The sequence below is a fragment of the Trachypithecus francoisi genome, unplaced genomic scaffold (assembly GCF_009764315.1).
Source record: "Trachypithecus francoisi isolate TF-2019V2 unplaced genomic scaffold, Tfra_2.0 Lachesis_group14, whole genome shotgun sequence".
NCBI lineage: Eukaryota > Metazoa > Chordata > Mammalia > Primates > Cercopithecidae > Trachypithecus > Trachypithecus francoisi.
In genome coordinates this window covers 2560961-2705139 of record NW_022681459.1, presented here as the reverse complement: position 1 = coordinate 2705139, position 144179 = coordinate 2560961, and the positions used below count along the sequence as shown (strand labels likewise).

At 35.6% G+C, this 144179-nt stretch overlaps 1 non-coding gene across 1 annotated transcript; it reads left to right on the top strand.

The window, feature by feature from the left end:
* Positions 1-95417: 95417 nt before the first annotated feature.
* On the top strand, positions 95418-95489 carry LOC117096768. Its single transcript, XR_004442619.1, has one exon. It is a non-coding gene; the product is annotated as a small nucleolar RNA SNORD74 (small nucleolar RNA).
* Positions 95490-144179: the final 48690 nt, after the last annotated feature.

Genomic DNA, 144179 nt, shown 5'->3' with positions numbered 1-144179 from the left:
TCCTATGTATTACTGTCTGCACAACACTCTACATATATTAACTTATTTTTGCTCATAATGTCTCTATGAACTATACGTTGTTATTTGCCTTCATTTATTTATTTATTTATTTATTTTTGTGACCTGCTCTCGCTCTGTCACCCAGGCTGGAGTGCAGTGGCATGATCTCGGCTCACTGCAACCTCCGCCTTGTGGGTTCAAGTGATTCTCCTGCCTCAGCTTCCCGAGTAGCTGGGATTACAGGCTCCTGCCACCATGCCTGGCTAATGTTTGTGGTATTTTTAGTAGAGACGGAGTTTCACCATGTTGCCCAGGCTGGTCTCGAATTCCTGACCTCATATGATCCACCCATCTCTGCCTCCCAAAACGCTGGGATTACAGGCGTGAGCCACCACACCTGACCTGTTATTTACCATTTTACAAATGAGACAATCTACAACAGAAGGGTTAAGAAACTTCCCCAAGACCATCAGCTAGTATATGGCGATACAAGGTGTGGAACTTACAGAATCTAGCTCCAGACTCTACACTTCTGTCATCTACATCATAGGTCTTTAAAAAATAAAAATAGGCCGCGCGCGGTGGCTCAAGCCTGTAATCCCAGCACTTTGGGAGGCCGAGACGGGCAGATCACGAGGTCAGAAGATCGAGACCATCCTGGCTAACGCGGTGAAACCCTGTCTCTACTAAAAAAAAAATACAAAAAACTAGCCGGGCGAGGTGGCGGACGCCTGTAGTCCCAGCTACTCGGGAGGCTGAGGCAGGAGAATGGCGTAAGCCCAGGCGGTGGAGCTTGTAGTGAGCTGAGATCCGGCCACTGCACTCCAGCATGGGTGACAGAGCGAGACTCCGTCTCAAAAACAAATAAATAAAATAAAAAAATAAAAATAAAACAAACACTGAAAAATAAAACAAATACCATCCTTATTTTTAGAACTTATTTGATCATTATGATAAATATTAAGCAAAATTATAAGGAAATATAATAAAAGCCAATGGTCACTCAAACTTTTTATTAAAAATTTGAGTAAATTTTTAATAATCTGAAATACTGACATTCCTTTAATAACTTCAATGAGCTAAAAAGAAAAATAATATGAGGATATAGGAGTGACGAATTTGGCCATTTGTTTGAGAAATTGCTAATGAGAAGAACATCAAAAAATAAGACAAGACTTAGAAACAATATTTTTTAAGAATGGAAGGCTCTGAACAAATTTGGAAATAGAGCAAAAGTGTCAGCTGGAAAATAAGAGTAAAAGCTTAAAAATGGGAAGAAATAATGCATACACAAGTCCTTCCAGGTAGTGATGATCTAAACACAGGTAAAGGAATTATATTCACAACAGGAGAGAAAATTTTATCAACAAAGATTTGGAGCAATAAGGAAGAGAATAACCAGATAAAATTAAGACTAGAAGAACTAATTCACATTATATAGTCACATTAATAGAAACATCCTATGGGACATTGGAACCGTGTATAAAATAACAGAGAACATTAGATGACGGAGAAGCGGCAGATAGGAATATCATTTATTCCTTGTTGAAACAGGACTGAAGGATAATATCAGAACTCTCTTGTAATTTGTCACTTTATATAATATTCATACTTATGTTCACTATTTTGTGTGTTAAATATAAAACACACCATCACACAAGTTCAGGTATTTTGTTTTGAGATTATTGCCAAATTTAGAGCCAATCAAGTTAAGATGCCTGATAATCTCAATCAACATTAGAACCAAGTAGCCTAACTTAACAATGATGTTTTAGAAAGAATTATTCTGGTATGAAAACACGTTCTCCAATTGCTTAGGACTTGGGTAACCTAATACATCTCATGTGGCTAGTACATGTAACACCTCACATCTGCATTTCTATAGCTTAAAGCCAACTCTGAAGTTGTAAATGAATGAATGTAGAATAATCAGAGAAGAAATGGAGAGACAGAAAGTAAGAACGCCACCAGAACGCCTCCATAAACCACTGTAATCAGTGAGATGTGCACCGCTGTGTTTTCGCGCTCATGACTCCACTGGGGTTGGGTATCACGCATCATCATCAAGAACAGGTGTTGGCATCGCTTACAGCTCATTCATCATTAGGCTGCAGCAGTGTTAACATATGCTGCGTTAGTGCTAATCGTGTTTGTTTTTACAATCAACGTTGATCTGCCTTTCATCATGCCAAAGAGATAAATGTTAGCCGAGGAGAAACAAACCTGGAGCATCATATTATTTACTTACCCAGGTTCCTGTTATCCCTCCCCTATCCCCCAGGAAAATTCTCAAGCCTGGAACCTGTAAATGTTTAAAGATCTCAAATTCAAGATTTTGAGATGACTTAAAAGTATACAGAAAGCTTGTGTTAAGAATTATATTTGACATAAACTTATTAGAGAACTCCTAGTTAAATCCTTAAATTCTGATATTGATTTTATGTCATTGATTTAACTGTAGATCACTTAATCAATGGCATTCTATTTAACAGACTATTTAGAGATTAGGATTTAAAGACAATTAAATTAGAATTATAGACAGCCCATCTTGCTGTTCAATTGTTAAAGTATAAGGTCAGAATAAAATGTTTAGCATTTAAAAAAAACAAGGAAGCATGTAATCAGACCTATACAGCAACATTGCACATATTCATTGATTAGGCTCTGTCTGATTTAATGAAAAGACTTAAACACAGAGTTCCTCTCTTCAGTATAGCTGTGGTTTTCATTAAGCATATCACTTAACTTCAGCTTAACAAATGAGAGTTTGTTAATTAATTAGTTCATTCAGGATCTCTAAATTGCAATTTGCATATCAACTGTTAGTTCTTAAATAGATTTCTTAAAATGTTTACAGAAAGTTTCTTCTTAAATCTTGTACTCTTTACCTTGGCTTTTTTTTTTTTTTTGGCCAAGGGGTGGCAGGGACAGAATTTCACTCTTTCACCCAGGCTGGAGGCGTGACCTTGGCTCACTGCAACCTCTGCCTCCCGGGTTCAAGCAATTCTCCAGCCTCAGCCTCCAGAGTAGCTGGGATTACAGGTGCCCACCATCACGCCCAGCTAATTTTCGTATTTTCAGTAGAGAAAGGGTTTTGCCATGTTGGCCAGGCTGGTCTCGAACTCCTGACCTGAGGTGATCCACTTGCCTTGGCCTCCCAAAGTGCTGGGATTACAGGCGTGAGCCACCGCACTCGGCCAGCATTTTTTTTTTTTTAATGGAGGTTTTGCTAAGTAAAAAGTACATTTCCACTCAAACTTTTTGCAAATATGATAATTTCTAAATCAGGGAATAAACAATTGAGGCTGTACAGCCAAGTAATTTTTACAGCTATATAATTTTTTACTGTTTCTCCTACATTTTGTTTTGTTTTGGTGCGTGTGGGTGCTATGACAAGAGTTATGTCTTTTTCATTTTGCTTTTTGCTGGCTCTCTCTCATTACGCTATTTTTTCTTTAGGGCTCTGGCTTGAATTCCACTCTTTGTGACTTTGGCATTTGACTTTCAGGCCTCTGATTACAGCCAATTTAGTATCTTGTTATTCTTTCTGTCATTCCTGTGCACTGGTATTATTTGTTCTTGAGATAGAAAATTGTTTATCTAATGAGCTTTTAGTATCTTGAAATTTCCTTTCTCTGTTAAACTTTACCCAGCTGGTTCCTTCTTTTGTAGCTGAATTTATTATAATCCCCCCGCTTTTTTTTTTTTTTTTTTGAGATGGAGTCTCACTCTATTGCCCGGGTTGGAGTGCAGTGGCGCAATCTCAGCTCACCGCAACCTCTGCTCTCCGCCTGCTGGGTTCAAGTGATTCTCCTGCCTCAGCCTCCCTAGTAGCTGGGATTACAGGCACATGCCACCATGTCCAGCTAATTTTGTATTTTCAGTAGAGACAAGGTTTCACCATGTTGCCCAAGATGGTCTTAAATTCCTGACCTCAGGTGATCCACCCACCTCAGTCTCCCAAAGTGCTTGGATTACAGGCATGAGCCACCACACCCAGTATAATCCTCTTTCTTAAACATAATTATTTTTATTTTATTTTGACTTTTCTATTTTATTTACTTTACTTTTTATGACCTTTAATATTGTAATTACATTCAACAAGGCTTTATGCATTAAAATTATTTTTCATTGTCAATCAAATATTAAATAACCATGTAAACAGAGTTTTGTCTTAGGTTTTTGACCACTTATTATAGTATTGAATTTTATGAGGTTCAACTGGCTGAGAGGCAGCCTGGAGTGATGATTAAGACTTTGGAGTTAGATTATTCAGATTCAGTCTCCGGCTCTTCCATCATTACCTATTTATCCTTGTACATATAACTTAATCTTGCTGTGTCTCAGCTTCCTCATCTACAGAACGGTGATGCTATTACCTAATATAGGGTTGCTGTTGAAGATAAAGTTAATTAATAAACAGTGCTTGAAATATTAGAAGTTCATTATTGAAAGTATTTACTTAGCTTTTCGTTTTCTGGCTTATCATTATTATTATCCTAGTTTTTCTAGGATGAAATGCATTTTTGTTACCTCCGTGTTCATGTGCTTGTACAAACATACAAGCACATATGTATATGCTACTCACAGTGTCTTGAAGGTAACCATTTAAGAATACAAAATACCCTCTAAAATTATAAAGGAGTCTCTGTCCATAACCATATATTTCACCTCAGTTATGCCTGAATGTACTTTACTTGGAGTCCCAGGGATCTGCATTTTGCTGAATAGATGGTGGTGCTCTCAGGACAGATCAGTTACACTAATAGGGATGAAAAACATGGGACAGTGGGTAGTAGACCAAATACATTGTGTCTCTGGCCCCTTAATAGCTTCTCATAGGACTCAGTAAAAAAATTCCAACATCCAGAAGAAGAAATTGCCAATGACCAGCAACATGAATGGGAGGAGGTCGATGACGATGTATTGACAAGTACATGTTCATTTGCAAACTTCCCACACTTTCAGGTGCCAAAAAATTCAGGGTGAGTGAGTACATGAAACACTTATTCAACCAGTTTCTCTATGAAATTTTAAATTTTGGAATATTTTGGCACATAATTCTTTATACAAATGTCAAAATACCACTGTAATTGATAGTCACTCCCTGCAGTTCAACCATGCCCAAATTAAACCTGAATACTGCACTGTCTGTGCTTCATACTGTTCCTGGTTACCACCATAGGAAAATAAAGCTGTATTTAAATGTAATGAAAATGTAAGTCACGTCACTAAGTTGAGAGTCAGGCATTCTCTCCCACAGTTCTCTGAATTAGATCAACCCCCCTGCTTTTAGCAATCTTAATACAAATCACATTATATGATAACTTCATCCCCTTTACTTAGAATGAACTATAAAAACAAGAATTAATAGCTAAAAATAATTTTAGCCCGGAGGCGAATTTCTTCTGTTATTTCGAAAATGCGTTTACCATTACAAGACTGTAATCTCCCTGAAAGCATGAAACCATGACTAGGTGGTCAGTCGCTACAATTGAGAGAGATATCTATTCAGTAAGTATTTACTGTCCAGGCTAATGAGAAAACAAAAGCAATCAGTTTATCAGAAAGAGCTCAGTGGTCACTAACCTCTTAGTAAGGATCAGATGTTGCCACAGTCATGTCTATCTACTACTGGGCTCCACATTTTATTTTGGTATTTGCTTTTCTAGTTGGATTCAGGTTTACCTTCATAAACTCTACTTTATACTCACATCATTCTATTATTCATAAAACATGGACATATCTGTATGAGGGATGGATTTGACTTATTAAAATAAGCCTGTTATAGAAAATGTTCATTTGTGCATTTGAGATTTGTGAACACATTCGAGTTAATTGAAGTTTTTTTTTTTTTTCTTTTTTTTCTAACCCTACAAAATGTTGGGGAGCCTGATCATGGCTTTCATTTTAATGTGTTTGGCATGAAGTGATAGAATGTCCTGGTTCCTTTCTGAGAATCACCCAGTTTCATAGTAGGATAAAGGTCTGAGTAATCAGAGAGTGACATAACATCAAAGTAGGATTTGACAGAAATAGAGTCAACTGTCAGTTCAGGATTCTCCATTCAACTAAGTTGACATCACTGACGTTAGCCTTTATACATTGTATTATTGTGCAAAAAACGACCATAACTTTTCTCATTTGTATTCTATAATTTATTTTTATTGCATCTGAACATCATTTTTCCTCTTTGGGGAGTTTTATATTTAGAATTTGTATAATGCACTCTTGTGAGTTCCCTTTTGGCCTTCAGTCACTGCTTTATGAAAAGAGCCAATCATTCTGATGTAAGTAACAGGAAACAGACAAAGAAATATTGACATAGTGTAAAAATCTATGCCATCTTTGAGTTTTACTGCAAATCTCTGCAAATGAGGCAGCACAGTTTGAACAGAGATGGAGGATAGAGAGGATTTTGACTACTTTTCAAATTTATATTGTGCATTATACATGTTTATTTAAGCCATTAAAGGCTGTAATGTGTGGTGCTATTTCTCACCAAGGGAAAATTAACAAGATTAAAAAGTAGATTTAGCTTTGTTTAAAAAAGGAGGGTGATATTACTTTTTCTGAGAAATTTTCTAGTTTTTGACTATTATGAATTGTTTTTAACTATTATGAATTATACACAGCATGCATAAAGATGCTCTTAATACCAATTGACGAATGTCATAAACAATAACTTCTACCTACCATATAAACACCAATTTGTTATGGAAAGCAAAGTAATACGTATAAAAGATTTTAAATGATGGTATGTCATGTATGAAATGAAAGACAGTTTTTGGTTTGGTGACAGGTTAACAAGTATCAAAAAAAAATTGAGGAGCTATGTGAGGCCGAGGTGGGCAGATCACGAGGTCAGGACTTTGAGACCAGCCTGTCCAACATGGTGAAACCCTATCTCTGCTAAAAACAAACAAACAACAACAAAAAAAAAAGTCAAAAAAACTTAGCCGGGCATGGTGGCAACCGCCTGTAATCTCAGCTACTCGGGAGGCTGAGCCAGGAGAATCGCTTGAACCCGGGAGGTGGAGGTTGCAGTGGGCCAAGATCGTGCCACTGCACTCCAGCCTGGGCAACAGAGTGAGATTCCGTCTCAAAATAAATAAATAAATAAAATAAAAGATTGAGGAAAGGGGAAAGAAAACCAGACTGCTTTAGAAGGAAAAATATTAAGATTTTAAAGAGAGAGGGGCTAAGATATCAGGAGAACAAAAGCAAATTGGAAGTAAGGTAAAGTTAATAGGTAAATATGCATATTTATATGTTTATATATAGCAAATAAACATATAAATATGATAAGATTGCTTTGGATAGCTAAGCATCTGTGTTTTCATCCTTTTATCTGCAAAGGTAAAAAATTGTTTCTTAATATGTGATTATTTACATATTAAATAGCAGAAAAAGAAATGTTGTGCCTTAAAAAAATTTTTTTTAGGTATATAGTCTTCTTAGCAAGTTGAAAGCCTGACAAAATATCTTAGGAGAGAGAAATTCTTCCTTGTGAATACTCACATAGATTTGCATTGCTATTAAGTTGCTTGCATATGTTCTCATTTATCTTCAGCATGGGAAAATATTAACTTTATAAGTAGTTTGTGATTAATTACTTTTTTTCACTGTTTTTATCTCAATAAAAAGCAACATATTAAAGTAAATGTTAGTAACCAGTTAATCTGGGCACTCAAAGGAAGAGTGTAACAGATTGTAAAGATTAATATATATGTTGTATATTTAATATAATTTACATTTAATATATATAAATATTTATGTTAGTGTATATATGTGTGTGTATATATATATATATGCACACACACACATACACACATACACATTGTACTATGGACCTCCATTTATTTATGTTGTGTGCGTGTATATAGTGGATACCACATACTCACTCCCAGGAAGAAGGAGGAGGAGAAAGAGAAGGAAGGAAATTTTCAAATGATGGTTTCTCTCAGGACCCATTTTCCTATTACATGTTCAAAATACTTGGACGTCTTTATAAAATCAAGTTGAAATCTCTACTATTTTGATCTGCATTCTCTTAAATATTAAAGTTTACTAACTAGAGAGATTCTGTGTTGACTGGCAAACAAAGCATACCATTTTAAGAATGACTCTTGATAAAATATGTGTCTGAGAATTAAAAGTGTCTTTTGACAGATATGCAAAATAGAGAGATTTAGAATAATTAATATTAAAAGACAGATAAGTTTAATGTTTCAAACTTTTAACTACAAAATTGTTTTCCTAAATATTAGTAAAAATGTTAAATATTAAAATAAATCTTGAAAATCTCACCCTACATTTAGATAATAGTTCAAAAGTCATATTGCTAATTTACCTCTGAATTCTACTGTTCTTATAGCTTAAAATATTTTATGGCAAATCACAGATTTTACTTTGTCCTTCTGTCTTATTAGATTACAACACCTGATGTCTCTGAAACTAAATATCACAATTTATTTGATGCTGCTGTTCATCTCTGTTCTCAAAGCGTTTGTTTGAATAGGATAGAACAATCAAATTGAAATTAATCTACAGAAAAAACATTAAAAGCAAAAACTAGAGTAGAGCCAAAAATAATGTAAGCTGGTCCTCCTGCATTCAATCTTTCTTAAGTGTTCTGCCAGTGCACTCTCAATGTGTATATTCAATTACTACCAAGGGGCTGTAAATTATGTGACACATTTTGAGTGGTCTAATGTCCACTAGGGAAATGAGAGAGATGCTGCAATGATTTCCATTTGCTCACTGACTTTGAACTCAAACTACCAATGGATCTCACTTGACTGAATTTTCTGCTTGAAAGATTTGAATTTGTATGCCTTAAAAAAAAAAAAAGGCTTATTTATAAGTATATAAGATTTGTTCAAATGGCTTTTCAGTTTTGTGTTTGAGAGTTTCACTAAATTCCTAATGCTTAGAAAGGACCAGTGAATGGCATCACACCTTTTGTATTTCTCTGTATGAAGCTTGCAAAGACTTCTACAGCCTTCCCTCTGCAGAAGAGTACATTCAGGGCTTTTGGGAATTGTATCCTGGACAGGCTTGAAGTGAAGGGAGGTAAAGAAGAAGCTGCCAGTCGGGCCCAAGGGTTTTGTTCATCACAAGGATAATGTAAAAGGCAACCATCAGCCTTGCTGATGAGGCTCCTTGATTCATCTCTTAGAACGCTATTAGGACCCATCTGTTTGACTGCCCCTTCCATCCAGAGACCACAGGGAACAGTTCTGCAGTTACTAGTTGTACAAAACATTACTCTGATTCTGAATTTGACAATCCATGAGTCACAGACCCAACACATTTGGCACATAGAAGCTTTGAGTCTCAAGATTTAACACAGACTTTGAATTATATTTTATTTGCATCTTCAATATCTTCTTGGGTTAATGTGAGAGCTTTTGTGGAAGACATTATAAATTCTTTGTTATATATGCCAGTAGTGTTTTTTAACAAAATGAAAATCACTATTTCCAAAAATAATTATGAAAGAGCTAAAATGGGGCTCAGTCAGTGACTGTAAAGTGCAACACTATTATTTTACAACTGAGGGCATTCAGCAGAGTCTTGATTTGCTCAAAGTTGTACTATGTTATGTTAGGTTTCAATGTCAGATTTACTTTGATGACTTAGTAACAAGTCATTCCTACCTTCCTATCTACGAACCTTCTTATCATCAGCTCTAACAGTTGTAAAGAATACCTCAATAGTTTAACATTCCTTTTTTTGGAACACTATTAAACTATTCCTACTTGAAATCAAGGTGTAATTTGAATGAATTTGAATTTATTTTCAAATTATTTATCAAAAACAAGCAGAATGATCAGGATTAAGGGTTCAACTAAATTTAATCAATCCAGATAAGAATTGTATAATTTTTTGTCAAAGACGCAGCAAAGGCTAATTTTATTAATTAGGATAGGTTGTAATGTGTAAAGTAATGATGATTTATATTCAACACACAATATTACAATTATTGTTAATGACAAAATTCTCCTTTAATCTATACAGAACACATGAATAAAGGAGGGTCGTTCATCCGGCAATCAGTTTTCCTAGTCATTTGTAAATAGAACACAGTACCCCAATTTCCTTTGGATACTCCAATTCAGAAAGTAACAGACCCATGGTAAAATTATGCTACTATATTAATATATTTTTATATGTTAATTCACCTATGAAATAAAATAGGTCCTTTATTTTTCTGATATTATAAGACAGAACAACTCCTACATTTTAGCTCATTGTACAGATGATAATGATCCAACTCTTTTGACAGTAAGGTAAAAACAAAACTCTTATATACACAATTATTTTTTTGAAAATATGAAATTCTCACTTAAGAAAAGACAGTTTATAAATGTATGCATGTGTGTGTGTGCACACCTTTACGTATCTAAACTTTCCAATTTTCAGTTTCTATTAAAACGATAACTATATATAAAACATGGGTCAAAAATGAGATATTATAACAGCCTTCCTCTACAAAACTCACTTTAATAACAATATACCATGAATTGTTGTAATTGTTATAGAATTAAGAATATGAAAGACAAGTTATAAGCCAAACCAGTGTTCTCATGAATTATATATCAGATTTTTGTACTTATATATTAAATAGTCATTTCAAATTTTTTGAAGAAACATTTTGTTGGGTTTTCTACAAAATTAAACATTTGAAAAAGTCTTTTAAGACCTAGAAACAGTGAATAACATTTCTTATTTAAAATTTTTTATCAATACATAATAATTATATATATTTATGGGGTACATGTGATTTTTTATTATTGCATTTTATTTTTAAAAATAACATATAATTGTACACATTTATGAGGTACATAGTGTTGTGTACGTACATATAGTGTATAGTGATCAGATCAGGGTAATTAGCATATCCAACATCCCAAACATTTATCATTTTGTTGGGAATATTCCTCCTTTTTGCTATTTAAAATTACATAATATATTGTTGATAACAATAGTCATCTTATTGTGGTATAGAAACCTAGGACTTATTCCTGTTGTCTAGTTGTAATTTTATAGTTTTTAAAATTTTTCTATCATTCCCTTTCTCCTAACCTTCCCAGTCCATAATATCCTGTGTTCTACTTTTTACTTCCTTCTAACCTGGATATTTCATCATACTACCTGACTTCAAAATGCACTACAAAGTTATGGTAACCAAAACAGTATGGTACTGGCATAAAAATAGACACATACAACAATGGAACAAAACAGAAAACCCAGAAATAAATCCATACATTTACAGCCAACTGATTTTATACAATGGCACCAAAAATACACATCATGGAAAGGACAGTCTCTTCAATAAATGGCTCTGGGAAACTAAATATCCACATGCAGACAGCGGGGTGAAACTAGACCTCATCTTTCACCATTTAGAAAAATCAAATGAAAATGGATTCAAGACAACTGTCAGATCCCAACTATTAAACTACCAGTGAAAACTAAGGAAAAGCTCCATGACATTGCTCTGGACAAGAATTTTTTGAATAGACCTCAAAGGCACAGGCAATAAAAGCACAAATAGACAAATTCTATTACATCAAACTAAAACCTTCTGCACAGCTAAGGAAACAACAGAGTGAAGAAACAACTTACAGAATGGGAGAAAGTATTTGCAAACTATGTATCTGACAAGGGCTAATTTCCAAAATATGAGCAACTCAAACAACTCAACAGCAACAACAACAATAAAAAAAAAAAAAAAGAAAAGCAACAATAACAACAACAAAAAAAAACCCTATTAAAAATAGGCAAAAGACCTGACTAGACATTTCCCAAAAGAAGACATACAATCAGCATATATATATATTATTATATTTATATATTACATACATATATATTATATATATATATATATATAGCTCAACATCACTAATCATCAGGAAAATGCAAATCAAAACCACAGTAAGGTATTCACCTCAACCCACTTAGAATGGCTATAAGCAATAAGACAAAAATTAACAAATTTGGTAAGAATGTGGAGAAGGGAAAACTGTTATACACTGTTGGTAAGAATGTAACTGAGTACAGCCACTGTGGACAACAATATGGAGATTTCTCAAAAACTTAAAAAGAAAACTATCATATGATTCAGCAATCTCATAACTGGATATGTATATTCAAAGGAAAGGAAATCAATATGTCAAAGAGATTCTGCACTTCCATGTTTGTTGCAGCACTATTCACAAAAGCCAAGACGTAAAATCAACCTAAGTGACCAATTATGAATGAATGGATAAAGAAAAAAATGTAAATATACATAATGCAATACTATTCATCCATAAAGCAGAATAAAAACCTGTCATTTGTTGCAACGTGGATGAATCTGGAGGACATTATATTAAATGAAATTACACAGGTACAGAAAGACAAGCACCACAAATGAAATTACACAGGTACGGAAAGACAAGCACCACATGACCTTGCTCATATGAAGAATCTAAAATAGTCGATCTCATAAAAGCAGAAAATGGCATAATGGTTACCAGAGGCTGGGGAGAGGAAAGCATGGGAGATAGGAAGAGATTGGTCAAAGGGTACAAAGTGACAGTTAGGAACAATAATTTCTGGTGTTCTATCACACAGTTGAGTGACTATAGCTAGTAGTAATGTATATTTCAAGAAAGGATTTTAATGTTATCACTATAAAGAAACAATAAATGTTTAAAGTAATGGATATAGTAATTTCTTTGATTTGATCCTTATACAATATGTACATTCACTGAAATATCACACTGTACCCCATAAATATGTACAATTATTATTATGTGAAAATTCTAAATAAAATAAAAATGTACAAAACTGGATATTTCACATATTCACAAATGTGTTCATAAATTAATATCAAATTAATCCAATAAACATATATTTGGATTCTAAATATACTGGCTTTCTAAATATATTATTTTGGAGTTGAGTCTATTTCTTAGTTTATATGAGGTTTAGATTAGAAAGTATAATAAGCTGGGAAAAATCATTTAAAATTAGCAATCTAAATTAATGGCTTCACATTTTACAGAACCTACAAATATGTATGGTAAAATGAGTCTTCCAAACATGAACACTTTATAAAATGGTGGCAGAGATCATTTGAAATGATCAAATATATTTAGCACTTCGACATAAAATATATCACAATAACATGCTCTGCAATATTAAACACTTCATTAAATGATTGAATTCTGGGTTTCTTCCAGTGTTCTAATTGGCACTGTTCCTGTTTTCTTCATTTATTTCAGCCACTTCATGGTTCTTGCCAAAAATCTCTAAATTGAAGTGTCTGAGATTAGAATCAATCTAGATTTGAACAAATGTGTTACCACCTTTAATTTATGGTGTTAATTGGGTTATTAATTTCCTAAATCTACTTTTGCAGATAAAGATTTGCTAACATACAGCTATTTAAGAAAACCTAGAAGGGAAGGCTATGTCTGAGGCTTATTTCCAGCTTTCAAAAATAAAAAAAAAGAAGAAGAAGAAGAAGAAGGAAAATGAATAGCAATGCCATTTTCCTCAAGGTTACTCATTTATGCAAACATTATAAATCTTATTTAAAACAAATAAAGAAACATATATGTTCATCATCCTGTTGGAAGTGGAGACTCTGATTATATTACCTGATCTTACAGAAAGGCGGGGAACTACTCTTTTAACAAGCTCAATAGAGAAAGGAAGAGAATGATGAGCTCAATAGAAAAAGGAAGAAAATGATAATCTGGAACATTTCCTTTATTCAGAAAACCTCTGACATCTTAAATCATAAAGATATTCTTCCAAGACTCCCTGGGATCTATACCCTACCATTAGTGTCAGCTGCATAGAAGAATGGCACATTTTTTATTGTGATGTGGTGTGGCTTTGCAAGATTTCCCCCTTCTAATACTCATCACCTATATGTGCTTACACACACACACACAGAAACACAAACACCCACACAGAAACACACACACACAGACACAGACACACACACACACACAAACACACACACAAACACATACACACACAAACACGCACACACAAACACAAACACATACAAACACACATACACACACACACAAACACACACGAGGCTGAGGAGTCAAAGGACTATCTCCTGCTTCCTTAAAATTTGAGGTTCTACAACAGATTGTGTGCACTTTAGTGAGTTAACTACTTACATGACTCTTAGTGGGGATTACCTTTACATGACACTGTGAGAAATGAGGGAACACTGATTCCTTTTTTTTTTTTTTTTTTTTGAGATGGAGTCTGTCACCCAGGCTGGAGTGCAGTGGCACAATCTCGACTCACTGCAAGCTCCGCCTCCTGAGTTCACGCCATTCTCCTGCCTCAGCCTCCCCAGTAGCTGGGACTACAGGCGCCCGCCACCACGCCCAGCTAATTTTTTGTATTTTCAGTTGAGACGGGGGTTTCACCGTGTTAGCCAGGATGGTATCGATCTCCTGACCACGTGATCCTCCCGCCTTGGCCTCCCAAGGAATCTATCTTTTAAATAAAATATGGTAATTTTTTTATTATTATAACTCAAATCCTTCACTCAATCAACCAATGACTACCACATTCCTCCACAATCAAAAGTGTGTAATCTTCACCTCCAATTGACATCTATTAGTAAGTATATTGATCAAATGAAATCAAAATTTAATGTTTAATTCATATTTCACAAATGGATAAACACAGCACAGTAAAATATCATTGAAATAGAAAAATATTGGAATAAGAGGAATATGGTGCCCTGGGAGCTTAAAACCTAATGTCCAAAACTAACTAGATCCAGTGTCTTTTGAAATACCAGTGTTATAATAACCTACAAGATCAGGAAGTTTTTACAGAAGAATGTTCGATTTATAGAAATTCATTCTCTCCTTAGTTATGCAGACTTCTGTTGAATGCATATGGAGGGTCAGGCATGAAACTAGCATAATTTCATTTACAAATATAATAAATAAAATGGTATGAAACAGGCCGGGAGCGGTGGCTCACACCTGTAATCCTTCAGCACTTTGGGAGGTCAAAACGGGTGGACCATCTGAGGTCAGGAGTTCTGGACCAGCACGGCCAACATGGCGAAACCCTATCTCTACTAAAAATACAAAAGTTAGCCAGGTGTGACGGCATGAGTCTGTAATCCCAGCTACTCGGAAGGCTGAGACCAGAGACTCACTTGAACCCACGAGGCGGGATTTGCAATGAGCCAAGATCATATCACGGCACTCCAGCCTGGGCAACAGAGCAAGACACCATCTCAAAAAAAAAAAAAAAAAAAGGTATGAAACATTTTAATATTACTTAAGAGTAGAGTCCAACTGAAAGTTGAGTAGAATTCAAATTTAATATTTGGCGAAGAAGACTATTAAAATATATCAGGAAATAGACATGTGTGAAATATTTTAAGACACTGCCATCTGTAGTGGAAAGTTATATTACACTTTATGTACTTGTAAACAAAATGACTCTGGTGCCCTTGAAATACACATATAAATACACATTCCCAATGGGTTCCACATGTTGCTCAACACTAATTACATACATTGTTTTATTTACACAAACTAAATAAGAAGTCTCATTAGCATTAGATTAAATCTGTGAACCAGTCTTTGTCTTTATTCCTTTTCTCAACTATGTAAGACACTACTGTCCTTCAGCGACATTCAATGTACCCATTAAAAAAAAATAATAACTCTTTAAAAGAAGGTACTACTATATTACTTTCCATCTCAGAACTAAGAGTGCTCTTGAAAGTCAGTCAATTGGGGTATGATGATGATGATTAACTCTCAAGCCAAGTGGTAGTTTCCAAAAAGGAGAGAGTTATACCACAGAATTAAAAACAAAAATAAAAATTTGAGCTTTCACTTAATGTAAATGAAATTTAAATTTAGATTGAATATTACCCTAGAATTATCAAATATGACTTTCAAATGAATAGTCACATTTCTTAGGCAACTCCATAAGGACTGACTTTGCTGACAGTTATAGCTGATGCCATCTATTACTTTTTAAACACACCTTTGGAAATCTTGGTTTATAAGTATTTAAAATAACCTGTCAAACTTGGTTATTTTATTTTATTAATCATGCATCTTCTGAATAGTTATTTGAATTTAATGACTTAATAAGTATATGTATTAGATTCTCAAGTAATATAAAATAAAGTAAGCTATTAAAACTAAACACATAATGAAAATTTAAATTCTCTGAATGTTAATTAAAAACATTAACAATTTCTTTGTAGATAATTGCAAACATTTTGGGGTTCTTACATAAACAGATACAATATATTTTTTTCCTCTGGCGCATTTCACTATATATATTACCATCCGTCTTGTTAGGAGGAGACACACTCACATAGGCATATATTGAAATATATATACATTCACAAATGTGCATGTGTATATTTCCACTATACACACACCTACATATATATTTATTAGATACAGAAGACCTGGGTTCTCATTTCATCTTGGAACTCTGTACCTTCAATGGGACCAAAACACTTGGAGCCTCAGTTTTTTAAGGTATATACATGGGGTTCCCATAGCCTGCCTACTTCACATGGCTTTTATGAGCATCTAATGAAGAACTGTATTTGAAAGCACTTGATAAATAAGGTCAAAACTATGAACTAACTAAATAATATGAGGCTTATATGCTAGTCCTGATATTTTATGTTCAACATATAGCACCTAATAATAAATAGGAGAAATTCATGAAGCACTCTTAACTATATACACACAAATGTAGATTAAATTTAAGGATCAAAACACCATGAAGCTAAAGATTCTCTACAGCATACTGTGCTTTTTGTTTGAGAACTGCAATAGCAAAGTAGCTACTCACTTTATCAGTGATATTTTCAGTAGAGAAAGGGTTATTATAGAGATGAGGGTTAGGGTGGAAGTGGGGAAGGAGGTTGGGCATGTGAGTTGGGAAGGTCTTTATCCACACACTTTCACCTAGACTGACGGATATCACAAATAGGAATGTAGTGCACATTGGAAAGACAGGAAAGCAAAACTAAAATAAATAAAAGTTGAAAATTATATCATTAGATTTTATATACACCTTAAAATGAAAACAGATGGTACGGGGGACAAGGTAACCTTGAATGACCTAAATGATATCTTTCTAATAAATCATACAATTGTTTTTAATAGCTGCTTCACATTAATATTTAACTATAAATCCATGTCAGATTATGGGACTCTATAATGATGGCACAAAATCTAAACTTGTTTTCTCCAACTGTCCACTTGCTGAGACAGCATTATTATATACAAGAAATAGTTTTATGAATGCATGTATTTACTATTTCTTGAGTCTAACTATGGTAATTATTAATAGCTTCAGTTTATAGCTTTCAATGCTCTTACAAGCTGACAAAATACAAATATATCTCTAGCTGGGACTTCTCTCCTAAATTCCACACTCCAAGTAAATGCCTACTAAAAATTGCCACATACCCTAACACATCCAGATATGGCTTGTGATTCTCCACAAGCCCTTAAGCCTACATTACTGCATTCATCCTTATATTAGTCTCTTTTCATATTGCTGATAAAGACCGGAGATGGGGAAGAAAAAGAGGTTTAATTAGACTTACAGTTCCACATGGCTGGGGAGGCCTCAAAATCATGGCAGACAGCAAAGGGCACTTCTTACATGGCAGCAGCAAGAGAAAAATGAGGAAGAAGCAAAAGCAGCAACAATCTGATAAACCTATCAGATCTCGTGAGACTTACTCACTATCAGGAGAATAGCATGGGAAAGACTGGCCCCCATGATTCAATTACGTCACACTGGGTCCCTCCTACAACACATGGCAATTCTGGGAGAAAAAATGCAAGTTGAGATTTGGGTGGGGCACAGCCAAACCATGTCAATCCTCAACTTAGATAATTGCAACTCTATATTCCCAGTTACTCAGGCTAAAAAGTTTGCAGTCATACCTAACCCCACCTTACCCACTAATAAAAACTTTGGCTCTATCTCCAAAATTTATTTCTTGCTTTTCAACACCTGCTAACAACCTGGGCCAACACATTACCATCTTACTTGTTGAAAAGCAGATTTCCAACATATCTTACTAAAACTGCCCAGCTTTCTGACCTCATATTCTCAATTTAGCAGCTAAACTGATGCTGTTAAATGGAAATTACGGCTGGGCACAGCGGCTCACACCTGTAATCCCAGCACTTTGGGAGGCCGAGGCAGGCAGATCACGAGGTCAGGAGATCAAGACCATCCTGGCTAACACAGTGAAACCCCGTCTCTACTAAAAACACAAAAAAATTAGCTGGGCCTGGTGGCGGGCGCCTGTAGTCCCAGCTACTTGGGAGTCTGAGGCAGGAGAATGGCGTGAACCCGGGAGGTGGAGCTCGCAGTGAGCTGAGATCGCACCACTGCACTTCAGTCTGGGCGACAGAGCGAGACTCCGTCTCAAAAAAAAAAAAAACGAAAAAGGAAAGAAAAAAAAAGATGAAAATTATATATCACTTCTCTACTCAAAACTTGTAATGGTGTACTAACTCATTCAGAATACAAGTCATTTCCTTAAAGCCAGTAGGCTTGACAAAACTTCCTCCTGTTGCCTTTCTTATTTTCTCTTCTATTAGTATTCTTTTTGCTTCCTCTGCTCTACCCATAACCAACCCCTTGTGTCTTCACAGACATACCAGGATCACTCTTCCAATCCCAGAACCCAGGTAATTTTTTGTAATGTACATCACTGGCAAATTAATTTATTTGTTAAATAATCATGACATCCACTAGAAAAACAGATGAATTTAACCATTCTTGATGAACAATTAAAAATCCCTGATCTGTGATCAAATCAACTCGTAAATGGAAAGACGAATAGTACCAATTCAGGAAGTTGAAATTCTGGATTTTTGTCTTCTTTCCAAATACAGTTATTCAACATTATGACTTGTTATATACAAAGTTGATCAGTTCTATCCTCTTATTAAGTGACATCATCAAAACTCATTTAAACCTTAAAAACAAACGTGCTATCAGTCATGTTATTTTTATCAGGGGAAGAAATCCAAGTTACTTCAAGGTTACCATGTTGAATCCATATGCGTCTGCAGCAACTTCAATTCTTGCCTCCTCAGAAGAAAGAATCCAACTGAGGGCATAAAGCAGAAAAAGAGATGGAGACAACTTTCAGAGAAGAAATGGAAGTGTATTTAAAAGACCTTAGAACAGGAAAGAAAGGAAAGAACCCCTGGAATAGATCCAAGTGGGTGCTTGAAGGTCAGAGGGAATAAAAAAGGAGAAGCTTTAACCTTGATCCTGGGACTTTATAGGTTCACCTCTTTCCCATGATTCTTCCCTTAGGGTGGGCTTCCCGCATGCACAGTGCCCTCCTTATCCTTGGGAATTGGGCACATGCAGTGTGTTTAGGGAGTTATATGCATGCCCATGTAAGGCTTTCTTCCTTTTTCCAGTGGAGTGTACCTGGAACACCATACTTCATCAATTCTGTCTCTTAATATGCATGCCTAGAAAGTTGCTTCCCCCTGAGGCCTGACACTTCAATGTTAACAGATGTGGACCCTTAGAAAATGGCCTATCCCTGGCACTGGCTGTCAATTTACCACTTTTAGACAGGCAATGTAATAACTGCCAAACCATCACTTGACATTTCTAGTAGGTGAAGGTGAGGGGAGAACCCTCTCCTTCCCCATTTAAGCCTATCTATCTACCTATAACACTATTACTATATTTTTAATTGAACTTATTTACATAAATGTTCTATTTAGTAGATGTATTAGTCTGTTTTTGCACTGCTATAAAGAAATGCCTCAGACGTGGCAATTTATAATGAAAAGAGGTTTAACTGACTCACAGTTCTACATGGCTGGGGAAGCCTCAGGAAACTTACAATCATGGCAGAAGGCAAAGCAAGCATGTCTTACAGGGCAGCAGACAAAAGAAGTAAAGTGCAAGCATGGGAAAAACTGCCATCTTTAAAACCATCAGATCTCATGAAACTCACTATCATGAGAACAGCATGGGGGGAACAGCCTCCATAATCCAATCACTTCCCTCCCTTAACACGTGGGGATTACAGGTCCCTGCCTGGGCATATGGGGATTACAATTCAAGATGAGATTTGGTTGAGGACACAGAGCCAAACCTTATCAATAGAGATACAATAGAAACTTGTTTTTTAAAAAAAGAAAGTAGTGAAGATACGCTGAGAAACTCTAAAACAAATTAAATGAAGTTAATCTCTTATGTAAACTTTCAAAGCAGTTATAAGCACTTTAACCAGTCAGCTGAAATGAATCATACAAACTCCAATCAAGAAGACAATGCTTCTGGTCAATGACCTTAGCTCCAAGATCTCTTTGTACCAACAACACATGCATTTCACTCATTTAGTACCTACATAATAATCAATGTCTGCTTTCTGTGACATAAGAAATATAAATAAAAATGGAAACCTAAACATACCATATTACTTATACCAGGGTAGCAATTTGATCCCTCCTGACCACATACACTGGTGTTTTCCAGAAGTTAAGATATCGATAAAACTTTACCTCTGAAATAGTAATTTTCCTTCCAGATATTAATAATCCATGTTAAAGAAGTATAAATACAGACTTTACATGCATATGTGTTCATCAAAGTGTTATTTATAAGAGTAAAAACTTAATATATTCAGCAATTGGAGAATTATAAAATAAAGAATGATACAGCAATAAATATTCAATTATATAGTCATTATAATAGAATATTGGACAATGATCAATATTCATGTAATTATGTTAAAATCCAAAGGCTAATATATATCCCAATTTTTCCTTCTTGTGTCTAGATAAATAGTATCTTGAGTCTCAGCCATATCTGATTTAGATGATTTTTAAATACTCTGGACTTTATATTTTAGAGGTAATACTGGCACATCAGGGCTGTGAAGACTGAAGGAATGCCTTTGGCATGTAAGAAGAACATAAATTTGGGTGTGGGCAGTGAAAAAATGCTATGGACCGAAGGCTTGTGTCCCACCAAAATTCATATTTTGAAATGCTAATTCCCAACGTAACGTTAGGATTTGAGGCCTTTAAAGGAAATTTCAACATGACAGTGAAACCCTCGTGAGTGGGATTAGTTCTTTTAAGAAAAGACAGGAGAGAGCTTGCTTTTTCTTTCCCTGTTCTCTGCTGTGTGAGGATACAGCAAGGAGATGGCCCTCACCAGAAGCTAGCCACGCTGACACCTTGGTATCAGATGGCCCAGGCTCAAGAACTTTGAGAAATACATCTCTGTTGTGTAAGCCATCCTATGTGTGTTAATTTGTTACAGCAGCCCAAACTAAGGCAACATGCACAAATACTTACTTTTAAAGGGCTAGGATGAATGAAATCCAGTGTTGTTTTTTTCCCAGGTAATAAACTTATAGGTAGATTTAATTTTCTATGTTTTTAAATTCTTTTCAATAGCTAGGTTTTACTTTACAATTTAATACCTTGTATTTGGGTTATCTTTGACAGATACCTAGAGAAAAATTAGTAGTTATTGCAATATATTCTGAAGAAAGGTAAGTTCCACTAATAACAATACCCACAATAGGCCAGGGGCAGTGGCTCACGCCTGTAATCCCAGCACTTTGGGAGGCCGAGGCAGGTGGATCTGCTGAGGTCAGGAGTTCAATACCAGCCTGACCAACTTGGTGAAATCCTGTCTCTACTGAAAATACAAAAATTAGCCGGATGTGGTGGCACATGCCTGTAATCCCAGATACTTGGGAGGCTGAGGTAGGAGAATGGCTCGAATCTGGGAGGTGAAGGTTGGAGTGAGCCAAGATCGCACCATTGCACTCCAGCCTGGGTGACAAGAATGAAACTTTGTCTCAAAAAAAAAAAAATATATCCAAGACATGTTTTAAACATTTTTCTTTGCTGGTTTTCCTTCCTTTTTCTTTAAAATATTTCATAGTATAAATTTTGAAATAGATCTGACTGGTTACCAACAGATTTCATTCCACCTCAAATAAAACCTTTTGCATAAGATAATAAAATATCTTTTGTTATATTCAATTTAAATTATTTTTAACAATACATTACTCAGTCCCCTTCAGCTTTAAAATATCAAATAGGTGCTAATAGAGATGAGTTCTAATGTTCTTCAGCAACAAAGCTAAAAAAGTAAAGAATGAATGATCTGTACTTGGAGTTAGGAAAAATCTTGTGCTCTCAAGGTCCTATATAGCACCAACAGATACAGTATGTTTTATTCATACATATGCTACTGCCACATTTAATCAACAGTCTTCATTTTCCAGGGAATCAGCAGTCAAAAGTTCAGAGGAGATTCCTGTTTTATACATTTATGTTAAAAATTCATTCAGCCAGGCATGGTGGCCCACACCTGTAATCCCAGCACTTTGGGAGGCCTAGGCAGGAAGATCACTTGAGCCCAGGAATTTGAGATCAGCCTGAGCAAGATAATGAGACCCTATCTCTACAAAAAAATTAAAAATTAGCTGGATATGGTGGTGTATTCCCAGCACCTGTATTCCCAGCTACTCAGCAGGCTGAAGTGGGGGGATCACTTGAGTCACAGAGGTCAAGGCTGCTGCGAATTGTGACTGCACCACTGCACTCCAGCCTGGATGACAGAACAAGACACTGTCTCAAAATCAAAAATAAAATATATATAATAATAGAATAAAAGTCTATATAAGGACTGGGGGAAATTCAGGATTATATGGTGATTCTTAATGATCATTATATCTAAACTTTACAAGAAAGTAGAACTGAATCCAGTGTTTAATAAACATAGGTGATATTACCAACCTCCCTAATTCAGGAAATGAATAGACTATTCTAAATTATTGAAAAATCACTTTGACCATTGACAATGGTCAAAAATATCTACAATGACTGCACTTGATGGCTCTTGTATATATGACAAGAAAACAAAAAACGTATGAGCATTCCAGGATAGTTTCTATTTGGAAATGTTTTATTGGAAAATCTTATATTACAAAGTAGTAATGAATATTAACTGTGAAAAGAAACAGAAGCAAATGCCAGTGTTTGTCAGCTATAATAAATGGGGATGACAATAAAAAGAAGAAACACTAACCAGGGCCCAGTTGTATACTCATTTTACAGCTATATATTATATTCATTATCTCATTCTTTTGGGAGGAAACCAAATTCCTATTTTACACCAAGCAACATAGTGACATAAAAATTAATTAATGAATTTATCTAAGTATGTGAAAATAGGCATATTTTAACTAAATTGTTTAATGAATCCTTGTAGATAAGTCATATAGTGGTATATTATGATGCTTCTACCTGCATGATGTTGAGGATATTCTTTGTCAGAACTTTCTATGAAATTAAGTAAACAGCCTATGCAATATTTTAACACTAGTTGAATTGCATCTTGAAGAACTTCAGATTCAGAACAAGAACCAGTTTAAAAAGGCCTAGAAGTTCAAGTCAAGAAATTACACTTAATTCTAAGTGTAATGGAGACATCATGTTAGACATAAACAGACAAAATTAAGAGCTATTTAAGAGGTAGAATCAATTGACTGATTAAAGATGAATTCATGGGTTGAGAAAAAGTTCAAGGGTGTTAGCCAGGCTTCAGATTTGCGCAACTACTGAGCTAGACACAATAAAAGGAAGACAGGTTTTGGGGACAGGTGAGTAGTTCAAGTGTGGACATTGAAACCAAGTGCAGAACTTACATAATGCAAGAAAAGGAGGAATTCATACCAAGTACAGAGAAGAAATGTTTAAGCATTAAACCAGTTGTAGAGTGAGAAAGAAGCTGAAGTACATGTTAACTTATTATAATAGTTTAGTTAAATATATGGGGTTTTTGGAAAGTGAAATGTTAATTACTACAAATCAACTTTTTAATTAGGTGGTTCTTTAATTCAACGTCCCCCGAAATTTCTATAGATTGGTGGTTTACAAAGTGTCATCCAGAGACCACAGAGGTATTTGAGAAGCTGGGCAAAGATTTTATTTAAATTTCGTGCTTTGAAAATTATGACATTGACTGACTTTTAAATATTTTGACAATATGAATGCTCACTCAAAGGTGATATATGTATTCCACGTTGATGACAGATGAATGACAAAGTAACTAGAGTGCTAGGTTTATAACTTCATTTGGAGCAACTGTCAGAGTCAAGCTTCTACTGCCATCTCAGCAACACATAAGAATGTCTAGTAAGTGTGTTATTGACTAAGTAGCTACATATTTACACTGATCTATTTTTGAAATCAGACCATCACTATCTTTTCTGTCTGTTGCTGCAGCAATATTCTCCCCTGCACATCACTATCAGGCAACACTAGATGCCTCTGCCTGGTACTAGCCTGATGGTGGCATCAGGGCACAATAATCCTCCGAAAACCTTACAGAGCAGCTTCATGTTCAAAAGTTTTCCAAATTAAGTGTTCTTAGTTTTAAGACTTAATTCTTGAAACTGATCTCAAACTTCAGTTCAAAACCAAGTGTTCTTAGTTTTAACAGTTTTTCTTTCTGATTTTCACAAAGTCAGATAGAATATACTATTTTGTATCTTTTTCATTATCATTTCGCTTCTGGTTTTTCAGTTATTCTCCAAAAGGCATGTTGTTTCAATTGCTTCAGATAACATATCAATCCCTTGGACACAGAGATATCCATATGACATCCATATGCCCATTTTCTCTAACAATACTGTTGGAAATAAAGAGCCAGCACAAATTTTAAGCATAGTCAATCACAACCCCTCCCTGGAATGGAAAAACGAACACTCTGGACAAAGCTTATCTATGGTAGAAGAGAATGAGGCTAGGCCATGAAGAAGCAGAGACAGCAGAAAGAAGAAATGAACAGAGGTATAGATTGGGGAAGAACTGAGTCTTCAGTGTCCTCTGATTTTCAGATTTTATTTAAATTTTGTGCTTTGAAAATTATGACATTGAATGACTTTTAAATATTTTAACAATATGAATGCTCACTCAAAGGTGATACATGTATTCCACCTTGATTCAGGTTTTCCTTTGAATGTATGAAAGTATAGCAACTTTTCCCAACTCAGTGGTCTAATAAGTCACCTTTTTTTTTCTTAAGCTATTTTAAGTTAGATGTCCCTCACTAAAGATAAGAATTCAGACCAAAACATCGAATAACTGCAATTTAGAACTTCAAGTTTGAATTGGTATTAATCAACAACAATCAATGGATTTTCACTGGGCATCCACTAAAAACATACAAGGTACAGTCTAAGCACGTTCTAGGTGTCAATTCATTTATGTATCACAATACCCAGTAATGAACCTTGCTATCCCATTTAGCAGATTTAAAAACTGAGACCCAATCAGATTTCTCAGTTGCCCAAGGGCACACAACCACCAAAGGGTAAAGTATGAATTTAAACAAAGATCCTTTGTCTCCAAGGCTCTTAATCTTGATATGAAGATTCTTAACATATGCTATATACTGCCTCCCTTCGCATGATTGAGCTCTGATTCAGCCATCTAGTAGCTAAGTGATTTATTCTCTCTGAAACTTAACTTTTCATCTCTAAAACTTAACTTTTCATCTCTAAGAGAGGGATACTATTATTTCCTGCTGCAAAATTGTAGAAATGGAAAGAGATAATGCTTATGAAAGCATTTTGAAAACTGCAGAGCACTAGAGAAATGTCAGTTCATATTATAAAATTATAACCTACATTAAAGCTTTACTATCTCTGAATCTTGTAATTAAGTTACTACAAAATTTAATCAACACGTTTCAGCCAATAACATCTCAGAAAAGTAGATACAGGAGTCAACTCATATGTCAGAAAGCGGCTTTTAATCTAAACTAAAATAAATAATCCTGGTGAATAAAATCTGCCTTTCTTCAATAACAATGGTGATGATGATGACTAAGATAAAATTAACTCACTTACGTTTCAATATCAATTTAAGTTTTCAAAATTACTTTACATTTTTTACTTCATTTAGCATATTTTAGTGTCTTGGGGAATGGATTATATTTATTTTTCCCTGTTAATGTCAATCTACGCTACAGTTCAAGTTTTAGTAATAAGTATTCCAGGTGAAAGCTTTGAGTGGTTTATTATGAAACTCACAAAAAGATAAATATGAAATATTTATTCAAATTTTCCTTTGAATCCCTTCCTTTTACCAATCTTGAAGACTGTTCAACATCCCAGAATATCCTCATATTACATGTAAATGATATTAAGAAAAACTATTCATTATAAAGGCCAAATAATACATCTATACCTAGTTCTATTTTCTTATTATGAAATTAAAGTCCTATAAAATATAAATATTCATTCATGTCTTTAATCATTTCTTACTCAACCTGGTACTTTCAGATGATCTTTGTGCATTTAACATGTTCAAACTCATATTTATTTTTATTTATGTCGGTACATACTTGACAATAGGAGCTATAGTGATTAATCTTAAGATAAGGAAGTCAATTCTTATTACTAAATATGATTTCAGTACTAATTCTAAATATTATATTTATAATTAATATTTATAAATATCAAAACATGACTAAATTCTGTATAGACCACTATGACTTAGAGATTATTTTGGGTTGAAGGGAAATTTAGTTTGGTTTGAATCATATGCTGAATCATTTACTCTAGCAGTGTAATGTTTTATGGGTTTCATAAAAACATTCTAATTGAATGAGTACCACTAATAACATTCAATTGATCTAAATCTTAAAGACAGACCCAAGAAAAAAATCTGAAGAAGAAATCAGACAACTGGAGAATGTGAGTAAAATATATACTGGGCTATATGCATAAGAAACAATGACAGCAAAGCTATGAAATTCAATGTATATGGTACATGAATTTACATGGTAATACATTTGATCTCCATATAAGCTCTTACCAATTCTAAAATAGTTTACCTAAGCCATTTCCTTATTGCCAATAACACTTCTCAAAAATAACTTCTTTCCACATTTATATAAGTCATGAAGGCCTATTTTATGAGAACACATAATCAGGCAAAATAAAATGTTACATAAAATGGAGAAAAAATACAATTTGCTTTTTAGTAGTGTGTTAATGAGCCACAGCAGAGTAATTCTTTTATCATGGCTTAAAATTAAACCGATACAAGTATAGCTGTTGATTTATATTTTCCTTATCTGATTTTTTATACATATGCAATATTATTTTTAAGCTCATTTGCATTCACCTGAATTGGATTGCAATTTAAAGTCTGGAAGGTTTAATTTCATTAAATATTTTTTGCTTCAATCAAAAAGTCTGTACACACATGAACATTTCAAATCAAGTATTCATTTATTTTAAGATTTTTAATATTGCATTATTAAGTATAATGGCAAGGTTTAACATAAAACGTAGTGAACAGGTTTATTGAACAAGCTAGATTTTGGTAGCAGTCAAAGTCCAAAATAGACCTGTTTTGTTGTTGTTGTTGTTGTTGTTGTTGTTTTACCACTGTCTTTCACTCATGTGAGTTTACATGCTTTGTTCCTGAAAAATACCTTGGGAAGATCCACAGCTTGGTGGATATTTTTAGGCATTGAAATTTACAGACCAGTCTAATACCTTTATCTCTTCTAGCTGGGCTTGACAGGCCTAGGAACTGCAATAATAGAGAAAGAGCAAGAGGTGTGCATAGTCATTCCTTTCCACAATTCACAGCTTGAGTACCTTCTCCCTACTCATTATGCTGGGTCACAGTTACAGCAGAGAGATGGAGAACTTAAGGCAGAGAGAGGATCTTATTTAATTAGTGCAGTTGTAACCTGTGTTGGTGCCACTTCTCGTGGGATAGTTTTTGTGAGTTCTTGTGGGCAATGACTTCAAAATAAATAGAGATTATGTTTGGTGAAACTGCTTTCATTTCCTCTTGATTCCTACATTCTGTTTGTATCAATTTAAAATTTAAGTCTAAAATGTCACATACTACCTCAATTAAAAAAAAAAAAACTTTTTCTAAAACCCTGTCACAATTCTTTGTAATAGTTGAGAAGTGATCATTGGTTTTCTTATAATTACTTTGAAAATAAATTATATATTTTTAACTCTAAAACAAACAAAAAAGATGAAACAGCCAGGTTACTTTCCCTAGTGTCCAATCTGAGGATCTAGTAATGCCTTTAGAATGTGTGGGCACCCATAACATTGTTTTCAGATTTGCAGCCTCACTAAAAATGCTAGTTCACCAGGCAAAGTCCCACTTACCACCCTGTTAAATATACAATATTTTACTTAAAGAAGTTATACTTTAGGAGATCCCAATTAAACAGTCCTTTTTAAGAAAACATTTATAGATTTCATTTGTACAAAAGGAGAATTCCAGTCAAGATGGCACAGCATTCATAATTTAAAATATTATTTCCACTTCAAACACATGGCAATGTAAATAAAGTATAAGAATAAAAAATAAATCCAAAAGACAAATTCAGGTTTAAGAACAGAATGAAATCTCAATGACTGAAAATCAGAAGAGAAATGCAAATCTGCAAGTGGAGCTGCAGGGCTAAGCCCACAGTGAACACAGTGAACAGACTTCAGCCTCCTGTGGTAAAAGGAGGAAACAAAGTATCTTCCACATTAGTTGGGGGACCATAGACATTCATGCTGTTTGCTTGAAACCAGAGGTTGAGGTAGAACGCCCTTGTTGAGTGAGAGGTTGAACAAAAGAAATAAGCAAAACAAATGGCTGAAGCCATTTGGGGAGTTAGCTTTATAAAAGGACGGGGGCTTAAATACAGATAAATTTTAGTCAGAAATTGAAGCAGGCCGCCTAACGGCTTCTGCAATTGGGATGAAGTGGCTTCAACGCAAATGTGGGGAGGATCTGGGCTAGGCACTGCAAAAATGCCAACGGTGAGTGAGAAGGGGAGGAAAGTCTCATAACTTGCCCTTTCACTCAGAACAAGCTTCTAAACCAAGTACCTAAACAACTGACCTAGTATAAGATAGAAAAGACAAGCAACAGCCCCAAAATTGTCACTTTAATTTACTTTAAATTTATTTGCTGTAACCTAACAAATACTAAAAATAAGTATGTTTAATAATAATATCCATTTTTAAAAAAGCTTATAATCACAGATATGAATAAAATAGGTTACTTTTAAAATTAGAAATATTAGGAATTAATAATACAGACATTAAAATAGAAGCCTCAGTAGATAGAAAGTATTATAGATTTGATCCCAATTAAAGAGAGAAATAGTGAACTGAATGATAACAATCATCAATTTACCCAACTTTATAGAAAAATTTCATCATTCTCTTCAAAGAATACATATAAACTCTATTTTTCATAAAATGCCTGGCAGATTTTTTTAAAAAGGTGGAATGCCATCCAATTTTCTTTACAAGGGTAATATAACTTTTATAGTAAAACCAATAAGAAGAATACCATAAAACATTCATAGCCCAATTTCATTTATGACCATAGGTAAAATATCTTAAAACAAATAGTAGTCAAAATCAGAAATATATTAATCTATCTTAAAATATTAAAATTAACATATTAAAAATAAAAATTACCCTAGTGACAAAAAGTTATTTTCTCCTCAGAAAATCTAATTTTATCATTTACAAAATAGTAGATTACAAGAGTTAACCTCAGGTAATCACCATCATAGATAAGTGATTAGACATTCGCTTGTAGAAAAAAAAAAAATGTTATACCAAGGACCAAAAGAAGTGACCTTAAATTTTTCTTGCAAACCCTCAATATGTTATTCCTATCCTTCTTGCCTGCTTTATGTTTTTCTCTATGGAATTCTTAGAGGAAAACCCTGTCACAAATTTTTATAATAGTTCTATAACCATTGCATGGTTATAAATTCTATAACTATATATTTTACTTTGTTTAATATCTGTCATTGTCTACTCTGGGGCCTTTGGTCTGTTGACTGTCGTATCTCTAGCATCTACAAGTTACCTCTTTCTGATTCAGTTGTACCTTATTTTACGCTGAGTGTGAGCTGAGAGTGGTGCCTCTCAGCAAACTCTTCATTACCTATCTGGGACAAAGTAAGTATACAAATTAAGAATTTAGAAGCTTTTTCAAGATCCTAAACTTAAAATAACAAAAAAGTACTAATTTGTGGATTAAAACAACAAATAGAGATTTGTATCTTAAACATCATGTTTTTCTAGTAATTCATTTTTTGTATTTTCCAAAAGTATTAGTATGCACAGATTTTAAAATTTCTTTTTAAAGTTTCCTTCATCACAAGTTTTAGAAGCACTATATTAGAGAAGATAATATTGTGTTGTTTTTCTTTTCTTGGTTTCCCAACTAGACATTTTGTTCTTTAGCAAAAGTAGTATCTTTTCATTTTGTTTTCTCTTGTTAAAAAATTATTTGGGAGGCCAGCAGAGTGAGGTGGCTCCAGCACCCTTGATTCCTATGTAAGCAAGTCAAAACCTCACTCAGTGTAAATGGTCATATTTTAGGTCAATCATACCTCTAACTAGGGATTCCCACTGGAATGATCCAAATAAGGCTACTGCTCTACTTTAACCAATCAAATATTTTATTTGCCTTGCTTCTGCACTCACCCTATAAAAGTCTTCCCCAACCCCTTTGTCAGAGTCCTGAACAGCTTGTGGTCTGGAGCTGCTGGATTCACAAATTGCTAAATGTTGAAATAAATTCTTGACTGTCTTAGTGTGCCTTCTAAAATGCTAGGACATAATATATACTTGTGAAAGCATGAATGGGGGTGCTTTTCAAGTTCTTTGCGGTTCACTTTATTAATATAAAGTATAATATTATATCCAAGTCATGAACTTTTATTTCAAAAGATGTATAGAAGAAACATTGGCATGGGTACATTCTACTGTACTTTCTTGTGTGGCCAGGAGAAGGTTAATGCCATTATTAGAATTAGGAAAGCAAGAAATAATAGTATTTTATAGGGAAAAATTTCCAACTTATTTTTAAACACACTAGTTTAAAAGTGAAAATTAGTAGAGTAGTGAATGATCTGAAAAATTCATCACATGAGACACAACAGAAGATAGTCGGAAGTCTTCACATGTGAATATTTAAGGCATGGTAATATAGATGGTTTTAGATATGCAAAAGATTTTGATTAATTATAGGAACTGATTTTAGGCTATCATTGAAGATCAAGTTTAAAAATTATAATGGGTTGTTTTGTGAAGTAGAGTTCTCATTATGGGAAATATTCAACCATAATCTGGAAGACTTCATACCTTTCAGGTGAAAGATTAGACTAGATGCTATTTAAGGCTGTTAGGCAGGAATCTAGACCCAACATGGCGCTATCACCCGACATGGCAGGCCCTGTGTTAGGTCTTCCCGCAGGCCCTCTGTTAGGACTTCCCACCCTTCACTTCCTGCTAAGACTCTCAGGGCGCGAAAAAAGCCCGGGCCCACCAAAGAACCCCTGCTCTGCGCAAGCTCCTGGACACATCATTCCCCAGAGATCCAAACCTAACTCAGGAAAACTGAAACCTACAAACCCCGCCTACCTCACCCTATAAAAGGCCCCTAATACCCGCCCCCAGCGCAACTTCCTCGGCCCTCCCCCTAGAGGACTGGTGAACCTCTCCTTGAGCCCAATAAAGGCTACCTTTGTTCTCATCTGCCTCGTGTCTTCTTGCTTGGCTCCCCATTTACATTACATTGGCACCAAAACCCGGGAAGAGACCCCTCCCCTGACCCCCGCAGGTCTGGGTAGGCTCTCTCTCCTCTGAGCCGGGACCTCCTCTCCGTGCCGGGAGCCATTTTCACCAAAATCAGGACTTGATTCGATCACTGCTGGGTAAGATTTCCCCTGTCCTGCAGGCCCCATGAATCCCTGCCTGAAACGCACAGCCGCATCAGGGCTTCCCTCATCCGTCACTTGTGACCCCAGCACCGGGGATCAGGAGACGTCCGACCTCCCCAGAAGCCATCTACCCTGCACTCCACTGCCATGCGGAGTGCGGGGTATGCTCCTGTTGCCTCCGGACTGCCCGCCTCAGGACCATGGCAGCTGCCCAGTCCAAACCAGACCCAAAATCCTCTCTTGGGTGCCTCTTGGCTAATTTCCAGACTTTAGGTCTCAGCCAAGACCTAAAACAAAAGCAGCTTATTTTCTTCTGTACAGTGGCATGGTCGCAGTATAAATTGGATAATCAGTCTCAGTGGCCTGCAGAGGGCACTCTAGACTTTAACAATCTCACGAATCTGACCAACTTCTGCAAGAGACTAGGCAAATGGTCCAAAGTACCCTATGTTCAGGCCTTTTGGGACTTGCGTTCCCGCCGGGACATCTGCGCCCGATATTCGCTGACCCAGATCTTGCTCGTGAAATCTACTTCTTCAAGCAAGGAGAAGGACCATTCTTCCTCTTTCTCTGAGTCTTCTGATACTCTTTCCCTGCCCCCCTTTGATCCCCCACTCAACCTCCCCCTTACCCTGACCTGTCGTTGTCTCCGTCCTTGTCGGTGCCACCCCTTCCCCCCACCCCTCCTCTGTCCCCACCAAACCTGATGGACCCTGTCTCTCCTGACTCCTCCTCCTCCTCACTGGTCTCAGCCCATACCCGGTCCAGGACCGACCTCCTTTGCCCCCTGCGGGAAGTGGCAGGGGCCGAAGGAGTGGTCCGGGTCCATGTGCCATTTTCGCTGGCAGACCTGTCTAAGATTGAAGAGCGTGTAGGCTCTTTCTTGGCCAACCCCACTCTGTATATCAAAGAGTTCAGATACCTATGCTAGGCGTATAACCTCACCTGGCATGATCTCCATGTCCTTGTGAACTCAACCCTGTCCCCTGAGGAATGGGAGTGTATCCTAGCGGCAGCCAGGCAGCACACAGACCAGGTTCATTTAACTGACCCCACCATGCCAGTCGGCACCGAGGCGGTGACCTCGGCCGAGCCCAACTAGGACTATCAGGTTGGGCAGGCAGGCCACCGCCGCCAAGACATGATGGTCCAGTGCCTTCTTGCCGGCATGCAGAGAGCCTCCAATAAGTCAGTCAACTTTGATAAATTAAAGGAGGTAGTCCAAGGCTCAGATAAGAATCCGGCCATTTTTCTTAACCAACTGACAGAGGCACTCATTCAGTACACCCGCCTTGACCCTGCCTCCCCCACAGGAGGAACCGTCTTGGCTACGTACTTTATTTCTCAGTCGGCTCCGGATATCCGGAAAAAAATTAAAAACGGTGGGGGGATGGCCCTCAAACTCCCATCCAGGATTTAGTCAAACTGGCCTTCAAGGTCTACAACTCTAGGGAGGAAGCTGCTGAGGCTCAGCAACAGGCGAGGCTAAAACAGAAGGTAAACCTCCAGACCCAGGCCTTGGTAGCAGCCCTGAGGCCGGCTGGCTCCAGGAGCTCTCAGAGAGGAGGTACTCCCCGAGCGCCACCTGGTGCCTGCTTCAAGTGTGGCAACGAAGACTACTGGGCCAAGCAGTGCCCCAACCCAAAGGAGCCAAGTCGCCCCTGTCCGAGCTGTTGGCAAATGGGCCACGGGAAGTCAGACTGCGCCAACCTGAGGACAGTTGCTACGCCTCCACGTGACGACCCTCCTCCAGGTACTGGAGGTGCCTTCCAGCTCCTCGACACCGATGAAGATTGAAGAGGCCCAGACTTGGGAACCCCTCTTACTCTCGCCAAGCCCAGGGTTATGCTCCAGGTAGCGGGTAAGTCCATATCTTTCCTTATGGATATGAGGGCTACCTACTCTGTTTTGCCTTCCTTCAGTGGCCCCAGCCACCCCTCTGCTGTCACAGTCATGGGAATTGATGGCACTCCCTCCACCTACTCCTCTTCTGTCTTGCCACCTGGATGGCTCCTGTTTCTCACACTCATTTCTCATCATTTCTTCATGCCCAGTCCCTTTGTTAGGATGAGACCTCCTCTCCAAGCTAGGGGCCTCAGTTCATTTCCTGCCCAACCCCTCCCCACACCTCGCATTCCTCTTTCCCCTCCTCTCACCTGATAAACCCCATCAGGCTGACCCCCCACTTCCATTTTCAGTCCCCGTTAACCCTAAGGTGTGGGACACCTCCATCCCGATCATTGCCCAGCACCATACTCCAGTCTGCATCTGGCTGAAGGACCCCTCCAAGTTTCCCTCTAGACCCCAGTTCCCTATCTCCCTTGAGCACCGACAGGGACTAAAACCCATCATCACGCACCTGCTCCAGCAACACATTCTAGTCCCTGCCAGCTCACCATGCAATACTCCTATCCTGCCTGTACGGAAAAACTCCAAGGCCTACTGCCTCGTGCAGGATCTACGTCTCATCAATAAGGCAGTAGTCCCCACCTTTCCAGTTGTTCCGAACCCATATACACTTCTCTCGTGCATTCCCCCGATACCACTCATTTTACTGTCCTTGACCTAAAGGATGCCTTCTTCACCATTCCCCTACATCCTGACTGTTACTTTCTGTTTTCCTTTATGTGGGAAGATCCAGACACTCATATTTCTTCCGAGCTGACTTGGACTATTTTGCCTCAAGGGTTCCAAGATAGCCCCCATTTTTTCAGACAGGCACTGGCACAGGATGTTGTGTGTCCCCTTACCCACAGCACACTATTGCAATATGTAGATGACTTATTGCTATGTAGTCCCTCATGGGAGAGCTCCCTTGCAGATACTGCTACACTTTTAAATTTTCTTGGCAACCAAGGTTACCGGGTTACCCCAGCCAAGGCTCAGCTTTGCACCCCTACTGTCACCTACCTAGGTATACTCCTCACACCCACTACAAAAAGCCTCACAGTGGATAGAATAAGCCTCATTGAAACTCTTCGGCCTCCTCAGGATGCGGAAGAGATCTTGTCCTTCCTAGGACTGGTAGGGTATTTTAGGCATTGGATTCCCAACTTCGGAGTCCTAGCCAAGCCCCTCTACCAGGCTGCCAAGGAAGCACCCACCGGACTGCTGTCTGACTCCTCATTGGTTGCCAACTCTTTCAAGAAGCTTCAGGACTGTCTCCTTTCTGCCCCTGCTCTCTCTCTCCCCAACCCCCTTCGGCCTTTCCATCTATTCACCAAGGAGCACCAAAAGGTAGCTACTGGCCTCCTAGCCAGCCGGTTGGGTCCACATACCAGGCTGTGGTCTATCTCTCCAAGCAGTTAGACTCCACGGTCCAGGGCTAGCAACCTTGTCTGTGAGCCCTGGCGGCTGCCACAGAACTTACCAAGGAGGCCCTCAAGCTGACCCTAGGACATCCTCTCACTGTCTACTCTTCTCACCAACTGTCAGATCTCATCACACACAAGTGTCTCAGCCACCTCAGCCCATCCCGGCTTCAACAGTTTCACCTGCTATTCATTGAAAACCCTCACATCACCCTCACCACCTCACCCCCTCTAAACCCTGCTACCCTCTTGCCCACTCTAGGGTGCGGTTCTGCCCCCGCACATTCCTGCCCGGAGGTTCTCACCACCTTGCCGCCCACCTGCCTCGATCTTTCCAAACGGCCATTAGAACACCCAGACCGTATCTTGTTCGTGGATGGGAGTTCTGTCTTAACCCCCAATGGCCGCCAGCAGGCGGCCTATGCTGTCACAACAGCAACTCAGATGGTCGAAACCAGGCCCTTGCCTTTAGGCACCACCTCCCAGAAGGCTGAACTCACTGCCCTTACTTCTCTCCGAAGGGCAGTGAGTTAATATCTACATGGACTCTAAATATGCCTACCTTACTGCACACACCCACTCCCTTCTCTGGCAAGAGCGTGGGTTCCTTACCACCAAAGGGACGCCAGTAGTCACTGGACCACTTATAAAGAGGTTGCTTGATGCTCTCCAGGCCCCCAAGGAGGTAGCCATCATCCACTGTAAAAGCCACCAGCATTCTAAGGACCCTGTGTCGCAGGGTAACAACCTAGCTGATTCCACCGCACAGGCCACTGCCCTCACTTCCTCCCCTACTCCAGCGCCTTTACTCTTTCTTTCCCCCACATATTCCCCCGACTACACTCCCCAGGAATTTCAAACCCTGACGGCCCATCCCAGTGCTACCCAGAGCGAGGATGGGTGGGTGTTCATTGACAGCCGAGTAGCGCTCCCCCAGACTCAGGCAGTGCGTATATTGACCGACATACACAGCTCTCTCCACATAGGGCCTAAGGCTATGTATAACTTCCTGGAACCCATCCTTCACCTCCCCTTACTGCAGGCCCAAATTAGGAAGGTACATCAGCAATGTGCCACCAGTTCGGCCGTTAACCCCCAAGGTAGGTTCAGGCACCCAGGGCCCACTCATCAGCTAAGGGGCCACCAGCCAGGGGAAGATTGGCAACTTGATTTTACCCACATGCCCTGCCATAAAAAATCCCACTACCTGCTGACCTTGGTTGACACCTTCTCAGGATGGATTGAGGCTTTTTCCACCACTGGAGAGACTGTAGAAGTCGCAGCAACCATTCTCCTGGAGCACATCATCCCCAGGTTCGGTCTCCCCCAAACCATCCAATCAGACAATGGTCTGGCTTTCATTTCTAAACTCACCCAGCAGGTGGCAGCTGCACTCCAGATTACCTGGAAGCTCCACATTCACTACCATTCACAGTCGTCTGGAAAGGTAGAACGCACAAACGGTCTCCTTAAACTGCATCTAACGAAGCTCACTCTAGAAACTCGCCTCTCGTGGGTGACTCTTCTTCCCTTGGCTCTTACTCACTCATCTTAGGGCAGCTCCGCAGGCCCCCACAGGGCTCAGCCCTTTTGAGCTGCTGTACGGATGCCTGTTTCTCTTCCAGGAGCTGCCAGCCCCCTCCCCTCCTTTAGGCTCCTACCTCCCTTACTTAACCCTCCTTCACAAGCTTCTGAGAAAACACTCAGACTGGTGTCTCCCTGCACCCGTATCCCCAAACCTCGAGAATCCCACCGTCGTAGCACCTGGAGACCTGGTCCTAGTCAAGCAGCTGCAACCTCGAGCCTTATCTGCACAGTGTTGGAAGGACCATACACTCTGATCCTCACCACTCCCACCGCTGCCAAGCTCCTTGGTCTTCCCTCCTGGTATTACCTGTCCCAGCTGAAAAAGGCACCCACCCAACATGATTCCAATTGGACCACTCAGGTTATTACCCCTGCCAAGTTACGACTCATGTGAATAGGTAACAACCCTCTGCCTAGCCTTCCTCGGCCATCTAGTCCTCCCAAGTCTAGGTGAGACTCCTGCCCAAACTTCCCCCACCAATCCATTCTGGTGGAGGTTCTACCTTTCCGAGACCTGGACCCAAGGAAATAGTGGGTCCCAAGAAAGGAGTGGGGGCTCCCTTACCATAGCCACAGTAGACTGCCAGCCCCTGGGGTGCCAAAGCCAAGTAACCTCTAACTTCTCCTCCTTCCAAAGCATTCCTCAAAAATAACCCCCTCCCTACCCAGTCATTTGTTTCGTATATGATCAGACAAACGATGCCTGTTGATCCACTTGGGTTGAGACCAATGGAGACTGTCCTTATCACTACTGCAACATGCACTGGACCCATCCAGACAACAGAGGAACCCTCTGACAGCAGCCCACTTCCTCTGTGCGACTGGTTAGGAGTGATACGTATGATAAGTTGACATTTCGGGACAAGTGGACATTTTTCCTCACCATCCCTGACCCTTGGGACCCGAGGTGGGTGTCAGGGGTTGAGGCCAGCCTTTATTGAGGGGCCCATGACTCCTATCCCGTGGCCCAACTCAAGATCTTTAGGTCCTACATCAGGGTCTTGAGCAGCCTTGTCAGCCTGGCCTCTGACATCAAACAACAGGAAAAGGCCATCTCAGCTCTAGCCGACCCAGGCAGCAAGCTCCAGGACAGCAGCAACCCTTTTTCCTGGCTAACCCTAGTCGGGGAAGGGGCTCAAGTAGTGTAAATGGCCGGTATACACAACATCTCTTGTTGTTTCCTGTGTGCAGCCTTGAATAGGCCCTCACTGGCTGTGGTACCCTTACCCAGCCCTTTTAGCTCCTCTAACCTAACCCTCTCCTTTCCCCTTCCCGGCCAAACCCTGGGGGAAGTCCCCTTGTTCCAAGACCCACTTAGACAACAACTCCCCTTTTGCTACTCCACCCCCAATGCTTACTGGTGCAACCGGACAGGATCTGCGCTTCCAAATGTAACTGCCCCCCCAGGTGGGTATTTTTGGTGCAATTCCACCCTGTCAAAAACTCTCAAGGCTTCCAACACTACCTTATGCGTTCCCATCTCCCTAGTCCCCAGCCTCACCCTGTACAGTGAGGCCGAGCTAGCCTCCCTTCTGCCCCTTGCCCACCCCTGCCAAGCAAGGGCAGTATTCCTTCCATCGATGATCGGGGTCTCTTTAGCCTCATCACTCATAGCCTCTGGCTTAGGAACCGAAACCCTAACTCATTCTGTCCGGACCTCTCAAGACCTTTCAGCCCGATTACAGGTAGCAATCAAAGCTTCTGCAGAGTCCTTGGCCTCCCTCCAATGACAGATCACCTCGGTTGCCCAGGTGGCAGCCCAAAACCGTCAGGCACTCGACCTCCTTATGGCTGATAAGGGCGGCACCTGCATGTTCCTCAATGAAGAATGTTGCTACTACATCAATGAGTCAGGACTAGTAGAAACCAATCTCCTCACTCTAGAAAAGATTCAGGAAGGACTCCACCAGAAAAACCTCAGGTCGGGGCCCTCACTTGGGTGGTGGCAGTTGTCTATGGCTGGTTGGGTCCTACCCTTTCTAAGCCCCTTACTAATCATTGGCTTCTTGCTACTCATAGCTCCCTGTGTCCTCTGCTTCATCCAGGACCTCATGAAAGAAGTCTCCCAGGTCACTTTCAATCAGATGCTGCTCCACCCCTATACCCGAGTTCCAACCTCTGAAGAACCCCATGATGGCCTATATCAGTAGGAAGCAGCCAGATGAATACGTTGCCCCTTTTTCTTATTAGCAAGAGGTTGGAATGTTAGGCAGGAATCTAGACCCAACATGGCGGTATCACCCGGCATGGCAGGCCCTTTGTTAGGTCTTCCCGCAGGCCCTTTTTTAGGACTTCCTGCCCTCCACTTCCTGCTAAGACTCTCAGCATGCAAAAAAAGCCCGTGCCCACCAAAGAACCCCTGCTCTGCACAAGCTCCTGGACACATCATTCCCCAGAAATCCAAATCTAACTCAGGAAAACCGAAACCTACAAACTCAGCCTACCTCACCCTATAAAAGGCCCCCGATACCCACCCCAAGCGTGACTTCCTCGGCCCTCCCCCTAGAGGACCGGTGAACCTCGCCCGCGAGCCCAATAAAGGCTACCTTTGTTCTCATCTGCCTCGTGTCTTCTTGCTTGGCTCCCCATTTACATTACAAAGGCACTTTCAAGTCCAAGCTGTTATGACTAGATGAACTAAACAGGTACTGAATGATCATGGATCAATTGGATGATAGCTAAAATTTAGTATTCATTTGCATTAAAAATCATTCTGGTGCTACATAATTTGGAATAAGGCAGAGAGAAGAGAGGCAGCTGGTATTTATTACGATTTCACTTTACTGAATACTATGATGGTTTTCCTAGCATTTCCTCATTGGAAACTTTTAGCAGTCTGACAATGTAGCACCCCCATTTTCAGTTGAGAAAACTGAGGCTCAGAGAAGATGAGTTACTAAAGTGTCTACTGTTGGAAAATAACAGGGATAGAACTGAATGTAGCCTATACTCACACTCAGTCTGACACTAAAATTGGGGCTCTTTTCACCAAAGCAGGCTGTCCCAGAACTCAAGATGTCCCCAAAAATACACACACACACACACATATATATATAAAACCTATAAATATATGTATATATATATAACCAAAAAAGATCTAAAAATGTGACAATACTGCTATCATACCCATCCAATATTTAATGATATTTTCAGCCACAGTATAAATTCCAAAACATATCACAATGACAGACACCTCTGTTTAAAATTTTCAGACATCTTTCCTTAAAAGGAGAATCTAAGAGTTCCTTTAAATATACATCATGTGATTCTAAATTTAAGTTTTCAACAACAAAATCCTGGAGCTGGATTTGGCTGATACTCAAGCCACATTGATATGACACTAGTGGGGGCAACATAAGCTGGAAACAGTCTTGGTGAGGACCAACTATTGAACCAGTCACGTAGCTATTTGTTAGCTGAGGACAAATGTAGAATAGATGAAAAATCTCAATTGTGCAGCATAGCTACTCCATGTTTTGTGAAAACCTATAACCAAATAAATTCACACAAAGGACCAAGACAGTGACAGAGTTTTGAATGATCCAAGAGTCAAAAGTCATATAATGCAACAGAGAAATTCATTTTAAAATACAACTTGAAATATAAAATTCCAGACTCCACAAACAGATAATCCATTTCCAATCTTGGGGGCCTAAAGTCTGCCTTGAACTTTAGGCTCCTTGAATTCAAGCATCACTGGACTCAGCACACCAACCTGAACCCATCAGCTAAAGTCTGTCTTGAACTTTAGGCCCTTGAATTCAAGCATTACTGGACTCAGCACACCAACCTGAACCCATTGGACAAATAGGAAGCAACTTCCAATGATACCTTTAAGAAACATGTGTCAATAAGGAAGTATCTTTCTAAGTATTAGCTATAGAGAAATACCTGAGGAATCAGCACAGCAACTACAAAAAAAAAAAATTAATAGTTTCTTAGAACAGAACTTCCAACAACCTTGTTGCTTCTTTTTGTGCTTCTGATTTAGATATTTCTCTCCAAAACTGTAGTTTACTCTCCTCTATTTCAGAAAATTCACGCTCCAGCTAATTATCCTATTTCATTTTACAATATTCCTCAGCTAAAGCCGACAAAATAATCATAGTGGATTTATTTCTAGACTTTAATTAGAAGTAGAATTAATTTTATTAGAATATTCTTTATTATTTTCTGTAACAAACTTTTAAAGAAAGACCAACATATAAATGTCATTTGATCAGCACTATGAACTTCTAGGAGCATAGTTCAGTTTTATTTATTATAAAATTGCTCCCCAAACAGAATCTGCCATACCTTTAATGTCAATCTAATATATATATATAAACTATTTCCCAGCTCTTGCCACATAGGAACAAAAACTAAAATTTCTGGGAAAGATAAATCGTCTGGTGTAGTTGATAAACAAACAAAAACAGGAAATAATAAAGAACTAATGGTAGAATATCCTTGGAAATACTTGGCAAAGAAAAGCCAAAAAACATATCACACACACACATACACACATAGAAGTCCTTCTCTTTCTTTTGAAATGATCCAAAGTGAAAATGATATCAATGCCTAAGTAAAAACTACCTTAATATATCACAGGCCTGGAGAAAGCAAAATGGACTGAAATCGTGGCATGCTTGAGTGCTCTAAAAGTAGTGCCTCCGCCAGTACCTTCAGTGCCCCGAACGAACGAAGTCATATTCTTCATAACACCTGGGGCCTGTACCTCATAAGCAATTTCATGATCAAAAAATAGAAATCCTTTCCTCTCTACTCATATAATTGAGAGTTCCACCCTATTCTTAGTGAAGTTCTTGGACTTCATCTTCTATGCTAACGGGCTATCACTGACTGGCTGGACCCTGTCAGTTCTACTTCTGAGTTCTTTAGTAGCTTCTCTTCCCCACGGTTAATAATGCAATGACTACTGGACATAGTCTTTCTTTTTATATTTGTTGCTTTTTAAAATATTCTCTCCCTGCCAATCTTATGGTTAACTTAACATAGATACTGCCCTAATCTCAGCTTCCACTCCAATTCTCTACAGAGTTCTGGTCCAGGATTTCTATTTCACAGCTACACATTTCACCCTGAATGCCTCCTCACCAGTTCCAATTCAAGGGATCTTAGATCTGACCTTTCCTTTATCCAACAATAGCAATAAAACCAACCTCTCCTAGTCACTTCCCTATTTCACTAATGATTCCAGTCATCCACAATCAAAATCCAAACTATCTTTGACTCACTCTTGTCATGCTTCAAGTCTGAAACATCAAAGTGGCTACATTAAGAACTCAGGTTCAGGTAAGAGAGAGCTGTATTCACCTCTGGCTCCACCATTTACTGCCTGCATAACTTAGGTATGCTACGTTAATTATGCAAACCTTCATTTCTATACCACAACAATAAAATGAATATCAATAACTAACATTAGTAGAGCTGTTTATAAGTATTTTATATATATATATAAACATGTTTAGTATTTACAATAATAAAATGAAATTGATACCATTATTTCTTTTCTATAGATGAGAAAACTGAAAAATAGAGAGTTAAATAAATTGCCAAAAACCACAAAGTAAGTGGCTGAGATTCAAACCCAGACAGTCTGCCTCTAAGACTGTAACCACCATAGGCACTGTCTTCCTGAAAATAATAATCTAGCTCACAGTGTTGTTGTGAGCATAAAAATAAAGCCTCTAGAATACTTGTCAATATTAGCTGCTATTATCATTATAAATTTCTACTTCATAAAAGTCAGAAGCAAACCATCCAATATACAAATTCCTATAGCACTTATTCTTGGACCACATGAATTACATATTGCCTTTTATTACTTGACAATCATCTCACTACAGTGTGTATGTTACAAGCTGTTTTAAGCTGGGGATGGTGTATAAAACCATCCTATGCGTAATAAATGTTAGTAGATTTAATGTATGTCAAAGACTTTTTAATTGATTATTGTGACCCGTATCCATTTCACAGTCTCTTACAGCCTGGCCTTTGGTTATCCTAAAGTTTATGGATGTGCGCTCATTCGGAGAATTCATGTTTCTCCAATTTTTGACCTCTTTGCTCAAGGTCAGCCTTCCTACATGGAGCTACTTCCTAGGCCCCATTCACTGACTTCTGAGCCAGACCTGCTCCTGAACCCCTTTCACTTTCTGCACCTCACCATGGTCTCAGCTCCTTAGCATACCCAATGTCATTTCTCCATGCTTGCTCCAGGATGTGCTCAAGGCCCTAAGGCTTAAACACATGAAGCCATGCTCAAAGGTTACACCCACAAGTACCTAGACTGTACACCAGGAGCTTATGTGATGTTGCTAGGAAAACAACACTATGTTAGAATGTCGTTTTCTAGAATTTCAAAATCAACGGAGAAGAGCTAAGCTTTTCCACAATAAGGATGTTGCTTTTATTTTAAAATGATTCTCAAAATTCTCAAAAACTACTATGACATGAAAAAACTATTTTCAATATTTATGTTAAAGGTGTGAATTGGCCGGGTGCAGTGGCTCATGCCTGTAATCCTAGCACTTTGGGAGGCCGAGACAGGTGGATCACGAGGTCATGAGATCGAGACCATCCTGGCTAACACGGTGAAACCTCGTCTCTACTAAAAATACAAAAAATCAGCCGGGCGTGGTGGCGGGCGCCTGTAGTACCCGCTACTCAGGAGGCTGAGGCAGGAGAATGGCGTGAACCCGGGAGGCGGAGCTTGCAGTGAGCCGAGATCCCGCCACTGTACTCCAGCCTGGGTGACAGAGCCAGACTCTGTCTCAAAAAAAAAAAAAAAAAGGTGGGAATTATAAAAGACTGTGTACAATATGGACTAATTCATGTATGCAATAATGTATACATGCATAGAAAAGTGTATGGATGTTGATATACTGAAATGTGCATAGTTTATATTAAAAAGCAGAAATTATGAATAATTTTCCTCTTTCTTATTTATCTATATTTTCTATTTTTTACTATAAATCTTTATTATTTGTGTAAGATTTTAAATAATATTTAAATTATTTAAAAATCTGTTGAGTTTTCATTAATCTTTGTTATTGTCCCCGTGTTGAGTTAGAACATTTTCATTAATCCTTGTTATTGTCCCCAGTGCCATATAATTAGCAAATTATCTGGCAGTATTTTATACAAATAATCTGGAAAACTAAATTTTGCTCATATGTTTCATATCTTAAAATCTCACCTAAAGTCCGTTTCTCTAGGTAATCTTTTATTCTTTCTTTCTGGCATCAGCTATACAGATACTGAGACCACTGATAAGTTAAATGGATGCTTTAAATGTCTTTAAATTTCAAAGACACTATATGTTCAATTTTCAGTTAATCATACATCTTTCTTAGGCAACTAATTTTTCCTGGCCCCTGGAGTTGTTTCATTAAAACAAGTTTTGCTGTACACATGCATTGTTTTTTGGCATTATCCATCTAGAATATAGAATACTCTAAAAACAAGTTTAGCTATTTTATTTTTACATAGGTGTTTTTAAAGAATACAGTTGCCATTTCCTTTGGAGAAAAAATAAACTCTAAGGTGTCATGTAGCAACTAAAACAAATGACATGTTGTCTAGATACCAATACTGCAAAAAAAATTCCAACCCTATAAAGTAGGATGAAAACAAAATATAATAAACTTTCCTACAATAAATAGGGTCCTTAAACATTGCTCACTAGCACGCAGCACAGCAATCCAGTTATATGTTTCCAAATAAAATCAAACCAGCTTGTTTTTCAAAGTGAAATAATACTGATGGTTGGAATTTCAGCCCAGAGTACTGACCAAATGTGAATAACTTTAGAAGGAGCTGTTAATGGTAAAAATCTGCCTGTAGCTTGGTCTAGCAAAACCTTGGTGAACAGAAACAAAAGAGAATCTACTAAAGTTTAAGCAAACTGTAATAGGAAAGTAGGCAGGCAATTAATATACTACATGAACAAATTTGTATGAAGAAAATATATATGCAGAGAAAAAATGTTTAATGAGATATTCAAAATTGTGTTAACACAGTTGTTGCTCCATGGTGTCGTTGTAAGAAGTTTGCAATCAAGTTTTGCTACCAGATTCATTAACACTTCTTATGATTTAAGGATAAGATTCATTCCATCTAATCAGAGATTCATTCCATCTGATCAGCAGAAATTTAGGGTACCTGTCCCTTTTTTTTTTTTTTTTTTTTTTTTGAGACAGAGTCTCACTCTGTTGCCCAGGCTGGAGTGCAGTGGCACGATCTCGGCTCACTACAAGCTCCGCCTCCCAGGCTCCCGCCATTCTCCTGCCTCAGCCTCCCGAGTAGCTGGGACTACAGGCGCCGCCACCACGCCCGGCTAGTTTTTTGTATTTTTAGTAGAGACGGAGTTTCACCGTGTTAGCCACGATGGTCTCCATCTCCTGACCTCATGATCTGCCTACCTCGGCCTCCCAAAGTGCTGAGATTACAGGCGTGAGCCACCGCGCCTGGCCTTGCCCCTTAAAATTGTCAAAATAAAGCCTGCTAAAGAGAAGCATGACTTTCTATTGATTTGAACACTGATGCCCAAAAATCTGTCTTAAAAAATCTGTAGATTTTGGATTAATGTAAACTCTCTCTCATAATTTTTTTCTGAATAACCCCATAAACTACGAATGCAAAACGAAGAAAACACAAGATTTTCAATACTTGGTCTACAGCAAACTATGGTACACAACAGGGAATAAAGAGAGAGTTTGACTTAGAGTCAGAAGACCTGGTGTTCAACCTTGACTGTGTCTCTTACTAACTTTATAATTTACTGGTCACAATTTTTGCTTTAGTTGGGAATTTTAAAGACAGCATATTGTTAGGTATATTTTGGTGGGGCTGATGTGAAAGTGTAATGAAGTTACATACGACGGTGCTCATTGAGCCAAAAATGCCTATATAGAATAGTCGGTCAGATGATGATTATTCTTGGAGGCTCTATATTCTGTTGCGTGTATTCATTTTAGTACAATAAGAATAATTTATAAAAGACACTAACAAGCTCCTAGTCATCATATGACATAAAGGTGTCTTTTAGGAACCAGGCAATTAATTAAAAAGAAAAGTTTACTCTCATACCTATACACCTATGTATACATCTAGGCTCATGTCTGCATTATTCACAACAGGCAAAAGATGGAAGCAATCTAGATGTTCATTGGAAAAATAAAATATGGTGTATACAGACACTGGAATATTATTCAGCTGTAAAAAGGCATGATATTCTGATACATGCTATGGCATAAATGATCATTGAGAACATTATGCTAAGTAATAAAAGTCAGATGCAGGAAAACACGTGTTTTGTGATTTTAATTATATCGGGAATCTAGGACACAAAATAGATGAGTGGCTACCAGGGACTGAGAAGAGGAGGAAATGAGGAATTAATATTTAGTAGGTACAGAGTCTCAGTGTGAGATAATGAAAAAGTTCTAGAGATGGGCGCGGTGGCTCACATCTGTAATCCCAGCACTTTGGGAGACCGAGGTGGGTGGATCACTTGAGGTCAGGAGTTTGAGACCAGCCTGACCAACATGGAGAAACCCCGTCTACTAAAAATGCAAAATTAGCCGGGCATGGTGGTGCATGCCTGTAATCCCAGCTACTCGGGAGGCTGAGGCAGAAGAATCGCTTGAACCTGGGAGATGGAAGTTGTGGTGAGTCGTGATTGCGCCGTTACACTCCAGCCTGGGCAACAAAAGAAAAACTCTGTTTCAAAAAAAAAAAAAAAAAGATTATTATTTTTCTACTTCTTTGATAGTAGTAGGGAGGCAGAGTGCAGGACTGACCGTCTAGCATTGATACTTGTGTCTAAACTATTTTAATATATTTGTAATTTGGTCCTGAAGCTCATTTTTGTGCCTCCATATTCTAAATATTTATAGGATGTACAATACAGTGTTTAGTTGAACTTCTTGTTATTTATATACAACTTTTGTCACTACATCTTGAAAGTTCAAGCAATAACAACATCAGAAAAAATAATAATAATCACCCATATTAAGAACTTACTCTGTGTCTGGGATGATGACAGATGCCTTTAATTCTTCTGTAATTCTCACAATGGCCATATTTATAAAAAGAAAAATAAGGCATTGATATGATCTGAATGCTTGTTTCCCTCTGCCCCCAACCCCACCACCACCAAATTCTTATGTTGAAACCCCCAATGTGATGGTATTAGAATATTAGAAGGTGGGGGTTTTGAGGACGTGCTTATTTCGAGGGTGCAGCCCTCATGAATAAGATTGGTGCCCTTATAAGGAACTGAGGAAACCAGAGTTCTTCCTTTCCACCAATGTGAGAACACAGTGAGAAGATGCCATCTATGAACCAGTGTAGGCCCTCACCAGACAATTTATGGTGTTTTGTTTTAGCAGCTTGAAAAGGCTAAGACAGACATTAAATGTTAATTAACTTCACCTAAAGTGATGCAAATGGTTGATCTCCTGTCTTGCTTTCCAAATTATTTTTGTTAATAATATTAACTCCTATTTCTTATCATAACAGACTGAAAATAGGTGTGTAGATATGAGAGTAGACTTTTTTTTTTAATTAATTGCTTGGTTCCTAAAAGACACCTTTATGTCATATGATGACTAGGAGCTTGTTAGTGTCTTTTATAAATTATTCTTATTGTACTAAAATGAATATATACAACAGTATAGAACATTTCATTTTAGTCATTTTAAGTGTAAAGTGCAGCCATCACCAGTCCATCTCTAGAACTTTTTCATTATCTCACACTGAGACTCTGTACCTATTAAATATTAATTCCTCATTTCCTCCTCTTCTCAGTCTCTGGTAGCCAGCCACTCATCTACTTTGTGCCCTAGATTCCTGATATAATTAAAATCACAAAACACGTGTTTTCCTGCGTCTGACTTTTATTACTTAGCATAATGTTCTCAGTGATCATTTATGCCATAGCATGTATCAGAATAGCATGCCTTTTTACAGCTGAATAATATTCCAGTGTCTGTATACACCATATTTTATTTTTCCAGTGAACATCTAGATTGTTTCCATCTTTTGCCTGTTGTGAATAATGCTGACATGAGCCTAGATGTATAAATGTCATGTTTTCAATTATTTTGTGTATATACCCAGTTCTTGTTGCTGCAACAGAATACTAGTACTGCATCTTTGGAAAAGAGAAATCAACAAAAATTAGGCAGGCATGGTGGTGGGCACCTGTAATCCGAGCTACATGGGAGGCTGAAGCAGGAGAATCACTTGAACCCAGGAGGCGGGGGTTGCAGTGAGTCAAGATAGCGCCACTGCACTCCAGCCTGGGCCACAGAGGCTGTAATTCCTTCATCCCTTTATAAAACACCAGCTTGAGTTTCATCATTCAATAAATATAGTCTAATAATTTTATTCCTCAAATGTACTATGTTGCCCACGTGGAATAGATTATACTGGCCTAAATTCTTTCTTCCACTAACCTTGAAACTTACAAGTTTAGTCTGTGAACTATGTGGTAATAAAAATTACTTTCATTATAAAACAAGTTTATAACAAATATTTCATATACATCAAAAGGTTGAAAAGATTTCAAATTTTAGAAAAAGAAGGACTTCTTAAAAAGAATTACAATATATCTCAGTTGATAACCTATATACGTAACCATTAACATCAATTCAAGTTAATAACAACTTGATTCTAACCCATAATTTAAAATTTTATACTTTTATAGTATTTTACATGCTTCTCTGTAGTTCACCAACAATACTTTATAAGAGCAAAAATTGGCCGGGCGCGGTGGCTCAAGCCTGTAATCCCAGCACTTTGGGAGGCCGAGACGGGCGGATCACGAGGTCAGGAGATCGAGACCATCCTGGCTAATACGGTGAAACCCCGTCTCTACTAAAAATACAAAAACTAGCCGGGCGAGGTGGCGGGCGCCTGTAGTCCCAGCTACTTGGGAGGCTGAGGCAGGAGAATGGCGGAAACCCAGGAGGCGGAGCTTGCAGTGAGCTGAGATCTGGCCACTGCACTCCAGTCCGGGCGACAGAGTGAGACTCCGCCTCAAAAAAAAAAAAAAAAAAAAAAAAAAAAAAAAAAAAAAAGCAAAATTAGTACACTTCAAAGTTTAAAACCTGAGGGTCAAAATTAGGAAATACCTATTCGTTTAAGCAAAGTGACTAAATGTACTCAAAAGAAGAACTGCTTTTCGTACAAATGAATGTCCCTTCATCAAAGCACAGTGCTAAATGTTATTATTTTGAGGCAAAACTTTATAAATATAAATAATTTATCACACATTTTATGATTCATCATACAACTAAGGAATGTAACATAGCTTGAAATCATGTAAAAATGTTTATAGCATAAGAATGACAAACAATTCAAAAACATGAAGTATGCTTGCTCTAATAATTTAGAAAACAATAGATACTTTTTTCATGGCCTATTTCCCCCAGAACAGGCTTATCATATTATTAATTTTATCCAGAGTCTTTGTGTTTTTTTTTTTTTTGCTATGTCCTCGTGGTTTATATGTGCTACTGCACAATGTGTATTTGATGTATAAATTATCTTCATTGAAACTTTTTAGGGTGTGAGTATATTCATGTGTCTATAAATTTACCCAGTGACAGCTGTTGCTGATGCTAACATTTATTGTTCACTAGGTGTTACATATTATACTAAATAATTTACATACTTAGTTTTAACTATATAAAATTGTGGATGTTTATTTTTAATTTATAAAGAGGGCAGTTTCATATGGTTCATCCTGAGATTTTAGCTCATTCATTTCCCATAAGAACCATGAGATAGTTATTTATGTATGTCTATTTATGTATGTATATTTAGTTATGTATGACTTATCTTATTTTACAGATGATGAAAGTAAGTCATAGAGATGTGAAATATCTTGTCCAAGGTTAATATAGTTAAGCAACAAACTCAACAAATGAATTTGGCAATTTGCCTCTATAGGCCATTGAATGAACTAGTCTATTATATTATAACAAGATAACAAGCAGTGAAATATATTCTGTGGAGAAGTTTGCTTCCTTTCTGGACTCCTTCCCTTTGGTAACCTACTCAAAGCCTGTAACTGCCTCAAGTATGGTCTGACTATAAACAGGAGCATGGTATCACCTAAGAGCTACTAGAAATGCAGACCCCCGGGGAGTCTGAATCCGCATTATAATAAGATTCACATGTTACAGTGTTTCATATGAACCTTACCTTTTAAGAACAGATCTAAGCTGTCTTCATTTTAAGACTTAATAAGCATATGCAAAACAATCCATCTACATTCAAAAGGTAAAGACAAAATAAGTCTACATGTAATAAAATGTCCTGGTTCAGGTAACCTGTGTTCAATAAGAAATAATACTTTAGATGTAATTTTGGGTGTACACAAAAAGAATTCTTGTGAATGCATACATTCCCCACACCCTTCTTTTCATCTCACATACCTCTTTAACTTATTCAGTGAATAGATGTCTATTATGTCTCTATTGGCATGAAACTGTGTCTTCAGTTTGCCATTTTACTCTCTGTGATTCACACAAACTGTGGCTTTCCCTTCACACTTAGAACTTTAAGCCTTTATGTACAATCCCTGACATAGTGACATGGAGTATATCTTCCCACTAGATGGCAGTAACGGCAATTTAATAATACATGTAAAGCCATTTCTAGCTTGCTACAGGGCACTGCAAACAATGACTTTTAGTGAGGGTTTCATGAATTGCTGGTTTTAATATAGGGAGCAATGACTTGGTGACAAATTGTAGAACAGTTTTTCTCTTTTGATATCTATGTTTAAATTTTGTTTTGCATGCTTTTCAAGATTAAAAGTAGTCTTGTTTTCATCTCTTACCCCTAGCTATAAGGAGCAGCTATTTTATGAATAATTTTCACTGGTAAGAGTGATAGACAGGTGGTTGCTAAAATAAGGTATTTTGTTAGCATAACTATATAAATCATTTTCTTATTCCATTTTTAAGGAGATCTTTCCTTTTTTCTATAAATGACCATATATATAATTTCTAAATGCAGATATTCAAGATTCTCATGAGAAATCACGTCTCAGATTGATAAATTTATTTTTATTAAGTTTCTTTCCAGTAAATGTTTTCAGAGGACCACATACAAATGCCCTATAGAAGTTAAGCAATAACAGCAAGGTGAGAAGTTTATAGTAAAATGATAATAGGATTTTAGCACATATAAATGCAGTTCTATAGACATTCTATTTAGTGTTTAAATATGACTTTTTGCATTCAGACTGTTTTTACATAAATACTTAAGAGAGAGGATGACAAACCTTATTAACAAATATGCAAATTTCTTCAGGGATATAATTATGCAACCTCATTGTTGCCTTGATATTTCAAGGGATTGAAAATACATTTGCCATTGATCACACTTGTCTTATATTGATCTATGTTGAAACTCTAAAAGTGCTACCCCAGTGCTTCTCAAACTAACTGTGGTCTAAGCCAGACAATTTTTCCCTAAATCATGAACTAACACTTTGCAATTTACAGTAAAAGTGGATAACTGGAGAAATTAAATGTAAAAACTGACATTAAAACATTCATATTGTATTATTTGAATCAACAGACACAAATGTTGGGTTGATTTTCTATGAAATGTTCTAAATGCTTACTCTCTATTTTTGTACTTCCGTGTTTTCTAACGGGTATCAAACCGTTCTCGGAAGGGCCTGGCCCACGGACCCCATTTTGCATAGGGCTGCCCTAGACTGCTTGCTAGCAGAATGGAGCCACATCTTGTTGGAGAGTTAGGTTCTAAAGCAACCACGCATGCTAAAAACCTGGGGCCTCTCAATTAGTCTAGTAAAGGTAGGATTTTTATTTGTATTTTTTAATTTGGCTTCTTTGTTATCCATAATGATGTGATTGGTTTCCATTTAGATGCTATGCAGTAGGAAAAATACATATATCTTAACACTGGACTTACACTGAGTACAAGATAGGTGCCAAAGATGTGATGTTCCAGGCACAGAAACTGATACATGTCTCCCAGCGGGGACTCAGGTCTTCACCTCTGGAGGACACACTGTCTTTTGCCACTATGCTGTGTCCTTCAGTCTGCATCCTCCTCCCTCCACCCCCACCTGCTCTTTTTCTTCCCCACAGTGAGTACCAATGACCATATTCTCTTCCAGAGCCACATCAAAAGATTAAACAATGGCAACTTATGCTGTTAGAAGGAAAAACACAATATCTGCTCATACAATCTGACAGTTTGTAGACGTCAGCTAAGCTATGCTCACCCACTTTGGAGCACGATGAAAGGTCAACCAGCTTTCTGTGAGGACATTTTTCAGAAGCACTTTAGTAATAGGTCAATGGCAAAAAGGCCTCAACATTGATGTTTTGCGTCTGAGATCTCAATTCTGTTTGGTTATTGTCACATTAATTTTCTAAAAATGTTATTTAATTTCAATATTATCCCATAAGCATATATGTATGAAGAATATAAATATTCATGCATACATTTTGAAGGTGTCTGACACATGTCAAACTAACATCAGCAACATGTTTTACATCTAAAATCCAAAATGAATTGTCAACTTTTATCATTTGATTTTATGTAATTTAGCTGAGACGGACCTGAATCTTAGCTTTAGACTATTTTGGATTTGGCCTTACATATACAAATTCATTTATCACTAAATTGAAAATATTTTCTTAAAAAAAAATACTCATGGAGTTATTTTAATTTCAGAACTTTACTAATACTTTTTGCAATTTTAAATATATTTTGTGTTTTTCTCACTCTAATATAATGTTCAAAATGGGGAATATATTAAAATTATCCATTTTATGTATCACATAGGAAAACACACCAAATTTCCCTAAGTACTTACGTTTATTTGCCAGGCATAGATCAGAAAACTAGAACGTTTTATCTGTACTAGTTTCTCCGTTTGGCATAACACTCTGTTTTTATTTGTTTGTTTTGTTATTGTATCAAAGGTGTATGTTTAAAAATACCAATCAGTATTTGAAGCTCATTAAAATTAGCACCATTTATCACTCTGCCAGACTTTTTAAAATACACACATAAAACAAACAAAACAATAATAACCACAAAACAAAAACACTACACAAAACTGATTTGCATACCATGTAAATCTGTTTTTAAGGAAGCAGTCCTCAGGAAACTAAGGACCAATTAGTAGAAGAATAACTTATATAAGAACTATTTTCTAATTTTCTGATACTATTTACTTCCAAACGAACACTTAATTATTGTACAATTGCCTATATGAGTTTTTATTAATATGCATTATTTTATATGCATGTATGTATGTGCAGCCAATGATATTTTTTGCAAAAAGTTTATTTTTTCAAGCATAACCAAATATATTTGTATTACTTTAAAGTCTAATATGCTACTTTTCATGTGCTAAGCCATGAATTTCAAAGAGTACAGTGAATATTGTACATGGTTGTGTATATGTGTGAATATCAACTAGGGCTAAGCATTGAAAAAACCATATAAAAACGATAGTACACAGAAGACATTTCTATCTAAGAGTAATGGACTGGGAAAAGTCAGCTGAAAATAAATGTACACATTTGGAGACAAAATTTTCATATAAATGAAGAGGAAAGTTTGATTAGAATTTAATTTTTAAGATATAAATAGAAATAAGGCCAATTTAGCTATTTTTTTAAAATTAGGTTTAATTATAACTCATGCAATAACTTAAGGATGAAAAAAGCATTGGCTGTTACACATAAAATTCTTTTTTGTTTTTTGAGACGGAGTCTTGCTCTGTCACCCAGGCTGGAGTGCAGTGGCGTGATCTCGGCTCCCTGCAAGCTCCGCCTCCCGGGTTCCCGCCATTCTCCTGCCTCAGCCTCCCGAGTAGCTGAGACTACAGGCGCCGCCACCGCGCCTGGCTAATTTTTTTGTATTTTTAGTGGAGATGGGGTTTCACTGCGTTAGCCAGGATGGTTTCGATCTCCTGACCTCTGTTACACGTAAAATTCTTAAACAACTCTGTAATAGAGCACATCCTCAAATCCTTTAACTTATGTTTGACTTTAGCGAGGAAAAGAGGGCCATATTTGTAACATCATTTGAGAAGACTACCTTTTTCCCAATAACGTCTATTAAGCATTTGGATAATGATGATGGTGATTAAAGTTAACAGTTAGAATTTCCATGGAACTTACTGTATGCTAGTATTGCTTTAAAGACTCTACATATATTATTCTATTCTGTTGTGAGAATCAGATAAATTATAGATCAAATATTATGTTATTAATATTCTGTTTTGAAGCGCCTAGTGTCTACAAGTTCACTCTTCCAAGTACTGCCATAAGTGCTGAACCAATTTCCCAGCTTCTCGCAGGCTAGTTTTCATGTAGCAGAGTGAACTCTTTTATTTATTGATTGATTTTTTTTAGACACAGTCTCATTCTGTCACCAGGCTGGAGTGCAGTGGCGTGATCTCGGCTCATTGCAACCTCCACCTCCCAGGTTCAAGCGATTTTCCTGCCTCAGTCTCCCAAGTAACTGAGATAACAGGCGTGGGCCACCAAGCCTGGCTAATTTTTGTATTTTCAGGAGAGATGGGGTTTTGCCATGTTGGCCAGGATGATCTCAATCTCTTGACCTCATGATCCGCCCTCCTCCGTCTCCCAAAGTGCTAGGGTAACAGGCGTGAACCATTGCGCCCCGCCACAGATTGAACTCTTAAAATATATAGATTCACTTATATATGATATGAACTGAGACCTCACTGATCAAAAGCCTCCAAGGGCCCAATTGACTTAGGAAAAGCAATCCAATATTGTTGATATGGCCAGCAAGGTCTTTCATGGCCTTACTTCACCATCTTATTGTCTCTGGTATAATTCAAATATGCCTCACTCTGCTCTCCTTGAAAACCCGACTGGCTCTTCCCCCTGCCTCGGGGTGCCCTCTCCCAGGGTATGCATGGTAGCATACTTCTTCACTTCTTGCAGGTCTCTTCTCAGATGCTACCTACTCCAAAAAATCATCTGCAACCAAAAATAGATGAAACAGTCCCCACAGCCACCCAACCAGCTTTATTTTTCTTCACACTATTTGACACTGTCAAAAACAGTATGATGTTCTCTATTTGTTTGGTTTTTGGCTTAATGTCTTCCCCCTCCTCTCCATGTGCCCCCAGCACCACCTATAGAATATAAGAGTTGTGTTTGCTTGGGACTTTTTGTGTTCACTACTATAACCTGAATCTTTAGAAGAGTACCTGGGGTACAGTAAGCATTTAATCAATGTTGATACATTGAATTGAATCATTTTTACCAATTTTCTCCTTAAGTTTCAGCTGAACTACATCTGCCTGATCCACACTGTTTTTGCTTAGAACTTAGGCTCAATGCTAACCACACACACACACACACATAACACACACATAACAGACATATATACAAAGACTTTTAAACACTTGTTAACTTAAAAAGCTTCTCAAAAGCATGATCTACCTTTGCTATATTATTGTTAGGATTTAAATTTTGTACAGGAAATATACTCTGTGCATGCAAAATTTAAGAGGGAAAAAGTCAGATGCACCTAGCAATATGGTAGGTATACTATATCAGTATACTATGGGAAATGTGAGTATATAATAGACATAATATTAATATGTGTGTAATACATGTTTAATATGTAATAGAGTGTATACAATATATATCATAATACATATATATAGCTTTCTGATGACCTATGCCATTCTAAACAAAATTGCTATAATGTTTTCATTAAGGAATATTATTTACTCTTAAATATGATTATATCCTGTTTATTTTCCTTGAATTGTATTCACTTGGATTAATCCATGGCTTAACTTACTTTTGCTCTCTTCATTATACCTAGTCAATCTAAAGAAAATCCTGCATCCGCCTTTATATCATTGGCAGGAGCTTAGCAAATCTATTCCCTAACTCATTCCTTTCTACGGACATATGATTTTATAATGTGATTTTTTTCACTAAATATGGTGTCTGAAAAGTACAACCATGATATCATAGTGAAGCATGTATTCTACCACGGGGATCAGGTGTTTTGGGGGAGAGATAGCACTAGATAACAAATAGATTAGTAAAAGAACATTGTCTACCAAATTGCGACTCACGTTGTACATCTTGGTTTCCTGCTTTCCCATAGACATCAGAGTCATTTTCATGTGGTTATCAGATCTGGAGTTAAAATATCCCTGAGATTTGCGGTCCATGATAATATTGGTACTTTTTACTATGGCTATGATAGAAAAAAGACAATGAATATCCAGATTTTTATTTCCTTAAATTAAAAATAGCCTGCCTTCCTATGGAATATTCTGTATATTAATTTGAAGGGGTATCTATACAAAACAAAATGAAGAGCAATGTGTTTGATAGTTTCTCTATAAAAACAAACCACATAAACAAAATCACATCCCTCATTCTAGCAAAAGAGATGTACAAATGTGCATCTATGTTTTCTGAGCTTGGAGAAGCTTATGAGTGAGGTAGAGAAACACACACCACACTCTGATATTGGCTGCCTCAGGATGAGAGGAGGAAATGATTAGTAACTTTCTCTTTATATGTGTCTGCTTTGAGTTTTAGAATCGACTGCCTTTTAATTATATATCTATATAATTATGTTTACATATTTATATGTATTTATATAATTTACTTACATATATTTATATAATTTATTTAAATATATATTATATGTCTGTGTAATATATATATAATACATAATGGTATATTATTATATGCCTGTATAAACTCTGTGTGTGTAACATACACATATTAACATACACACATGCATATATGTATATCTAAAGTTGCCAGTTGTTTTTAATTTAACGTTGTTTTTCCATGTTTTATTTCTGGAGGTGATTATCAAGTTTACTACTGTGTCAACTGTCTTTGGGTAAGAAATGTTATACACAAGAAGTATATTTTACTGTCAGGAAAGGTTGTAAATCTGTTCCACTAAAATACTGATTAGTTGTTTAGCCAAAACCAATATTTTAAATTATTCAAATAAGTAATGAGAAATAGTACAGTATTTCCACCAGTCCATTGCATATGCTATGTATGCATTTCAGAAGAAAATGGATGACTGATATAAAATTTTTATTATAAATAATAAACATATCAGGATGCATGGTTTTGAGGTAGCAATGGTACTATATAACATCTGATGTAAGTGTGTATTAGTTGCAGAGGTAATCTAACTCCAGTAAAGAAGGTATTGTTATACCTATTTCACTTGGTTTAATAACTAGATCTTCTGACTGACAAAAGTTTAAATGTATCATAAACGTTAATTATTTTTAGCACAGTAGAAAGAAATAAAATATATTAGTGTTACTATAATAATAATAAATCTATAAGCATTTGCACACAAAAATCTCTTTAAGGGAAAAAAGGACATTGAATTAGAAGAGAAATACTTTTATTGGCTTTTCTCAAAAATAGGACTGTACTGAAGCTTGCCAAATCCAAAAATTATTAACTGGCAGAGTCAAGTTGTCAAGTTAAAAACATTTCAGCTTCACATAAAAATATACTTTTGAGTTCTAGGGGTGCTACTCACATTCTATGCCCTATAGTAGCATACAAAACTGGAATGGAGAAAAAAAAAATCACCAAATATGGTATGGCATGTTACAGTGCAATATTAAAACAATATGTCTTTCAAATAATTAAGACTTACTGTTATTTTGGAGCTATCTCTTTACAGTGCCATTTTAATAATCAATAACATGAAATGAAAAGTAATCAATACATAGTCATCATCAAAAATTTCCATAAACTAACCTATATCCAAATCATTCATTTCATGTTTATTCTTTAAAAAATTAAAATTAAAACATACTTATTAAAATGGAATGTCTAAAATGCTTAAACATTTTACTTTAAAACCTGTCAGTTGAAACCATCCTCCCTATAATAAAAATATTATTCCCCTTAGACTCCCTAATAACTACTACACAATAATATTAATCATATTAGTAAAGTGCTTCACTAGGAATAATCAATCTAATTTATTGTAGGTCTGTTTTCTAAGTTTGGAAATATATAACTTCCAAACATCAAAATTCACAGGAGGCAAAATTAATAAAAATATTAAAAGAGGTCCAGTCACAGTTAAGTTTCCATGAAGTCAAATTTTACTGTTGCTATTTTTATTGCTGTTTACAAAATACCAAAAATATTTTAGAGACAAAAGTGAAAAGAAAAAAATCACCATTCAATTTGTTTAATATCTATAAATTTATGAACTTTTTTTAGTCTTGGGGTTATTAGTAAAATGCTACTTTTAAAAAACAGTTTTATTTTAATTGTGGCCATTAAATATATCATAAAAAGTCAAATGTATAAAATTATAATACTAGAGAGACTATTTCAAGTTTTTAAGAAATGTTTGAAAATAAGTAATTTTATATGCTCTATTTACAATTCATTCCTTACTAATCTTATTAGCTGATATTAGCCATCCAGAAATTCTTTATTCACAACAGTAACTAAAAGAATTTAAAATGAGGTAAAGATTTGAAAAACCTGTGTTTACTTATGAGGTTTTACAAGTTATATTCCAACTCTGTGAGAAGCTACAAATATTAACAAAATGATTGATGGGTTAGTCCAGTTTTTCAAACAGTAAAATATTAATGTAGGCTGCAGAAAGAATGTTTTCCTTCGTTGACCTAGTTCATTCATACTTGGCAAAATATTTGGAAACTAAAACATTAGGGAAGTCTAGCCTCCTCTACAGACCATGAATATGCAGAAAGAAAAGCAAAATTGAAACTTATAACCCAATGTCTTAAGATTTAATTTTACGATGCTATTATCTATTTTTTTGTTTAAAAAACTACATGATATATAAGCAGTTCAATTATAAATACATACACAAACACACACATCCATATACATACATGTGATGTTTGTGGTTAAACATTTGTTTAAATAACAAATGGTTATTGATCTGTTTAATATTGAAGTAAACTAGTCAAATATTGATAACAAAGTCTATAGTAAATTTTTAAAAATCAAGCACCACATTACTTCATCAAGCAATACATTGACATTTGTTGAATACAATAATGTAAGATTGTGGTCAGTTTTATGGTTTTTGTAGTCCTACAAAAATCCATAATTTATTCTGTTAGTGCCTATACTTTACTTTAAAATGCTCCTGTAGAGAGATTTCACAGTAGCTTGTTTTTTTCTTTAGTGTACACACTACAAGTTAGCCAGAATTTAAAGAAATCTAATCAGAGATCCACTCTCTACATTGGTTAAGATTTGTCATTTACTAATCAGCAGTTTATCCTCTAGGGGCACCTGTGGCAAATGCTTCAAGTCTCCAAATACTGCAGTGTGAAACTACACATGGGAGCTTGGTAATTTACAAGACAGTTACAAATAACTTTTCACTGATGAGACAAATGATGATCAAGATATGTGATTTGCAAGAAACACTGGGGTATCTCCCCATTGTGGGAACAAAGTAAAATAATTCCAGGAAAAGGTTGCGAGTCTCACATCTTTGAAGTGGTATCTTCCATCTAAAATCTATTTGAATTGGTACCCACTCCTGGACATATAAGGAGGGTCCTTTACCTGCTACTACTAGAAGGCTCATTGCTCCTGCTACCAGAATACAGTTGCATTTGCTCTGCAGTGAACTTTTTCTACAAAGCGCTGGATGGCATGCCTAAAAAGACAAGGAACAGAGACTCCCTCCAGATTATTTAGAACAAGCTATTTGATTTTGTACCTGATTGTTAATAAAAGTTTGTACCTTTGCAGAAATTGATCAGTAACATTTGTTTCTTGGTGTTTTTGTTTTTGAAACAACCTAATTAGTAGCAAATTTGTAAGAGAAGAGACATTTACCTCCTACCAATCTCTCATTTGTCAAAGGTCAAAATATTGACAAAAAAATCCCTAATTTGTTGAGGCAATGAATTACCTTAGATCAATTCCCACTCTCAGCATGTTAAATAGGAGATAACTCAGGTTAGAGTAGTTCATTTTTGCTAGAGAAAGTCACAATCAGTCAGGATGCTTTAGATGATGCTGGAGTACCAACCAGTTTAAAATCACAAAGAAGTATTTCTCCTTCACGTTAAACGTTCATTACAGGTTAGCAGGGAAGCTTTGCTGACCGTAGCATCTTAGCTAAGCAAGATAACGGCAACTTCCACCTCAAATGTGGAGAAAGATGCAAGTAAGATGAAGGAACGCTGGAAATTAAATACTCTGGCCCCAGGCACACTTGGTCATGATTACTTTTCTGATCCCATCACGAGAGCTGGGAAAAGGAACTTGATTCTGTCACCCAAAACATGAGAAAATCAGAAATATTTGCTATTTAAATTACCACATCAATTCAATACCTACAGTTGAAAACTCAGGTTTCCTGTTTTGAACAGTGTATCTTAAGTTACGGTATGCCCGAAAATTCCACTTTTCTTCAAAAAAAAAAAAAAGGGTGATTAAATTTGGTTTTGCTATTTAACTAAGATTGAAATCTATATGACTGAAATTAAATCTATTTTAACCTGAACAACCTAGAATATGTGTAGGCAAGTTTAAATATATAAATGATATAAACAATCAATAAATTTTTTTTTGTCATGGGAATCCTTACAAAAGGATAGAAAAGATATTAAACTTTATATTTAAACATTACAACAGGAGAGGTCAAATTGTTATTTGCATAGTAAAGACAATGAGTATTTGTTAAAATGGATATTTTCAGGTCCCTGGACTAATATTAAGATTTAATAGGTCTGACACTTGAATGCAGAAATCTACATTTTACAATGCACCCATTTAATCTGCTGTAGGCAATACTGAGACCACATTTTGAGAAGTGATGCTGTAGCTGATTGGTTCCAGGAGGCAAGAAGCATAAATATGAAACTGAATTGAAGAAAAAGTAAGGGTTCAATCAATGCATGGCAACTTTCATTTGGTTGCTGTAATTATATTAAAATTATAAAAAGCATCAAAAAACACCTGACTCAGCAGTCTCCAAAAGATGCAGTGCAAATGCAGTGGCATTGCCTCTCTGTTCTAATATGCAATCAGCCCCCGTTTAAATTAGGGAGAACAGAATCATATTATTCTCTTTGTAGATATTTCCGAATTGATATCTCCAATCCAGACTCCTTTCCTGAGTACTAAGCTCATATATCCAACTTTCTATCTCAGTATCTCCACTTGGTTACACCTTAATATGTCAATCTTTATATGTCTGAAATCAGATTTTTAATACTCATTTCCCAAACTGCTCATTTATCGAAGCTATTTCCATCTTAGTCCACGATAACTATTCTTTTAGATACTAAGGTGAGAACCTGGAAGCCAGGCTTGACTTATTATTTCCTCTACTATTCTGTTGAGAAATGTCTTCTCAACCATTTTCTTTGTCATTCAGTAACACCTGTCAGTGTTTGAGATTCCTTGGAGAATCTCACCACTTCCTATTACTTCCTTTGTTACCATGCTAGTCTAAGCCACCACCATCTTTTATATAAACTGTTGTAGTAAACTTCTAAGGGTCTCTTCAGAGATGTGCTGGTAAATGTTTATCAACAACTTCATTTATAAATAATAAATAAGTATGTATAATGTTGCAAAACAAAAAGAAAAGAAGGAATGGGAGGAGGAGGAAGAAGAAGAAGAAGAAAGGAAGAAATGCAGGAAAGACGAGAGGGGCAAGGGACAAGGGAAGAAGAAGAAATCTTCTATAGTATTTCATATTTCCACATGGAATCACTTTCACCATGGCTAATTTCAAGTGACATGAGGGCATGGTTCAGGAAGAGATGCACACAATGGCTTCTGCTGAGTTGGTAGAAGCCCATTCCAACATAATGCTGGTTCTCCCTTCTTAGACCCTAGCCACCTGATATCCTCATCACCACATGGCAGTCGAAGTGACTTGAGTGGGACCGTTCTTCTGCCCAACGCCTCCCAAGAGGCTCCCTGTGTCACACAGAATAAGATCTCAGATCCTGTCAGGAACTCCAAAGCTTATTTGATGGTGCCCAGGCCCTGTCCTATAACCCTCTGGTCTCACTGCCTGCTACAGTCCCCTGGCTCACTGCACTCTAGCCACGCTGGCCTCTTACCTTGTCTTTCAACATACCAAGCATGCCACCACCTTAAAGCTTTTGCACTCACAATTCCCTCTGCTCGAACCACTTTCTCTCTAGGTACAGGCTTGGTACCCTCTCTTACTTCCTCTTGGTCTTTGAGTAAATAGCACCTAATCAGGGAACTATGCCCTGAACCTCTGACAAAAACAAAACAAAGCAAAACAAAAGGCATAACAACCTTCAATCTCTAATCCTTCAGTTTGCTTTATTTTTCTTTATAGCACTTTTTACTGACTGACATTTATACACATATGTAAATAGATCATTATTAACATCAATATTTATGTGTCTGTCTCTTTAAGGACACACCCACTTACATTTTCCCAGTTCCTGTGACAGTGTCTGCCACATAATGAACTAATAAAATCTTATTGGCTAAAGAGACATGCAATATACAAGCAAATAAGTGAAGAAGGCAATTCTATAAAGAAAATAAAAAGATGGTGAGAGATTCCATGAGGGATACAAAGCGTCTGTGCCCAGTGTGGGGGATATCTCAAGTGGTGATATTTAAGCTAAGGTCAGAATGACAATGTAATTAATATAACCTGCACATGAATAAAAATTCATTACAGGATGAAAGAGGAGCAATAGCTTTCTGGATGATTTGGGGGTTTTGAAGAAGAGCTGGCAAAACAAAACAACTTTTAGGTGTGTTCTCAAAAAGTATGCTCTGAGTCCTGGCATGATGAAGTAAAAAGATAATAATTCATTTAAAGGAGGAGGAGAAGAGGCAGAAAGAATGACCCTCTCCAATCTTTTATCCTAAAGAATAGGAAAGAGTACTGCAAAATTCAAGGAGAAACCCTTATACTTGTATGAGCTGTTACTCTTTCAAAGTTTACAGTTTCAAAATTTATTTTTATTTCATATTTATCTCTCATCATAAACTTTGAAAATAGGCAGAGTTTATTATTCCCATCATTATAAGAAAGAACCGAAGACTCAGAGAGATGAATGCCTTCTCTAAGGTCAAAAGGCTAGCAAGTTACTGAACCAGGACCAGCAGCCAGGCGTCCTCATGCAGTCCATTATACTGTGTCCATTATGATATGCTGCCTTGATGAAAATTGGCAAAAGACTACCTGGAGGTTGCCAATCTGCTCTGTACGAACCCAGACCCCGACAGTTGACTTACATTTAAATTCCACAGAGTTGAATTAAAGGTTGACTTTGAATGCATGGCAGGAAGGTCAACAGTAACATTAACTTTCAAAGACTTCTTAATGCCCCCCAAATTAAGTACAGACTCCCATAGCTAGCATCCAAGGCTATCACAGTGTGACTCCAGTGAGAGCTTCCAGTTTTCCCTCATATAGTTTTAAGACCTTTTTGCTTACACCAGACCATTTCCCAAGTTACTAACCATGAACGAAAGCAAAGAGAGGGAAAGGTGTAATTTGTTCCACCTGTAATATCTATCCTCTTCTTCCTGTCGTCTATTTCTGTCACAATTTAGCCATCTTTTAAGGAGTCTTTTTCAAACCCTTCAAGTCAGCTGTGATTTCCTCCTTTAAAGTGTTTCTTATGACACCAACAATCTCCTGCCTGGTAGTTCATTGAAAAATTATTAAAAATCGTATTTCCCAAATAGGATATAAACTTTTTTTTCTTAAAAAAAAATACTGTTCTTCAGTTCTTTTTCCAGAAACTCTGCCATATAATGGGGAATCAGTAAATATTTGTGGAATTAAATACAATTGATTCAAAGAGATGAATGCAACCTTCAAATTAGTGATTCCAACATTCCACTGAAGGCAGAAGTAAAAGATACAGGAAACATGGAGCACAGAGTGAAATCAATAAATCAAAGATTTGAGAGAATGAGAAAAAGTAGAAGTAAATGGAAAGAGTCAATTGCATCAACAGAAGCTGGCACAATGTATTGTGCACAGTAGCTACACAATAAGTGTCTGATGAATGAATAAATGAACAAAAAGAGGAGAGTAGAAGAGGATAAAGCACTACTGAAGATGATCTTAAAACAGGGTCATCAGTTTAAGCTAACTTGGCAAACTCTAAAAGAAATTAGGTTATTGGTATAAAAAACATTCTTCAAGAAATAAGGGGAGATATCCTGCTGAACATCTTCTCTTCTATTCTCTTGTTATAAAGCCCTTTCCTCCTTACTTTAATTTGAAGCACAGAACAATTCTATGGGTAGGCAGAAGAAACATGATTCCACCCATTTTATAGATAAGGAACAGGATCAGGGAGGTTAAGTCTCTAGGTTAAGATCAGAATTGGGGCAAAGCAAAAACTTGAAGCAAAGTCTTCTAACTCTCTCACATTCTCACTGCAACCAATAGACCAGCCTCATCATCACCTCCTGGGGTCTTATTGGAAATGCAGATTCTCAGACTTCACCCCAGATGCCTGAATCTTAATTGAATATTAACAATATCCCAGGTTACTCCCCAGGTTCATTACAGGATGAAAGAGGAGCAACAGCTTTCTGGATGATTTGTGGTTTTTAAAAAAGAGCTGGTAAAACAAAGCAACTTTTAGGTATGTTCTCAAAAAGTACACCCTGAGTCCTGGAATGCTGGAGTAAAAAGATAATAATTCATTTAAAGGAGGAGGAGAAGAGGCAGAAATAATCACCCTCTCCAATCCTTTATCCCAAATAATAGGGAGGAGCACTGCAAAATTCAAGGAGAAACCCTTATACTCCTATGAGCTGTTACTCTTTCAAAGTTTCACTTGAAGAGTTACTTAAGAGTTACTCTCAAAGAGTTACTAAAGTTAACTGCTTAACTGATATAAAACTAGAGAACCTATCTGCCTTCAAATATATATATCATGATCAGATACATTTGACTAGATAGATAGACAGCAATAGAATAACCATCACATAGAAATGTTATTCTTACATACATGCACATTTGACTATATATGTTTTATTTATGTTATTTTGCATAGATAAATTTATATATTCAAATACATTTATATATTCAAATATATAGTAAAATATATATGTTACTTTTATATATATTCAGCTTATATATAGTTATATATATTCTTATATATAGGATATATATGAATAAATATATTCTATATACATTCATATATAGGATATATGAATAAATATAACTATATACAGTCAAACTATATATATTTGACCAAATATGTTTGACAATATATATAGCAAACTATGCATATTTGATCACATATACATATGTAGAGCAATATATAGCAATAGAAGAACCATCACACCATACATATTGATATGTGTATATATACATATAAAGTAATAGAAGAACTATCAACTAGAAATATTCTTACTTAATATTGAGTATTAATATAACTATTTCTATATTAAATAACTATAATAAAGCAATAAATAATATCCTATAAACAATACTCAATATATATTATTACTGATAATATGTTTTATATAAAATATATGATAATAAATATGAATTAAAAATAAACATATTTTAGGTCCATGGATGTGGCCCTCAAAGAAAAAAAGAAATTTAAAGGATTGAGCCTCTTTTTAATGGAAGCAAAATTGAACAGCCTGGTGGAAGTAAATGAAGATGGATTCAATCATTTGAGAAAAAGAAAATACAAAAGAGGAAACAAAGTAATGTAGCAAGCACAATAGTTGGCATCCATCTGTAAAAACAAAGTATTGAGGGTTGCTTATTTTAACACATGTTAACATTAGGGGGTCTGCATATACACAGAGACACTAAGTCAAATGGATTTGATACTCAACAAAAATAGGAAGGTTATGACACGCTAATGAAAGGAAATTGCTTTGGGTGATCTTATGTTAGTAAAAACAAATAATAATTTTTGGAAAGCAGGGCAATATAAAGCCTAAACATGGCTATTTATAAACACATTCACCCCTCATTGCTCAGATAAAAGAATGGACAGGAGCAAGGTCATTTCCCCTTTCAGAAGGGAGGGAGATTGTTTTCATTTTGCATTTTTTAAGGTTCAAATGCAGCATTTTTTAAAAAGTGGTTCAAAGTTCAGAGCTGAGTTTTAGACTCAATTACTACAGCATCCCAATGTAAGGATCTCTGTATATATTTTTTAATTTTCCCTTTGCCACCTATTTATTATCATTATTTGTTCCTACCTTAGTAAAAATATAAGTGGAACGGAAGTGAAGAGCAGGTGAGTATATATAAGGCGGAAAGATAGTCCAGTGAGAAGATACATAAAAAAGAGAGAATAGTTGAACTAGGCCCAGAAAGATGAATTAAATTTTCTAGGTAGAAATTCTTTGAAAAAAGAAAACACTATTTGTTATCAAGAGCAGAGATATGTTCTTTAAAAATACATAAAATTATTTTACCTAAAATTGAAAGAGAATAGTACTTATAAATTTATCTATCAAATAGCAAAAGTATTTTTATTAAATATCTGACATTCAATAATTTATTTAAAAACCTTTCATATATAAATATTTTGCAGTAATATGTTTTCAAATTTGGGAGGTGCTGTTTGAAAGAAAGAAGAGTTCCAGGTTTTATGGCACAGAGAAGAAAATTTTCCAGTGATAAAATTGTGTGTGAATTTCCAGTGTGGTTGATATAATGAAAAGTAAAGCCTTTTACAACTTTATATTGGCTTTAGAGTTTTCAGAAGTATAATGTTAGTATGTCCAAATGATTTTTTTCCAAATACAGAAAACATCTTATCCAATGAGTATTCAAACACATATTTCATACATAAAGACGCAGGCATACAATATTATCTAAGCTGAATGTCTGTGAGAATTTCTATTGGGTTTAGAATGGCTTGTATTTATCTTTAATAGTGAAGTATCCTCTGAGAATCTCGACTTTATGTGAAATACTTCCTTATGTTTATAAACAGGATGAACAGCAAGATTCTGGAACGTAACCTGTACTGACTCTTCACTCAAGACTATATTAAGGATCATATTGTTGCCATCTTGGCTGCACTACTCATTAATGTTTTGTGAATATGGAGCTCTCTGTGATGTACCAACACCTATTATGTGATGAGAGTAGAATCCAAAAAGTACATGAGATTCTGGGATTAAACCAGAAGAATTCTGGGAGTTAAATATATATATATAATATATAATATGATATATAATAAATTATATATATAAATATATATATTTGACTTAAAGTGACACAGTTATATTCAGAAAATTTTCTCTCGTGATAACACATTTTGGCTACTTTCTTCTCACATTTGACTGTAGGCTCCACAACGACAGAAACCATGTATTAGTCATGCTTTAATTTCTAATAAATAACACAAAACTTGGCTCAAAATAGACACTGGGATTAATTAATTTGAGGGCTCTGTAAACTGAAATGCCTAGTGCTTTGGGTTCACGGGTTTGGGAAGGTAAATTAGAACCATAATAGAAATAATCTCATGTACTGTCGCAAAGTAGATTCCAGAGACCCTTCCAAACATGTCACCACAAAACCCATGGTTTCAAGCAATAAGGCCAAAGAAGAATCCATTCATGATTTTAAGTCTTTTATTTAGCCAATATCTATACTTATACTCCACCTATATTTACAGATTTTACCTATTAACTTATTCACAGAAATTTAGTAGGTAAAAGATTAGTTGGGAATTAATTGATTTATCACTTAAAAATGTGTTTTTCAAATTGTCTATTCTTAGATTTTCCATTTTTGTGGTTCTCCTAAAAATCTCACCCAAGATGTCAGGCAGGTAAACACGTCTGATAAAATGCCTTAAATTACATGATATGCAATAAAATGTATATATTGCTTAAGGATGCTTCATCTCAGCATTATACAAACTCAAAGGTCACGAAGTGGGTCTGAGCTAGAGACACTTTTAAAGCATGTCTGGCAATTTTCAGAGCTTTCATGTTGAGAACTCAAATATGATTAGACAATTACATACCAGAATGCTCTGGCAAATATTTTGATAGAAAAGGGATAAATGAATAAACATAGATGTTTATCCAGGTAATTTAAAGAAATCAGAAACATAAACTATATGAAATCTTGACATAACCACTAAATCTTTAAAGAAAAATTAAGAGCGTCCAATATTTTTTATTGCTATCCTTTTCTTTTATGTCTAATGTTCACAATTTGCTTTAAATCATTTTGTACTTTAGACAGTTTGATGAATAGAAAACCTCTGAACTTATTGACCTCTTAGTCCACAGCTTACCTACAAAAATGGATTCAGAGACAAAATTAGGCAATGGTGTGCTGGTCAATGTTCAACAATCAGTCTCAAAAAAGAGGGGGGAAGCCCTGATTTATAGCGTTTGCTGATTTCCATGGTGCAAATACTCCTGCCACAACTGATTTCAAGCTAAGAAAATGATGTCACTGAAAATGGAATATAGGAAGAGATAGTCAAAATTGGTTTATTCAATCTGGCTGAAGCCAGCTTGGGCACATCTGTGAAATTCGGTCATAATACATTATTAAGTATTTCCTGAAAAATGTTGATTAAATACTTCTGTGAGATGATGTCAGCTGTATGCCCTTCTTAGGTATGCACTATGTACATTAGTCTTTTAAATGCCCTCAAATCTATTATACATAAGAAATCTAATTTCCATTGTTTAACATAGCATCTTTCTCACATTTATTTGACTCTTTGATTTTTTTCCCTCAGAATACCTTCCAACATTTTTCAGAATAATAATGTTTCACAGGACCCTGTTTGGGAAATGTGGCTGTAGGCACACACTTCTAGTCATACTGGATGCACCGTAGGCATAGTAGCAAATTACTGACAAGTGTTCATGCATATAGAACCATCATAAGAAAAAGGTGAGCAATGATATACAAATAAATAGAAGGGATTCTGTCCTGATTTTCATGAGATTGGATTATTCTGAAAATTGTTTCACTGGTGCAACCACAGTTGTATTCACTTATTAGAGAGGCATTTATTGAGCATATACTATATTCAGAGCACTATTGCTACACAAAGGCACTGGAACATTTCAGACTTTTTCTCACATTTAAGGATAGATGCTCAATTAGGCAACGCCAAGTTTAGTTTTCCTTTTTTAAACAAATTTTGAAGTGGGGAGGGCAAAACTCAGTAATTATTCTAAAGTGTAATTGAAAGGAATATTTAAATCTAACACATGTTAGGAGTGGACCTTTTGCAAACTATATGCAGGATGTACATAATACACAGCTATTTAATAACACAGATATAGATAATTTTTTAAAGGGAAGAAGCTGTCATTTTTCCTAAATACCCAATATTAAATATTTTTACCTCGAAGTTAAATGTTTAAATAATAGCATTTTACTAACCATCAATTTGACTCTATTAGAATGTCTCTAAGTGTTTAAGTATGTCCACACTTAGCGTGTTCATCTAATTTATGGTCACATATAAATATTCCTAAAACTGAACATGTGTTTGAAAAACAAAAAAGCAGGAGTAGGCTAAATGCTAACTAAAAAAAAAATAAGAATCCAACTACCTATTTTGCAACGGGTTTCAGGTTATAGACACATTTTCCTTTAATCACAACCCACAAATTATCATGCAATATATGAACCTTAGTGTATTTGTTTTGTTTTGTTTTCCACTGGAGAACTGACAGGTGGATTTTTCATTGGAGAAATATTTGCCACTTGACCTTTGGCAGAAAGTGTGATCTGTTGTTACATCAAAGAAACTCTGATGGTGAATTATTTTGGTAGTATGTAAATTATTTAAAGCAATTAGAACATGGCTACTTTAAGATAATACATTCATTGTTTATACTAGTGTATAGAGTACTATACTACAATAGTGACACTCCAATAGCTTACTTTTTTTACCCCTTAAGTTATTCTCACCATGCAAGAATAGAAACTAATGTATCTCAACGCATTCAAAGAAACCAAACAATAAGCATATGTTTGCCCACGAACCCAACTCAAAACGAGGCATCTATATGAGAAACATACCAGCAAATACTTCTGATTTCTTAATTGAAAGTGTAAAATTGTTTCTACCATGATCACTAACACTTCATTGCTTTTGTTAAGCTATAAGGATATTTTCTTACAAGGTCAGTATTTGAAATGAATATCTACACACAAGACTATATGGTCCTCATTTATATTAAAATACATAAATTCTGAAAAATAAATTTAATGAAAGTTGTTTTCATGCCTTGTCCTTTGAATGATTCTTTCCTCTTTCATTCCCTAATTTTAACAATATACTTGCAAACAAAAATTGCTCAAAGGATATACCGCATGAACATCTATAGTTAATTGTGCATAGTTAGAACATAACCCAATATTAATTCTTCTAATATTGAATTATGGTACATTGTGAGAGGAATGTCTTATCCATGTTAATTATATATATGTGTGCATTCTGTGTGGTTACTATATAGTATGGTCTTTCCTTAATAATACAGAATATGTTACATTTCATGCTTGCCAAATTTTTATTCAAATAACATTAGCTGCTAGTATATCATATTACAAAATTCAACTTTATCTTGTAGAAAAGAAAAAAATTATATTAGAATCTCTAGACTCATTGATGTATTACTCATCGAATAAACTACAAAGGCATGAATTAGCAACAGGACAATTGTCAGAGGCGAATGGTTTTGCTGCAGATTTGAATTATCTGTAAGCAAATTTCACAAGGCACAGGCAAGCTCGCACTGTCTTAGAGGAGTAACACCACACCAAGGAAGTTTCTCACCAAACCTTCTACCTCTCCTCATGGGATCTAACAATGGAAATGAACATGAGATCTAAAACACAGAAAATCCTGGGTAACAAATCAAAGGGGTCAGGTCAGAGAGACAAATTTCACAAGAACACATATTCCATGTTATGATCCACCCAAAAGAGGAAAATATTTTAAAATGCTATCCATAATAAAGCTATATTAACAATAGGCTGTATGGTCCTGCCACTGGAGTGGAGGGCTGTCTTGACCCTTGACCTCTACTCACATAAAAGCCAGAGAAATGAAAATTATATTTATCATGGTTGTTTGTTTTATACAAATTTACTGTCTTTCTTTATCTAAACTGATATAAGAAAAAAAAATCTTTTCTGAAATAGCCCAAGTCTGGTTCTTAATAGTCATGTGACTATTTTTTCTGCCAGCCATGTGCTCCGTATCATTTTACTCTGAAATAACTATGCGGATTTCAGCTCAACCTGCCTTTGCTTATAATGCATGACATACCCCGTGAGGGAGCCTGAGAACAGACTCCCTTGAAAAGCAAGGTTCTCATAGTTGGCCTGTAACCATGGAAGCAGATGCCGTTTTCTTCTCACCCTGCTTACCTCTTTGCAGCCTCGAGCTGCTCCCTATTGTTACAAGGGGTACGCCTTGATTTTTCTTCATCATGACCGAACTTGCCTCTTCTTCAAAGGGCATGATGCTGCAGGTCATTGGTCTAGACTGTTTGCACGGTCCAGAGAACAGCCTTGATGTAACCCTTGCTCCGTCTGAGCCACACCACCAGCCGTGCATCTGCAGACTGGAGCGGGCCATTGGAGATCTGTATTTGAAAAGAAGTCTGTCTGATTTTGCCATTGTGCCTTTTCACTCATCGATCGAATGAATATCGAGCCTTCTGTCGCTGCATGTGCGAAATAGATAGCTTAGCAAGCACTTTTGTGCCCAACCTGTGCAGTGGGCCAAAAGGTTTGCCTTTTAGTCTCAAGAATTTTTTCTTCAGACTTTATGAATTTCGTGTTAGCTTAAATTATTTATATGCCTTTATCCAACTGTTATGATGACTGTTTCAGTGACTTCGTCAGCAGTGACTTTCTTTTGGTATTAGAAGAAGCATTTTCTTTTCTGTCAACTATGTTTGTTTTCCTTTTAAGCTTTTTAAGATCTTCTCGATTAACTCATTTGTAACAAGAAAAGGTGTAACTTTTACTGTAACCTATGAAGTAAAAAAGTTGAGGTGTCCTTTCAAGGAGATAATGAGATGGTGTCTATCATTTAACAGGTTTATCCCAGAAAGGTGAACTTGAACTGCCTCCAGGTAATTTCAGTGATTTGTAAGAGTAAGTAAATCAAATAATCACATTGATTTTAAATTAAACAAAATTGTTTGATAAGCTCTGTTTCAAGGGAAAATTTTTCTTTGTTTTTACCCATTAAAAAATTTGCAAAAATGTTTTTCTGGAGCATTAAAATAGACTTAAGCACATAAATTCATTATGATCTGTGAAAGGCACATAAAATCATGGTGATTTCGTATGTTAAATACTATATATTTATGATATATATCTGGTGGCATGATTTAATTAGAAAGTACACAATATAAAAAGATGTTTACATTTCATTTTTAGTACAATTACAATTCCCAGCTTGTCATCAATAACTAATGTTGACAATAACTAATAGCAACTATACCACCTGCTCATTTTGCAAAACATTGTTTTACTGTGTTCTTGTAAAATCGGAATGACTTTAAAATGCCTCCTCTACTAATCTGCAGTATATTACCTAGCAAGTAGTGTCTGTATGTGTCATCAGTTTCTGCTTTGTTTTGTTTCATTTTAAGAACCTACTATTTCATACTTCAACGCATACCTATTTTCTCTAATTGCCACAGGCAAAGGGGAGGTCCCTGACAGAATAAAGAAGGTTATTGTGACAGATGAAACATAATTCACAATGAGTACTCTTTTCATCCAGCTCTAAGTAGCAGAGGATTACTTCCAAGCTGAATTTTGTGGCAGAATGTATGAGCTGATTTTATTAACACATAAGGATGGGGCAAAGGCAGAAAACCTATTTCTCCTCAGCTGGATGGTGGCTATTTTGTGTGTGTCTGTCTGGGGGCTTTATTTGGATCCACCTGAAGCAGAAGATATACTGGCCAGAAGAGACTCTGAAGAAATCGAGGGCGTAGGCGGGGAGGGTAGAAAATAAGAAATTTAAAGTAATAAAAGTTGTGGGTTTTCTATACTAGATAATGAAAAATCATGAACTAAATATACAGTATTTCTACATTCTTTGGCATGCACATGAAATAAAGTCATACTTTTTTTCAACAAATACAACAGCTGCAAAAGTAGGTAAATTTTATTTCATAAACTTACTTTTCTTTAGATGATTTTTTGTTGTTTTTTCGTATTTTTAATTTCAAATGCTTTGTTAGATCTCTAGATGCCGTTTAGTTTTATGAGAGGGCTTAATATTAAACTTGGGTTAAATAGATATGTGTTTATTTGAATATTTTACTTGCTTTCAATTGTTTGTTTTGCTTTTAATGACATGGATTGTATTTGATCTTTATAAAATTTGTATATGTAAATACAAAACATATTTTCCTTTCTATTTCTTATGAGGTCAAATTTTAAATTAACTAAAAGATGGGCAAAAATGTGTACTTGATAAATTATCTGTGCATAATAAAAAAAAAAAAATCCCAGACTATAACATTTATTGCAATTCATTTGTTTTAAATAGCTTTTTACTTACATTAACCATTTGGATTTAGTTATTCTTGGAAATTGTTTGTATTTTCTTTCCTAATATTTTATAGAAACTGTAGATGAAATAGTTTTCTATCTGTAAAAGGAAAAGTGTACAGTTGTTCTTTCTGCTAGTGTGCCTACTATCACAAGATTTACAACAAAGTGCTATTTCCCTATGTTCTTGTCCAGAAAGTTAAAAAAAAAATCTAAATTCTAAATTGAAGTCTTTCTCAATGTATTGGATCCATTTCATATTTCAAATATTGTAATGAATAATTCAAATGCACCTAAGTTAATTAGGTATTCCCTGGAAGAAGGAATAAGACTATAATCTACAACTATTTCTTTTATAGTTTTTTCTTAAAATAATGTGGTTATTTTGAAATACAAATTATACAATTTGAATTAGCTGAAATGATTTCATTAAGTTGGTTTTGTAGCTGAAAGCTAAATTAAATATGCAATAATGTTTATCTTGAAGTTTAACACTTCACAAATACTTACTACCTCATATTTACTTCTATTAACTGATTTCTTGGTGAATGAATCGTTGATGTTTAAAAAGTAGCAATTTAAAAATAAGACTGTTTATTCTATAACTTCAGAAAATATGTAAAATAATATAATTATGATTTTCTATTTGTTGATACAAGCAGAAATCCTCCTCTGTCCTCCCTACACAAAAAAATAACTGAATTAAAGCATATGCCTTGCACCAAATATTTCAGAATATTCTTTTATTATGTTTTTACTAACACAACTAAAAGATGATATTTTAACAAAATAAGAATTTCAAAGGAAAAATATAAAGATTTACATAGCAATTACTGTCAGATTACCTGCGGAGATTTCCTATCTATAGTTTTATGTCTTCCTAATAATTACAGAAACAAGCCAATTTCCCTACTTTGGTATTTGGCAAAAATTTTCACTTCTGCTGTTATTTTATGATTATCCTCTTTATGTAATTTATTTGAAATAGCTGCACAGTTTATCTTTAGAAAATATAAACGACTGAAGCGACATTTTTAATTAAACATAGGGGAAAGAAGAAAAGTTTAAGAATAAGGATGTTGTTACAGAAATTGTTTAAATGTGCGGTTTATAGTATAGTTTTTTAAAATAATAGGTTTTGTTTTATTCATAGTTGAACTTAAATGGAGCATGCCAAGTGGTTATATCCAAAAGTAAAATTCATTTGCACTCACTGAATATTATAAAATATTATATAGGAAAATAACTGTAGGGATCTGAGGATAAGATTTTGTTTTGCAATTACATGACAGTTTTTTAAAAATAATATCATGCAACCTGAAGATGATGTCACTATATTGTTTCTATAAATTTACCTGAACACCCAGCATAGTGCTGCAAAAAATAATAGAAATAGAGGCCAGTGTATTTTATTCCAGGTATGATCTTTGCAGAGTCAACCTCTGTTTTATCCAAAATTTATTTCCTGTGTTTCAGGCCCAGAACATTTTTCATATTGCTTTCTTCTTCCTCCCTCTCCCTAAAACACATTTTGCTATAAACTTCTGCACCAATCACTAGGAAAGACACAAACAGCAGTAGCGGTTCAGGAAGCAGCCCCGTGAATGTAAAAATCACAGACTTTGATTTTATAAGACAAGTTGGATAGGAGTCAAAACTGCCACATGCGGTGTGAAAAAATGCCACCCTGGTGTGAACAAAAGGTTTAAAATGGAGTCAAGAAGCGTGCAAGCTCGATGTCTAAGCTTTTCCTGTGAATTGTCTGCCACAACCTGCAGGGTATCAAGTGGGCTGGGAAGAATAGAGAGCTCTTGGAAGCTACAACTGAGAAACACCGGCAATCAAATGTGTTAGTTTTTGTTTTTGTTTTGTTTTTTTAATTTATTTTGTTTTGTTTTGTTTTGTTTTGTCTCATTTAGGCATCATTACACTAAACTGTTTTACCCAAAACATAAAACAAATCCAAAAAAAGTCACATAATGTGTGAAGAAACTGTTGCTTACAAATGAATTGTTACTTTTTTGTTTTTGCATTTCTTCATTTATAGCAAAGCAAACTTATCAACTGCACTTTATATTTTAAATTCCTTGTTTTGTGGGCTTGAGTTTCGTTTACAAAATGGTGAGCAGGAATAGAGGCTCATGAAGTCCTAACAATTAGAATATAAAATGTAACTATAACACTCATATTTGGTTAACTTCTAAATTACCAAGAAAAGGTGGAGAAAAAAGACTGAGTTCACTACTGGAAACAAGTATTTCATTTTTTAATAAATACAATAACTCTGAATTCAGCAGGAATAGACCCTTCAAGAAACATTGCTACACTATACTGCTATAGGAGGCCAATTACACCTTTTTCTAATATTTTGCAATGTAAAAATTTACTCATAAATAATCAGTCATTAAACCATCATTTGCTTAAATAACAATAAAAGGCAATTCAATTTTAAGGACAATTAAAATGTATACAGTTGTGTCATAGCCCTCACTTCAATAATCTTAACATGTGTGTAAAGGCACAACTCTATGAATGCTAATTGCATAATAAATTATGAATAACATTTAAAGAAAGTAACATTTCCTAGGTGATTGTGATCTAATCAATACAATACATTTAAATGCATCAAGAAACATCTTTGATGAGCATTGAAATGATCCTTAAACTTCGAAGCCAGTTTTATTACATTTGCATCTTATCTCTTATTAAAGATTGGGTCTAAAGCCAGCAAATCCCATTGGTTATGAATGCAGGTCATGACAGGAACATTTTTCTATTTACTCTTTGTAACACTGGATAGAAATCAATCTGCTACTTTCATTACAACCACACAATCAATTCCGTTTAAAGTATAGTACAACAGTCAAGTCCAAGGACAATATGGATTCTTGGAAAAAGCTCATACCATTTGCAGGGCTGTACTTGATACAGCTCCTGGTAAATTGTTTTCTTTTTAATTAGTGTACCTGGTCATTTAAAGCAAATATGCCTAAACTAGTATTACAATGTAGGATCCAACCAAGAATTGAGAGTACTCTCTTCATTAAGTTGCATTAAAAAAAATCATTTTTAAACAATAAAAACATTAGAAGAAAGAATTCTTTCTACTTTTAATCTAATATGACATAGCCATTTTGATATTTCAAGCAAAATTTGCATACACCAAAACTGCTACCTTGAAATTAGCATAAGAAATCCTTTATTTAAAATACCAGCTTACTCTCATCTCTCAATAAAATGACTTTATTTGGATTACTCTTATTTTACATCTAAATGACCAAGATTACTGCTTCTAGAGTTTTTTCTTGCACAAAGCATATCTCAGTAAACAAAAGAAATATGCCCACTCCATATTCCATTTACACATAATAGAATCACTATTTTAAATTCTTTTAAAGCACTAAATGTAAAGGTAAGATAACCTTCATATATGTAAATTATTAGAAAGCACAGATAAACCACTGTATACAAACACTAATGGTGGTTCAATGATTTCTTTTCCTTTTATTTTTTCCCAGCTTTATTAAGACAGAATGACAAATTTAAAAATTGTATATATTTATAGTATACAGTGTCATGTTTTGATATATATATATGCATTGTACAATGATACGTTTGATATATATATATATATGCATTGTACAATGATTAAATCACCTCACATACTTATCATTTTTTGTGGTGAGAACATTTAAGATCTATTCTCATAAAATTTTTTGAGTATAAAATACGTTATTATTAAATAGTTGCCACGCTTTAAAATAGATCTGCAGAACGTATTCATTCTTACATTTTATACACTTTCACCATCTCTCATTCCTCCCTCACTTTATTTTATAAATAAGGATATTTTCCTTTTTCACATCAGTTTTAAGCATTTCAATTTACAGTCTCATGATTTTCTCAAACATGTAATAAATGAATGTCTTCAAGAAAATCACAATTTATAGCTCTCTGAGTTATAATATTGAAATATATTCCTTATTAAAAATGCAGTATGCCCCTTCCATAGGTGAGGAATAATTCAAATTTAAATTAAATAAATTGGTGGTTTTATTTTTAAAAATCTATGTCATTTAATGCAAATCATATGACCCTGAAATTTTAGAGTTTGGAAAAGTTTTATGCACTTAGAAAAACACAATTTCAATTTTTGCTTTAATATTTTATTCTTTCTGCAAAACCTTATAATGTCACATTTCTCTGTCATCTTTTAATAATCTGTTTGTTGTAACTATTATTAGTGAAATTTTCTTTCTAGTGACAAGAAGTAAACTGAACTTTTTTTAAGCAAAGCCTATGGATAACGCCTGAGACACGAAGGTACTCCCACATCTTCTATGGTGCTCCAGATGTTCTCACCCAGAAACAGGCATGATTTTTGCTACATTTTTTGCATACATTAGCAATGGCTAATGAATCCAATGTCAAAGCCTCTCACTGCCCAGGAGACATCCAGAGGACATTCTCCTCCAATCCACCTCAAGAACCCAATTTCTGATGGCCTTGCATAGCCTTGAACAGGGCTGCTGTTCAGTTTTGTTTCCTTCTTTTCCTTGGCCTCCACCACTGATGGCATCTGAGTCTCTTCTTGCTTCTCTCTGATCTACCAGGCTATAGTCCTTAGACTGAGCAGGCTCCACACTCACAGATGACTTGCAGAAATCATGCTCTAGGCCTCAAAACTGCATCAGAGCAAGTTCAGAATACAGAAGTCAGAGACAGACAGGCCAGCAAGCCTCTGACAGTAACTCAGCTGACACACCGATAGACTAGGACAGAGTGAATATTAAAGTAAATGTTAGCTTAGGCCATTCGTTATACAATCACTTAGAAAGCAAAAAGTTGTTTCAAGTACATGGGCCATAACTTAAATGAGAGATATACCACCTTCATGTTTACACACAGGCAAGCAAACAAACAAAAAAAGTATGTGCTCATTTTTATATGTTTTTTTCTAAATGTTTTATGTTAATGTCATATTGTTTTTATATGTTTCTAAAGCCCAAAACCACTGCTGTTAAACTTGCATCCCTGACATGGCATTTAACATATTCTTTATTTTAAGTTTTGCATCCCATCCCATCAGATATCCTTTCAAATGAAAGATCAACTTCCTGAAAAGTCAGAAACGGGTTAATCCTTCGGAGTCTATCCAAGGTTCTCTGGAATGTCAGGATTTCCTAAAGGAAGATCAGAAATCACTAGCTGTATTTCCTCGGCTTTTTTATTTTTCTCTAACATTTGAAAAAAAAATAGGGCTTAATATGATTTACTTTTCTTTTTAAAATTAAATTTGTTCATGGATGCTCAGTTTCATATATCAAATCATATAAAACATGATACTTTTCTATGCTGAAGGGATTTTTAAAACAATCTAATTAACATAATTTATTACTTTTCCATTAGATATACCACATTTTGGTAAAAGTAATGAGCTCGAGTTAATACTTTTTTTAAAGTAACTGTTTAAGACTTATTTTTAAATGTCAAAACTTTATAAATAATATTTTATGTCACAAAATCACAGCCCCATGCTAAATATGCTTATAATATATCTTCAATAGGCAATGAAAACTTTATATGCTTTCATTGTTGCTTTGGACTAAAAGTAAAACCCTATCTATGAGCCATACAGTTCACTAATCAAAGAAAACACTGTCACTGTGATTTTAGGAAAAAAATCTATCTTAGTTTATATTGTTCTTTAAAGCAAAGCCTCAAGTTCAAATCTTGAGCCCAGTGCACTGGCTCACACTTCTCAATTTCTATTTAATAATGTCAAAATACAATTTAGACATTTGTAATATTATAGGTTTTGCTATCAAAAGCCAATACACTTCAATGTGTACATACAATTGTGAAACTTGTTCTAAAAATGGAAAACTATTGCCCTCGAAGCATATTTTATTTTTAAAAAACATTGAATAAAAGTTGGAACATGACAATATTTCTAGAGAGCATTATTTCTTCCATACATTCAGATAACAACCATATATATATATAGTTTCAAAGATAAATATGATAAGCTATAAAACTTGCAATAAATTGGCAACTGTTCTTTGAGGGATATGATTTTTTATTAGAGGCCTTGCTCTCAAAAGACATTTCTGAAGTAGCTCATAAGCTAATATAGACATTGACAACATTTTACATCAAATAGTCCTTTGGTCTAAAATCAAATCATTCATTCAAGTAACATATTATTATTATTATTATTATTTTGAGACTTAGTCTCACTCTGTTGCCCAGGGCCAAATCTCAGCTAGTGACAACATTCACCTTTCAGGTCCAAGCAATTCTCATGCCTCAGTCTCCCAGTAGCTAGGATTACAGGTGCCCACCATCAAACCCGGTTAATTTTTGTATATTTGTAGAGACGGGGTTTCACCATGTTGGTCAGACTGGTCTTGAACTCCTGGCCTCAAGTGATCCACCCACCTCGGCCTTCCAAAGTGCTGGGATTACAGTCATGAGCCTCCACTCCTGGCCCAAGTAGCATTTTTTAATTGCCTTTGTGCTATCCTGGGTTTGAGGGAAATTTGTTCATTCAACAAATATTTTCTATATATCTATTTAACAATGTTCAAGTTGCTAAAAACATAATATGGATTATTTTAAAGGATTGGAGGATTATATGTTATGATAGAGAATAAAGAGAATGAGGAAGAGAAAGAGTTCTTGCACAGACAGAATGGTCAGGAAAGGCCAGGAGAAAAGGTCTTCAGAAGGCAACAGAAGGCAATGCGTGAAATGAGTTTTTCAAATGAGAATGACTCTGTTATGGAAATAAGAACACACCAAGTTTCTGCACGAGATGGAACAGCTTGTGTGAGGGACCAAAGGCAGAAAGGCACTCAGCATATCAGGAAGGGCTAGGATCTTATTCCCAAGGCAGCGGACACCTGAGGTACCATCTCTCAGAAATGAGACGTGGGACGTAACATTTTTTTAAATCTCCCTAGATTCGGGGACCATCAGTTGCAACCCAATATATTAGGCAATAGTTCTTAACAGTATCATAAACAATCCTTTTGAGGTTATTTGGTGAATAATCTGGTCTTCTCATTTTGCTTAACTGGAAAAAAATTGCATACTGGGGACACTGGTTTATGATCTTTGTTCTCAAGAGCAAATGAAACCAGTTCCTTCCTATAAGTCAATGCTAATGAGTCAATTTGGCTATTGGCTGAGGCATGTGATTCTGGTAGCAAATATATATCTAACATTCTCAGTCAAGAACAGGTGCATCCTCTGAATTTACCTACTTGTATGGCAAAATAATTCGCCAATGAGTTTATTTCCTTTAATTCTATCTTTTGTCTAAGTATTCAATCACAAAATTTAAGGGCATCATATTATACATGAAAAGGATTGACTCAAGTAGTTTCAGTATACTAGCAACTAAATGAATTGAGTAGCACACATTTATGCTGCTTCTTTATGTTACGATTAGACATACTATTTTCTACTTAACCAGGAATATTCAATTATAATATAATTTAAGTTTTTAAGAAAAATGTTTAAGTTAACTGTTTAGATCTCTTTTGGGAAGATAAAATGTATTCATTAAATGCTCTAAAGATCGGATAGGTAGTTGGGATCATTCTGCATCGCCTATGGCCCAAGCAGGGTAAGAAATTAATAACACAACTATTAAGACAAATTATAAGGTGTTTCTGCTAAATGAGATACTTAAGAACAAGTTTCATCGCATTTTTCCAGCCACTTAAAAACAAATTATTGCAGCACTGTAAATTCTGGATATCAGAACACAAGATTAATAGCAACATGTTTTAAACTTACCGTGGACATACAGTAGTTGACCTTTTTAACTGGGATTTCCCTTTACTGAACTTCTCCAAAAACACATATCTTGCTCTTTTGCAAAGTCTAATTTACAGATATACCCCTTCTTGGAAATTTATGTTTAATCATGTAGAAGATGAAAATCAAGCTACAAAGAATGCTTAGTATACTTAAGTGTAGAATTTTTTACTTAATATTGATGGCCCACTTCTCTTTTTTTTTTCTTTCTTTCTTTCTTTTTTTTTTTTTTTTTTTTTTTTTGAGACAGAGTCTCCCTCTGTCGCCCAGGCTGAAGTGCCGTGGCACAATCTCGGCTCACTGCAACCTCTACCTCCTGGATTCAAGCAATTCTCCTGCCTCAGCCTCCTGAGTAGCTGGGATTACAGGTGTGTGCCACCATGCCTGGCTCATTTTTGTAATTTTAGTAGAGATGGGGTTTCACCATGTTGGTCAGGCTGGTCTCAAACTCCTGACCTCAGGTGATCCACCTGCTTCAGACTCCCAAAGTGCTGGGATTACAGGCGTGAGCCACCGCACCTGGTGATGGCCCACTTTTCTAAGTGCATTAGATACTTTGGCTTTAATTTAAAAGTTTTTTCACATGGGTCATGTATACTAATAATTACATACTGAAATGCTCTTTTGATTCAATGTGATAAGTCAAATTTAAAACCAGAGTTAAAGTTGTCACTTTAGATAAGATTTTATTTATTTTAGGTATACATTAGTGCATTACATTAAAAGTGTTTAATTGGAGTACCATTACATAAGAGGTATTAGGTGGCAAAGTAGGAATTTCAAAGTGGGTGGCTGTGAACACACTGAAACTATATAAGGCCTGAAACGAGGAGACGTGAGAGGGCTTTCTGAGGAAGATTTCTCTGGGGAGATTGTGCCTGCCTTTCCACTCAATTTTAATGAAAGAGATTTCAGTAGGACCACTTGGGGAGCTGAAGTTTGAAGACAGAGTGGAATTGACTTTGAATCCTGCCTGGACAATGTAAATGTCACACTTGGATTAGCTAACTGCTTCAGCCTCGGATTCAAGAAGAGCTTCCTACAGTGTTGATATCTGCTTAAATTCCCAGAATTTGTCAGTGCAAAAACAGATGAATATAGCCTGTGGACCATACTTGTATTCCCAAGCATGAAAAGAAGCTTTCTAACAGAGCACCCGGAAGGATAATGGACATCCTAAGGGAGAAAGTTGTGTGGAATAGATCCCTAAAATAGGTGACCTGAGAATGACACACAATGAAAGGAAACTCTATTACCCAACACGTAGGAAGTACAGTCAAATGTTCCCAATGGGGTCCTCTGATATGCACCCAAAAGCACCCAAGGAGCGTTAAACTACCCTCCCTAGAGAGTGGAAAGTGCAGTAAAGACACTAACAGTAAAATGGGGGTTCCCTGATATCCATACTTCACCCCTCTGCAACTTTGATCACTGTGCAGTAGAAACTGTCCTTAAGAAGACGCTGAAGGAGGAATGCAAGCCTAAGGTGGGGAAGAACCAAAGGTTCTCCCTTCTGCTTCTCAGGCCAGGAATATCTTACCTGCAGCAGATCCCATCCAGACAAAAGGAGTGATGAGTTGAGAGGTTCTCACACTGCTAATAAAGATATACCCAAGACTGGGTAATTTATAAAGGAAAGAGGTTTAATTGACTCACAGTTCTGCAGGGCTGGGGAGGTCTCAGAAAACTTACAATCATGGTGGAAGGGAAAGCAAACACATTCTTCTTCACATGGCAGCGGGAAAGAGAAGAATGAGAGCCCAGCCAAAGGGGAAGTCCCTTATAAAACCATCAGATCTCGTGAAAACCAACTCACTATCAGGAGAACAGGATGGGGGAAACTGGCCCCATGATTCCATTATCTTCACTTGGTCTCTCCCGCAACACGTGGGGATTATGGAAGCTACAATTCAAGATGCGAGTTGGGTGAGAACACAGACAAACCGTATCAAGAGGGATGACCAACAGCCAGTTAATACAGGACATTTGCACCTTTTTTAAAAGTTCAATTTGTGTGCAATGAAAATAATTTGGAAGATTTTAAGAATGACATTATCAGATCTATGAGTTAAAAATATAAGTCTAATTGCTCTATGGGAAAGAGGATAGAGAAAGAGAAGGATTAAACACTGAAGAACAGTTGGGGTGTTATTGCAACGGTTCTGGTGTGAGAGGAGAGCGTCACATTCTAGGGTGGCAGCAATTGAGATAAACAGAATGGGATGGTTTAAAAATATATTTGTGAGGTAAAAGTAACAGCACTTCTTGATGAATCAGATTGGGGTAACTGAAAGAGAAGTCAAGTATGACATCTGGGTTTCTGGCCTGAGTGGTTGGGTAGATGAGGGAATTTAACAAGGGTGGATAGTAAAATAAGGCTGAAAGTCCAACAAGAGTGGGTTGATGCCAGGCCAGAAACTCAGCATCTCCAAAATTTTCTGTTAGAAGAATGTACAAGTCCTCCCCAAACATAAATCTCCTTTCCTATTCCTTATAGAATTGTTGGCCACTCCTTCCAGCCTCCAGGGATATGAATATTTCCCTTAATAATGTCAAAGAATTTGCATCAGTCCCTAATTGCCAGTGATCTGTTTCTACTATCTTCATTACCATTTTCTTGATGGTATCCCCAGTCTCTACTAAACTTGCTATTTTACATCTAGCAATACATTTTCTCAGATTTTTTTAGCTTTCTTTTTGTTTGTTTTTGCAAGCTATACTTAAAACATTTATGTCAGCTATAATGGTCAAAATTGCTGTTGGAATTTAAAATAAATAGCACAAAAGGAGACTGTGATAGAGTGCTGAGATCATTTGAGGTAGGTGGTGTTAATAGTAATTAGCTAACAATTTAGAGTACAATCCGTCATATTAGTTCTCATTGTCTGAAAGTTTAAAATAGCATTCAGAGCCTCTAAATAGTAGACTATATTATTTTTCTCTGTATATATGTTCTTTGTTTGTTTGAGATGGTGTTTTGCTCTTGTTGCCCAGGCTGGAGTGTAATGGCGCTATTTCTGCTCCCTGCAACCTCCACCTCCCAGGTTCAAGCAGTTCTTCTGCCTCAGCCTTCCAAGTAGCTGGGATCACAGGCATGTGCCACCACACCAGCTGATTTTGTATTTTATATATGTTTTATTTTTATAAAAGTGATTGAGAAACGGGATGAAAATCAATTAGCAGAAACAACATTAATTTCTTAGTTTTGATCACTGCATTGTAGTTACATCATACATTAACATTAGGAAAGCAAGGTGAAGTGTATATAAAAACTGTATATACTATCTTGTAACTTTTCTGTAGGCCTAAAATTATCTCAAAATAAAACATTTTAAAAATCAGCAATGTGAGGGCATTTAAGAGGGGTATATGTATACAAAATCTCTGAAAGACAAAGATATTCAAATATCAGCATTAAGGGCTGTTATTCAGGGTTATGTCTTTATTCTTGATTAAATACATGAATTCATTTACATTTGCAAATCAAATCTGATTGCATTACATAAGATAAAACAGGAATATAGACATAAACATATGACTACGTAAGATGCCTTGGAGCTTAATGAATAAACAAGAATTAATGTTACTTAAAGAGTTATAAAAGAGCTTAGAATCTATCATGAATCTCAGTCAAAATTTGCTTACATTATAGGCCAGTGTACCCTTTTTGTTAAGAAAAAATATTTAATAAATTTCCAGAGTTCTAGGAAGGCCTCTTAGCTTTACCTAATCTGTTAACGTGACATCATTTTTCCATTTACTCAGACACAAAATGTCAGTCGTCTTTAACATTTCTGCTTCGTTGTTGCTGTTTCACCCAAACACTTTCTAAGTCATGCCAAATCTTCATCTTCATTATATTCACTTTTGTCTTACATTAGGTCCTTATTGCTTCTCTTACATATTACATAAGAACATCCTCTTACATATGATTCTCATACTCCATGACTCAAATGATACCTTCTACATACATATGGCAATTCATTCTTCCTAGATTATAGGCCTGATCATGGTCAAAAGACTTCAAAAGAAATATATTATCTGGAAAACAATAGGAAAACAGAGAAACAACACACTCCCCTAGAATCTAGTCTACAAGTAAACACTTTCATATCTTTCCAACCTCAACTCACACCCATCCCTTCTTTCCATGTATACACCTTGCACTCCTGCCAAAGTGGATTGTCTACGGTTCCCTAAAAAGGCCCTACACTCTTCAATTTTTACTTTTATTCATGTTGTTTTCCTCCAGCTGAAAATTATTAGTGCTCTCATCCATTCAAAGGACCAGCTTTAACACAGAAATCCAGGATCTGCTCACCAAGCTAGTTAAGATGACAGAGTGGTCCTGCCCTTTACAGGCTTCCAATGCAATAGTCCACTTTTCCCACGCAACTTTTCTGATCTGTCTGTCAATATGTAGATTTTTCTTCCTTTGACCTGCTTTCTTGGTTGTCATGGCTTCTGTATCACTGTGTTCTGTATTACAGTGACTCATATATTGATATGGTGCTCCTAAGTGTTGCTTCCATAAGGTCGAAAACTGTTTGCACACATTTTTCTACAACTCAAAATGTCCAATAGAGGAGAGGATACTCAGTAAAGATCATTAGAATTAAGTTTAAAACTAAAGGTATTCTCTAAGAAGCAGGGATTACTCAGTTCCTGATGAATTTCCCACTTTCCTACCCTAAGCTTACTACAACTTTGTCAAATTAGTTTTTAGGCTTAAAATATTGACAAGCATGCTACTTGGACAATAGTGCTTTTTTAGAGTTTTGGTCAATAATAATCAGTGATCCACATTTAAATGTGACATGCTTGTAATTGCTTTTTCTGTTGTAGAAACTACATGTCTCTTTTATTCTACATGCTGTTCAAAATCGCCAGCTGAAGAAAGGCATAGCTGAGGTTTGTCTATCTTCAGTTCACTCTATTTGGAATCTTATTCTGTCTTTGTATCCATTATCTAATATTGACAGGATCTTGCATATGGTTGTTTGGCCTGAGCCCTGTGAAAGGAAGATTGGCCAGGGTGGTGAGCCAGACTGAAATATAGCCCAGGCTCTGTTTATCAAGCCCTAAGCATGAGTCCAATGACACCTGCAAGGGTACACGTGTCATGTGCATAGAGGAAAGGGCACCTTTTTGTAATTTACACAAAGGGTAAGTGGGGATTCATATAGTCAATGAATGTTAATATATTGCACAGAAACATTTCAATACTAAAATCCTTGGGCTTTTTGAAGTCCACTTTTGTTGATAGGAGTTCAATTTTCACGTAAGTGTATTTCAACATAAAAACAGTAAATAATTCTATGAATTAAACCTATAGGTTCTCCCAAGAAATAATAAAAAGATACATTGGGTCATTGGTTTGATTTCTTTTCCAATGTAAGATTGTTTCCTCTCACATATTTTCATTGTTTTGTCTCATATGAGTTTAAACTATTTAAGTTATGGTTCTTCCTCCATTTCCCAAGGGTGCATATTCAAGAGTCAGATAGAAGTCACTGATAATGAGTTGAAGGGTTGGGGGATGAGTGTTTATATTTTCTGTTTCTTCGGTACAGTATCCTGGCTACAATCCGGGGCACTGAGTTATGACCCTTTGTGTGTGTGTGTGATGGAGTCTCGATCTGTCACCTAGGCTGAAGTGCAGTGGCGTGATCTCGACTCACTGCAACCTCCACTTCCCAGGTTCAAGGGATTCTCATGTCTCAGCCTCCCAGGGTTATTACATTTATATTCACTATTTTATTATTATTATATCAGTAAACATCTCCTATTGGCCAACCATTGTGTTGATAAGGTTTATTATCTCTAATTCGCTCTGCAAACCAGCCTTATAGGTAGTGTTATTTCCATTTTTTATGGGATAAAACTGAGGTGTTTAGTGATTTCTCCAAGTCCAGAAGGAAAGCATGTGTCTAAAATGAGATTATAATCCAAGTCCTCCTGGCTACAAAATAACTTTTCACTCCTTCAGATGAAGTCTTGCAAACTATGTTCCACTTTCTTTAATAAATTCATTCAACAAATACTTATCAAATACCTCTTTTGTGCCCTGAATTCTTCTAGATCCTGGGGATAAGCAAAAGAGACAATGCCTTTGCTATCATGGGACTTACGTTAGGAAAAGGACAATAAACAAATACATAAATACATAATGTGAGTCCAGGTATTGACAAGTACCATGATGCTAAACAAATGAGGATAATGAGATGAGAGTAATGAGTTGGAAGTAATGGTTGGGAGGTTAAATAAGGTCTTTCTGAGGAAGAGATGCTTTAGTGGTAGCCTGAATGTAACAAAGAGAAACCCATATGAAAGCTGAGTGTCCCAGGCAGATAGAGTAAGTGTAAAGTCTCTGAGGCTAGAAGGATTAAGGCACGTTAGAGGAACATCTTCAAGGCCAGTGTCGTCAGAACATGATACGCAAGGGAGAGTGGTAGGAAATGAAGCCAGACACATAGGCAGAAGCTTCAAAATGTAGGCTCAAGTAGACAAGGGTATGCAGTTAAAATTTTTTCTAATGAGTGACTACGGAAAAGCTTTATCTAATTTACATTTTTGAAAAATCACCTTAACTGGTGTGAACAAAATTAACTCTAGGGGGAGAAGAATGAAAACAGAAATATCAGTTAGAGGGCTATTGTAGCAGATGACAGTGGCTCCAGAAAAGGCGGTAGTTCTGGGGGTAGGGAGAATTGACTGTACTGGAGTAGAGTTGAAAGTAATGTTGGCAAGACTTGCAGATAGAAAGAATGTGAGTGTCAGAAAAAAAGAGAAATCTATCACACCTAGCTTTTACACTGGAGATACTGGGTGGGCGAATGTTGGTGCCATTTACTGAGACAGGAAATTGGAAAGGAGCAGGATTTTAGGAGTAGCTGAGTGGGAAACTATGAGGCCTGTTTCACACATGTCATTATTTTGTAAGACATTTTATACATCTCTCTCCCATTTTGAGTGTATAATGTTTTAGTCTACATCAGAAAAGATCTAACGGGTCTTTGCAATAAACAATACATGAATGTACACAAGATGTGAAAATGATGTTTCCCTACATACGTTCACTCACTCATCTGCCCAAAATATGAAAGTGCCCCTATTGTTTTATATTATAGCGACATATTTATTCATTGAGACACATAATTTCATTTGGATCATGAAACCACTGATTAAGGTCAACTGGAGAACAAACATGCAATGAATGCCAGTCCTTTTTTTTGCTCTAGATAACCCCTGTGATGTCCTGGGGCAATCTTCTGTGGGTCCATATTCTATATCTGTGAGTACTTCTCCATGGTCCTGAGGTTGGGAGCAGAGATACAGAGGTCCCTGGTATGTTTTTTTCTCTGTTGGTTTGCCTGTCTCTAACCTTCTTTTAGAATCATTCTCAAATCACATTTCCTCCAAAAATCTTTCTCTCATTGCTCTGGGCTACATAGGAAAAAAAGTCCCAATTCTCTTTAGAAGTTCTGAAGAGGATATGATTTGTATCACTTCTTTAGCACTTAGAACTGACCTAAAATTCTTAGTTTTCCCTCCATTTAAGATGCTTTCTACCTAGCTGTATTGCAAACTGCTTAAGGTAAAAAGTGGTCTTTTGTACATTCATGTCACTCTGCTGAGCGTACTGCTCACGTAAGGCAACTTTGATTAGTTTTTACTGATAAAAGGAAATCAGAAAACCTATCTTCCACAATGCAGAAAGTTTGTAAAATAGTAGAGTTGTTTGGGGACTTTTTTCTTATATTTGTGAAATCTGGAAGCAAAATTACAGGTACTCTAATCCCACAGTATTTTTACTTGCAGTTGAAACTTTGCTAGATAAACTGCTACTTGCTAAAATAAAACCAGACAGATAGGTAAACAAAGAGGACCAGAACAGACATCTATGCTTATAAGTGGCATGCTTTCTTTTGCTAATTAGTTTGTTCTTTTGTGATTACACTTTGCTTAGTTACCTTTATCTGTTTTGAATGATACCAAGCATTCCATTGACTTATTTTACTCATAAGCAATGATAATTTGCATGAGTGTAAAAAAGGGACAAGATAGCAGAGTCCATTTGAAAGGAGCTTCCCACGAATCATGTTGGAGACTCCTGATTCTTTGTCACTTGACTGGAAATTCGGGTGACAATTATCTGGTGATAATCACTAGGATTAATGTATCACATTTATGTTGATTTTATAATCTGTAATGGTCATACAAACACTAATATGGTTTCCTGAATTAACTGTTCTACTGGGAAGAAAATGTTTTGATCAGCTAACAAATATATATGTCCTCCATCTATCCATGGTAGTTTTCTTTTTTCTATTGTTGATTTTCCTGTAAACTTGATTATGTGAGAGTTAATCCTCAAGGACTTTTATCACCCTTGAGTACAATGACAAAATAAGCTTTCTGACCAAATGCAACAGAGTCTTGGAACACTCGGACCCAGCTGAGGATTTTTATGGCTTAGCCCAAAACAGTGAGCTTTACAATATAACATGACAGGAAACAAGCCAAGAAGTGCATGTCTATATTTTAAGACATCCTTAATTACGGGTAAACACTCCAAAATTATTTTTCCCAAGTGACAATGAAAGCAGCATGGCTTTTTTGCTTTACCTCTATTCTCATTGACCAACTTGCCCAGATAATTCCACTTCCCTTTCCCACGCTCTTAATTCAATCTGTTACAAGTCAGTCTTTTAGAAAGGTTGCTGTGCTTGGTGGCCAGAGACAAATTTGGTTCAATATTCAACTAAGTAATTCAAGTGATAGCCAAAAGGCTGACATTATACTCATTAATGACTGAAAACAAAACAAAAAACCCATAAGAGATGAATCAGATTTTGATAAGAGAAAAGGTAAAATGCTTTGGTGGGAATATAGTGAGAAGGTTGACCAACATGAAGAATTTCTAGGTTTTATCTGGACTATCCTTTTCAATGTGTGATTTGAGGGTGTATCTTCTATTCTTAGCAGAGTATTGTTTAAACTTTCACCACTAAAATAGCTTGTCAAATTCCTGTGTGTAGCAGACATCCAGTTATTCTCAAAAAGAATCTTACTCAGAAAACAAGCTTGGATGTACCTTCTTCTAATATAAAAATGAGGAGACTATTAATGCTGACACTAATCTCCAGAAATGATCTGAGGAGAAACAGAAAAACAGGACACCAATTTCTTCCTCTGGAGTAACAGACCTCAATAAAGAGAAAATTATCAACACATAGTTATAAAACATTCAAATTCCTCCTCATGCTCAGAATGCATAATTAGCACATCTGCATTTAGGAAGATGAAATTTAACTCATCATATGTTAAAAACATCTTCAGATATGGCATAAAGTTTTCTGACTATTTTAACAAGCATACATTAGCCTCCTCCAACATGCCAGGCACTGTGGGCAGAAAGATGAAAAAGACAAGGAACTCTGCCCAGCAAACTCTAAGACAAGATGATAAGGTTGACCCTCAGTAAGACATCTAGAGGCCTCCATAGGGCAAAGACCTTTCCTAAACTTCCTCTTAGATTTGAGCTCCCATAGCTTTTCTGAGCCTCAGGACCTTCATCTGTGAAAGCACAGAGATGAAGTCTGTGACCACTAAGCTTCATGCCATATCCAAAACTCCAATGTTAGGATTCTAAAGAGTTTCCAACACAATTAGAGAGGAAGAGATGAGTAAAGAGTGAAAAGTAAGAGGGATAGAGATTGAGAGAAAATGAGCCAATAGAGAGAACAGATTTCATTGAATCAGAGTCTCATTTGGATAATATCAACTTGAAGTTGTCTTAAGTTGGAACTTTAACAAAAAAAGGTATTAAGAAATACTTTGACATTTCAAAGGAACAATCTATTTGAGATAAATGGTAGTGGACTGCTGAGGGAATATTTCAAACCATGCTGCTATAGCCAGAAAGCCATGCAGGAAAGGTATCAAGACAAAGACAGAGAGACCAATGGAGGCAGATACCGGTCAGAATCTTGCAAACATAAAGATAGGCACAGAGTGATTATGAAACTCAACATCATCTTGTTGATGATTTTGATTGTTGATAAATTTGAAATTGTTCATACCTTGCCTGCAATAGAATGCCTAGAGCATCTTGTTAGTTTGATAATATAAAGTGGAGGTTTAAATGTTGAAGAGAAGGAACTGCCAGGATCGAAGGGACAGCATCTGCCTTTAAATCCTCTTTGACGAACAGAAAATAAGAATGGAGAATATAGGAACCTTCTGTTTCTCGAGGGCACTAAGTATGATCAGCATGATTACTTCAACCTTCATTTTATCATCTCCAATGGTCTTTTACTTTACAAATTTTACATTCTAATTGGAAAGAAAGCCTATAAAGAAAGAAAATGCAAACAACAACAAAGTTTTTAATATTAACTACAGGCAGGCAGCCAAGAATTTTTAAAAAGAAAAACATATATAACTGACAACTGGTGCTTAACTATCTTGTAAATTGTCACGAAAACAGTTCTTTAAGAATTTAAGGGGGGGCAATATTGTCATCATGATTTGGTTATGTATTCTCCTGGAACTGAACACTGAAACTTACAATGTATTAGGTATGATCCCACACTACAGCTTCTGTTTCGGTAAATTCTGTAAATCATAGTTACTTGTAATTTTTTTAAGTCTACCTTACGAAATATTAAAAACTGACACAACGTCAGTTGGCTGTGCAATGTAGTACAACTTGGAAAGTTGCTTTTCAGTAGCACCTTCCTGGATCTAAGAGAGTGAAGAAGTACCCCACACCCAGATTAGACCTGGACTATCTCAAAGGATATGAGAATGACCAAACACACCACTGCAATTCCTACCCTACCTGGGAAAAATTATATCATTATCCTAGCATATCCAGGAGTACTATTCATATCCTTTATGAAATGAATAAAATGGTTTGCATTAATTCCCAACACAAGCACACAAATATGTTCATTACCCAGTAATGCTTACTGAGTGTACAACGATTATGTGAGTGTAGAAATTTGTTCTCATTACAACTTCAACCAAAATGTTGGTAGTGTTTTCATAAAGCATGCATTAAACAGTCTTAGCACACACCAAGTATATATTGAAAAAAAAAATCATGTGAAATATTTAGGATACATCCTTTTTTTCCTAGAAATGTTCTAATTATGTATTATGTTTGGATCACGTAGAAAAACTTTTTTACTTACTACCTACGTCTTATGGATGTATTTTCCTTAAATAGATGTCAATTATACTTTGAGGTATATCTGGTAAGCCTTGACTCACGAAGATGGTTTTCTTTAAATATCCAATTTAAAAATTTACAACCTCAGAAGGAAAAAGTAAACATAAACATAGCCAGGTCCCACCTCACATATATATGCATAGTTTTCAACAGTACCTACAAGGCATATACCAGCAGCATAAGATTTTGTGTTTTTCTACACTACTGAGTGGGTTACAATGTGGGTTATCAGTTAAATTCCTACCTACATCATTTCCAAGTGCCCTTTAATTTTTGTAAAATTAGTAAATAACTGCTTAAATAGCAGCTTCTCTTTACTTTTAGGATAAAAGCATGATAGTTTAAAATCTTTGATAAATTTGGATTAAGACCAAACACATTGAGTGCCTTCCATAAACAAAAGTTTAGGATAAGCTTTGAATGGCAATTAATTCTTTTTTTTAGTAAAATGACTAAAGAATCACACAGATTGGTAAATCAGCTTCTGTGAATTAGGATCTGGAAAATTTTTGACTCACAGTGGCAGGACCCAAGTGTATTATTTTTCTTTGCTTACATTCCTTTCCCAAATGACTGAGCAAGCTTATTACAGAACCAAATTACTCAGTGTCAAAATCATAAAGGGGGATTCAGAATAAAACTAAATGTGTTGGATGTCTCCCATGGGCCAAGTACATAGGATAAGCATGGAGCAATCATTTCCATACTCTGAGTCTCATAATTCTCAGAGCAATGTCATTTATTTTTCAGATAATGAAATTAAGGTTAAACTACAGGCTGTATGCATGTTTCCCAAGGTTATATACCAAGTATACAGGGGAGCCTGGACATTAACATATTGATCTAATTTTAAAACTCCTGCTTATATTTTTATTCCATACTCCCTTTTGGTGTGGATTAATTATCAGAAGCCATAACCTCGACTAGAAAATTCTGAATGCTCAATTTGAATCTGGCATTGTTTTGAGAAGGGCAAGGGAGTTTGCTAAACATATTCTGCTTTTATTATATGTGCTTGCAAATAGAAGATTTTAATGTCTTTTAAAAAAACTTTGCATATATGAGCTGTTACTTTTAGAGCCTCTCCCATCCATGAATTCCTACTACCCTCATTATAACACTGCTAGCAAATACAGGTAGTGATATAGTTAAGGGAAAATACATCATCAAGGGTAAGGATCAAATTCATACAGTCCTAAATTCTGAAATTTACTCACAATAGTATACTTCTTGATAACATAGGCAACAATTAGAATGAATTGTTTATAAACTAAAAAAAAAAAAAAAACCTACTATTTTCATTTTATCAGCCTTAAAATATATTTGCAGAAAGGTCAACTTGAATCACAGTCTCATAAAAAAAGGCATGAGTTGGACTCAAGTATTTTTCTATGTGGCTCATTTTTAATTATCTTGAGCTGGTAGAAGAGTGATGTTAGCTCATAGGTCTTTGAAAATAAATCAACAGTAATTAACCCCAACTTAAATTCTAGTAACCCATCTCATACATCAACAGAAGTACTCTGTGTATGTGAAAATATAAACATGGCATGTTTGACATTTTGGAGCATCCTTAGAGAGACATTGATTTGTAATTCAGATCACACAGCATCTTTGATTTCTCCCACTTGCCCATGCCCTTTCCCCATCCCTTCCCCCAAAATAAAACACAAAAGCTTTATCTGCAATGGATGGAGAGCAACCCAGGAATCTGCGCAGAGACTATCCATCTCATTTCTGTCTTAATTGAATGACACCAGAATGAGATCGATAAAATGTAACAAGAGACAGCTTTGCATTTCCACACCCACTTATTCCCCCCTCCATTACTCCCAGCCACCACCGTGACCAGAAAGCCCAAGTGAAAAACAGGAACCCTGCTGCCAGACAAGCTGTTAGGATGTGAATAAACTTGTCACAGAAACAACAAAACTTAGAAACATTAGAAGGGAGCTAGGGAGACGAAAAGTTATTAAAGAAATATTGAACAGGCTTCTTAATAAAAGCAATTTCATAGATGTATTCTCACTCCTAAATAACTTCCTCAAATGCAATGTTTCGGTTAAATAATCTCAACAGCTTTCCCTGTGTGCCCAAGATTACTTGAGACTGCTCAAATACAGACGTGGTGACAACTCAGCTCAGACCTGCAAGTCCTACAGTAAATGTGGGGCAGCTGTGATACGTGTCTGTCCAAGGTTCCCAAGATCTCCAATGCATTATTGATAACCTCATCACTCCACTAAAAGCAAAAGCTGACATTGTTATAATCTCAACCTTCTCCTGAAGAGCTCTGGCTTTGCCCGAGTATTGATCACAGGAAGAAATAAACCAAAGGGCGAAACAGCACACGTAAAAATCCAGAAGGTTAAGGTTTGCCTACACTAGCTATGAGTGCATTAACCACAATCACATAGCCTGTTTTAGTGTGTTATACCTTTAATGGTTTACAATGCGGTCCTACTTCTAGGCTATATGTTGTAATCATTCATTTAATACTTCACATCTTGAGCTTGTTACAAGTTATTCTGGAACAAAAGTCCGTATTACAAAATAAAAATAAACCTTCAATGTAGTTGTCTAAAAGGCAGATTTTTTTTCTTCATTCTAGTAAATTTTTTCTATATCATTTTGAAATTTAATTACATATAGGTGACTATTCTTTCTTCATCTATCTTCTTTCCATTGCATGTAACCCTTCATGGAAAAATATGTACCTATAAAGATACTCTATATAATTTTACTCTTTTATTATTTTAAATAATAATGTAAGACTATAAAACATTAGTGCCTACGTTCTTTTAAAATTTTACATACGATTTTAAATTATTTTTAAATGATATGTTGAATAATATGACAAAATATAAATGTCACATCACAGGTAGTTCAAAGTGAGAATTAGAAAATATATCCAAAGTATGATTTAAAGCTGAAATATTTTATATTTCCTACGTTCATACTTGGAGATACAATCTTAAGTGGCCTATCTTTGCTACTAAAAAAAGGAAAACAGTTTCTGATGAAGCCTATGTTGGTAGAGACAACTAAGGTTGTTGATGAATGCTAACAGCTCTATCACACACACACACACACACACACACACACACACACACGACAATGAGAGATCATTATTTTTTTAGCTGGTAGATGACTAGGTAGTTTGCAAAATGATCGTTAGTGGCTGGTTGCTCCTGGATTCCAGAGCAAAAGAACTTACAATTCAAACATTATTTATGAGTGAAAACAACTAGTCATAAGGCACTAAGAGCAAAACGTACAGAGTTTGGTTTCACCTGCAAACAGTGGTCACCTGAAGCAGGAGCTGATGCCTGCCTGCCCAGGTAAGACACATGCTACGCAGCAGTGACCCTGTTTCATCCACCTTTGACTTGCCAGGACTTGTATGTGATGTCTTGTAAATTTGCCCCAGTTACAGATTGATATTGTTCACCATGAAATTAAGGCCCCAGAAAATGTGAATATAATAAGAGTAGTTATAAGTCTTTATAATGTATGCCTTTACACATATGCCTCTATTGTGAGACATACAAAATTCTTAGTACGCTCTAAAACAAGTAAAAACAAAAGCAACCCATGGTTTATCACATCGCTTTGTTATGCTTTATGCTTTTTTTTGTTTTTTTTGAGGCGGAATCTCACTCGGTCGCCCAGGCTGGAGTGCAGTGGCCGGATCTCAGCTCACTGCAAGCTCCGCCTCCCTGGTTTACGCCATTCTCCTGCCTCGGCCTCCCGAGTAGCTGGGACTACAGGCGCCTGCCACCTCGCCCGGCTAGTTTTTTGTATTTTTTAGTAGAGACGGGGTTTCACCGTGTTAGCCAGGATGGTCTCGATCTCCTGACCTCGTGATCCGCCCGTCTTGGCCTCCCAAAGTGCTGGGATTACAGGCTTGAGCCACCGCCCCCGGCACTTTATGCTTTTTAATGAAGCCATTGCTCACTTTCCTAAGTGCTGCAGGAGCTTAACCCCTGGGAAAAGTCAAGTTTCATGGAATGTGAAACTTATTTGAGCAACAGAAACTAAAACTATCTTGGAATAAATATGTTCTACATCTGATCATTTTTTATTTCATTTATTGCTGTTTGCTTTAGTTGGTGGACAGTCTATTGAGCAGTAAGAAAAAGTCACACTATTTCTGCTATGCACGAGTACATCACTTAAAAAAAACTCACGAAAATACTAAAAATGACAGCAGAGTTAGGTAGCATCAGAGTGGGTTCTGTTCCTCTAAAGGTGTGTGTACCTCACAGTGGGGAAATTTGATTAACCCCAAGTGTGCCAAGTAAATCAGAGCCCAGGAGCTGGACGCAACGGCTCGGTAGTATGAGTTCACACAGAGAACATAGTTTCTGCTAAGGGGTGGTTGTTGTTGTTGATGTTACTGAATGTGGGTTATTTTTAATTTTTAAAATGACATTATGGCTAATTAGGGGTATTGGCACAGCGTGGACTGATGAAGAAACTGACTACAATTATAAAGACTTCTGGGGCCAAAACAGTCAAACGTATGCCTGCTACACATGATGGCCCCAGCAGTGTCTATATGGTTGTCAAATATGATTAAGTGAGAAGCAAACTGGATTTATTATTTTTTTCCTACAGGACTTAGATGCCCATGGATGTGGCTCAGAGTATTATCAGAGTCCTACTTCTTTTCTTGTATTCTCCTCGAACAGTCAGAATACTCAAGAAAGTGAAAAAAACTCCATATTATTATATTCTCCAGGGTCTATGATATGGCAGGATAAATCCGAGGAAAATCATCTTCTCTAAGTAACTTTCACAATACTTTATCACTCTTAAAACTTGAAGTCAGTTTCAGACTTGTTTATTTTTCACATTCCATATGTTTGAAACTGACAAAAAGCAAGAAAACGTATTGGAAATACACCAATAAGATGAAAAACAAACAAACGAAATTTAACTTTGGGGAATTTATTTTTTAAAGCACACACAAAAAAGAAAAATCATCTTTGCTTAATCCTATGGGGTCACCTATTGAAATGCAGCATCTAAACATAGTTTATGTTTGAGTTTTGTTCCCTAAGAGTATTTTTCATTTGGGAGAAGTGCACTTATGATATGTTACAAAAGAGCCTGAATGGGTATTCAAATAACTGCTGTCATCAAAAGATTCTTTTTTTCAAGGAAATGACGATAGATTTTTATACTTATTTTTGTTTTGCTATGGGCGTTCTAGAATGATAGAAAGATTCTCATTTGTTTCCCCATCCCCTGGCCCCCCGGAAGCTATTGAAATGTTCTGGTTTTGTACAGTGTAGAACAATCCTGCGATAATAAAACATTTCAACTTTATACAAAAGGTGAAGCTTTCCATTTGAAGATTTTCTTTAACAGGAAAAAAAATTAGAGAAAATGGGCTGACAGCTTTACAAAATTCAAACAATTCCCCTTGCCAAGACACGTATTTTGTGAGTTTTCTTTAATTTCGGATTTGGTGTGTATGTTTCCTCTAACAATGAATGCTTTCAATTTCAGAGTTTAGTTTCTACTCTCCCTACTCAAACCAATCTTCACCTTTTAATAGGCAATTATTTTTCTGATTGCTTTGTAAAAACTTTTTTCAGGATGATTGTGAGACACTCAGCTTTAAGTTATACATTATGGATGCATTTCAAACAAAAAGAGTGGGCTATAAACTGTAAAATGGCACTTGATTGGTAAAAGCATCTTAGAATAAGAAAAAGAAGCAAGAAGACTACACTTCAAAGTACTAGAAAACTTTTGTAACTTATGAATTCATAAAAACCATAGGGGAATCAGTTGAGAAGAATTCTTTTAAGGAACAAAATGAGCAAAGCAGTATTGGCTGTGATTGTTTTAATGGGATAAGTAGTGTAATATTTTCTCCCATTGGCATTAAATCTCACTTCACAAAATGGAATATTCTCCCACTGTTTTTTCTCTTTATAACCCATTACTTACATGGAACTACCTTTTTTTAATGTTGGAAAAAAGACATAAAACCAAGCTTTCATGATCTCAACTGTTTCACATATATTCATTTGAAATGCAGTGTTTTGAAAAACATTCTCATGTGGCAAAATGAAACAGGAAAAAACTGTTAGAAAACAAGAATAAATAATATGCTGCATATTATGGGAATTTAACCATCAGGTATGAAAAGAAAGGCAATCCCACTCAGCTCTGTGATACCTCACAAAAGCGTGTTTAGCAATGCTAATTTTAGCATTGCCTACACAAATAGAATAATAAAAATACATGTGGCTAAGCTCTTGAGATTTGTAATTGCGATATTGCATAGATGATTCCACTACGATTCAATTCAAATCAGGAAAATTAGTTGATATTTCATGAAACCAACTAAACAAAATAAAAGCTTCCTTCAATCTCGATGTTTTAAAATTAATTTATGACAGGCTGTTTGAAAGACTTGTTTAATTATTAATAGAAATGTTTTATCTCATGGATCTCTTAAAAAGTTGCATTTGATATTTTTCTACCACTGACTAAACACAGAAGGTAAAATACACACATGGTTGGGCCAATATTGCAAATATCCTAATTAGTATCATGCTACAGAAAAACAATGAAGAGATTTTGTCACCAATTACTGACAATTAGCCTAAGTACAACAGTTAATTTCATGGAAATAAAACAACTATAAAATGAAAGGAACAAAACCTCTCATAATTAATGGCATTTGCCTGCATTCCTCTATTGGTTATTTAATTAATGAACCATAAAAGTTTGAAGCAATTTGAACAGCTAAACACATATGCAAAATTCAAAAGCCTGTGTATCTGGATTTTCTGAATTTTAAGTATCTGTGGAAAACACGTATTTGAGCAGCAGAATTATGTATACCGAGTTTTTATCCCCTGAACCTAAAGAAGTCATCCTTTCAGACAATGCTTTTGTCAAACAATAAAACCTATTATATTAAGTTACAGAGAAATGTCTTGTGAGAGCTTGTCATTATCCTGTTATAATGCTTCTAGAGATAGTGAACTGCCAATAATTATAAAAACATTATAATGTTAAAAGGTCCTGGTTTCTCTCACTCTTTCTTCTCACTCAAACTTTGCTCTGCACTTACTTCTCCCATGGTTTTTCTAATGTCACACTGTGGTCTGTGCTCATGAGCATGAGGACGTCCAGTGGTGAGCCCAGGTCAGTTTTGTCCCATGCATTAACTCTCTGCCACAAGTTTCAGAGCTTGCAGTGTCAGGATGTATTACGAAGTCAATCAAGATTTAAGATGTTGTTCTGGCCTTTCCCAAAGCTGGAAAGGACTCATTTTGCAGGCTACCTACCAATTGACAAAGTAAAAACAATTCAAGGCCAGTGACTTCTACAGCCAAACTTCAGAAAATGTACCCTTGCACATATTTTTCCAGTTTCAACAAGTTCAGAAAACAACATTTTAAAACCTCACAAAACCTCTCTATAGACTGTTGCTTAATGAACAGCCACATGGATTTTAAAACTTTAAGTACACAAATAAACATTTTAGAGGTTTTTGGCTGTGCAGAGATAAGATCCTCTCTGGGGAGACGACTAGAAACTGCTGGGCTCCTTTGTGCAGACTCCTGGAATGTGCTTGCTTTTCATTTCTTTCTTTGTGTCTGGCACACTGGCCTCACAGGCAGTGTCTTAAGCCATGCAGGGTCAGGGCAAACAGAGAACTGCATTCATGGACAGATCAAGTTTATGTGAGAATCTGCTCCTCCACTGCCCTCAATCTCCATATGAATTGTTAATAAAATCTCAGCCTGAAAGCTCATCACCCCAACACTGGGGAAGTCATGCAGAGAGTCCTCTCGTTCAGAAAAACAAGATTTCTTTATCTTTTTTATCCTTCGCCAGCATTCGTGGGAATTCTGCCATGTAACCTCCTCCTGAACTAACCCGCACCCCCTTCCCAACCAATACCCCATTCCTCTCCACAACTCTCTGGGTCACACCTGATCATCATGAGGGAAGCCGGGAGCCAAAAGACAAAAGAAACATTCTTACACCCACAGCAAATCTACCGCAATATCAACTTTGCCTCTGCAGTATTTTGCTGCTGTAAAAACCTTCAGGCAGAGGGAAATATCAATGCTTATTTCTTTTCCAGTTTGTGTCAAACACTAGAAAGACTTTCCCATAGCTTTATGACAGCATATGAACTAGAGAGCCACAGATATAATAAAAGGTCACATATAAAGCGAAGAACAGAGTCCTACCCTAATTAACTTGAAATCTCCATGCAAATACTGGACAGGAACAAGACCCGATGTGTGTTGCAGGCAATCTTGCGTGTATCTTCTAACCTTGCTACAGTCTAGCTGGGCCTCTTGTTTCCTCTGCTTTTGCTCCTTGAAAACTGTTTTAATATCGAACGCTTTTCAGAGGGATGGGCTGATGAACGAAAACATGAATTTCCTGCTTGCCCTTTAAGGTGGGTTAAAGGGGGTGCTAGCAATCAATTACAGAACAAAAGAACAACAACAAAAAAAAGACTTAAGAACCTACAAGTGAATGTATAACATTCTTTGCAGTCTATTTTTTTTCAACTAAGTGCTTCATCTGTATTTATTTACCTTTATCATAAATAATATACAAGATCTATTACATTAAAAAAAGGAATGTTTGCCCAGCAGTTCCTAAAGAAAAGCTGTTTTCTACTGAAAGTGCCTTTAAATGCACTTAACTTTCATTTCTATTTGATGAGTTAACAAGCAGTAAAAAAGTTTAAAATTTTTTCTGCATTTATGCTTCAGATTTTCAGACTGCCTTAACTAACACACTCTGATCTATTTGCAGAACAAAAAGTTACATTTTCAAGTCTAATTAACATTCTGGCCCTATCAAATCTTTATTTTCTTATTTTATTTTGGTAAATAAGACAACATTAACTTTCAAACTCTGTACACAAATGATTCCAAGGTATCTTTCAGTAAACGTTTTTTTTTTTACTGCAGCTGCATATGTCAGAGAAAGTTGAATACTGTTTAAAAATAATATTTCTAAAGTACACATAAATAAATCTGATTTGACTAAATATTATGCAAACTTCTATAACCATATATCCAGAAATGTTGATATTTAAAAAGATAGAAATGTAGACTCTCAAACACATACATAATTTCTTTTTTAAAAAGGTAAAATAAAAGAAACACAAAATCATTCCTCAACCATTCACATAAAAAAGTCATATAAATTTATTATTTCACTCAATTTATCTAAAACAAAGCTGCTATTATAAATAAAACATGTATTTGCTCTATACCCACAGGTATCACTCTTTGTATGTGAATCATAGGAAAGAATTCTCTTCCTCCAAATTTCAGTCACAGAGATTTGACAAATTTTCAAAAGAAAGAAAATGTAGTTTTATATTAAACAACCAGTGCCTCATAGCATTCTATTTAGGTATTAAGATTTAGAAATTTATTACATACACATTGGAACCATAATTGTAATATAAAGTTCAGTATTATTCTTTAGCATTGATATAAATTATTGTTATAATTAATATGCATCCTACTGTTTCTGAAAGCATAGAAAGTTCAATGGCTCTTCAAATATACCTAAAAAATTTACCTTTAAATATATAAAATCAGTAAATCAATGGATGCTGAAGACATGCTTGCAGTTATGCAAATAAGTGAAAATAGTTATTTTAGAAAATGGAAAATGATCTGAAATACATATTGCTCTTTTGTGGAATAATTAAACAATCAACAAATTTTATAGTAGTGAGTTTAATATTTAGTATGGCTATGTAAAAATCAATAATTTTTATTCATAAGACTATATGTTAATGAGTTATATCAGATAAAAATGTTAATGTGGTAGTTTGCTTTCATTAATCGCCAAAGGAATCCTAATATTTTAGGATAGAATCTGTATTATCAAACCTCAATTTCTATTGTGACAATTTCTATTTTTGGAGAAGCAGAAATTATTGGTTTGATCATTCCCTTTAAGAATTTGCTCTTCAAAATATTAGTGCAGTTGTAGAGTAGGGTTCCCCATTCTTCTTCTAAGGAATGTGTTCCATTGATTTTCATGGGGTCTTGCAATCCATAACAAGGTGAAGGAGGAGGCAAAGTTGAATGCAGATGTTACTGGCGGGCTTGAGAAGTGGCAACCAATAGTACTCTCTTTTCTGCCTGAAACCCTGCCAGCCAAAGAGAGAGAATGTGGCCTCAAGAATAGCTTGGAGGTGGTAAAGGGTGGAAGCAATTGAGAACTCGAATCTGGATGTGTGTATTTACATTGGGAATACAGATAGCAATGTGACTCCATGATAAGAGGTTTAGCAAAACTTTTAGAGAGCTTCTGATAAACCTAGAGACAAGTTGAGGCTTTCATATTGTTATAGACTGAATGTTTGTATTCTCTTAAAATTTACATGTTGAAGCCCTAACCCACACTGTGACTGTGTGCAGGGATGGAGCCTCTAAAGAAGTAATGCAGGTTAAACGAGGTCATAATGATGGGACTCGATCCAACAGTATTAGTATCCTTATAAGAAGAGACAAGAGAGAATTTACTCTTTTGCTTTCTGTGCACACACATATGGAGGAAAAGCCATAGGAAGACAGCCATCTACAAGCCAGAAAGAGAGCCCTTACCAGAAACCAAAGCCCTTGATCATGACTTCTAACCTCCACAACCATGTGAAAACAAATTTCTGTTGTTTAAGCCACCTAATCTATGGTATTTTGTTATAGCAGCCCAAACAAGCTAATGTTATCACATGTTAAAATCAGCAGTAACAACAATAGCAAGTTGAAATAAATCCAGAAGTGCATTCTAAGGATATTTTTGTTCTGCTTGGTATCTTCTCCCTTCCTGTAGAGTCAGGTGAAGTAGGTAAGAACTGCAGTATTTGTCCCTGCTTCTGTTAGAAAAGGTTACCCCTACCCGCCACATGCTGGAGAGCTTCTAGATCTGTCTTTAATCAGAATTATCAAGTACATACCTAAGCTAGAGAGTATAATGGTTAATTTCTCATGTAGTCATTTTCCTTCAAAATACCTATTTGAGAAAAAAATGTATAGCGTAATGATGAAGAGTATAGATTTTTGAGTAAGGGTCTAGATGCAGATTGAGCTTCAGGTACCTGCTTGCTCTTTGACCTTATGTGTCCCTTAGCCTGTCCAAGCTCCAGTTTCCTGGGCTCTAAAATAACATTATGGGCATCAAAAGATTGTAATTTATACTTGATGCTAGTAAACTGGCAAGATTCTACATCATGATCATGACCCACGTCATCATCATTTTCATCACACTTCTCTAGGCTTCCTAAAGTTCTTTCAGTTTAATAAAGGCAGCAGAAGTCTATATATTTGGATTTGCACAATCTTAATGCCCTTGGAGAATCACTTTCACAGAATTTTAAAAATATAATGTCTAAAAAATCAGTAAAGATCAGTATGAGGAATAGCAGTATCTTGACCTGATGCTAAGATGTTTCTAAGGACTCTGCTCATTATACAGTGCTTTAAAAGTGACTGGTGTACATCCTCCTCTCACATCACAAGAAGTGTGTGTGTTTCCACCCTTGATTTGCACTCTGGCTTCATGTGGCTTATGTTAAACTACTGTGGGGCTTTCTTGACTGGCGTATTCGCAGTTTTATTCCCTTTGCTCAATCCTTTCTCTCTCCTTTGTACTTTATACTGCTCTTTCAGGAGGGTTCAGGTTTTGTCCCATATTTAGGAAGATGAATTTAGAAAGACTAAGGCAGTTAAAAGCATGGGACGTTGGAACTAGACTGTAGGGGGTCAAAAAAAGTATGGCCACTTAATAGCTGATTGGTTTAGGGCAAATTAATAATCCTTCCTACTGGTTTTCTTATCTGTAAAATAGGTGTGAAAAGGATCAGGGTGAGAATTAAGTCAGTTACTACACATGCCGGAGCATTATTGGAAAATGTTAACCATTCAATATATATTAACTGCCATTAATAGTGTTCAAATAGGCACCATGCAAACAAAAAGTCTAGCATAATCAATGAAACAGAAACATTTCATTGATCATAATACATACTAAAAAAAGAAGAACATGAGGTTCACCCTCAAATATATTGAAATTTAACTGGTGAAGCAATTCAGCTTATTAAAGAACTTTTTAAAGAAAATGAGAGAAGAACTCTTTAGGCGGAAGACTATGTTAATGAGTTATTTTTAATGTTCTGAGGGTGGACTAACATGGTACTGGGAGACAATATGCTTCTCTGCTTATAAATGGATGTTTAAGGAAGCTTAAAGATGTTTCGAGGAAAATTAGAAAAATTATTTGAGTCATAAAGATGATATAAAAATGACTACAATCAAAATTATATCAAAATAATCATAATATTTGTCAGTAATGGACTACATCTGCAGGTTCTATATGTAATATTGAGAAGCCATTTAACCACTCGGTGGAGACATAACAGAATACTCTATGTCTAACCTTATTTCTGTTTTTCCAATTACTATACATTCCTTTGAAGCTTGTAGTCAAGATATGCGAGTGCAGTCCATCCTTGCTATTGATTTAAATATTGTATTCTATTCTCACTTAAGTAGGAAAATGTTATATATAAAGTATATAAAATGTCAAACAAAACATATACATCTTATTCCATTTTATAGTTATGCTTTTGCAGTGTATATTATTGAAGTGAGGTTTTTTGTTTGTTTTGTGAGACAGAGTCTTGCTCTGTTGCCCAAGCTACAGTGCAGTGGCACAATCTCAGCTTGTTGCAACCTCCCCACCTCCTGGGTTCAAGTGATTCTCATGCCTCAGCCTCCCCAGTAGCTGGGATTACAGGCATGCACTACCATGTCCGGATAGTTTTTATATTTTCAGTAGAAATGGGGTTTCACCATGTGGACCAGGCTAGTCTTGAACAACTCCTGAGCTCAAGCAATCCGCCCACCTTGGCCTCCCAGAGTGCTGGGATGGCAGGCATGAGCCACTGCACTCAGCCAAAGTGAGTTATTTCAAATGAAACTCTAGGAGTTAATTTGGTTATAAGATGACATAAATATTTATAAGGACAAAGAGGTATGCTTTTTTCAAACTGAAGCTTAAAAATATATCAAAATGACAAAAACTGTGCCCACTCAATGCAAGTACACCTCCCAAACTGTTTAACATTGCATAACTTGTATCCTTGTCATAGTTCTACAAGAAATTATTGTCTTTAAATTGTAACATTAATGTTGCTAGTGGGATTCTATTCAACAATCATCCACTTTTCAGAAATAAACACACCTAATGAGAGAATTAGAGTATTCCATAAGCAACATCAAAAGTTATATGTTGTATAAAACCCAACAGCATTTGAGATCAATAAAATACAAAGAAAACTTAGAAACTACTTAGAAACCAAAATTTAGAAACTAATTTTCACAAGATTTTTTTTCTTAGTTTTAAAAAAAAACCTCTCCATTTATTTTAGAAATATTTTGAATATGGCAGTTCCCAGCACATATTTTCCAAGGATGTTACCCTTTTTTTTTTTAATATGCATATTGTTGAGGTAGAATTCAGTCACAGAAAGTGCTCCTGATTCAGGTTTACTCAACTCTGGAGGTATCTGCTCCCTAGGGAGTGCCAAGGCTGTGGACCTTGAGCACTGTGGAGAATACATGAGAATCAGGTCACAACAGGTTCATGTAGAGAGTCCAGGCAGTCCTTTTGATTGTGTTTGGCAAAACATACTCTCCCACATTTAATTCTTCCAACTACAACCAAAAGTAAGCTCTAAATATAAATAGTGATGGAAAAAAATTATTATTCTGCCAAAATTAAAGCAGAATCTTTAGGTTTCAGCATAGGAGGAAAAAAAGCATACTTTGTGTATAATAATGAAAAAAGTTCTATTATCTTCCTGAAATCTAAAGTTTGCTAAAATACAGGTTATAGATATATCGTGTATAACAGTGTATGTTCTAATGCAACAGCATATCTAGCTGAAACACAACAATATAAATATAAGATAACTAGTTGAAGTAGAATTTAAGAAATAAAATAATATATCCATTTCATACAAATGTAGTTTAAATGATGCTTAAATTAACAAGAATAACTTAATAAGTGGAAACATAATTAACTATCATCATTGCCAAATAGTCACCTGTTGGCTGTTGTCTGAACACCTGTTGCTTATGTTATTCAATTACATTCATAAATATTTTATTTTATTATGAATATTTATATTCATAAATAACCATAATATTTTCTTCTTCTTCTTTTTTTTTTTTTTGAGACAGAGTCTTGTTCTGTTGCCTAGGCTGGAGTGCAATGGCATAATCTTGGCTCACTGCAACCTCCACCTCCCAGGTTCAAGTGATTCTCCTGTCTCAGTAGGTGAGTAGCTGGGATGACAGACTTGCGCCACCACACCCAACTAATTTTTGTATTTTTGGTAGAGACAGGGTTTTGCCATATTGGCCAGGCTGGTCTCAAACTCCTGACCTCAGGTGATCCTCTTGCCTCGGCCTCCCAAAGTGCTGAGATTACAGGCGTGAGCCACCATGCCCAGCCCTTTATTCAATTATTTAACTGCTGTTTATTTCATGCATATTATATGTTAGATAGAGTACTTACCTCTAGGAATAAATAAAAAAGGCATAAGATCTTTGCCTTTGTGATGGAATTACTACTTTCTCTGTATTTAAAAGGTGTGAAAACTGAGACCTATAGTGGTTAAATGACAGTAAGTAAAAGGTAGAGATGGGATTCCAATCCATGGTGCCTGAGCTCAAAGCCTATATTTTTGTGAACTGACAAGATGAAGAGGTGAAGATTATCCTTCAATTTCCCTTATTTTATATCAAGATCTTGGACATTTATTCAGTCCTGTGAATTCTCTCTCTCTCTCTCTGTGTGTGTGTGTATGTGTGTGTGTGTGTCTGTTGCCCTATTTTTTTTTGACTGAAAGAAAGTTTGCGAATTTAGCAAGGAAGAAAAATAAACATTTGAAATAAAAATCTTTTCACTCAATTTAAACCTAATAGTTCATATGAATGCTTCTTGTTACAGATAACTTTAAGGCAGTGTTCTAAAGAGACCATGACTCTTAATATCGAGATTTTTATAAAAGGAAGGGTAAAGACTCTTTCACAAGAAGGAAGCAACACTTATCCATCAAATATCTTTTTCTTTTCTCTCAGTACATGATGTTTTCATTCAAGGAAAGTTTTAATTTGATTACAATAATGTCAACCAATCTTGACAAGAACTTTTCCAAAATGCCCTTTAATGTGAAGTATTTGTCAGCATTGTAGAACACAGCCAAATACTACCCTGTATTTAAGGAGATCAATGATAGGGTAATACTCTCTGAGGGTAGATCATACTAGAGAAAACACCACGCCATAGCTTTACTTTTCCTACAAATATAAGTCATCGCCCACATTGTGAATTAGAAGTAGAATGGTGCTTTTCCCTAAAAATTTTAAACATAAAAATTTTACTAACATAATACATGACTCAAATACAGTTGAGATGTTGTTCCAATACAGATTTAAGCTCAATGCTGTACAAGTCAGAAATGTGCTTCCTAAGAGATTTGCAGAATAGTATCTCAGAAGGTCATCACTGGGGAGAAAAATAGAGATAAAGACTACCCATCACAGAAAGAGCTGAACTCTACCCGAGGCTGCGAATACAATCTTCATAAGGCTATCCAGTGATCTATCAGTTTGATTAACGCTTATTCTCTTTTTTTTCCTGATGCTCCTTATTTACTCATATGGATGAAAATATTGCAGTTCCTTGACGTTTATTATTTTATCACATGCTAACAGTTGTTTGTAAAATATTTATTATTATACGTGTAATGTGGCAGAGATATACTTTAATTCATTTTGTTGCTTATGTAATTTTTACCAAAATGCTTATTTTATTTTGTTGACTCTATGGAGATATGTTTAAATATAATGAATATTATCATCTGTTCTCTAGTAACCACTACTTATACTATACTCATGTTTGTTTTTATCGCTTTATCAATTATTTAGTATGTTTTGTTACTGCCTTCATAACAATATTTATCAATTCCAGCATTGTTTAAAGCTGTGATATTTTACACTTTATTTCAAGGTTGGCAGAATATTACCACATTTTCAGAACTTATAAATTCCTACTGAATTCAATTATACAATTTACTTTATTTCTATAAATTGTCACCCTACCAACACTGTTACATCATTGAACCACTTCAATACATGATTTTTAAAAACCCATATGGCATTGATATAGATCAAAGGCAGCAGCATTTCTCAGTCTAAACATGTACAATAATGTTTAACCATACCTTCTTAGTAGGCATACTCAGCTGTGAATATAACTGTTAATACTAGGTTCTCACAAACAATCAAAAGCCCAGTTGGAATAGTCCTCTCTGCCACCATATTTTAAACTTGCACAACATCATTTATCATTATAAGCTGTGCTGTTCAATATGTTAGCCACTAGTCACATGTACATATTAAACATGTGAAATAGTAATTTCAGGAACATATTGCTTTATGTTTAAATAATTTAATTCAGGGGTTGCTATGGTTTGAATATATACTATCCAAAATTTCAAATTTAAATGTTGTAACTTAATGCTCAATGTGATGTATTAAGAGGTAGGGACTTTAAAAAGTGGTTAGGTCATGAGGGCTCCTCCCCTTGTAAATGGGATTAAGCGGATTAAGGCTTCATGGAGCATTTGGATTTCTTGCCCTTCAGCCTCCTGCCACGTAAAGACCCAGTGTTCCTCTCCTCTGGAGGATGCAGCAAGAGTACCATCTTGGAAATGGACAGCAGCCCTCAGAGACAATTGAACCTGACGGAGTCTTGCTCTTGAACTTCCAGCCTCCAGAATTTGGAGAGAGTAAATTTCTGTTCTTCATAAATTACTCACTTTGCGGTATTTTGTTATGGCCACACAAAATGGACTAACACAGGTGTCAAAACAAGAAACCACCCTTCTCTTTTGCTTTGTATCTGTTAGTAGCAGTGGTTTTACATATTCTTGGATGACAGACAACTTTGAAAGAAAAACAATCAAAACTCTAGGCCCTGCTCAGGAAAAAAAAAAAAAAAAATGTGTTTATGAACATGCATATAATGTTGCAGACAATGTTAGGGTTCACAGACCTTCTGCAGCCAAATAGTGGATCCAAGTCAAGAACTACTATAAAAGTTATTTTGCTATGCAGCAGCATTCTGTATGAAAGCCTTTTGGGACATCAGAACCATGGGCAGGGTGAACCTGGACAAGGAGAGCCAACACGGATTAAAATAATCAGAATTTAGATTCTAAGGTGGGAAATTGATCGTTCCATGTAGAATGTTCAAATGGGGTGTCACGAGGTTGGGTTGAATGCAGCAACAACTGGAACCCAAGAACCAGCATGAGGGTTACACACAACATGGCAGGCACTATGAAATTCCAGAATCCACTCCTGTAGGTTCAAATGATAAAAGCTTTTAGACCTGGCCTCTATCAGAGATGAAAGGTTACAAGAAATTAAAAAACAAACAAACAAACAAAAACGGGTTCTATTTTCTCCTAGATAGAGCATAACAAGAATTGTAAAGCCCTGGTCAAACTGGCTGGTGTTTAATGTTGTGCTACAATATCCATGAGGAATCTCAGGGTGATTGGATTACTATTGCAGAGGTTAAAGAGAGAAATAGCTGAAAACATACCCTGCAGAAAAACAGTTGTGTACAGAGTCTAGAATCTGTCATATTATCCTAAAGAGCTGAACATGGTGATTGCAGTGTACTCCAAGAACCCAAGACATTATCCCAATTCTACAATTAACTTACCTAAGACCTTTGAAATATAATTGAAATATCTAGTAATCATAGTTTACTTAAAAGTGTAGCTATACGGTAGAGTGCAAACCCTGGAGTTGGCTTGCCTGGGTTCAGAGTCCCGTTCAACCAACAACTAGCAATGTGACTTTAGACCTTACCTTCTGGAAGCTATTGACAAACCTATAACATAGAAATGATAATAGTACTCAACCCACAAAGAATTTGAAAGGTTAAATGAGAATATATTTAAAGGGCCGGGCGCGGTGGCTCAAGCCTGTAATCCCAGCACTTTGGGAGGCTGAGACGGGCGGATCACGAGGTCAGGAGATCGAGACCATCCTGGCTAACATGATGAAACCCCGTCTCTACTAAAAATACAAAAAACTAGCCGGGCGACGTGGCGGGCGCCTGTAGTCCCAGCTACTCGGGAGGCTGAGGCAGGAGAATGGCGTGAACCTGGGAGGCGGAGCTTGCAGTGAGCTGAGATCCGGCCACTGCACTCCAGCCTGGGCGGCAGAGCGAGACTCCGTCTCAAAAAAAAAAAAAAAAGAGAGAGAGAGAGAATATATTTAAAGTATTTAGAGCAATGCCTGACACGAAGTATGTGTTCATCCAATGTTAAATTTCATATGTATATATACATAAAATGTTTTGCCCAGTAGATTCTTTTTGTTCTGTCAAGTCTTTGAAATGGCTAATCATGCATCAATTCTAAATTTTCAGGTGTTTTAATCTGATAACGAACACATTAGGGTCCTGTAGTGTTCAAGGATCTGGATTCTGTGGCACACGATTCTCATATGACAGAGAAGCTGTGCTGAAATATGATCATTTCACGTTGATGATGACAAATGGAGAAACATGTCATCTAGGTGATTTTACATCACAAACAGACTATTTGACATCTAAAACTGCAAGATTTTAAAATAGGTCTGAATGACAAACACAAAGGAAACAAGCCAATCTCATTATCATAGTCATAGCTTATGCTTGGCAACAATTACACAGTAGCCTGTCTTAGAGAGTAGCACGTTTTCACAAGACATTTTCTTAAAATTTTGTAAGACTAAAACACAAGCATTATCCTAAGAAAAAAAAAATTCCTGAGGAGATCCCATGACTTTCATTGTGCAATAGAATATCAAAATTATTCTTTCTGTGGAAAAATGGAAGATATAATAATCCCTAGAGACAATTTATTTTTCGGTAATGTTATGTTCTGCCATCTTTATATTTTCCCTATCTTCATGTCCCAGCATGTATATTTTAGTGCATAAGATTGGATACCTGGGGCCGGGTGTGGTCGCTCATGCCTGTAATCTCAGCACTTTGGGAGGCCGAGGCGGGGGCATCATGAGGTCAGGAGATCAAGACCATCCTGGCTAATACGGTGAAATCCTGTCTCTACTAAAAACACAAAAAATTAGCCAGGTGTGGTGGCGGGAGCTGTAGTCCCAGCTACTCGGGAGGCTGAGGCATGAGAAAGGCGTGAACCCGGGAGGTCCGGAGCTTGCAGTGAGCCAAGATCGCACCACTGCACTCCAGCCCAGGACAGAGCAAGATTCTGTCTCAAAAAAAAAAAAAAAAAGAAAAAAGAAAAAAATTAGACACCTGGGTAACCATCTATATAATGCATTCTATGTCAAGCTCATTATTGATAAACACTAATTTAATTTCATCAAATAATCATAATTCCAATGATAATACACTTTCTGAAGTTTTTTCAGAATATTTGTTATATTCTTGTCTCCCAGGAGGGATATATAACTTCAGGTAAGATGTTATGAACAGTTTTAAAAGAGTCATATCAACAATATATGTATTAAATCCCCGTACATTGTAGCATTTCATGGAGAAATCGAAGCCCAAATTTAATCGGTCTTTTTAAAATCCTTTTTAAGACGCTTTCATCCCAAATTGAAATCTTACTTTGCTATCTCCTTTTGTGCTATGGTCTGAACTGAAAAACTAATATTTGTATCTTGCCCAGTTTTTCTAATTCTATTTATTATGTTATTCAGCATTTATTTTCTGTAAATAATTACCCATTTGGAATGCCAATTATTAAGTTTTTCCTCTTTCATAGTGCCCATATTGGTGGTTTGTTTGTTTTACGTGTATTACTTCTTTGCCAACTAAATTAGGATCTCCTAATTGGAAAAGCAACTTTTAAACATAACGTTGAGCCACAACATCTATAAAGGTACAAGATATGTTATAACGGCTCCATTAAATATTTCAGCCAAGATTGATGGTTATAATGTATAAAATGCTCTAATTTCCCAGAAGTAAAATTAACACTAAACACTAAGCTATTGCCTACCTTAGCTCTGCATTACTGGTAGCCAATTTATTCCACCTGTCATATGATGAGTTACAATTACTTAAGAGGCTGGCATTCCACAATGAAAATACGAAATATCCACCAATATTCAAGACAGAATAACAGGCACATAATCTTATGAATGTGCTACAGTTCTCAAAAATTCTGAAAAAAACGCCAGTGATAAATGTAATGAGATATGTAATGATATACTATAAGGTTTTTACAGTTTAAAAATTCCCAAGTATAAGAAAATAAAACATAAAATACAATTATGCTAACAAATTAAATAATAGCACAGATCTCTCAAATACTCTAATCCAGACGCACCATTTGGTCATTTCACACGTAGGTTTATTTCACGTTGTGCATATGTATGTGCTCTGCTGGTGTGTGTGCCACATGTTCATGGGCTGGTTGGGGAGGGTAGTGGAAGTAAAACCTTTTTTTTATTTGAAGATTGATATTTAAGAGTCTACAGAAAGCATGGTATGTGTTTTTCAATGAAAATAACACTTTCCTTGGAAATACTACAGAACTATATTACTGACAATACATTTTATTTGCATTTGGGAAATAAGAAAAATTATATCATCCGCTTTGATTCATTGCTTTGGGTGTTCTACTCACCTATGGTGCAAAACTCAAATGACTCCTAAAGACCATTTACTCACCAAAAATAAGAATCATGCCTTTTTGTGCCTACAATTGTATTTCCAACATGTAGCAGGGTTCTTAAATAGCATTCAGTAAATATTTTATTTAGTCAAAAACAGAACACTGAATGTATGAAACACCTTATTTTAAATAATTTTACACAAATATTCATTGTATGTCAAGTAATATGGATATGTGTAGAAAGCAACAATAAAAATAAATATTTTTCATATCACTCAGATTTCTGCAAATTTGTAACAGTTGAGAATGAGGGCTTCGGGACTTTCATGCCTCATAGATTTGAGTTCCAATTCTTTTTCTGGAATTGAGAAAACATCAGCTCCTTAAATGTCTGGGTTTATCCTCATCTGACAAAAAGAGACTAAATCCTTTTCAAAGAGCTCGTGATAGGATTGGAGTGTATCATACAGGGTTTATGAAAGCCCATCAAATGATAGATACTGTTTTCCCATGTTATTATCTTTCATATCCATGCTGATATTTTAAATAAAAGGTCTGGCATTTCAGATTTTTGACAACAATAACTGACAAAATTAGTACAAAATTTGTTTTTCAAACAGAATTTTTTAAAAACTGGGATAGATTTTAGAACATTATTTGGTCCAAACTCATGTATGTAAATAGGCAATGGGTAAACTAGCTATAAAAATAAATCCTTTTGAAGATATGCAGATAGACAGATACTATGCTGCTTTTTCCTTGTTCAAAAATGACTCCCTACATTTCAAATCCCCTAATTGGTTATATACTGCCAGAGAGCACAAGTAAGCAGTCATTGTACTCAAAACAACAGCAGTAATAATGTTAATAATTTGAAGAGAATAATGAGTTTATTATTTTTTGTCCTACTATTGGAAAATTCCAAACTGAATTTACCCTCTGCTAACTGGTAATGTTATGCTTCCCCTTTATATTATGAATTTGATGATGGAAATGGTTCAATCTCATCTCAGGTTTTCAATCACTTGATTTCCCTTAATAAGAATCAAATTAGTAAGGGTAATGGCTTTTGCTAATTTCAGTGTTTTTTGTCAGAGTGACATTACCTCTGTTATAATCCAAAAGTTCAGTTAGGATCCTACAAATTGCTTTTCGAGAGAACACTTGTGCATAATGCCAAAATCCACCCCAAAATAAATGCATATCTCATTTAAAAAATACTTTTTTGGTTTGGATGTTTTTGTCTGATAACTGTAACACAACCTTTTCATTTATTTCCTTTTATTTAGTCCACATAGTGACTATGACGTAATGAGACCTTTCTTTAAAATTACTATTATCTGCATAAGATTATCTAAATCCTTCCAGCTCTTTTAGATCAATGAAATTACAACTTCAAATCTACATGAAAGTCATATCCCTTACTTTCCTTTCTCCCTTTATTATTATATATTTTTGAGAGTCTACTATATAGCAGAAGTGCTCCAACACACATAAAAAATCTCCCTGACACCAAAGAATTGGAACCTAATGGAGATACCATAACTGAAGGCACCATTTCTAAGTGTTTTGTAGAACTATAAATTCCCTAAAAAACCTTAAAACTCCAAAATCTGATTTATGTGAACAAAAAAAGAGAGATGATCATTAATTTCTGCTTATATTCTATTACTGCCATAATATACAGACAGTTCAGGGAGCTTCACGCATTCATGTAAAAATGGTTGATAATAAGATAGAAAGAATCTGAGACAGTAGATGTCTTTATGGTGATGAGCCACATGCCTGCTCTGGTTGACCTATCTTCCTCCAGACATGGGAAAGAGAAGTAAATTTCTATCTTGCTTGATCCACTCTATGTGAGTGTCCTTGTTACCTCTGTTTCAGGCTATATGAGTGTGCTTCTAATTCTTGATGCTGAAAACTTTTCAGCCAATGAAATTTTCATCTCTACTTCCACAACCCAACTACTGGATTATAGTCTTTGTAGATCTAATGGCATTTTTCCCTTCTTCACCTGGAAAATTCCTACGTAAACTTCAAATATTACATCCTGTTAGAAATCTTCCCCAACTCAATCAGAGTTTTTCACACAATCCACTGAGTTTCCCAAGGACCAGTTATTTGAGAAACAACTGGTCCTTGGGGAGCTGCAAAACAAATTTTAGAGATATAGTCTCAGAAAGGTTGAGAAGGATACTTTTTTTTTTTTTTTTTTTGAGATGGAGTCTCACCCTGTCGCCCAGGCTGGAGTGCAGTGGTGTGATCTTGGCTCACTGCAACCTCTGCCTCTTGGTTCAAGCGATTCTCCTGCCCCAGCCTCCCGAGTAAGCTCGTATTACAAGTGTGTGTCACCACATCAGGCTAATTTTTGTATTTTTAGAAGAGACAGGGCTTCACCATGTTAGGCTGGTCATGAAGAGAAGGATACATTTTTTGAATTACATAATTAAGAGAGACCTTGTGCTATAAGAGAAAGAAGACTGACAATAATTTAAAAGCCAGCATAATACTATAAGTTGTACTAGTTTGGAAAAAAGCACAACTCTCTCCCTTGTTCCTTAATTTAGCTTTGTTGTTATGACATATAATATAAACTGCAGTATTCCACGTAAGTTAAGCACAACCCAATTATTTACCTGAATAAAATAATTAAAGCCAAACAAAATGGAAAACATATTTGCCATCTAATCTCTCCATGTTGGATGTTTAGGTTTCATGAGGTTGTCTTATAGAAGAAAGAATCAGAATAGTAAGACAAAAGCAGTTCTAAGTTAAGAAGAAATGCCATTCTGTGAAGTTTATGAATTAAGTTGGATAATGATTAGTTCCTCAAAAGAGGAAAGTTATATATAAACTAATAAGTCTTATATTATAGTAAGTCAAAACCAAAAGACAAACGAGTGAACAATAATAAGCAAAAAGCAACAATTTTGAAAAAGTACACAGATATGGCCATCTTCTTAGAAACATATTTTATCCAATATTTCATTGACTATTGAAAGTTATACAAGAGTATTTGCATCAATCAGAATATGCTAAAAAAGAAAAGTCATGTCTTTAAAATAAATGGTTTTCTTGGAAGAATAGAAAATAGTCAAAATGAAAGGCAGTTACCATGAGACTTTTTTTTTTCTGTGATAGAAAAAACATTAGGAAGGAAAGAAAATAATAAAGTCCAAAAACTGAGGATGAGATATCTAACTTCTTAACAGCTTAATTCAATTTGATCATGTTCACATTTAACAATTCATTGAACTCATCGGGTTTCAGCTTAGCGTCACGTGTGTTGAAACTGCAGGAAGCCTTACAGGAAGCCCAAACATCTCCAAATTATGGAAGTGCATAGGCTGAAGAAGATGTGACTTCTTTATAAAACTCAACACTGCTTTTAAAAGATATTACAATTGATGTAATCACTTACTTTCCATATTCTCCTTATTAGGACTCATGGGAGATTCCTGTTCCTAATATCAAGAAAATAAGCATTCATATTCTTTAAAAGGACTGGTTGATTTGTGGTCTGGAAGATATCCTAAACTTGTGTAATTTCACCAGAATTTCCTTTTTTGCATTGGCTGCTAGAAATCTTGAAACAAAAATGATGATCTATTTATAGCAAGGGCATATGACATTATGTTATCTTTTTAGCCCCATTGCTGGCACTTTTGTTTTGTTTTCAAGACCATTTTTCTTTCTTTTTACACTTTTATCTTTAATTACAGATCTTTCTCAATATCCTTTACCAAACAAGGGCAAGAGTGAATAAATGACTGAAAGAACACTCAATTTTAAATGGCACATCTGGGCCCAGAGTGCAAATATTCTGTCTCCAAAACAAGTGCTTGTGTCTTCTCTACATTATTTAGCATCTCTACTTTAAATTGGATACATTTCACTTTGCATCATTGAGAGTTGTAAGAATGGCTTATCCTTTATCAAAAAAGAAAAAAAAAATAGTTTTGAGGAAAATTGCTTTCTAAATTCAGATCCTTTTTAAAAATCAACAAGTGTCTACTATTGGTAATGAAGCATTCCACATATCTCTATGTCTATCTATCTATCTATCTATCGTTAAGCTATTTTAAAGAAAACATTTAAAGGTACTAATACTATTTTCAATTTTATTTGGTAATTTTCACTCAACAAATCTTTCCAAAGACACACAATAAAAATAGAAAGAAAGAAAAAATAACTATTTCAGTCATTCTGAAACTTTTAGATAGCTAATCTCTGGCTATCTAAAAGTTTCGCACACGACATAACAGCCCTCTAACAGAAAAGCAAGATAACATCATAGAGAAAAAAAAAAAAAAATCAACTTCTATGGCAGAATAAAAGGAAAATGTAAGGATTTTTTTTTTTTAAATAATTTGGGCTATGGACAGACCTGTCATAGACACCCACCTATTTTCAAAGCCCTTCTGAAGAATCCTTAATTGGTATAAGACCATAGCCGAGAACTGTGGTTAGTGTACTATACTCAAGTAATTAAACCATCCTCTAAAAGTTTTGAGGCCTCCTATTTAGAACTGAGCAAAAGAGAAGATTTTGTAATTTGATGAATGAATAACTAATGAGACTAGTTAACATTTTAGAGTGGTTTCTTTGTGTCAAGCCCTGCAGCAATTGCATTATCTCTAATCTTCTCAAACCTAATAAGCAGTAATATAATTATTCTCACTTTTATAGATGAATAAACTGAGGTTTAGGAAGCCTTGTTTAAGGTCATAAAGCCAGTAAGTGTTGGAAGTTAGTCTGCCTCCAGACACCACACTCTTAAGCCCTATCCTATATTACCATCTGTGCTTATATATGGTAATATTCCTAATGTGTGGCTAACATTTGATATTACTGGTATTAAAGTTCATTGATATTCTTAAAGACCTTCTTCAGGCTGAGCATGGTGGCTCACGCCTGTAATCCCAGCACTTTGGGAGGCTGAGGCGAGCAGATGACATGAGGTCAGGAGTTTGAGACCAGCCTAACCAACATGGTGAAATCCTATTTCTACTATAATACAAAATTAGCTGGGCATGGTGGCACATGCCTATAATCCCAGTTACTTGGGAGGCTGAGGCAGTAGAATAGCTTGAACCTGGGAGGTGGAGGTTGCTGTGAGCCGAGATCGCACCATTGCACTCCAATCTGGGCAACAAGAGTGAAACTCTGTCTCAAAACACAAAACAAAACAAAAAAAATTAAACCAAGGAAACATTGATTAAAATATAAAATATTTATGCTGGAGTCCACTATTCAGTCTTTAATTTCAAATTAAGTAAATAAAAATATCCTACCAAATATAAGTTGTACAGGAAAAAGTAGTATCATTTAATTTTCTATATAGGACAAAAATGAACAGAGGCTTCCAAGTCCACCTTTGCAAACCGTATCTAGTACATCTATATACCATGTCTAGTATTACCCACGCTTCACATATTTTTATATAAGCACTGCCAAGAAACTACAACATTTTTTAAAGGTGGTGGTAAAACTGCAAACTTCGGAAAGAAGAATTTTATTACTTATCCATAAAATTCAAGTTTACAAGAGAGTTGGAATATATTTATGCTATGGTAACTTGATCATGCATAAAAGGGGTGATACACTCAGTGACCCACATTACTTTAATTAAAAACCTGGTTGGGGTTACTTCAGGTTGGAGAAAAGCATAGAAATAGAAGTCACAAGGGAAGATTTATATTCTTGATAGGACCACTAACAGGAACTCTGCATAATATAAAGATTGTTTTATTTCTATGTCAGAAAGCAATCAATATAAACTAAATGTGAGATGTAAAATACTGTTATTAGAAGGAGGAAATTGTATTATTCATTCATAAAATTTCCTTCAGGGCTGACTCAGAAGTTCCTTTTCAATGATTTCCACAAACTTATAAAATTTTATCTCAAATCAATGAATGCATGCAGCAATAGAAATTATTTTTCTTAAAATAGAAGTGAGGAGTCCCCCAATGAGAACTATATTTTACAAATTATTACATGAAATATCACAGACTGAAGCCTGAGGGAAGGGAACGTTGACTAGGAGACTTGGATTGGGCACACTCTTGCAAATAATTGAAATGCTGCCTTCTAAAGCAAGAACCAAGTAAAATAAAAGAGGGAAAGAAAAGTGGAAATAGATTTAACTAGTGAAACAGAATTATGAAAATCAGAAAAATTACTCTATACCCAGATCCACTGATAGTCGAAACACCTTACACTAGGATAGTCAAAACACGTACACAAAATGTGCATTTTGCACATTACATTCATTAATTATTTGATTTTCATAACAACCTTCAGAACTGCAAAAGACAGATAATCTCACCTGCATTTTACAATTCAGAAACAGGCTCCAAAGAACTCAGATCACTTCAATGCAAATTTACAAATGGACAGAGGAGACCTTCAAACCTACAATTGCTATTTCAAGTCAAGAATGCTTCCCAAATCATACACTGTCTCATCAACATAGTCTAATGTCAAAGAGAGGAGAACTGGTTTTGGAAAATGAGATGTTAATCAACATTTTTCAGCCTGTGGTGTGTAATAATAAAGACTTATCTTCAAGAAACCTGTGGCGGGTTCAAGAGAGTAAAAATATCTGATAATAAAACAAAATGGAATATAGGTGAATATAAAATTGAATATTGTTCATAATTATGTTATGTCATAATAGACTATTAAAACAATTTAAGCAATTATTTTTTATTTAAGCTCTTGTGGATTAAGATCAAACCAGTTTCTTGCTTGCCTATAATTAGAAAATAGACAATCCTGCATTGGAATAGATCCATTTCCTATACTTAAGTCAATTCCAACTTCAACAAACACTTCTGTCCCATGTGGTAACATCTTATCACACGGCAGGAACTTTGCAAAGAACTGAGAACAAAAGGTAATACAAGAATTACCACTCTCATAAAGTACAGTCAATTGATTCTAAATTTTGTATATACCAGTTTAATAATAAATTTGTGGCATGTTAACAAACCACAGAAAAGAACATTGTATCCAAACTGTAGAGATGGCTATTTCCAAAAATATTTTTCACTTACTTCACCATTACTATTTCTAACGTGTACCTCATTCTATTCTCTTTCTTCCCAGATTTCACTTCAAAGTAATAATGTTGATTCGTTTTTCATTCATGAGCACTAACTCTACCACTGTTATTCTTTTTTTTTTTTTTTTTTTTTTTTTTGAGATGGAGTCTCCCTCTGTCTGTCAGTGCAGTGGCATGATCTCGGCTCACTGCAAGCTCCATCTCTCGGGTTCCCGCCATTCTCCTGCCTCAGCCTCCCGAGTAGCTGGGACTACAGGCGCCGCCATCACGCCTGGCTGATTTTTTGTATTTTTTTAGTAGAGACGGGGTTTCACCGTATTAGCCAGGATGGTCTTGATCTCCTGACCTCATTATTCGCCCGCCTCGGCCTCCCAAAGTGCTGGGATTTCAGGTGTGAGCCACTGCACCCGGCCCTCTACCACTATTATTCTACTGATTCTACTACTAATAATTCTATTATTACTGATTTTCTTTGATTTTAGGCAATATTGATAACATAAAAACGGGGTGGAAACGACACCTACAATTACTTCCTTTTCGAGCACAAATACATATGGACCCTTCTGGGTGCTTTCCTTATAAAATGAAATGGACCTACCCATTTTAGGTGTGACATCTACTTTTTAAAATTAAAAAAAAAAAAAACTATATACATGTTTCAGAAAAGTTTGTAACTGTCACAATTATAATGCAACTTGTTTAGTCCATCAATGTAAACATACTTTTATTGATCAAAAATCTCTGGATGGTAAAATCTGTGAATTATTCTTAAAACTGTGCCTTACAACTTGGTAGAAAATTAAGCCAAAACACAAGACAGAATGACCAAAACCACCAGATGTTTTCATAGAAGGCAGACACTGCTCTAATGAATTTCATCCCCATGGAAAATCCCACCCCATTTTATAAGGTTCATAATCTGTTCCCTAAAGGAATGGAAATATTGAGATTGCTGACTTAACAAGCAGCACACGACTCCATATTATGAAAACAATTTGTTCAATTATTTTTTCTTCGAAATACCATACTTTGCTAATAATAGGTTCTACCATGGTTTGTCTTTCTTAATTTTAAAAGTTATATTTCCTAAAATTGAAAAGATACTAAAAATATTTAAAGAAGTAAACAAGGCACTCATATCATACATATTCTTACCATCTAGAGTTAACCATCAATAATATCTTAGCATATTTTTATTGGTATTCTTCCTTGCGTTTTCTACTAGGAGTCATGCTCACTGCAAAAAAACTCAAAAAATTATTTGTCTGGAAATAAAAAGTACAGCAAAATATTTTTAAACACACAAAATGCTAACAAAGAAATAACTGGAATTGATATGAGGGAAAAATTCATTTCAGGCATTTTTCTGTGCGTAGATACGGATGGATGGATGGATGGATGGATGGTAATATTCATAAATATTTAATCATTATAAACACTGTTTTTAAAGTCTTAAATTTAATTTTTATAGATTATAACAAAATAAAACTGAAGTAACACTAAAGATAGTGGTGAATTTCTAATATTTCTTTACCAACAAAGGTATGATTTCTTTAAATTTTCTTTTTGCTTAAGAAATTATTAAAAATATTAAGAAGTTTTGTAATTTTCCATCTTAAAACTCTATATTACAGGGTATAATTCTGTAGGATTCTGTAAAATATAAAGACATTAGCAGTTTACATGTCCCTACCTCACCTCTTTGTACTTCCTAATTTTAAAATGAATATTCTTATACTTATCTTCTTTAGGTTTAAACTTCTGTACACCTCTGTTAAATTTTTTTTTTTTTTTTTTTTTTTTTGAGATGGAGTCTTGCTCTTTGGCCCAGGCTGGAGTGCAGTGGCACAGTCTTGGCTCACTGCAAGCTCCACCTCCTGGGTTCAGGCCATTCTCTTGCCTCAGCCTCCCAAGTAGCTGGGACTACAGGCTCCCACCACCAGACCCAGCTAATTTTTTTGGTAGAGACGGGGTTTCACCATGTTAGCCAGGATAGTCTCGATCGCCTGACCTCATGATCCGCCCACCTCAGCCTCCCAAAGTGTGTAAGCCACCATGCCCTGCCCTCTGTTGCAATATTACCCTCGATTGCTAAGTATTAATTTTATATTTAAATATTTGCAAAGCTTACTATTTTTTTACGAGGCTTTTCTGTTTCTGCACTTTTTATTTTGATTCAACTACTAATTGGCTTAATGTATTGTTACAATGATTTTAGAAACACTCTGGCACCACTACTATATATATATAGAGAGAGAGAGTAAATAGAATGTATTATCTATATGTGTGTGTAAATATATGCGTGTATATATATGTGTGTGTATATATACTTTTATAATCATTTAAAAAGGAAACAAACTCCAAATACTAACACAAAGGAATGTGTTAAAATTGTGCTGTCAGCTAATTTAAATTATGCATTTTTACTAGCTAATTTCAAAATAATTTAACCAAAGGGAATTCTGTGTGGACAAAGAACTTCTAATTTGATTTCAAAATGCAGTTATATTAACAAACTATTTTTAAGAACAGCTTTGATAGCTATGCTGTATTGGTGTTGGAATTTTGTAATCTTCTACTCCTCTGAATTTATAGAACACATGCAAAGTTACTATATCAAAATGATTTCTACTAATATTACAGATTTGCTTTTTAATAGATGCTAACTTTCATGTTTGGAGGGTAAGAAAAGCAACACTAGAGACGTGACTACTAGAATGATACTCAAAAAAGCACAGATGGGTTTTTACATTTGTCACAGTTGATTCAAGAAGTTCCTCATCTCAACAGACTGCTTTCTTCAAATCTTCAAATGCACCCTACAGTAACTTAACCCAGAACAGGTGACAGACCCTGCCTCAGCGAGAAACTATGTCCTTCAGTTGATTTAACTTATTTGCAAAGGCTGATGACGGCAACCTAATACTCATACATTAGACCCCAGGTTACCAAGTAAGAAAGGAATTAGCTGTGACTTAGCAAGATCCTCATTTAAATTTCACAGCTCTGATTTTAAAATTATGTATTCTGGTTCAAATGGTGTTACGGTTTTGACAAGCTATATGACACTCTCAGCTACTCGCCCAGCAACATGATAGTCACATTAAAGCTCAGGATGAAATAACATGTCTGACAAAATGGATAACCCGTGACAAAACAACTCATTGGGAAATGTCACATTGAGCTTATGAATCACCTATCATCAGACATGCTTGGTACCCAGGAGGCTAGTGGTATCACCAGAAGAACATTCGCAACCAGGAATAATTAGGTTTCTCTAGAAGCAGTTTTCAGAGTAAGCTTTCAGACGGTCACAATTAAAAGCAAGCTTATTATTAGATATGGTAGCCTCATAAAACTGGCCCTATCAGAGTAAAGAACTGTTTAAATATCATACAGAAGTAAGGGGTTTTGGAAGTTTTCAACATAATTAAAAACCTGAAATTTACCTATCCTTGGAAGACAAAATATAATTGAAATCCCACATTCCGATTACTTAGAATATGGGGGTGGGGAAACACAACTGTTTACGGCTTTTTGTTCATAACTGGCATTGGCTCCTAAAGGACAGAGGGCATTGGTTTCTGACACAAATGAAGGCAAAATCCACAAATCCAGCTTCACTTAATCCGTCCTCAAGATGTCGATAACAGAGACTGCTGCCACATGCAATCATATAATTTAGGGGTATGTGCTTAACCACAGAGAAGCAAAGGTATGCACAAAAACTCCAAGGGCAGAGGAAGGACAAAGAACTAGATCTTTGATGTGCTATAAGGAACTTGGTACAGGGATAATTTACAAACATATAAAGATACATACACATATAGTTTGATTTAAAGTCCATTATTTCTTAACTGGCCACTATTTAGAAATCGGTCAATCTCCTAAGTATGTTGTAAATGACAGGTAGAGCTGTCATTTCATACATGTTTTAATGCAGTTAGATTAAGAAAACAAGAACACATTAGTATAATCAAACTATGCACATTAGCTTTATAATAAAGCAATCAGTAGTAAGGAAGAATCTAGGAAATTTGCTAATGATTATCTTCAAAAATGTTCCCCTACTGTCTACAGACATGGCCAGCAAAGATGTTTAGAACGAAGCAAAGACAATTTAAATTAATTATTTCTAATGTTTTAAACAGTTAAGGTTAATTTAGTTAACATCCCATGAATTCGGAGTTGCAAAAAGCTAAAGTGGAATTTTTGTGGAGGGTTTGCTTTCTAGTAAGAAATCCATTAAGGCTTATGAAGTTTGCCTACTTCTTTTAAATGGCATCCTAAAAGCAATTTTTTAAGAAATCATTTTTATTCAAATACAAGCACCTTCCAAAGGAGACTAGCTTGCTAAGAATTTACTTATTCATATCTGAAAATACTTTTCTGACAAAAATTCTTAAATTCAATTACCATAAATTTAATATCCTAATCATTTATGCTGGAGGATATTTGTTATAATGCTAACAAACAGTGCCCTGTGCACTTTTACTTAGCTTTCTTGCTTTTAAGGAATGTTTTCAGCTTAAATAGCAACTGTTAGCTTTAGAGATAAGTAACCATTCAAGACAGGACTGACAATTGATCCTATGGTTTATAGAAAAGGCTTTTACGTGCCAAATCAGTGAATTCTTCAGTAAATTTTTTTTCCAGATTTGTACCTGTGTTGGTAAGAGACAAGGAAATTTGGCAACTGCATCAATATAAATTTGGTTTAATTTACTGACCAAGATACATTACAAAGGTTTTCACTTACCTTGTGTAGCATTTCCATTTTGGTGTACTACCTCTTTCCCTCAAAATATCTCAGAAGATCACCTTCAGTAAATCAAAATGTATCCTTTTCTAGTCATACAATTTTACAATACAGATATTGAATGGACAAAGACAATAAAATCAACTAAATATGGCCATCTGGAGTTTGAGGCCACCAAATAATGAAATAACTGTTAAATGTGTTAGTCTAGTCCTCTGAGTGGCATATTCCCCCGTGTCATCATGCTAAGTACTAGGGGATGTATCCATCCCATAATTTGAGACATCTAAGCCTGCAGGCAAAAAGTAGATAGAAAGCAAATGAAGTTTAAAATACAGAAAATTGATTAGAAATAGAATTGAATTAACACCTAGAAATTAGACTGCTTATTTAATTATTTCATTTAGTTTTCATTTTCCTTCAATTACTTTGCAATCTTTTGCAATAAATGAAGCCAAATCATAGAGAAAAAAAGTTTCAGCTTTCTCTTTTTTTAAAAAAAAAAAACGTTAGCCCATTGCATAAAGTAGAGATGTGAAAATATCTGGTAAACTATTAACTTTTTGTAGGACACCTGATTGAAGTTTGAATAAGACCCAGTTAAATGAAAATGATTTTTTAATGACTGCATTTCTTCAATTTTCAATGTAAAGAAAATGCCAAATGAAAAAAAAAAGAACGTTTTTGGGGCAAATGTATTTTAGAAAATCAATATCAACTGAGATGTAAAATGCTATTACAAATGCTACTCTAATTCAGGCTATGGAAATTGATGTATTTAAATATGTCTTTGTATTGAAAACATAAACTAGAAAGTTTTAAATGTATGCAACTAGAGACAAACATATCTGATCTTGGGGAAAAGAGAAACAGTAAACAATATGGTAGAATTATCCCACAACACTGTTAAACAGTTGACAAATATTAGATCTGAAGTTACTGCCAGTGGACAGTCTATTTTTAAAGGTAGGCAATGCATCATTTGAGATCAGATGGAAAAAAAAATTGGGGGTATCTAATGATAAAAACTGTATAATCAAAACTTTTGTTTGCCCAGGACCAACATTTTGAGTTGAAAACATAGAGGAAAAGGTAGGCATTTGCTCTTAAGTCTACTATGTGTGTGTCTTGTCTATACATACAACTGTACATGTTAGTGTGGAGACTGGCCCAGGAGTCTCACAACTGAGTATCAGGTAAACATATGCCTGATGTAGGAACTCATTGGTGGCAAGGTCCTAAGCATAAAACCAGCCCCAAAATGTCTTCTCTCTTCAAGGGGGACTGAAATTCCCTTACTAGTGCATTTTATTATGTTAGAGAGGGGAACTGGATATTCAATGATTCCCTATCAAATACAAAATTCCTAGAAGAGAATTTTCCAAGCTACTACCAGTGACCAATATTATAGTTGACTATTTGCCAGTCTTTTTCCATCCTAGAATCCTGATAGACATGCCAAACCTCCATCAATAGTTTAACATCATTAATGAGTCCATCATTAACATTTATCTATAGTAGAAATTATCTGTACCATTACTATTATAAACTACACAACCTGTCCCCCAGATGACAATCACTGCCTTAACTGAAATGAATGCATCAGGTTTCTTTCCCATGGAAAACATTCAGAATAGGCTCCTGTGTAGCATGAAACGGGTGAGTTGGAGAAAAATAGCCCAATTCGTGGATATTACCAGTAAGTAATACAAGTATGTTGAATGAACTGGATTTGCTTTTTATGTAGTTCTGGATTATTTAATATTTTTATTTCTATGTACATTTCTATATATTCTCTGCACAAAAAAGGAGATAATATCTGTTTTGTATTCTATAATTTCTATAAGGTGGCATAATAAAAATAATAAACTAGCATACTTCAACAAGATACTTCGGAGAACTCAAAGGCGTTTTATTTAATATCACATTCCTAAGCAATATCCTGCAACAAAAGTTAATTGTCCTGTGTTATAATGTTTTCTCCCTAAATAGCTTCAGCATGCTAAGAGAAATTATCCTAAATATTTTCAACATTTAAATATATTTCCTGAAATTTTTCCAGGTTACATTTTATAATTTTTTTTTTTTTTTTCTTTCTGAGATGGGGTCTGGCACTGTCATCCAGGCAGGAGTGCAGTGGTATGGTCTCGGCTCACTGCAAGCTCCGCCTCCCGGGTTCACGCCATTCTCTTGCCTCAGCCTCCCGAGTAGCTGGAACTACAGCTCCCGCCACCACGCCTGGCTAATTATTTTGTATTTTTAGTAGAGACGGGGTTTCACCGTGTTAGCCAGGATGGTCTCTATCTGCTGACCTCATGATCTGCCCACCTCAGTCTCCCAAAGTGCTGGGATTACAGGCGTCAGCCACCGTGCCCGGCCTATATGTTATAATTCTTAAATTTAACTATAAAAGTATAAATAACAGCAGAATATTTTAATAAATCCTTGCTAATTTAATTCAACAGAAATATTGTTTTATGACTAGAAGATTTTTATAAACAGTGTCACTTTAAAATAAATAAAATTTTTGTTTATATAAATAGAAATAAACGAGTGAGTGATTGGGTCACACACTCATTCATATGGCACCAGTTTTAAGGAAAGAAAACATCAAATCTTGAAGCCAGTTCAACTTCAAGAAGCTGTCTCCAAGGAATCTCAGAAAGTTCAATATCAGGATGGGACACAAAGAGTGAAATGTATTTCCCACAAAATCTTCAAACAAAGGGAAACAAATTCTGTTTATTCTACAGATAAACCATTACATTTGCAACGAAAGGCAATTGGCTAGTTTCCTTTTTTCAAGCTATTTCTTTCAATGAAATTAACAAATTTGACATTTAAAGAGCAATAATTCATGACAACATATCTATTGTATTAACACTCATGTTGGTACCTATCATATCGGTGTAAACCTAAGTTTGAATCACAAAACTTTTCATTCCTAAGTCATCAATTGCCATTAATAACATACCAGATAGATGTAAACTGAAGTACGTATAACTTATTCCAGTGGCAGTAAAAAAAAATAGAAATGATTTGGTACCTAGTATGATTGGAAAACAAATGTCATTTTAAGAAATTATTTAGCATAGATGACATGCTGGACATACTTGTGAACAAGTATTCACTGGAATTTTATTGGAACTATTTATTTTGGTAAATGTCACACTCAAAATAAGTTACATCGTAGCACTAAAACATAGAAACAGAAATACAGGAACTTTTTTCAATGAGGGATTTATTCATGTTTATAAAAATAAATGGAAGAATTGAAAAACAAATTCTCCACCAGCAGTAACAAAAATAACACAGGATAAAGTCAAAAGTCTTTCTTTGCTGTTTTTTGCTGGGTTGATCTGGCTTAAATAAATTCATATTTTCTATTTTAAAGAGGGCTACCAACACAAAAATAAGGGGGAAAAAACTTTTGTTTTTCATACCTCTCAAAATTATTACAGTTATGAGTCATTTCCCACATTTAGCAAAAAATAGTAAAATAAAACAATACTACATTTCAGAATATATGAATCAGTCTTCAAAATGATCTTTGATGACTTTACACAGTAGAAGGAAAAAGAAATGCTAATATAAGTGATCTATTTGATACTCTTACTGATAATTTTTAAGGTGGAGAGTAAATTGGAATAAATTTGCAGGAAAATCTTGTGATAAAGGTGGTACAGAGTATCTCCATTAGGTCTATCAACCTGACAGTGAACCAGGGTAGCAGTGAAATACATATCCAGAGCTGTACTAAAAGGTCTACACTATGGCAGCTGGGCAACTTAGCCTGCTTCTAAGAAAAGAGATGGGAGTGACAGAGTGATTATGAGGCAATCTACCCTCCAAGTAAAATTTAAGGGAATATGAAATGAAAATTATTTTCTTTTATTTACCCTTGAAAATACATATTGTCCAGTGGAAGGCAGTCCATAGATTTAAATATTGGTACCTAACCTATTTTTTAGCCTCCCTGGCAAAAATGTGTACAAATGCAATGATAAAAAAAATTAAATGAAAGTTATGCTTCAAAGTTACATAATATACTGTGCCTCCCAATGAGTGGTATAATCCAAATGACAAACTAGTTGATATGATTTGGCTCTGTGTCCCCACACAAATCTCACCTTGAATTGTAATACCCACAAGTCAAGGGAGGGACCTGGTGGAAGGTAATTGGATCATGGGGGCAGTTTCCCCCATACTGTTCTCCTTATAATGAGGGAGTTCTCAAGAGATCTGATGGTTTTAAAAATGGCAGGTTTCCCTGAAATCTGTTTCTCTCTCTCTCCTATCACCATGTAAGATGTGACCTGCTTCCCCTTCCACCATGATTGTAAGTTTCCTGAGGCCTCTGCAGCCATGAGGAACTATGAGTCAATTAAACCTCTTTCCTTTATAAATTACCCAGTCTCAGGTAGTATCTTTATGGTAATGCGAAAGCAGACCGATACGTTAGTAATTTAAATTACTTCTATTATTTTGTCCTCAGAAGATCACTAAACATCTGTAAAGTTTCTGATTTCCCTACTGTCTCAATGAAGCTGATGATTATTCATTTCAAATAATCTATTAGAATGGATGCAAACTTAGAAAGCTGTAGATATCCATAGCATTGTCTAGATGACATTTCAATATCAATTTCACATTAAAGAAAAGTATGTTAATCTAAGAAATAATGTAGCAATTCTATGTTTTTAGCTATAATTTGAATGACTGAAGTTAGCTCCAAATATTGACATTTTTCATATTATTTTAAATTATGTAAAACGAAGGAATGTGTAATTTTGTTAGAGACTCAGAAATAATGTCATGCACTTCGGTTAATTTTTATCACAAAAGAATATACCATAATTTAATTTTAAGTGATATGACATGTTATAATAATATTAATCCCAGTGGCATGGCACAGGGGACTGAATTAACATGTTTTAAAATTGAACCAGTATGTCAATTCACATTAGACCTACAAACGCACCAGAACTTCTAATAGATTTCACTGCTGACTGTGGCATGTAAAAGTCTTTGGAATTTCACAGACACAATATTTCATAATTGTAATCATAATTTAAATCAGCTATAACAAAGTGTTGAGCCTCTCTGGATGATACTCTAAAAATGATCATTAACAACTTAACTTCTATAAAAGGTAATTTATGCAGTCTATTTTCTATTGAAGTCCTATATTATAAAAAGTTAAACACAATATTTATAGGGTTTATAAAATTTCCTATTATTTTTAATTGATACATAATGACAGTGGGTATGGGATATTCACAAGTATACAGAAGCATGTAGTGGGTTTTATTTCTGATGTGTACATTTTCTTTTCGTTTTTTTTTTTTAATTTCTTGTCTCTATTGCTTTTATATTCTGCAGCACGCTTTCCTCTTATTTTGTTTAGTACATTTCAATGTGAAATCTATTATGAATCATTTCTTTCTTTCCATATACATATATATACATTCAGACCATTCACATACATATTCACATACATATCTATATACATGATACAAACATTTGAATGCAATATTAGAATCAGTTTATGGCGTTTGTCATGCTGAGACTTTCACTACCTTCAAACGTATTTAACTTTCCATGAGGTACACTGGATCAAGTAGAAAACGGATCAAGTAGAAAAGTAATTGTTTTCATAAAAATTAAAAAGTCTAAGGGTCAAATATGCTGAACTAAAGATTCCATTTTAGGCTCAATCACTGACACAAATTTGTAAAACTTCTCATTTCTTTACTCTATCTTGCACACAAGCAATTATCAGAGTTATATACACATTACAGAAATGAAGTAGAAACCAATGACCAAATTGGAATGAAATTAATAAACATAAATAGCCCTTTTATATAAAAACGGACAAAATTATTTGTGCGCTATGATTCCAACTATGTAAAATCAGTACCCAGGAAAAAATAAATGAAAATAAACACCAAAGTAATGGTAGTGATAACTGTATGGCTTCATAGTTATTAATACTATGTATTTTGAAACAACAAGCTTTTCAGGATAAAAATTTGTTTTATTTTTATTTTCACAGTACACAAAGAATTAGATAAAAAGTCAGATTTGCTTGAAGCTATTTTATTGCAATTGAAAGTATAGTGGAGTTTGGCAGATTTCCATAAGGATGGACTGAAATTAGCTTGTCCATGTCTGATGATGCTCATGCTAGAACTACCATTGGGTATTAGTGTTAATCACGGTCTCTGTCTCACAACCACATCCCATTCCTCCTGAGGTTAGCGAAATTCTTCCTTAATGAATATAGGTTCCAAAGTTTTTTATAGTCACTGAAAAGACCCATAGGCATTAACAACAATATTACAATTCCATAATCCACACCGTAACAAAACTTCAAAGCTCTTCATAAACTGTGAGACTGATAGGAGTTTGACAAAACTGATGTTATAGGAATACATTAAAAGCCCAGACTTCACCACTATGCAGTATATCCATGTAACAAAACTCTATTTGTACCCCTAAATTTATATAATTTTTTAAAAATATGTTTAAAATGCTTATCACTCATCTCTGCTAAAAATACAAAATTTAGTCAGGCATGGTGGTGTGCACCTGTAATCCCAGCTACTCAGGAGGCTAAGGGAGGAGAATCACTTGAACCCGGGAGGTGGAGGCTGCAGTGAGCCGAGATTGCACCAGTGCACTCCAGCCTGGGCAACAGAGCAAGACTCTGTCTCAAGTTAAAAAAGAAAAAACAAACAAACAAAAAAACTCACCAATTCTAGTCCAAATGGTACTTATAGAATATTTAAAACTATTATATAAAATATTGCTTTCTTTATTTTACAGTAAACATGTGTAAATACACACACATATATATCTATGTGTATATGCATATATATCTATATGATAATATAAAATAATGACAAAGAAGTTTAAGTCTTATTTTGGAAAATCTCAGCTCTCTAAAAATAACAAACCACATACTATCTGACAAACTGATAACTAAAATAAAACAAAAATCAATTAAGCAAAAAGAAATTAAAGAATGGAAAAATAGGCCGGGCGCGGTGGCTCAAGCCTGTAATCCCAGCACTTTGGGAGGCCGAGACGGGCGGATCACGAGGTCAGGAGATCGAGACCACCCTGGCTAACACGGCAAAACCCCGTCTCTACTAAAAAATACAAAAAACTAGCCGGGCGAGGTGGCGGGCGCCTGTAATCCCAGCTACTCGGGAGGCTGAGGCAGGAGAATGGCGTGAACCCGGGAGGCGGAGCTTGCAGTGAGCTGACATCCGGCCACTGCACTCCAGCCTGGGCCACAGAGTGAGACTCCGTCTCAAAAAAAAAAAAAAAAAAAAAAAAAAAATGGAAAAATAGTATCAATTGTTCAATTTTCTGGTGTAAATCTGTAAGTAAGAGCTAGGTTCTCTATTTCAATACAGACACAGGTCTTTTTAAATGTTCTTGATCTGTTATGGTTTCTGCAGGTATGGAATTCTCTTTCCATTAAGAACTTGTATGTATGCACACATCGCAACTGTACCTTCCTGCGAACTCTTTTTCTAAAATTTTGATCTTTTCTATAAAATCATGTTAATACATATGGGAAATACAGGTATTATGTACACCAAAGTATTATTAATGTGTATTCCAATGTTCAAGACTGTTGTGTAATACATTTATCAAGTAATATCGACCTATGTATCACATAAAATTACTTTTACATTTTATAGTGGAAAATTTCTCTTGAGAGGTTTTCTGGTTATTCTTCCCAGAATAAATGCAGGCTCTTGACATATTATGGGGTGGATGTCTTTGTGGGATTAGGCACAAAATACATCTTCACCTATAAAAGTAACTGAACCATGGTATAAAGTAATAACCAGGATTAATTCTGACCTGATTAATTCTGAGTAATCTGAATTCCACTCCAGCCTCTGCCCAACCCCTCCAGGCTTGCCAGAGGAAACTCTGCCAGTGAACACTGAAACCTGTCTTTCATTTTGAGGGCATCCTTGAGCCTCTGTATTAGCTCTGTGGCTTAATCTCAGGCTTCTTGTAGTGTAAGACAAGTGAGTATGCTTCTATTGAAGCCACTGTAGTAGAGATTTCTGTTACTTGTACATGAAATCCTAACAGGCTGACTGCTTTTAAAACTGATTCAATATACCTCTTTGGGGTGCCTCTCACCCTAAACCACTATAGCAAAACTTCTATTTTTGAGGTGCCAAAAGTGACTAGAGTTGTTGAGGATTCTCATTATTTCAGTATTTTAATAATTGTCTGCTGTGGGACTACAAGAAATAAAAAATCAGGATCACTCAGAAGGGGAGCAGCTGCAACTTCAGGACTTCCTCAAAGTCAGTCATAAAGGTACACTGATTAAAAACAGTGCAGAGCCTGGGCGTGGTGGCTCATGCCTGTAATCTCAGTACTTTGGGAGGCCGAGGGGGTGGATCACCTGAGGTCAGGAGTTAGACACCAGCCTGGCCAACATGGCAAAACCTCTTCTCTACTAAAAATACAAAAATTAGCTGGGCGTGGTGGGCGCTTGTAATCCTAGCTACTCAGGAGGCTGAGGCAGAAGAATCCCTTGAACCAGGGAGGCGTAGTTTGCAGTGAGCCGAGACCACTCCTGGGTGAAAAAAGCGACACTCCATCTCAAAAAAAAAAAAAAAAAAAGAAAACTGCAGAGTGAAGCTACACAGCAGTCATGTTCTTGTTGACTGCTACCATCCTGAAAGTGCCAATCATTAAAGCTTTAGCAGTTTTACACATTTATCATCGTCTTTTACCCACTGTTATGCTCCCAAGATTAACTCACGGTTTCCTTTTTCCCGTTAGCTTAGAATGTTTTACGTAATAATTAGCGATCAACCCCCATTTTGCTGTCATGGGTGAGTGAGATGAGGATTATGAAGACTCAACGATATCACCCAAATAATAGTCTACCAAACAGTTAATACACGTAACAGACAAATAATAAATTACATCTTTATGTCTACATTAATTGTTCTGAGTCTTTTTTACACATTTTTCTTTATAGATATACTATCTGTAGCAAAGAATTCCAGTTTCTGATACAGTATGTATCCCTACTTTTTTCCTGTCAGAACCCTGATGTAGTTTGGGATGTCGATGTACACGGGTTAAATTATTCAAATTTTTTAGCTTCTCATAAAGCCAGAGCAGATAAAGTGACACAGTTCTGGGTAATGACATGAAGTTGAAAGGGGCATCTCTTTCCAAATTGAAAAACAGAGCATTGCTTTTCACTAATTTGTTCTTTCCTTCTTTCCTAGGTAGTTATCCTGAGGATATGGGGCCTAGAAGTGTAGCAATCATCTACCCAAGAGGGAGCTAGGATGAGAGTAATAATAGCCAGTGCAACACTGGCCAGAAAAAAAAAAAAGAGCCCGAATTCTTGAAGGCACTCTTGAGTGTCTATATTAGCCCTGTGGCCTAATCTCAGGCTCCTTGTAGTATGAGACAAGTAAATATGCTTCTATTTAAGTTCCTGTACTAGGGACTTCTGTTGCTAGCACATGGATTCCTAATACACTGACTGTTTTTAGAAATGATTCAATATACCCTTTTGGGATACTCTGGAACATGATACATGCCCAGTGCTTTGCTAAAGAGTGAATTCATCCATAGGACAGGGGTGCACCAATATTCTCTGAGACATCTTTAACCTCTAAAATATTAGCCTCTAAAATATTCTACAGTGATTTACTTCTAGCTCTTGCAATCACGATTTATGAACCCCAAAGAGGGACAATTTGCCTGAATTTTTTTTATATGAATGGGAATCTGGGAGATATAGTCTAGATTCTGGATGTATTCAAAATTTCTGGGACATTTTAATTTTTTATGGTACAAGCAGGAAAAAATTGATTAAAATCAGAATCATCCCAGCGAATCTATAATAGCACATTCCAAAATATAAACCGGAAATGACCAAAAAAATAAAAAGAGAAAGAGCTGACAGAAAGTCTAGAGATCAGGTTCTTAAGAAATAAATATAGTTTTAAAGGAATTTAGGCTGGGCGTGGTGGCTCATGTCAGTAATCCCAGCACTTCGGGAGGCCGAGGTGGGTGGATCATCTGAGGTCAGGAGTTCGAGACTAACCTGGCCAACATGGTCAAACCCTGTCGCTGTTAAAAACACAAAAATTAGCTGGGTGTGGTGGTGCATGCCTGTAATCCCAGCTACTCACAAGGCTGAGGCATTCTACTCTTGAGAATCGCTTGAACCTGGGAGGTGGAGGCTGCAGTGAGCTGAGATCGCACCACTGCACTCCAGCCTAGGTAACAGATCAAGACTCTGTCTCAAAAAATACATACATACATACATATATAAGGAAATTTAGAGTTTCTTTATGTTTTTGTTTTGTTTTGTTTGAGACACAGTTTCTCTCCGTTGCCCAGGATGGAGTGCAGTGGTGCGATCTCGACTCACCAGAACCTCCGTCTCCCGGGTTCAAGCAATTCTCCTGCCTCAGCCTCCTGAGTAGCTGGGATTACAAGCGCACGCCACCACGGTCGGCTGATTTTTGTATTTTTAGTAGAGATGGGGTTTCACCATGCTGGCTAGGCTAGTCTCAAACTCTTGACCTCAGGTGATCCACCCGTCTCGGCCTCCCAAAGTGCTGGGATTACAAGCGTGCACCACCACGCCCGGTCAGAGTTTCTTTAAATTTTTTTTTTTTTTTTTTTTTTTTTTTTTTGCTGTCTAAAAAGTGTAACCTTGCATCTTGTTAAAAAACAAAAGGCTAAAATGCTCTAACCAATATTTTTTTAAAAATTATGTTCTAACAAATATTTTTAATCTGTGGATTACCTGTATTAGAATAACTAGGAGTTGCTGGTACAACATGTAAATTTAAAAGACACACTCAGATTCATTTAAAAATTTAAAAATCTGAATTTCTGGGGGTGGCACTCAGGATTCTCTTTTAAATAAATCACTCTGGTGATTCTTGTGTTTACCTTGGTGTGAGAACATCTACCATAGCTGACACCATAGCATTCTTAATCTCTTGATCTAAAGTTTAAAGTTGACATTTGGCAATGACTTAGAATGTTGAGTATAAACCTTGTTTCTCACATTAAACACTCAGAATCAATTTCTTTCATATTTAATTTTAGTGTTCATTTTCCTAGGAAGCAGACGACTAATACATTATCTTATCTGAGATAGTCTCAGCCATGATATACTGATGGCACAATGAGACAAGGTCCTTCATAATATTTATCTTTTAATCCAAAGATATATTTTAAACACAGGCAATTACATCCAATGTAATTCAATTGGGTTGTACACGGGCAGGAACACTAATCAAATTGTAAAATTCGAGGTATTTGGATAATGAAAGAGAATATAGTAGTCTCAAGGAATTTTTCCAGTTACTGAAATTTAACATCACTAGTAATGTAGAACTTGCTTAAGATAAAGCATATTATACAGACAAAGCAAAGCTAAGAAGTTTCATTCCAAGTCTTGCAGTAAATTATGCATGTAAACACTGAAAAGACTGTAAGACTGTCCAACGGAATTATATACATTGCCTGGAAATGTATATGTTGAAATCCTAACCTCCAATGTGATGACATTAGGAGGTGGGTCCTTTGGGGGGTAATTAGGTCATGAAAGTGGAGCTCTCGTCAATGGAATTAGTGCTCTTATGAAAGATACCCCAGAGAGCCCTCCAGTCCTCTTTCTGCCATGTGAGAATACAATGAGCAGATGGCAGTCTGCAACCTGGAAGAGGACCCTCACCAGAACCCAACCGTGCTGGTACCCTGATCTTGCACTTCCCTGACTCCAGAAGTGTGAGAAATAACTTTATGTTGTTTATAAGCCACCCTGTCTATGGTACTTTGTTTGATCAGGACAAACTAGATGGACTGATTAAAAAAAAGAGTAAAGCAAACAGAGAAACAAAGTTTGTGAGAGTTGTGTGTAAGGCACATAGAAACAAAAACTGGTAAATAATAAATGACAAACTGAAAATCACAGGAAAAAATGAAAAAATGTTTCATCTTAGTTGTATCAAAAAGAATAATCCATTTTTTCAAATACCAGTGCACTGAAACAGTAACTTTAGTAAAAATAAAAAACAAACAAACAAACAAAAAACAAGAACTCATGGCTTGAAAACTGGTTTCTATTATAACTGGTGGCATAGCCAACTGACTGAACTCTCCAAGAAATATCTTTATCTATTTAACACATCAGTTGAAATAGCTACATTATTCTTTGAGAATTATTATTAGAATGAGATATAGATCTAGTCTATTCTCAGATTAGTACAACATGGCTTTCATACTAAATGTGTCATTGGAGACACTTTGTTACACAGACAATATATTGGCATTTTTGATTATATGATTTTCATCTAAATAGAGCAAGTGATATAATGAACAAAGATGAATAGGCACTTTGTGTGTCGACTTGATGTTATTAATATATATCACAAAGGTTGTTTTATACTAAAAGAGCTATGAAAGGACATTGGAAAAGAAACAAATTCTAAAAGTTGTTGCAATAACTATTTGTATTGGAAAACATCACAGAATATAATTATAACAGCAGAGAGTAAGTATACTAAATTTTACTGAAGAAAATTAGTAGTGCCTAACCTTTTAAAATGCCAATAAGAAAACAACTTAATATTACCTTTTGTTGATGAGTGACAAAAGGTAATAATACCAGGTATAGAACATCTGATGTGAATAAAAATGTTCGTCTCATCATATTTTCTTTGCCATTTATTTGATATTCATCAATATCAAATTTATTTGATGAATATGAATATCATATTTATAAATATCAAATAAATCATTTGAATCAAATATTCATTTGATAGTCATGTTTGCATCCTTATACTATAGACATAAAGCCTTACCTTTTGGTAAAAAAAAAAAAAATCTTCTTGAGAGATTTTCATGGAACCTACTATTATCACAAATCCCTCAGAAAATCATGTCATATACCATATATTATATTACTACAAATGTGTTTCTAAATTTGACAATATATATCTAAATAGCTAATAGTGTTAACTAAATTATACCTCAAGTCATCACCACCCTGCTTCAGCATCAATAAGAAAGAACAAGAAGTTTCCCGATACACATATAATTTCTCTTGGATCATTTTTGATTCACATTGCACATATTAATAATCTCGTCCTTCCTTTCTCTGACAGTTGGCAGAAGATTTTATATCTTTAGCAAAGAAATGGCAATATAAAAAAACAGAAATATGTTATTAATTTAAATTAATGTCTATCTTTCCAGATAAAAGAAGTTGTTTTTAATTTGATGGTGAAATTATTTTGTCTTTAAAACAGCAATAAAACTTAAATCTGTAAGATTGCTGTAAGTAAATTTAGTTGTGTTCTTTTCTTTTGAAACAATACTGATATGGTTGACAATAATTTTGTCCTAATTTAGACACGGACTTTCACAGCATTGAAACGTATACTAATGTGACAGAATTAGTAAAGATTTTTATATTTAATTTTACTTGCAACTCAAAATATCAAGCTTTATAAATTGTGAGATTAACATAATAAATTTCCCTTGTTTTAATTTTAACTATCTTCAAAACAAAAAGAATCAATGTTTTACATGTATGTTCACACCAAATTTCGTTAGTAATAACATTTTCAATATCCTCTATAATTTTAAGAAGCTAAAATCTTCATCCTGCAGCTTGTCATCGAATTATAAAATTGTACTGAGGCTTTTTTTTTTATCCAATCCTCTTATTTTCAGAGACAAAATCTGAAACCCTAAAGGACCAAAAGACATATGTACAGCTAATGTACCTAGATAGTAGCAGCGTACATTCCTAGCAAGGCAATGAAACCCAGCCATACCAGCCTTTAGTTTGTGGATTTTTATTCTATTCTATTCTATTCTATTCTATTTTTTAGACAGAGTCTCCCTGTGTCACCAGGTTGAAGTGCAGTGGGACGTTCTCAGGTCACTGCAATCTCCTCCTCTCGGGTTCTAGTGATTCTCCTGCCTCAGTCTCCTGAGTAGCTGGGATTACAGATGGTCGCCACCATGCCTGACTAATTTTTGTATTTTCAGTAGAGACAGGGTTTCGCCATGTTGGCCAAGCTGGGCCTCGAACTCCTGACCTCAAGTGATCTATCTGCCTCGGCTTCTCAAACTGCTGAAATTACACACGTGAGCCACTGTGCCCTGTCTAGTTTGTGGCTCTTCTAATTTTGTTTTATAGCTAATTTCTTTATTCTACCAAATATATGTTTTAGGCATCAATTATTTAATACAAATTTATCAGTAACAAAAAATAAGTTCATAGGTAGAAATTTTCACATATAATTGAAGAATTTAAAAGTTGAAAGTTTTCAAAAGTTTTTTTTTTTTTAAATACTGTATTTTAATTACCTTTATTTACTTTTACTCAGAACAGAAAGGATATGTTAAGAAAGTTACAAATTTCCAGCAGGAAAAGTGAAAGCTAATTTTATTTACTCAGCAATATCAAGTGTGTATAGAAGATATAATTTAGAAAGCTAAAATAGAGCGTTTCTTTTAAAAATTACATTTAAAAATTATATTTAACATATATTGAGTGTTTTGCAAAACAGAAATAGATCTCTTAATTTACGCACACATAGAACCTAAACTTGGGGGAAGGGCTAATATTCCCTAATAAGATCTAAGCTGTCTATAAACACAATAAATTATTCTTGCAAAAACTCAGCCTATCAAATGGTCAGAACCATCCCCAGTAGCAAGAGAATCTTGTCACTAAAACTCAAATTACTCACCAACACTTCTGAGGTTACTGGAGTGAAACCATCTCAACAAAAGCTGGTTTTTCATTAAGTTTGTGTCCTTGGATGCTTTGTCTATTACATATAGGCTTCCTTATGAGACACAAGAATTATATAAAGCCTATCTGATAAAAACACACAGAATAACCAACTTCTTGTGGTTGAAAGTAAATTATTTTCAACGAGAAACTACATTTAAAAACTATCCAAACGTAGTAATGATAACTATTTTTTCCTTTATTGTAATATTATAAAGTGTAGATTCAAATATATTTAATTTTAATTGAAAATATGTTTGGTTTTGAGATAGGGAAAAGAAATAACCATAGGATTATTTAATCTTTTTTTTAAAAAAGGGTATTAAAATCCAGTACCTCACTAATATTTCAAAAGACATTTTATTCTTTTAACAAAATGCCTCTTTTAAAGAAGTCACAGTCTATTTTTTCTGCAACCCCTTGAGGAATTGCAGAAAGCAGAGAATTAAATAAAGGTTGGTTTTATAGGCATTGAATTAGAATATTAAATCAGTGTGTCTAATTCACATAGAATAATGCCTTTTGGACAAAAAGGAAACCCCAAACCACAGGACCTTATATCTGTACACAAAGTTTTCATCACATTTACTGTGCAAATATTAAATCATTTTATTTAAAAAATTAGATTTCACTAAAAACATTTGAATTTTGCAAATTTTTCTATCCATCTATTTATCTATCAATAATCGATGGATGTGAAAATATAAAAATTATAAGACGTACTTATAATTTTAAAGTTATAAGTTGTTTAAATGAAACTGATATTTTATCTAAATATAACATTCCTCTATCAAAACATGTTTCTACCAAAATAAATATGTTAAATTCCTCACATGATTTTTTTCTTAAAAAGTCAGATAAAACTTGTGAATAATCTACCAATTAAGTAATATCTCCTTAATAAATTCTATGTTCTTTACATAATAATTTTTTCACAACTAACCACATATAAACTTTCATTATATTCTTATTCCAAAAAAAATGGCAATGTAGAGTTTACATTGGAACTAGCTACATTTAAGCTTATAATTTTAAAAACAGAACAGTAGAAATTCAGAATTTTTATCTTGATCTTTAAGAAACTCATTATTAAGCCAACCAAAATCTTGTTGCATTTTCATGTATTCCTCATACATTTATATATCACTAAGGAATATAAAATGTTTCATATCTGCGAATGTTGACATTATAGAGCCAATAAACCTACAAGTTCCTCTAAATGACAGATATTGCAATAACTTAGTATAGAATAGGGTACTTTAGAAACTTGAACCCTAAAATGAATATTCTCAAAATATTTATTCTGGATATTTAAAAGCACTTTTGTAATTTGTTCAGGGGATACAATTTTATTTGAAAATATTATAAAGTAAAAAATTTCAGCCGGGAGTACTAATAACACCTCACATAATTAACCGTCTAACCATCTAACATAGTTAAACGTGTTCACAGGAATGAATGTAAATAAATGTAGATACTCAAAAATTCTTCTGTGCCCTGATAAATATTTATCCTTGTCTTTTGTCATAAGGTCTATTACCTGCAATCTCACCACAGAGGGAGGTGGGAAGGGGCACCTCCAAGAAGGTCCGCTAGATCAAGGTAGTGAACTAGTTGTTTCTGGACGGAAAACATTTAATTAAGATCATTTCCGATTTTGTGTCTCCCTCTGTGCAGATGAAAAGGCTCACTGTAGGGAAGAAAAAGGGCCCCCCATTGGCCGTAAACAGGATAGAACAAATATCCTGCAGCTCCAAACAAGGAAACCCAGGCCCCCCTGCTGGCTAGTAATGGGGAGGAAGTTATCTCCTACAGACTTCAGAGATAAGTCCAAGAAAGGCATGTTGGTGTGAGAATCATGGGCACACTGTGAAGAAAGAGGAAACAGAGCTAAATCATCCATTATGGCTTAGTTCCACAGTTGTCTCATGATGCAGACAGATTCCTGAACACAAAATGGTTGGGACTCTACATATCAAAAATCATGGCTGTTACCTTTCTAAAGTGTGTGTGGAGTGACGGGGGCACTAATCCTCCTGATAGCTTAGCAGCAGAGTCATATATCTATAAACTTCTTTTGTGCACCCAATGATGAATATTATGTTATTACATCACATTTACGAAAAAGATGGAGTTTTTCCATTGAATCACAAACATTAAATTATCACAATAAATTAAATTATCACAACACATCACTTTATTATATGTCTTTTAATAAAGAGTCCTTTAAAAGAGCCCTTTAAAGGAGTCCTTTAATGAAGAAAATTTAATGGATTCTACATGTTCCCAAACCATTAAACATTGAGAGGCATAGTTTGGCAGCCCAATTTATAATTTTGAGCCACACTGTTTTACGAAATTAGAATGATATTTTTATGGAAAACCTGACTCATCCTTCATTTGACAGCATCTTTGGAAAGTTATAGAAAATGAGTTTGAAAAACCTGACACATTATGAGTCTATCCAACAATGTTTGCTTCCAGGAAGTTTTTCCATTTCATCTCTGAGTTTTTAAGTCCGTGCTCATAGGAAAAAATATAATTGTAAGTAATGTTTGATTCATTAAGTCTTCTGACTTCTTCCTATTTAAAATAAGTAAATAAATAGACGCCACCATTTTGGTGTAAGAAAATTGCATTAGTAACCCTCCCTATTGAGCTGGGTCTGGTGGCACCTGCCTAGAATCCTACCTACTTGGGAGGCTGAGGTAGGAGGATCATTTGAGTCCAGGAGTTCAAGTCCAGCCTGGGCAACATAGTGAGACTCTGTCTCAGGAAACAAACAAACAAACAAACAACAACAACAACAACAAATTCTCCTCTTTGGCTGAGCTTTGCATTTGGAAAACTTCCCTTCTGTCCCTTCAGAAACTGTTCATTAGCAGATTGTTCTTGTTTTTGCTTTTTCTCTATATTGTTGGTGGAAACATTGGAATTTCAGATAAATCCTATTGAGAAACAACATCATTCTGAGTGATATAAATATGGTGTCCAGTGGCAATTATTTGCTTCATTTTTCAACTTAACAGAATATTTTTTAGTGAAAATGTAAAGGTGGACTGAACGTAGGAATAATTTTTAACACTAAAAAATATTGTTTAAAGCAAATTTGTATAAAAGAAAAACCGATGGTAATAGTTATAAATTTACACATTTAAACCTAAGAATCTATGCTTATCATAAACTGACTCTTTGATTATAAAATAAAGTAGCAATTATGTAAAAGGATCATAGAATGTAAAGTAGCAGAACACAGTACAGGTTTCATGTCAATGAAATATATGGAGACATAATTATGGTATAAAGACATAATGAACCTGATCCCTCTTCTCACTAGCTGTGGGTGTATAGTGACGCTGTCCAGGCATTCTGATTCTCAGCTTCCTATCTGTGAAGGTGCAATGATAAGACGCTACCTTCCTTACAATACAGGCTTATGTTGAGAAGAAAAAGATACACTGTCATTCAGTATCTCATCCATCAGAAGGCGTCTGTGGGTCTCTCTCGGACTCGTTGAGAAACACTCCAATTCTCCTCTCCTCCGAGGCACATAGTAGGAATGTACTTCCTCCCCATTTAAAATGAGAAGTACCCATGTGACCTGTGTTAACAGTGAACTACTGTTCATCAGTGTCCCTTTCTTCTCTGTAACATGAGTCAATATGGTGCCTCCCTGAGTCTGGGCTGCAAGTAACTATAACCTGCAGAGTACCCCTTGCTCTACAAATGAAAAGTAAACCCGCCGGGGCTGGTGACTCACGCCTGTAAATCTAGTACCTTGGGAGGCCGAGGTGAACAGATCAGTGGAGGTCAGGAGTTCAAAATCAGCCTGGCCAACATGGTGAAACCCCGCCTCTACTAGAAATACAAAAAATTGGCCGGGCATGGTGGCAGGTGCCTGTAATCCCAGATACTCAGGAGGCTGAGGCACAAGAATCACTTGAACCTGGGAGGCACAGGCTTCACTGAGTCGAGATCATGCCACTGCACTCCAGCCTGGGCAATAAAGCAAGACTCTGTCAAAAAAAAAAAAAAAAAAAAAAGGGAAAGGAAAAGTAAACCCTTGTCAAGATAAACCAGTGAAATGTGGGGATGGTTTATTACTGAAGCATAGTCTATAGTATTCTGACTCACAAAATATATACATTCCGAAGTTTAAAATTATAAAGGTTATGCCCAAAGAACAAAAATAAATATAAAATCTTTCTTGCCACAGTTTCTCTTCTAGATACATAGTATGATAGAGATTGTCATCTCACTTATGCCGCATTTTTGAGGCCCACAGTTCTAACTACCAATGTCGATACTCTAATGTTTTTCTGTTACTCACTCATGTTCATAA